The sequence below is a fragment of the Prionailurus viverrinus genome, chromosome C2 (assembly GCF_022837055.1).
Source record: "Prionailurus viverrinus isolate Anna chromosome C2, UM_Priviv_1.0, whole genome shotgun sequence".
Lineage (NCBI taxonomy): Eukaryota > Metazoa > Chordata > Mammalia > Carnivora > Felidae > Prionailurus > Prionailurus viverrinus.
Genome location: NC_062569.1, coordinates 7,274,299 through 7,384,613, shown reverse-complemented (window position 1 = coordinate 7,384,613; position 110,315 = coordinate 7,274,299). Strand labels below are relative to the sequence as shown.

At 47.5% G+C, this 110,315-nt stretch overlaps 4 protein-coding genes and 2 non-coding genes across 13 annotated transcripts; all 6 read right to left on the bottom strand.

Annotated features, from left to right (window-relative positions):
* Positions 1-28,479: 28,479 nt before the first annotated feature.
* On the bottom strand, positions 28,480-34,311 carry RPSA (ribosomal protein SA). The gene is made up of 7 exons (XM_047875003.1): positions 34,218-34,311; positions 33,241-33,406; positions 32,095-32,213; positions 30,058-30,303; positions 29,201-29,329; positions 28,929-29,094; positions 28,480-28,637 (listed from the first exon to the last, which is right to left on the bottom strand). The coding sequence occupies exons 2-7, from the start codon at positions 33,371-33,373 to the stop codon at positions 28,543-28,545; spliced, it is 888 nt and encodes a 295-aa protein (XP_047730959.1). The 5' UTR covers positions 33,374-33,406; positions 34,218-34,311; the 3' UTR covers positions 28,480-28,542.
* Positions 29,848-29,996, bottom strand: LOC125175864 (small nucleolar RNA SNORA62/SNORA6 family). The gene has a single exon (XR_007156027.1). It is a non-coding gene; the product is annotated as a small nucleolar RNA SNORA62/SNORA6 family (small nucleolar RNA).
* Positions 32,281-32,431, bottom strand: LOC125175865 (small nucleolar RNA SNORA62/SNORA6 family). Its single transcript, XR_007156028.1, has one exon. It is a non-coding gene; the product is annotated as a small nucleolar RNA SNORA62/SNORA6 family (small nucleolar RNA).
* Positions 34,312-37,024: 2,713 nt separating the features above from the next.
* Positions 37,025-56,693, bottom strand: LOC125174923 (caspase-14-like). 2 transcript variants are annotated; one of them, XR_007155602.1, is made up of 8 exons: positions 55,804-56,693; positions 53,977-54,029; positions 52,625-52,774; positions 49,620-49,845; positions 49,025-49,141; positions 40,556-40,665; positions 39,756-40,029; positions 37,025-38,979 (listed from the first exon to the last, which is right to left on the bottom strand). XR_007155602.1 is itself a non-coding variant. In XM_047875002.1 (7 exons), exons 1-7 carry the CDS (start codon positions 56,162-56,164, stop codon positions 38,878-38,880), a joined length of 1,119 nt encoding a protein of 372 aa, XP_047730958.1. In that variant the 5' UTR covers positions 56,165-56,693; the 3' UTR covers positions 37,026-38,877. The 2 variants fall into 2 exon arrangements, 1 of the variants encoding a protein (XP_047730958.1); XM_047875002.1 differs by lacking the exon at positions 39,756-40,029 and having other exon boundaries at positions 37,026-38,979.
* A 3,675-nt stretch (positions 56,694-60,368) lies between these two features.
* Positions 60,369-71,474, bottom strand: SLC25A38 (solute carrier family 25 member 38). 6 transcript variants are annotated; one of them, XM_047875959.1, is made up of 7 exons: positions 70,996-71,455; positions 66,066-66,187; positions 65,402-65,486; positions 64,524-64,703; positions 64,119-64,332; positions 62,550-62,716; positions 60,901-61,157 (listed from the first exon to the last, which is right to left on the bottom strand). In XM_047875959.1, exons 1-7 carry the CDS (start codon positions 71,062-71,064, stop codon positions 61,035-61,037), a joined length of 960 nt encoding a protein of 319 aa, XP_047731915.1. In that variant the 5' UTR covers positions 71,065-71,455; the 3' UTR covers positions 60,901-61,034. The 6 variants fall into 6 exon arrangements, with proteins under 6 accessions (XP_047731920.1, XP_047731915.1, XP_047731916.1 ...); XM_047875960.1 differs by having other exon boundaries at positions 64,119-64,287; positions 70,996-71,451; XM_047875963.1 differs by lacking the exon at positions 70,996-71,455 and adding an exon at positions 67,622-67,733.
* A 16,401-nt stretch (positions 71,475-87,875) lies between these two features.
* Positions 87,876-94,202, bottom strand: CCR8 (C-C motif chemokine receptor 8). Of its 2 annotated transcripts, none has more exons than XM_047875904.1 (2): positions 94,068-94,202; positions 87,876-89,201 (listed from the first exon to the last, which is right to left on the bottom strand). In XM_047875904.1, the coding sequence occupies exon 2, from the start codon at positions 89,152-89,154 to the stop codon at positions 88,087-88,089; it is 1,068 nt and encodes a 355-aa protein (XP_047731860.1). In that variant the 5' UTR covers positions 89,155-89,201; positions 94,068-94,202; the 3' UTR covers positions 87,876-88,086. The 2 variants fall into 2 exon arrangements, with proteins under 2 accessions (XP_047731860.1, XP_047731861.1); XM_047875905.1 differs by having other exon boundaries at positions 87,876-89,184; positions 94,068-94,130.
* Between the last annotated feature and the right edge of the window lie 16,113 nt (positions 94,203-110,315).

The following is a 110,315-nucleotide window of genomic DNA, read 5'->3' as shown; positions in this document are numbered from 1 at the left end:
ACCTATCTAATACGACTTCTATTGACTTTCTATCTAATGGAAAGAAGAGAAAGCCAAAGTAAGACCCCACAGTGGAGACATACCTCTTACTCACAGTGGGTTCCAAGGGCCAAAGCATCCGCCCAGGGCTCCCCGGGGACAGAATTCTACACAGGCCGTTCAGAAGTTTCTCCAGCTCAAGCTGACACCTAGATCTGTTGTCAGAATTCTGTATTTAACAATCTATCTTTGACAAGACCTACATTAAGAATGCATTTGGCATCTTGAATTTGTTCACTCATGCTATAAATAACTGAAACGCAATTTCACCAAACCCTGCTCAATCACATTAGGAGTGATTTTCTGGTGTTTTCTATTTTATTACATCGCTCATAATGCTATTCCCTTTCTTTACAAAGATGCTAGGTGGACTGTTTCATTTGAAGAAGGATTAAGAGTTTATTCTGTGTGGTTTGGACAGCACTTTCTTATATTCATAGGAAAGTGGAGAAATCCATAGCTGTTTCTATAATCAGAATCAGGGAACTTTGCTCTGAGTTTTTAAGTTCCTTTTCTCTGTGATGTACAAAGTGATAATCCTCCTTGGTGAAATCTGAAAGCATTTTCCTATTTTTTTCTTCTTTTGAGAGAGAGAGGGTGCAAGTGAGCAAGAGGCAGAGAGAGAGAGAGAGAGAGAGAGAGAGAGAGAGAGAAGAGGGGCTTGTGTTCTCCTGAAGCAGGGCTCAAACTCACGAACTAAGATCATGACCTGAGTCGAAGTCAGATGCTTAACTGACTGAGCCACCCAGACATCCTCCTTCTCTTTTAATGATTATTTTCCAAGATGTAAGTAATCTTTCAGCGCTCTGACGCGGGGATACAGAAGACAGGACTGATCAAGGAACAGTGGGAAGTATTCGGAACAATCTTGTGACCTCCCTTTAGGGGGAAAGACCACAAGAAGGAAAAACAAAGGATCATGGAGAGTCCTGTTTTCACCCCAAGACTTCACTCCTTTTGTTCTGTACCACGAGCCCTCTGGCCAATCCTGTATTAAGTGTTCTTTCCAATCACAGCTATCGCTTTACCTGGCGACAATGGATCTCCCCATTTATTCTGATCCATGCCTTTGGTATATACCCTGACCCCCACCATGCAAAATATGATCTTCCTCTAACCAAAATCCAGAGGTAAAAAAAATCGGCCCTACCTTATGTCATGATAAAGCACAGAGCCTTAGTAATTAGGAGAATGTAGCATTGGCCCAGGGACAGACTCATAGAGCTAGCTGGGGGAAGGACAGAGAAAGCAGGATCAGACCTTGCATGCATGGACCCTGGATTTCTGAGAGGTAGTAGTTCTACGCCACGAAGAAAGGATGGGGTTTTCAACAGAACGTGCTGAGGGTTGTGGCTATTCATAGGATTTTATATACGGTTATGAAACCATTTGACATAAGTTAGAGTTTAAGACCCACAGTGGAGAAATTCTAGCACACCAGGCCCTATCCAAAATGTTCAAACACCCTTATTGGTAATGGCCAGAACCTAGAAACAATTCAAATGACCATTGCAGTTGCTATGGTCTGAATGTTTGTGCCCTCCAAAATTTGTATGTTGAAATCCTACCCTTAAATGTGATGGTATTAGGACATGGGGCCTTGGGAGGTGATTAGGTCATGGGGTGGAGCCCTCAGAAATGGAATCAGTGCTCTTAACAGACAGATGTCACAGAGCTCCCTAGCCTTTCTACCCTGACCCAGAAGAGGACCCTCATTTGACCACGCTGCCATCCTGATCTGTAACTTCCAGTCTCCAGAGCTGTGAGCAATACATTTCTGTTGACCATAAACTACCCAGTCCGTGGTGTTTTGTTACAGCAGGACGTGTCGTGAATGACTCGACAGGAGCATGGCGACTGTTGACGGAAGCACAAAAATAACATCGAGGAAAGGAAACAGATCACACAAAGCACAGTAAACGTGCTATGCTTCCATTACAGGAAACTCAAAAACAAACGGACCCAATTCGAAAGCGGGCAAAGGATCCGAATAGCTAGCTCTCTAAAAGAAGGAAAACAGATGGCCAATAGGCATCTAGTCATCAGGGAGATGCACGTCAACACCGCAACGTAAAAGGCAGATAATACCAGTACTGGTGGGGACATAAAGAGAAATCATCACCCACTGCCGATGGGAAGGTAAAATGGCCCAGCCACCTTGGAAAACCGTCTAGTAGTTTCTTAAGGTATAATCCAGCAATTCCACTCCTAGGGATATGAGCAAAAGAAATGAAACCATATACCCACACAAACACTTGTACACAAACGTTCGTAATAGCATTATTTATAACAGCTCAAAAGTGGAAACAACCCAAATGTCCATCAACTGGGAAACCGATTTTTTCAGCGTGGCATATCCATACGATGGTAGGTTATTCCGCAAGAAAAAGAAATAACGCACCGGGGTGCCTGGGTGGCTCAGTTGGTTAAGTCGCGAGTCAGACGACTCATGATTTGGGCTCAGGTCATGATCTCATGGTTCATGAATTCGAGCCCCTGACGGTGTAGAGCCTGCTTGGGATTCTCCGTCTCTCCCTCTCTCTCTATCCCTCCTCTGCTCTTGTTTGAGGGTACTTTGTCTCCCAAAATAAATAAACTTAAAGAAAAAAGTCCTGCCACAGGCTACAATATGGATGAATCTTGAGAACATTATGCTCAAGTAAGAAACCAGTCACAAAGGGCTAAGGACCATATGTTGTATGATTCCATTTATATGAATCGTCCAGAACAGAAGGTATCTATAGAGACAGTCAGCACATTAGCAGTTGCCTAGGGTTGGAGAAAGAGAAGGGAGGTGGGAAAGGGACATAGGGGATAACTGCTAATGGGCATGGTTTCTTTTCGGGATAAGGAAAATGTTCTAAAATTGAGTATGAAGAAGGTTGCACAACCACTTGAGTATATTGAAAAAAACACAGAAATCGCACCCTCTTAATAGCTACATTGTATCGTACATGAATTATATCTTAATAACGTTGGTTTAAACACACACACACACACACACACACACACACAGGAAAACTGAACAACGTATGAATCAAAGGGGCATGTTTAGGCGTAAAACAAAGTCAAGTCAACCAAGCTATCCCCAGAGTAGGAGCTCTGGGACCATGGGAGAAAGGAAAGATCAGAAAACAATTGACACGGTATGTTTTGAGGAAAGCATCTCTATATATGTAGTGACAGGAAAGCAAGAAAAAACATAGTTAAAGAAATCACTCCAGCCCTCCTGGGAAGATAAAGCCACCTGCTCGCCCTCCCGCTTCCTTCTGCTGTGAATCAGAGCAGGAGCAGGCCCAGAGCCCAGTGGGAATACGGCCAGCCCCTCACCCCGGGCATCTGCACACCGGTCACGCACCTGCACCGGCGGGCACTGTCCCCTCCCTTCCACACAGACAGAGGGCCTGGCCAGAGCAGGAGCCGAGCCCCGCGTTGTTCTCAGAATCCCCCGCCACCACTAACTACTCAGTGCCATTGGGCCAGCTCCTCAGCCTCCGGTCTCTACACCCGGCTTTCCCCTCACCATGTTAAAATTAACACCCTTGGTGGGGAGAGTTGCGGCAAGATGGCGGCTTAGGAGGACGCTGGGCTCACCGCACGTCCTGCTGATCACTTAGATTCCATCTACACCTGCCTAAATAACCCAGAAAACCGCCAGAGGATTAGCAGAACAGAGTCGCCGGAGCCAAACGCAGACGAGAGGCCCACGGAAGAGGGTAGGAAGGGCGGCGAGGTGGTGCGCGCTCCACGGACTGGCGGGAGGGAGCCGGGGCGGAGGGGCGGCTCGCCGGCCAAGCAGAGCCCCCGAGTCGGGCTTGCAAAAGCGGAGGGGCCTGACGGACTGTGTTCCCACAACAAGCGCGACTTAGCGTCTGGGAGGTCAGAAATTAACAGCTCTGCTCGGAAAGCGGGAAGGCTGGAGGACAAAGGGAGGGAGAGCTGCTGAGCCCCCTGACAACAGAGCTCAGTTTGGTGGGGAACAAAGGCGCTCGCCAGCGCCATTTCCCCCGCCCATCCCCCAGCCGAAATCCCAAAGGGAACTGGTTCCTGCCAGGGAACTTGCTCGCTCCGCGCAAACACCCAACTCTGCGCTTCTGCGGAGCCAAACCTCCAGCAGCGGATCTGACTCCCTCCCGCTGCCACAGGGCCCCTCCTGAAGTGGATCACCTAAGGAGAAGCGATCTAAGCCTGCCCCTCCTGCCCCCGAGCACCTTGCCTACCCACCCCAGCTAATACGCCAGATCCCCAGCATCACAAGCCTGGCAGGGTGCAAGTAGCCCAGACGAGCCACACCACCCCACAGTGAATCCCGCCCCTAGGAGAGGGGAAGAGAAGGCACACACCAGTCTGACTGTGGCCCCAGCGGTGGGCTGGGGGCAGACATCAGGTCTGACTGCGGCCCCGCCCACCAACTCCAGGTATACACCACAGCACAGGGGAAGTGCCCTGCAGGTCCTCACCACGCCAGGGACTATCCAAAATGACCAAGCGGAAGAACTCCCCCCAGAAGAATCTCCAGGAAATAACAACAGCTAATGAGCTGATCAAAAAGGATTTAAATAATATAACAGAAAGTGAATTTAGAATAATAGTCATAAAATTAATCGCTGGGCTTGAAAACAGTATACAGGACAGCAGAGAATCTCTTGCTACAGAGATCAAGGGACTAAGGAACAGTCACGAGGAGCTGAAAAACGCTTTAAACGAAATGCATAACAAAATGGAAACCACCACAGCTCGGCTTGAAGAGGCAGAGGAGAGAATAGGTGAACTAGAAGATAAAGTTATGGAAAAAGAGGAAGCTGAGAAAAAGAGAGATAAAAAAATCCAGGAGTATGAAGGGAAAATTAGAGAATTAAGTGATACACTAAAAAGAAATAATATACGCATAATTGGTATCCCAGAGGAGGAAGAGAGAGGGAAAGGTGCTGAAGGGGTACTTGAAGAAATCATAGCTGAGAACTTCCCTGAACTGGGGAAGGAAAAAGGCATTGAAATCCAAGAGGCACAGAGAACTCCCTTCAGACGTAACTTGAATCGATCTTCTGCACGACATATCATAGTGAAACTGGCAAAATACAAGGATAAAGAGAAAATTCTGAAAGCAGCAAGGGGTAAACGTGCCCTCACATATAAAGGGAGACCTATAAGACTCGTGACTGATCTCTCTTTTGAAACTTGGCAGGCCAGAAAGAATTGGCAAGAGATTTTCAGGGTGCTAGACAGAAAAAATATGCAGCCAAGAATCCTTTATCCAGCAAGTCTGTCATTTAGAATAGAAGGAGAGATAAAGGTCTTCCCAAACAAACAAAAACTGAAGGAATTTGTCACCACTAAACCAGCCCTACAAGAGATCCTAAGGGGGACCCTGTGAGACAAAGTCCCAGAGACATCACTATAAGCATAAAACATACAGACATCACAATGACTCTAAACCCGTATCTTTCTATAATAACACTGAATGTAAATGGATTAAATGCGCCAACCAAAAGACATAGGGTATCAGAATGGATAAAAAAACAAGACCCATCTATTTGCTGTCTACAAGAGACTCATTTTAGACCTGAGGACACCTTTAGATTGAGAGTGAGGGGATGGAGAACTATTTATCATGCGACTGGAAGCCAAAGGAAAGCTGGAGTAGCCATACTTATATCAGACAAACTAGACTTTAAATTAAAGGCTGTAACAAGAGATGAAGAAGGACATTATATAATAGTTACAGGGTCTATCCATCAGGAAGAGCTAACAATTATCAATGTCTATGCACCGAATACCGGAGCCCCCAAATATATAAAACAATTACTCATAAACATAAGCAACCTTATTGATAAGAATGTGGTAATTGCAGGGGACTTTAATACACCACTTACAGAAATGGATAGATCAACTAGACACACGGTCAATAAAGAAACAAGGGCCCTGAATGAGACATTGGATGAGATGGACTTGACAGATATATTTAGAACTCTGCATCCCAAAGCAACAGAATATACTTTCTTCTCGAGTGCACATGGAACATTCTCCAAGATAGATCATATACTGGGTCACAAAACAGCCCTTCATAAGTTTACAAGAATTGAAATTATACCATGCTTACTTTCAGACCACAATGCCATGAAGCTTGAAATCAACCACAGGAAAAAGTCTGGAAAACCTCCAAAAGCATGGAGGTTAAAGAACACCCTACTAGCGAATGAGTGGGTCAACCAGGCAATTAGAGAAGAAATTAAAAAATATATGGAAACAAACGAAAATGAAAATACAACAATCCAAACGCTTTGGGACGCAGCAAAGGCAGTCCTGAGAGGAAAATACATTGCAATCCAGGCCTATCTCAAGAAACAAGAAAAATCCCAAATACAAAATCTAACAGCACACCTAAAGGAACTAGAAGCAGAACAGCAAAGGCAGCCTAAGCCCAGCAGAAGAAGAGAAATAATAAAGATCAGAGCAGAAATAAACAATATAGAAACTAAAAAAACTGTAGAGCAGATCAACGAAACCAAGAGTTGGTTTTTTGAAAAAATAAACAAAATTGACAAACCTCTAGCCAGGCTTCTCAAAAAGAAAAGGGAGATGACCCAAATAGATAAAATCATGAATGAAAATGGAACTATTACAACCAATCCCTCAGAGATACAAACAATTATCAGGGAATACTATGAAAACTTATATGCCAACAAATTGGACAACCTGGAAGAAATGGACGAATTCCTGAACACCCACACGCTTCCAAAACTCAATCAGGAGGAAATAGAAAGCTTGAACAGACCCATAACCAGCGAAGAAATTGAATCGGTTATCAAAAATCTCCCAACAAATAAGAGTCCAGGACCAGATGGCTTCCCAGGGGAGTTCTACCAGACGTTTAAAGCAGAGATAATACCTATCCTTCTCAAGCTATTCCAAGAAATAGAAAGGGAAGGAAAACTTCCAGACTCATTCTATGAAGCCAGTATTACTTTGATTCCTAAACCAGACAGAGACCCAGTAAAAAAAGAGAACTACAGGCCAATATCCCTGATGAATATGGATGCAAAAATTCTCAATAAGATACTAGCAAATCGAATTCAACGGCATATAAAAAGAATTATTCACCATGATCAAGTGGGATTCATTCCTGGGATGCAGGGCTGGTTCAACATTCGCAAATCAATCAACGTGATACATCACATTAACAAAAAAAGAGAGAAGAACCATATGATCCTGTCAATCGATGCAGAAAAGGCCTTCGACAAAATCCAGCACCCTTTCTTAATAAAAACCCTTGAGAAAGTCGGGATAGAAGGAACATACTTAAAGATCATAAAAGCCATTTATGAAAAGCCCACAGCTAACATCATCCTCAACGGGGAAAAACTGAAAGCTTTTTCCCTGAGATCAGGAACACGACAAGGATGCCCACTCTCACCGCTGCTGTTTAACATAGTGCTGGAAGTTCTAGCATCAGCAATCAGACAACAAAAGGAAATCAAAGGCATCAAAATTGGCAAAGATGAAGTCAAGCTTTCGCTTTTTGCAGATGACATGATATTATACATGGAAAATCCGATAGACTCCACCAAAAGTCTGCTAGAACTGATACAGGAATTCAGCAAAGTTGCAGGCTACAAAATCAATGTACAGAAATCAGTTGCATTCTTATACACTAACAATGAAGCAACAGAAAGACAAATAAAGAAACTGATCCCATTCACAATTGCACCAAGAAGCATAAAATACCTAGGAATAAATCTAACCAAAGATGTAAAGGATCTGTATGCTGAAAACTATAGAAAGCTTCTGAAGGAAATTGAAGAAGATTTAAAGAAATGGAAAGACATTCCCTGCTCATGGATTGGAAAAATAAATATTGTCAAAATGTCAATACTACCCAAAGCTATCTACACATTCAATGCAATCCCAATCAAAATTGCACCAGCATTCTTCTCGAAACTAGAACAAGCAATCCTAAAATTCATATGGAACCACAAAAGGCCCCGAATAGCCAAAGGAATTTTGAAGAAGAAGACCAAAGCAGGAGGCATCACAATCCCAGACTTTAGCCTCTACTACAAAGCTGTCATCATCAAGACAGCATGGTATTGGCACCAAAACAGACACATAGACCAATGGAATAGAATAGAAACCCCAGAACTAGACCCACAAACGTATGGCCAACTCATCTTTGACAAAGCAGGAAAGAACATCCAATGGAAAAAAGACAGCCTCTTTAACAAATGGTGCTGGGAGAACTGGACAGCAACATGCAGAAGGTTGAAACTAGACCACTTTCTCACACCATTCACAAAAATAAACTCAAAATGGATAAAGGACCTAAATGTGAGACAGGAAACCATCAAAACCTTAGAGGAGAAAGCAGGAAAAGACCTCTCTGACCTCAGCCGTAGCAATCTCTTACTCGACACATCCCCAAAGGCAAGGGAATTAAAAGCAAAAGTGAATTACTGGGACCTTATGAAGATAAAAAGCTTCTGCACAGCAAAGGAAACAACCAACAAAACTAAAAGGCAACCAACGGAATGGGAAAAGATATTTGCAAATGACATATCGGACAAAGGGCTAGTATCCAAAATCTATAAAGAGCTCACCAAACTCCACACCCGAAAAACAAATAACCCAGTGAAGAAATGGGCAGAAAACATGAATAGACACTTCTCTAAAGAATACATCCGGATGGCCAACAGACACATGAAAAGATGTTCAGCGTCGCTCCTTATCAGGGAAATACAAATCAAAACCACACTCAGGTATCACCTCACGCCAGTCAGAGTGGCCAAAATGAACAAATCAGGAGACTATAGATGCTGGAGAGGATGTGGAGAAACGGGAACCCTCTTGCACTGTTGGTGGGAATGCAAATTGGTGCAGCCGCTCTGGAAAGCAGTGTGGAGGTTCCTCAGAAAATTAAAAATAGACCTACCCTATGACCCAGCAATAGCACTGCTAGGAATTTATCCAAGGGATACAGGAGCACTGATGCATAGGGCCACTTGTACCCCAATGTTCATAGCAGCACTCTCAACAATAGCCAAATTATGGAAAGAGCCTAAATGTCCATCAACTGATGAATGGATAAAGAAATTGTGGTTTATATACACAATGGAATATTACATGGCAATGAGAAAAAATGAAATATGGCCTTTTGTAGCAACGTGGATGGAACTGGAGAGTGTGATGCTAAGTGAAATAAGCCATACAGAGAAAGACAGATACCATATGGTCTCACTCTTATGTGGATCCTGAGAAACTTAACAGGAACCCATGGGGGAGGGGAAGGAAAAAAAAAAAAAAAAGAGGTTAGAAAGGGAGAGAGCCAAAGCATAAGAGACTGTTAAAAACTGAGAACAAACTGAGGGTTGATGGGGGGTGGGAGGGAGGAGAGGGTGGGTGATGGGTATTGAGGAGGGCACCTTTTGGGATGAGCACTGGGTGTTGTATGGAAACCAATTTGTCAATAAATTTCAGAAAAAAAAAAAAAAAAAAAAACAAAGAGGTGGGAAAGTATTAAACCTGAAAAAAAAAAAAAAAAAAAAAAAAAAAAAAATTAACACCCTTGCTAAAAATGACAGCGTCGTTCGGGTCCCTCTGTGCGGGCACCTGCCTCTCCCCTCCGACCCCTGGGTTTCCCACCTGCCTCTCACGGCCACCCGCTGGCCTCTCTGCATGGTTCAATATGTTCTTAGAAGAATGCTTCGAGGGGATGGTTATGACATTTCACGTTTTCCAGAACTTCCTTTACTTCACGCGCTGCCTTGGTAGAATTATCCTTCGCAACAAACGTTCTGACATCTGGGGCAAAAGCATACAGGTTTACTTCCCAGCCAAGGCCAGAAGGGGGCGTCCTTAGTTGGGATGGGAAGAAGCTAGGATGTCACAGGGGAAACAAAGGCTGGGGGGGAGGGGCTTAAAGAAGTGAGGGGGGAGGGTTCACAGGGGAGCACATGGCAGATACAGGAAGTGGGGGGAAACCACAAGCCCCTGGCCTGCTGTGATCACCCCAAGAGTGACCCTCCCATTCCTGGGCACACAGTTGAGTTGGAAAGACTTCAACTTGACCCTCTCCCTACCAAGACTCAGGGCTCCAGCTCCCCTCCAAAGGCACTTTTAAAAAACTACCCGGGGGGGGGGGGGGGGGGGGGGAGGCGCCTGGGTGGCGCAGTCGGTTAAGCATCCGACTTCAGCCAGGTCACGATCTCGCGGTCCGTGAGTTCGAGCCCCGCGTCAGGCTCTGGGCTGATGGCTCGGAGCCTGGAGCCTGTTTCCGATTCTGTGTCTCCCTCTCTCTCTCTGCCCCTCCCCCGTTCATGCTCTGTCTCTCTCTGTCCCAAAAATAAATAAACGTTGAAAAAAATTAAAAAAAAAAAACCAAAAAAAAACAAAAAAAACTTCCCCGGGCGCAGCAGGGCGGGTGGTAGGAAAGGGCTCTCTTCCCTGGGAAAACGTTTCTGAGGCCTCAGTAAGCATCCTGGGGCCTGTCGGCCAATGTGCCCTCTCCCGGAGCCCTCTGGGCAGCCCCGTGAGCTTGGTCCCAGGGAAGGTGAAAGCATCTCTTTCTCCTCCACTCCCTTCAGAGGTCTCCACCTGGGGTCCCCCCATGTCCCCACATCTGGGATACTCAGTCCCCTCAACTAAATTGAGGACCTCTCCCCTTCCTTCCGCTAAACACACCGGCTTCTCCAGGACGGCCACGCCAACAAACACACATCCACACACTTAAGACACTCACACAGACACGCACTGTCCCTCCAAGGCCTGTAGATGAGCAGGTGGCCGCCAGAAGACAGAAGACGCCTCTTCCAGAGTGGAGGCATCCTGTCCCGAGGCTGGGCTTTCAGCTGCCTTGATCTTGCGTGCAGCTGGAGAACTGTGTGAAGGACAGAATGAGCGGGGATGCCGGCCAGGCTGGGGGAGGGCAGGAGGGGGCTCCAAGTTAGCTCATAATCAAAAAGACGCCCCCCTCTTATCTTTTCCTTTCTTGGGCATAGACTACAAAGGTTCTCGGCCTTTTGCAGAGGTCAGTGGGGGCGCCAGTGTAGACAGAGGAACCGTCATCAAGGAGACGCAGACGGGCCCCAAAGCTCCCACCTCCCTGGGAACCCTGCCTCGGCCTGCTTGAAAGCCTGCCAATCTGGGAGTAAAGAGGCTTATGCCTTTTTCCATGATAGGTACTTTTTATTTTTTTTTTAATGTTTATTTTTGACAGAGACAGAGAGTGGGGGCGGGGGGCGGGCAGAGAGAGAAGGAGACACAGAATCCGAAGCAGGCTCCAGGCTCTGAGCTGTCAGCACAGGGCCCGATGCGGGGCTCGAACCCACCAACCGTGAGATCATGACCTGAGCCAAAATCGGATGCTCAACCGACTGAGCCACCCAGGTGCCCCATCATCATAGGTACTTTTAAAAAAAATACTTGTTTGGGTCCCTGGGTGGCTCAGTGGGTTAAGCCCCTGACTTCGGCTCAGTCATCATCTCACCCTGTGTGAGTTCCAGCCCCGAATCTGGCTGGCTGCTGTCCGCAAAGAGCCTGCTTCAGATCCTCTGTTCCCCTCTCTCTCTCCACCCTCCCCTGCTTGTGCGCTCTCTCTCTCTCAGAAATAAATAAAACACTTTTCAAAAGTTAAAAAAAATACTTGTTTACTTCCAGTTAACTGGAATACTTCCAGTATTGTGTCATTTTTAATTATACCAGTAACTTTGCATCTGCCTATTTTCTTTGTTGGAAATCGAAGTTCAAATCCTCTTTGGTATCGCTGTAAACCCCCGTGCCCTCAAGTCCTGCTCAGTATAACCGCCTCTGGGGTGTCTCTCTCCAGGCCCATCCTTACGCTTTATATTCATACACATATACCCCTTAATACATGGGAGTTTTGTTGTCTTTGTCTTAAGTTTATCTGAGAGAGAGAGAAAGCACAAGCAGGGAGAGTGGGGAGAGAGAGAATCCCAAGCGGGGCTCGATCTCACGAACCTGAGATCATGACCTGAGCCGAAACCAAGAGTCGGAGGCTTAACTGCTTAACTGACTGAACCACCCAGGCACCCCAGGAGGTATTTTTTCATTAAAAAAAAAAAAAAATGTCCACGTGACTATATTCGTATACTTTTGCTTGTTCAGCAGTGTTTTTAGAATCTCTTCAGATACATAGGTATGTGGATTCCAGGTTAACCGGTGTATGTCCTGTTTTTATCACATGCACGGACCGTCTCTGGTTTTGCCTCTCCCCTGTGGATGGACATGTAGGATGTTCCCAGAGTTCCTGTTATAAACAACGCAGCGGTAAGGTCAGCACTAGCCCCGTGCCCGGCCGGAGGGGCTTAAGGCAGCGGGGGGCTAGAGTGGGGAGGACTCTACCAAGGCCTTTGGTCAGAACTCCTATTGAATAATGATAATTAGAAGCAGACACGCTTTTGGTCCGATAGCTCCTTTTAAATTCTGCCCAACACACCCCTTATTATTGCCCGCAGGGATAGACTGCTCCCTCCCTCTGTCTTCCTGGCAGGAATGACATTTCTTCCTGGTAGAATGACATTTCGATTTTCATGAGTGCAGCCGAATAGCTACTCCAAATTCCATTCCAAAGCGGATTTTTTTCCATCAGCCTTTAAGACACCTTTACTTTGGATTTTCTTCTCTCGCCTGGCCCTCTCAGCCTCCTGGGAACTTTCTCTCCCTCTACCTGGCCCTGGGACGGGGCTGAGCCCAGCTCTCTGATTTCATCCAGTGGCTCCAGTACATGTTGGTCAATCCAGCCCATATCAGACCCCCATGTCCACAGCCTGGACCCCTCTCCCTGTGAATCCTGGATGGGCTCAGGGTATCTCTGCTTACAAACAAAACGTTCCCAAAGTGAACTCGGCATCCCACCCCCCCTCCCCACCACAACCCTACCTTCTTTTACTGCTGCTTCCCCATCTCAGGTAGGGGCAGGGGCAACTCAGCCACCTTCACCCTTGGCCCACTGTCTTCAAAGCCCTGTCCCCACTGTCCCGACTGGTCTGTGATGTATGTTCCTCTTACTTATAGTTTTAAAAACAAGTCCACAGTTCTCCACCCAAAAGGACCGTCTTCTAAACCAGGCCACCTCCTCTCCTTGGTCGCTCAGCCACACAATCTCCTGGCCAGCTTCCCACCCTGGACTTGCCTAGGAACTTCATCCATTGCCCCCCACCACCCCCACCCCCCCGTCCCCAGAGCTTCCTTCCACACCACACATCTGACTGCACCACTCGACCCTCTCCATTTGAGCATAGAGGCCTCCTGACCCGCTTCCACTCTCCCACCCAGTGCTGTCCACGCCCCTCTCCCCCAGCTCTAAGCTGCACACTAGCTAACCAGAGAGGCTCCCCCAAGTTATGACTTCTCCAAGCACCTTCCTCCCCTCAGACTGCAACACCCTGCAGACCTTCCTCGTCGGCAACTTAAATACAGCCTTCCTGCCCCCACTTAAATACAGCGTCCCCTAGGGCCCTCCCAGCACCAGCCCCACCCCACCAGTGATGGAGATTAAATTCTGAATGTTGGGTCATTGAGGGCTATTGGAGGCTGATCTGGGTTGGCTGGGGACCGTTGGAAATCTGTTGGAGGCCTTTGGAGGCTGGCAGGGGACCGTTGGGGGTTGGCTGGATTCACCTGTGTGCTGACAGGGTGCCCTTAGGGATTGGCTGAGTGTCGTTGGGGATTGGCTGGGCGCCCTTGTGAACTGAGTGGGGGCCTTTGGGGATTGGCGGCTATTGTAGACAGTTGCTGAGAGCACTGAGGGAGGGAGGCCTGCGCTCAGTGCGGGTGGCCCGAGACAAACAGGGCTGGAAGGTGGGGTCCAAAGGGTAGGCGCCAGGGGGGCCCGCTGGTGCCCTGGACCTGGAGTGAGGAGGAATCCGACGGGAGCCCCCAGTCGCCAAGGCCCCGGCAGATGAGGGAGCACCGTGGTGCCCTGGAGCAGCCCCCGGCTTCAGCGCCCCTGTGGTCTGCAGGGCGAGGGCGCTCCCGGGGCAAGGAGCAGGTGTGGTGGTGCAGGGAGCCCCCTGGCATGTCCTGGGCGGGGGGGGGGGGGGGGGGGGGGGGGGAGGGGGGATGTCAGGTCGCTGGAAGTCCAGGGCCCCCCCTGCCGGGAGCGCGAGATGCCGCGCGGGGCCGCGAGGGATAGGGGACTGCACTCAGTTCCCCATATTCCTGTGCGCCCTTTCCGACCTGTTTGAGCACAGGCTCCAGTGTTAGAGGCTGTGGGGGACTGAGGCAGGGAACTTCTCTGACCTCAGCTTCTGACAGCTCTGCTTTCTGAAACCCTCCCCCCAGGGCAGCTGCGTCCCGGTGGCCTTTGTCACCCTGCTTGCTTCCTGAGGTCAGGGCCCGGATCCCCTGTGCCGCCCAATCTCAGGAACTTCCCTAATTTTTTATCTTACGGTTAGTTGCCTTTTGTCTCCTCTCATCCCTCCACGGGGTCACCGCGGCCCCTGCATGTGCTCATGCCTTCCTGTACCCAGACTTGGGGAACCTTCACATCTTGAGACTGGGCTTGGACAGGGGACTTGCTTTGGCCAATAAGACAATAGCAAAGGTGACGCAAAAGGAAACTCAGAACTTGCCTGCTCCTCCTGAAACCCTGCCTCCCTCCATTCGAGCAAACCCTGACTCTTCTGATACATGGCATGGTGCCCATAAAGACCCGGCTGAGAGAGAAGCCGTCGGGAATGATCCAGCTCCCAGCCGTCCTGCCACCTGACCCCAGACATGTGAGGAAGCCCAGCCCAGGTCTGCTGAGCCTGGCCCGGACCAGAGGAAGCACCCGGCGGAATCTCGACTTCAAGTGTTACTGAGTTGAGGTACAGTGCCCTGCAGCAACAGACGGCTTGTATACTATTCAAACTATTTGTTCTCCCCACTCTTCCCTCTTCCACCTCTCTGTCCGGACCCTGTCACAGCACCTCCACATGAGAGTTTCTAAAAAAGCGTTTCCCCAATTATTATTGTTTTTTTACATGGAGCCCCCTGTGTCAGAATGGCCTAGAGAACCTTTTGGAAATACGGAGTCCCGGGAATTGCCAGGAATCTCTGGGAGTGCAGGATGAGAATCTTCAAGTTGACAAGTTCCTCTGTGCCTTAAGACAGGGTTGTTTTTTTTTAATTTTTGTTTTAGTTTTTAAAAAAGTTTATCATAAGACATGTTAAAAATTTTTTTTAATATTTACCTACTATTGAGAGAGCGCAAGCCAGAGAGGGGCAGAGGGGGTGGGGGAGAGAAATCCCAGGCAGGCTCTGTGCTGACGGTGCTGGGTTTGAACTCGCAAACTGGGAGATCGTGACCTGAGCCAAAATCAAGAGTCAGACGTTTAATGGATGGAGCCACCCAGGCGCCCCTCACGAGACATGTTTGGACAGGTCCCCTTCCTCATCCACAGTCGCTGCAGGGGTCCGATTGCCCCATCCAGATGTTGACCTCAGAAGATAACCCTGGAGAGTCTGGAAGACGTCAGCAGTACAGTGTGCGACCCTGAGAGCTGGGGGCGCCCAGCTTCCCCTTCTCCTCTCCGTGGCTCCGTGCTCTGCTCCGGCCACTCGCAGGGCTGACTCACCGGGCCAGCCTTCTCTCAGGCTGATCTCTCAGCCCAGGCACTTCTGAAGACTGAAAATGAAGCGGGAGGAGGAATCAGGGCGAGGTCTCGGAAAATGGTCCTGCCATTCGATTGACTTCGCGTTCAGGAGTTCACTCAGGACATCAGTTTTACAATAATTCTCTGCGGTGCTCCTGAGCTTGCCTTTCTAAGAAAAGGGGCCCCGGATCCGGGCCCTAAAGAGAAGAGAGTCAACCTTCTCTCCACCCTCTGCTTTACCATCTCACTCCTCCAGAAGGTGAGTCCCTAGGAGAGCGCTTAGCCCAGGCCCACCACCACGTCTTTTCCCTCCTGCGGGCTCTTCCCGGACTGGCTGAGGGCGAGTGCTCAGAAGGTCTCGCGGGCTGCCCAGCCAAGTGCTCGCTCACGGGCTACCCGCTTGTGGCTGGAACACTGAAGACCGAGGGCTGACCTCAGTGACTTAGAACAAAGGGATCGTGTGAGCCGTGAAAACCCTGAGGTGTCCTGATCCCCAACACGCAGCTCCTGAGTAAAGGGTTCCCCACGTCCAGGCTTAGACCAGACTTGGCCGCTTCTACCAAGAGCTTGTCTGACAAAGACCTTGACAGACGCGGTTGGATTTAGCCCTTCACCAGTGGATTTAGCCACCACGGAGGCGGGACAGGTGAGTTTCCTAAGCCCACGCCGTGGAAACAGACAAATGCATGAACGTCAACACAGATGATAGAGTTATGAAGGCCCGGTTGTGACGGTAGCCGGGACAGGGACGACCCTTAAATCCTCCGTTGGTGGCCCAAGGTTCGATGCCTATATCCTACCACTGCCTGTTTCTGGATGAAAGAAGAAGCCTTAGCTGTTTGTCGGTCACTGGGTCCTTTTTCCTTCAAATATTAAGTGTCCCCCCCAAGCTACTTTTCCCACCAACCTCCTTCGTGCTGTTCTTTTTCCCCAGGAGTCACTTGGACTTGGGACTTACACTTGAGATCCAGCATCCGTAGACAGACGCCCTTCTTTTTTTTAGACAATAACCAAGCCCAGAGAAGAGACCCAAGGAGGAATTTGGGGAGGTGACATCTGAACTCTAAGAATGTTATTACTCTTTCTTGAGAAGGAAGGAAACAGTCGCTGGATGCCTGCCACGTGCTGTCATTTCACAAAGATGTCCTTTGTCCTTGAACGGCCTCGGGTACACATTGCCATCCTTGGATGTGTGAGAACATGGACAGAAAATGCATTCCTTTCTTTGCAGGAGATGATGGCCAGTAGGTGCCAGTGGGGTTACAGGTACTTTAGCTAAATTGCCTCCAACTAGTTCTCACGACTCCTGCTGGAAGACCGCCGGATTCGATTCCAGCTTTAGCTGTCCTGCTCCGGTGGACTGAGGTTAACAAAAGATAACGGCTACAAAAAATGGAAAACTCATCCAGTGGCTTCATTCTTGTAGGGGTCAACTCCCTTCCAGGATCCACTTTCCACTTACTTTTTTTTTTTTTTTTTTTTTTTTAGTATCTTACAGCAACAGTTTTTGACATTTCCACCACAGAGATTTTAATAGTTATCCGTGCAAGATCGTCTGATAGGAGCAGCTTGGCCATTTCTTTTTTTTTTTTTTTTTTAATTTTTTTTTTCAACATTTATTTATTTTGGGGACAGAGAGAGACAGAGCATGAACGGGGGAGGGGCAGAGAGAGAGGGAGACACAGAATCGGAAACAGGCTCCAGGCTCTGAGCCATCAGCCCAGAGCCTGACGCGGGGCTCGAACTCACGGAGCGCGAGATCGTGACCTGGCTGAAGTAGGATGCTTAACCGACTGCGCCACCCAGGCGCCCCGACAGCTTGGCCATTTCAAAAGCGGGTCCAGTGTGTTAGCAAAGTTCTGTGAAATACGGGTCGAGTTTCATGACTGACCCTTAAACTACAGATGGCACTTGCACAGGAAGGTTGCCCTTTAGGTGCCATGTTTAGGGGGGTGCCTCGGGGGCTCAGTCAGTTAAGCGTCCGACTTCTGCTCAGGTCATGATCTCACAGTTCGTGGGTTCGAGCCCCGCATCGGGCTCTGTGCTGATGGCTCAGAGCCTGGAGCCTGCTTTGGAATCTGTGTCTCCCTCTCTCTTTCTCTGACCCTTCCCCGCTCAGGCTTTATCTCTCTCTCAAAAATAAATGAACATTTTAAAAAACAAATAAATGATTAAAAAAAAAAATGCAAAACATGTTTAGGACTCCTCACTGGAAATAGCTTTTGGAACCAGATTAGAAGTCATAGAACCTGGTCTCGTTCATAAGAGCCAATTTCTATTTTCCATCCCAAGTGGTAATGTGCAGTTTAACTGCCCTTTTATTTGCCTCATTGATTCCAAACTTCTTTCAGTTTTTATGAGAAATTTAGTTCATTCTCTTGTAAGGATTTCTCACCTTGGAAAATATTTCAAAGCCCTTTGAGCTAAGGACTTTGAGAGGGGGGCACCCCAGAGGAGTTCCATGGTGGTAATGAGCTGTCACCTCCCAAGTGGAGTGGCTACACTGCTGCCCAAGGGGATTCTTTAGAAGGCAAGAACAAGAACTCAATTAGATTTATCTGGGTTGTTCCACAAAAGCAGACCTCAATCTAGGATGTGTATAATACGCACCAGGTTCTTTGTGCAGAGTTAAACTGGATATTCTTTACTTCACTGAAAATTTTCAGTCTCATATTTAAGGTGCTGGTCTCCTGAACAATGGTAGATGGCATTTTAACAACCGGTTGGGGTCTGTGCTATGGTAAGTAATGTACTAGCGTGGGTCCTGGAAGGTTCGAACGAAATGAAATCGTCTAAGACAAAAGACAAGAAAAAGCAACCCGAGATAGGGTCATTCTGGGCCTGCTCAGACTGGGATGGCAACCGGGATGGGACAGCATGTCCTTCTCAGCCTCAAGAAGGTGTGGTGAGAAAGACGCCCGTTCCCAACCACGCCTGCTCATTGTGAATGTCCTGCTCATCTGAGTTGGAGGAAGTCCTCTGGTGATACTGAGCCCCTCGGATTGCCCATCACTGGCAAGATACCAGGGGTTCCAAGCAATTCCTTGTGAATCTGTCACAAAAGGGACGCTTTCCCCCTGGCCTTTGACCTGTCTCTTGGTGGATCCCTTGTGAAGGTGAGAGCCCGAGTGACAGGTGAGAAGCCACGTTTTAAGCACCGGGTGTCACGTTCTGGTCCTGAGCACCAGATCTCAGATGGTGGGAAAGGCACAGATCCTCACCAGGGTTTGGAAAATACTAGCGAGGAAACGTCACATGCAGAGTTCCTCTGCCCTCCTGTGGTTAACAGGATGACTGATAGTGACCTGTCAGGTGCCCTGCTTAGGTTTGTGGATTTAGATGAACTAAAGCCATAAATTCCTCCACTTTCCCAATTTAGATGGTAGTCTCTATTACAGGCATGGGTAAGGTGAAAGATATAAATTCTTTGAAAAAGCAAATGGAAGGTTTTTCTCAAGTACTGTATCTTTTTTGGGGTGTTTTTTTTTTCTGTTTTTAAAAATTTTTTTTCAACGTTTATTTATTTGTGGGACAGAGAGAGACAGAGCATAAACGGGGGAGGGGCAGAGAGAGAGGGAGACACAGAATCGGAAACAGGCTCCAGGCTCCGAGCCATCAGCCCAGAGCCCGACGCGGGGCTCGAACTCCCGGACCGCGAGATCGTGACCTGGCTGAGGTTGGATGCTTAACCGACTGCGCCACCCAGGCGCCCCTCAAGTACTGTATCTTTAATTCATAAACCAACCATTTTACAGGAAAAAAAGAAGTGGTATAGATCTCTCTCTTTCTCTCTCTCTCTCTCTCTCTCTCTCTGCTTTTTAGTGCCTTCACATGATAAATGCCTTTCTATTTGTCTTCTTTCCAAATTGCAGGGTAAATTCCTGGAGGGTAGGGAATGTTACTAGCTCTTTGTCAGATCCCATGTCCCTAGCTCAAGGAAGAGCACATGTTTTCAGCAAATATCGTTGAGTAGCAAAATTACAAGGTGTAAGAGTTTACAGTATTTTTCTCTTTGTTTTTGCAGCACTGGCAGGCAGTGGCTTTTTTATTTGATCACCTTAGGCATAGATTATTGCCGGTAGAGGGGATCGTATGCTACCAAGACCCATTTCCTTTAAAAAATATATATTTTTTAACATTTATTTATTATTGAGAGACAGAGAGACCTAGAGCATGAGCAGGGAAGGGGCAGAGAGAGGGGGAGACACAGAATCTGAAGCAGGCTCCAGGTTCTGAGCTGTCAGCACAGAGCCTGACACGGGGCTCGAACCCACAAACTGCGAGATCATGACCCAAGCCGAAGTCAGGCGCTTAACAGACTGAGCCACCCAGGCGCCCCTACCAAGACCCATTTCTCGTGGCATGGCGAAATGCTCAAAGCAGTAAGCCTTGCCGCCTCTCTCTGGATATTGAAATCAAAACAGATCAGCAATTGCTCTCCACCTGAGGTGAAAGGCAAAGAAACGACCATGAATCAGATTAACAAAAGTCAGTGCTTTGTATGGTGGGCGATGATACTCTGAACCCCGAACTCTCTTTTGTCGCTACTAACCCTGCGAGTTCAGAAAATGTCCCTGTCATGTGGTCCCCGAGCCGCAAGGATTTTCACGATAGCTGTGTTTGTAAAAGGAGAAATTTTGTCAAATGTGAAAAATAGGAAAACAAACACACAAACTACGTGGTGGCCACGTGACAGTTCATTACATAACTAACCTATGCAATAGGTACGAACACTATAATATCACGGAGAAGTGCTTACCGTCAATTCTGTAGGAAAGTCAGCTGGCTCTTGTGGTGTATAATTGCCTAACTGCATCGCCTGAGAAGTTCATTGCTATGATACAAAGGAGCGGCGATAGCGGGCATCCGTTTCTTTCCGACCGTGGTGAAAATGCCTCTAGGATTTTCCATCACAGCAGCTGCCTATTGTGGAATGACCAACTTTCCCAAAGTGAAGCTGCTTTTTCATTTCTTCTGCTCACAAACACTCAAGAGCTTGACAGGAATGACTTCCCCTTGGCTCCACACGGCATCCGCAGAGATGGCTCAAGCTGAGACCGGACCACCCACTTCCAGTCCGGATCACCCCCATGACTGGAAAGCGAATGCAGGCTGTGGGCTAGCAGCCGCGGGTCGCGGGTCTGGGAGCAGGGGGCCTTGCTTCTTCTCCAAGTGGGCTTCTGCCCTGGATGATGGCTGTGTTCCCAGAACAAGTGTCCCAAGAGACCCAGGCCGAAGGGGGTGGGCACTCTTATGCTCTATCCTTGGAAACCACCCAGCATCATTTCCACTGTTGCTTATTAGTGGAGGGAGTCGCAAAGTTCCACCCAGGTTGAAGGAGGACACAGATTCCACCCATGAGATAGTGGCAAGGTTGCATTATATAATGAGTGGGGATGAGAGACATTCTTCTATTCCAAATTGTTTTTAGCGTTTCTTTTTGAGAGAGAGACAGAGTATGAGGGGGGTGTGCAGAGAAAGAGATAAGGAGACACAGAATCCGAAGCAGGCTTCAAGCTCTGAGCTGTCAGCACAGAGCCCAATGTGGGGCTCGAACTCACCAGCTGTGAGATCCTGACTTGAGCTGAATGAAGTCAGACGCTTGACAGACTGAGCCACCCAGGTGCCCCGACATTCTCTAGTCTCAAGTTGACATTTGAACCTCTCTTATTAACAAAGACATTGAAACGCTTGATCTTCGAAATGCCCCCTCTGCTCTTTGTATATATTTTATTGAATGCTTTTTTTTCCTCTTTTTGGTTTTTACCCCAGAAATTGGATGCTTTCTTTGTTTCAATAATGTTTACCACCAAGGAATGCATCTCTAAGGATGTTACTAAATAATGCCAAACTGTACCAATTTATACGCCCACCAGGGAGTGTGAGAGCTCCTGTTCCAAGCCCTGTTACCATAATCTGATTTTACCGGATTTCTTTCTTGTTGATGGTAGGTTTGTAATGGAAAAGAACACGTGGATCCTACTTTACTCTCGCCTTCCTTCATGCCATCTTTCCAAAGAGTGAGAATGTTATCTCCTTTAAAGTCTCCCCCTTCAGATGCATAGCTCGTAACTGTTTGACTTGGTTATACAGAAATATCTGGCCGAGTATATGGAGACCAGAGGTAGAATGTGCCTATATTAGCAAAACTCTGGATCCTGCCATTTCTGCTTTAGTGGCTGGCTAGAATTAGCTGGAGTTCTTGTCTCTCTCGTGACTTTGCTCAAAGCAGTCAAAAAATGGTCAACATAGGCCATCATTCTGGATCTTTCCTACCATTTCCCTAATGCTACATAATCGATCCAATTGTAGTCTACCCTCCAAAATAATGCAGGTAATAAAACCTGACCAAACATTCTACCACCAGGTAATCTGAGGTACCAGTTTCCCAGTCTATGCCCAACAAAAATCAGGGGACCTATTACTATGGAAGAAGGAAGGATGGACATTGGTGGACCACGAGCACTCTTGGCCACAGCCTCCTTCTGGCATCACTTTTGCCCCCCTTATTAACTTTTTGTTTTCTGGAAAAGTCTTTAGATTATCCCAGTTCTTGGATAACAGAGCTGGGTGGACCATTCATGTTTCTCATTCGACCGTCTCCCGTCACCATTGATGGGAACACTTGGGTATTCTTGTCTCCTCGGCTGCTTTCAAGAACACTTGCATTTTTGGTGTTTCCATGATTCCTCAACAACGTAAAGGATACGTTTTTAAAAATTGATCCTACTTGGTACACAGTGGGATTCCTGAATTTGCGGATGCATGAGAATTTCAGAAAGTTCTCAGCCTTTTGACACCGACTTTCCTCATTCTCTCTCTCCTCTCCTGCTGCAATTCCCAGCTAGATGTTTGACATTTTCATTTTACCTTCTGTGTATCTTCTCTTTCTGATTTTCTGTCCCTCTGTTCTTGTAATTTCTTCCCATGTTTTTCGAGTTCACCAGACTTTTCTCCAACAGTGTCTTATTGTTAAATCTGCTCTGTTTCTTTTAAATTGTGATGATCATATTTCTTCATTTCTAAGTTGCAAATGCAGAGTAGTCATAGACATTGTTTTGAAAACCAATTTACTTAACAGAATCATATCCATATGAAATGATATACACTAATACAAAAACAAAAACAAAAGTCCTCTATCAGGGATTTTGAAATAAATGTCAAACCAGCCCTTCATTCCTTCAGGCTTACAGGCCTGTGAGGCCCCGGGCACGGTCCTATATATGGCCATGATGGTCTGGCGAACTACTTTCCCAGGCTCAAGGCTGTGCCTTTCTCTTGCAAAGCATAAACTGAAGATACCTTTGGGTTAGGATAGGGCATTGGGTAGAAGGGAAAACAGAGGTCAATGGCTGAGTAGGTGGTGGAGGGCCTTTTGGTGGGGACATGATCATGGGCACTTCTTGGCAATGTGGGGTGTGCCTTGTGCCAGTGTAAGCTGAGCCAGCCACCATCGAGAGGGGAAAGTGCTCCTTGGGCCATTGTCTTTCATTAAGGGTACAGCGAGGGACAGAACTGGGGTACATGTCTATGCAGTTAGAGATTTTTTTCCTGGTCCCCAACTCATTTCCAGACATATCTAAAGGAGAAGGGAGAAAAAATGTAGGTGAATTTTCCAGGGGGCAGACAGGAGATCTACACCTTTCACATAGCAAGGGCTCCAAGAGACTCGATGGCCTCTGGTAAAGGCCCCCAGCCCCCCATGAGAGTAAACCTCTCTCAGCTCCACTTGGTGAAGCTGCGTGGAGACTCCTTCCAGAGGGGTTTCTTCGCGCTCTTTTTTTATTCTCCCCCACGATTCTCTCCATTTGTTTCTCTTTTCTATAGCCTAATGCCTAGGATTCTTGTTTTAGGCAAACCTTCTCCGTGTTCCCATCACTTCTGTCCCCACAGAAAATGGTTTCCTTGTTAACTAATGACTCGCCTCCCCGATCAAAATATATGCCACAAGGTCCCAAGCTTTGATTTCATTCACTACTCTATCCCCAGTGCTTAGCATAATGTCTGCTCTAGAGTAAGTCCTTAATAAATATTTGTTGAATGTTGAATTCTGATTTTACTTGAGATTCTTGGCAGAGATAAAACTGATTAATTCTTGGGTTATTCCTAAGTGAAGCCTGCTGCACTTAGCGCCAGAAGTATGACAGGCTCTGCTCTACTCAAGGAGTACAATGTGTGGCTTGGAGGTTTGGCGCAGGTGTTTCATGGATGGAATTTAGTAATGCCACCCTTGCCTTGCACAAAAGGTCTGGACTGCTCAGGCGGGGTCAGAAGCCCCATGGCAACGGTGACATTTACCATCGGATATCCACATTATTTAGAATATGGATAAAGTTGCTACGAGATCCCCAAGAGTAGTTTCGTAAGGGGTACGGCTTAAAACATCTTGAGTACCTAGGAATAAATTTACCAGAAGATGTGCAAAACTTCTCCAGGAAAACTTACAAAATTCCATTGAGGGAAGGACATAAAATGAGAAACTGGCAAGAGATAAAGGTTGTTCGTGGATCAAAAAACCCAATGCTGTAAATCAGTCGGCACTGCCCCAAATTATAGAATCAATGCGATCCCAACTGGGTTTATAGTAGAACCGTGCTAATTGTTTTAAAAAACGTATATGACAAGGAACCGATCAATAATAGCCAAGACCCTCTTGAAGAAAAGAAGGCAGGAGGATTGCCATACCTGTTGCCATAATAGATTATGAAATCCCAGTAAAAAGGGAGGACAGTGGGGCACTGGCCCAGGGACTGACCCACAGAGCAGAGGGTAGAAGAGGGAGGCCATGGGATCCTGCATGGATGGACCCTGGACTTTGAGAGGCAGGGGTTCTGACCACTGAGGAAAGGACGGTGTCTTCAACAGAAGTTACTGCGGTTCGTGGCTGTGTTTTTATAGGATTTTGTATACGGTTGTGAAACCATCTGACGTTATCTGGTGAAGTTGGAGTTGAAGGCCACTGTGGGGAAATTTTGGTGCACTGGGATCAAAAAATGTTCAAAGGAGCTCTGTTGACAATGGCCAGAACATGGAAATAACCCAAATGGTCATTCAGGATATTGATGTCATGGACGACTCTGTAGGAACATGGCAACGGGGATGAAAGGCACAGAAATAACACCGAGGACAAGAAGCAAATCACACAAGATATGCTATGTTTCCATCTACAGGAAGCTCAAAAACAGGGAGACTAGAAACAATCCTTGAAAGGGCCTACTTAGCTAAAACAATCAAGTGAACCAAGGGATTGCAGGAGAGGAGCCCTGTGACTTCTCGGGACAAGGAACAGGACGTTCCCATGGCAACCTTCTCAGGTCCCGGCACCTTTCTGTTTCAAAACCTGCGTAAGGATTGCAGAGGCCTTCGTTTGATTCTTATTCAAGGATATACAAGTATGTCTTTTGTCATCATCTGCATATATGGTACATTTGACAATTAAAAATTATTTTTAAATTCCTTACTAACAAAAGACAATGTGACACGTAGAATGTTTACTACATGCCCGGACTACATTCAGCAATCCCTGAATCACATCCCTATGAATATCCCCATGCCAGGGTCACTTGGGCCACTTGATGACATTGTCTCTTGCCCAGAGCCACACAGGAGGAAGGGGCTGAGCAGGGCTTTCATCGTCTCAGGCGTGTCTGATTTCAAAGCCCGCTTCTGCTATCCTACCTAGTGGCACATGAGGTCAACAGTCATGCAATGGCCAGGGTCCCTTCACGGGTCACTGGGATATATGAGGGTGTCCTTCGTGCTCGGCCATGACCCAGACCAGACCCAGTCTCACCCGCCCACTCCTCAGAAGACCACAACCCAAGCCAATCTCAGGGAGCGCAGCCCGTTCCTGAAACACCACGTGAGCCCGCGGCTCTCACGTAGGGGAACGACTCACACCCTAGTGAAGTTCAAAGCAGGCGACGCAGCTGCCTGTGCTGAGCCACGTGCCACTGGACAAGGTGCCAGAGAGAGTGGGCACCTCAAGCCTTGGTGGGAGCCTCAGGCTTGCCAAATGGAGTTTGCCTCTCCAGCTCCTTCATAAACGCTCAGTAAATCTCTACCATTTACTCTTAACCACTTGCTCTGTTCAGAGAGTGCTTAGTGCTATCTCCCAAGTGTCAGATTCGGTATTAGGCTGAATCCAGTGGGGATGCCGATTTGCCCTTGCACTGGGATGCGAGACACATGTCCTACGGAAGGAGAAGTCCCCAAGGTATTTAGGAAAGTGGGGGGAGGAGGGGGGAAACTCTACAGACCTCTGTATGGAATTGTTTCTGTGAGTTTAGAAGACAAAACCCGAGATGTGCATCCAGAGCTGGAAGCTGTGGTAAGAACAAGAAAATCCTGAAGCCGGAGGCTTAATCGCATGTTAAGCATTGTTTCCACAATAAAGAAAAAAGCTGTGTATTATTCACAGCAGTTTCCAGGGTCAGGTGGGACAAGAGATCTGTCTGGGAAGACCGTGCCTGGGTGACTAGAGGAGGCCCACTCGGCCAACTCAAGCGCAGTACCGGGGAGGGAGGGGTCTCCCTCCTTGATCCAGTAGTAGTCCCTGAAGACTCAAGGCTGCCAACGCCCATGGGGGAAAGCCCCAGTGGCAGGTGGCAAGGCGAACACTTGGAGGGGGAGATTAGTCACTTAGATTCAGCAGCGCTCGGGCACTGACCATCAGGTAGGCACCACTGAGCCGAAAAACGGGTGTTTGAATTAGTTTAAGATGCTTTTCCACATTGGGCTGGCTCAAAGGCACTGGCCTGCAGCCATATTGGCCCGGAGTGGAGTGACTTAGGTCTGGGCCACCTTAGGTCCTGGGTTGGGGCAGAATCTCAGTTGACGTGAGGAACAGAATCTAATTCTCCTGGAGGCAGCGAGGAGGGTGTGAGGCCCCGGGCAAGCTGAACCCAAGTAGGATCTGTGAGAAATTCCATCTGGGATCTGGCTGTATTACATTGGGCATCAACCAACTGTGCCAAGGGAATCCCGTCTCTGGTCTTTTCGGTCTGGGGTTCAAGTTGGAGGAAACCCAACCGGGAAAAAGGCTGTTGGTGGAACTGCTGTGGGAAGCCAGGAGGCAAGGGCCAGAGCAAGGAGCAAAAGCAATGCAGACAGGTGCCCAGGTTGGAAGGCACGGGCCCCTAGTACACATGGCTTGAGGGTAGGGATGGGAGCTGGGCCAGCAATTACCAGTCAACATGTGATGTCAGGACTATTTTCTGGAACATAGACTAAATTGCCAGGAAACCTAGTTTTCCTAGTCCTTTCGGGAACAGCCTCCTCCACCTCCTCCACCGCAGAATCTGATAAATGAGCTCTTAGCACCATTCACGCCACCCCTAACCCCAAGGTCTTCCGGGTCCTCCTCCCGCACCTGTCCCTCACTCCAGCCATCCCGAATCCAGGAACTGGTGGGGCTGACCTTTTGGTAGCACTTGAAAGTGCTATGGGTTCAAGGTCTAAGCACATCAGAGCTTTGCAGGCCAACGGTAGAGGCGTCCCTTGCTCTGAACAGTCAGTGCAGAATCCCCATGAAGCTACTGATGCTTGGGCTACAGGATCCCTTCATTACCCCTGCACCCTGGAAGGAGCCCCGGGAATAAGGGACCGTGAACATGCACAGCTCTCCCAAGAGGGAAGATTTCTCCATTCTCATTTTTTTTTTTTAAGTTGAGAGTGGGCACGTGAATGGGGGAGGGTAGAGAGGGAGACGATTCCAAGAAGGCTCCGCTCGGCACTGCTGGTACAGAGCCCAATGTGGGGCTCAAACCCACAAAGCTAAGGTAATGACAAGGGCCAAAACCAATAGCCTGATGCTTAACCGACTGAGCCACCCAAGCATTCCCCTTAAGAGAAGTTATAATGGGTCAAATGTTATTGTGAAATCAGGAAAGCTGCTAGACATTTTAAAGAATTGAAAATGTGTAGTAAATGGCAAATATGGAGAACATCATCTAATGCCCTTTCCATACACCCATACAACCCTCCTAGAACCTGTAGGCAAGCTGACCTGGTGACAGGCTGGGGGCCCTCTGGTGGCTCCAGAGTAGAAGGCATCCCACCCCGGCCCTAGGCAGGCTTTTCAAATGCCAGATGTTATCCAAGGTTTGGCTGCGTGCACAACAGCAGGGTGGTGACTGAGAATCAATTTCCTTCACAACTGACTCGACACAATTTACCAATGCAGATGGTAATACAAGAATACTGGGTCGGACCTAGGGAAAAATATTTCCAGGGTTACCACCTATTTACAATTATTTAAATCTACTTTCACAACAGCTGTTCCCTACGCAAAAGGGAAGTGCAGGGAAACTCCCAAGAAAGCAGCACTGTCTTCTAACTAACGTGGACTTTAAGGTGTGTATACATACAACGGACTACTTGGCAATGAAAAAGCATGACATCTTGCCATTTGGAACGTGAATGGAACTGGAGGGTATTATGCTAAGTGAAGTTAAGTCAAAGACAGGTACTTAACAGAAGACTACAGGGGAAGGGAAGGAAAACTAAGTTACAGAGAGGGAGGCAAGCCCTAAGAGACTCTTAAATACAGAGAACCGAGGGTTGATGGAAGTGGGGGATTGGGGGGGGGATGGGAACTGAGGAGAGCACTTCATGGGATGAGTACTGGGTGCTGTATGTTCAGTAGTGAATCACAGGAATCTACTCCTAAAGCCAAGACTACACCGTAGACACTGTATGTTAGCTAACTTGACAAATGATCAAAAAACAAAATTTTATTTAAAAAAATGGAAAAAAAAGAGTGGGCTTTAGAAGTAAAAGGAACATCAAGACCTGAAGTAATGCCAGGCATCTTGATTTGGAATGCAAAACAGACAGACATGGACCCAACTTATAGAAACGGTTTATTTTCCGTCAACCTTATTTCCATTTTGCTTCTCCGCAGAAGAGCAGCTCAAGACCACTCGGTGGTTGTTCCCACCCATTCGGTGGCCTGAGCAGTGGGGGCTGCAGACCAGTCTTCCGTGGCGGGCTGAGCGCTCCAGTCCTCTGTTAAGGAAACACCAAAGAACAGTCAGGCCCCTTAAGTGTTCTCGTCACCCTACCCCCACCCCCACCCAGCACCATGCCCTGAATCCCACCAGATACACATTTCAAAGGACAAACACCCGAGGCCAAACCACTTCAAAAACACCCAACTCCCATCTGTCAAGTTAGCAGCTCAGCTATAGCACACCGGGATGAAAACCTTCCGACGCTACATAGCCAGGGAGATCCTTCAAGCTAGACTGAAAACCCCCCAAGATGCAAGCCGCCAGCCTGAAGCATCAGGACCCGTACCAGTGGGGAACTGCTGGATAGGCACGGAGGGCACCTGCACGCCTTCGGACCAGTCTGCGACCTCAGGCTGCGTAGCAGTGAACTCAGGAGCTGGAGCAGTCCATTCACCCTGAAATTCCTCCTTGGTCACAGCCTTTTCGGCAGCAGCCTGCTCTTCCTTTTCAATCTGGTGAAGACAAAGCGTACAGGGACCAGTAAATTTTACTTCTTGAGCACAAACCAAGAGGTCTGATTTACTTACGTGTCCACAAGCCTTTGGGGAGCAAACTTACCTCTTCAGGATCCCTATAGAAGTAGAGGTCAGGCATGACCTCCCAGGGGTGTTCACGGGAGATGGTGCCACGCATGCGCAGAACTTCCCGGGCCAGCATCCACCACATCAGACCCACCGAGTGAGCTCCCTGCGGGAGTGCCAGGTGTTAACAAGTGCGCTTGGTCAATCCCCAACAGCATGTCCTTCCCCAATTCACCCATCTGTCCCATCATCCAGGTCCTCGGTACCAAGAGATAGGAGACCCGTCTCTTGGTTTGCAGAGAGTGTACTTCTAACAGAGCACTCTAGAAATTCGTCTCCATCTTGATGGTCACTGGAACCAGAGGGATTAAAACACAACAATCAAGACTCCACCCATGAAATATAATACCTGTGAGTGCCTGGACACTGATACTGCTATTAAAACATCTCTTTGGGGGATTCTTACACGGAACCAGGGTTTTGAGACCCAGGAAACCGGGCCAACTTGAATCACAGGCAACCCACCTTTTTAGGATTTCATAGCAGTTCATCCAGTTGCTCTGAAAACAGAAAGGCCTAGTAATGCCCAAGAGGCCCAAGCAGTTAAGAAATACGGAGAAGAGCAGACGAAACCACACGCCGCTTAAATGATTTCTCCTTAAAGTTCTGACACACTCGAATCATACTTGTAGCAAGAATTACTATCAAACTCCACTCACTGGGCCAGAGACCCTTGTGGTGTTAGCGAAAGACTTGCCCCTCGTGTAGCACACTACCTACACTTGTGAGTTCATCGGCCAGAGCCTCAACTCCAAGCTCTAACAATGTGCAGAGGAATGCCCAGCTGTTTCCGTAGCGCTCTCGTGAGCTCTGGTGACGTCACAGCGTTATTACCTTGTTGTTGCAAGGGATGGCGATGTCCACATAGCGCAGAGGAGAGTCTGTGTTACACAGAGCGATGGTAGGCAGGTTAACGTAAGACGCCTCGGTGAGAGGCTGGTGGTCAGCCCTGGGATCGGTGACCACCAGAAGTCTGGGCTCCCGGAAGGCTGCCTGGATCTGGTTAGTGAAGGTTCCGGGAGTGAAGCGGCCAGCAATAGGAGTGGCTCCGGTCGCAGCAGCAAACTTCAGCACAGCTCGCTTGAAGAACGAACATCGAGAGTTACCAGCGCTCGAGAAATGGCATCGCAGGAACTCCCCCAAGCGTCCGTGTGCCGACACCCGGGTCTGTAACCGCTGAAGCGGCTCCCTTCCAACAGTGAAAACATCAAAGCACTTCAGACACCCGGTAATTCTTTGTCCTCCCGACAACTACTTGCAGAACTGGGGCCCAGAAACAGTAAGCACGCCCCACCCTCTGATCCTGTCCGGAATGCTCTCCCCACTCCCACCGGCTGGTTTCAAGAACCGGGCAGGTCACTCGTGTGCTTCCACATTCTTCACGGGGCCGTGACGACGAGTCAACACAGCACACAACAGTGCCCGACACACCAATAAGCACTTCTCTGCTCTGGTCGAATTCCACTGCAGCTACCCTATACACCACAACAACATACCCTTTCTTTTTACCCCGTAAAACTTATTTCCTGCATCCCTAAAAAAGGCAGAGTTATAGTTTTTCTGCTACATCCCAAGCCCCCTGCAACACTGCCTGCCCAATACGGACGCTCAGTAAATCTTTGCTGAGGAAAGCCATGAGAGTGGTCACTGGGTCCATTCTACAGCAATCCTTAAGTCTTCTACCGTGCACCAAACTAGGGGTCCTGATACAAGCCAGCCTCGGGAGAATAACCCCCTGCGCAAAACACATCTTCGGTTCGTGGCAATCAATTTTATGGTCAACCTAAACAATACAAACGAACCTGTCTTACTACACGATTTAAACATCTGTCAAAATCCAAGTCAAACATCTTTTTCAAATTAGAATTGGGGTCAATGAAATCCTTGCTAAACCTCCTGTAGTGGACTCTGGAACACATGTTTTAAACTCTTCAGGGCCACTTACATGTGGATTTTTTTTTTTTTAACAGCACTCTACAGTATTTTCCCTTCTGGCTTATTCTTTAAAATACAGTATGGGGGCGCCTGGGTGGCGCAGTCGGTTAAGCGTCCGACTTCAGCCAGGTCACGATCTCGCGGTCCGTGAGTTCGAGCCCCGCGTCGGGCTCTGGGCTGATGGCTCAGAGCCTGGAGCCTGTTTCCGATTCTGTGTCTCCCTCTCTCTCTGCCCCTCCCCCGTTCATGCTCTGTCTCTCTCTGTCCCAAAAATAAATAAACGTTGAAAAAAAAAATTAAAAAAATTAAAAAAATAAAATACAGTATGTAATACATACAGCATACAAAACGTGCTAATTGACTACTTTGGCTATCGGTAAGGCTTCCAAAGGTATTGAAGGCTATTAACAGCTGAGTTTTGGGGGAGCCAGAAGCTAAAACAGACTTTTGACCACATTGGGGGTTGGTGCCCCTAATCCACCGTGCTGTGCAAGGCTCAACCATAAATCAATTTTTAAGGAACCCACTGGTTTTCTCCACAGAAAAACAAAGAACTGTCAAAACAGAAATAGGGCAATACAAGTTTTACCCATTGGTTATTACAAAAACTAAGTTATTTACGCTAGCAAAGATCTCTACTCTTGCTTGGAGACTTGGATGACGACTAGCACCCTGTTAGAAAACCTTTCTGAAAAATCCTGGAGTTGACACCAAAGCTTGGACCCAGTGTTTCATCATCATCAAGAGAAAGGTCTGACTACAGAGACACATGATAAGCCATTTTTACAGGATTAGGTCAGTACCTAGAGGCACAAGAAAACACACAGGAAAAAACAAAGCTCAACACTCTACCAGATGCCAAGTAGCGTGTAAACCGAAAACACTGAATCCGGGCAATTCAAGATTTCTAAAAACCAAGCATTATTGTTTCCAAACCTGGCCAGTATTCCGGGATGAGATGACACTGACATCAGCTGGGTTTTCAATGGCAACGATGGCCCGAGCTGCCAGCAGAAGCTTCTCCCAGGTTCTCTTCAGATTGATGATGTAGATACCTAGGTGATGGCAGAAAGCTTTGTAGTACCAGACTTAATTTTCAAGTGGACTTTGTTCTAAAAGGCCGAATGTGGCAGCGAGTACTATCAATCTCCAGTCATAGAGGCAGGCTCTACTGGTGTTAGCGAAAATCCTGCAATTTATCTAGCACACTTCCGACACTCAGAAGTTCATCGGCCAAGGCTGGCCTCCACCCTGAGCTTTAATAGTGTGCAGCCTTAATTCGGTAGACAAAGTGCATCTTCTTGGTCCATTCCTGCCCTAAGCCTCCATCAAGGCCCCATCCAGATTCCGGTAAGTTTTCACCCACCTCCTGGTCTCCAGCCCCACTTTCCTTACAACCTGTCTCAATGCCAGATTTCACCCCAAACTGCTTCACAGCACACAACCCCCAGGCTTAAGTTCTTCAGTGGCTCCATCTGAGCTTGAAGCACTGCCTTGCCCAACGTACCTTCCAAAGTCTTCACACCCTACCTTCCCTTTTCTAGTACCTTCCAAGCCTCCTCATTAAGGTCTTAGTTCTTGCTCTACTTTACTCTCAGAATTCAGCTGAACGAAGGGAACGCCTGACCGGCTCAGTTAGAACATGTGATCCTGGGGTCAGGAGTTTGAGCCCCACATTAAGTACAGGTTACTCAAAAACAAAGATCTTAAAAAAAATAAAATTCAAATGAACCTGCTTTCAGTACCTGTGAAATACAAGACACTATGGAAGATAAACTAATGAGCTTCCTCATCATTTATACATCTCACAGCTCCTTCATGGCCCAACCTAAGTCCCAGAACCTATCAACTGACATACTCTTGCACTGGAGCCCAGAAAGCGGTCCTTCCAAAAACCACCAGTACGCTTTTGTTTTTTGCAAAAAAAATTTTTTTTTAAGATTAAGAGATGCATGCTGTATCAACTGAGTTGACCAGGTGCCCTACGTTCACTTAAGTCTCAAAGCTTACTTCCAATGTAGACATCTGGTTTCATTTATTACTTAGTTGGAATGCCCTCCCTCCCAAATCAAAGCAACTAACCATCACTTTTCCTTTTGTAGATGTACTGTTCCATCTGGAAGTCAAGGTTGGTGCCACCTAAGTGGGTTCCTGCGGCAAGAAATTTGAGGACATCCTCCTCCTTCATTTGCAGGACATCAAGGGCTCCGGACATTGTGAAAGTTTCCCTTTAAGTTACGACGGGAACCTGGAAAACAACGGTTAACCATCCAGCTATTTTCATTTCATTTCAGTGGGTTATGGGACCAGGTGCATTCTAACTACCCTGGCGAGCCAAGCAACCTATTTGAACACAGCCCAAGGACACCTTTTACAGTAGCGTAATGGAAAAAGACCCAACAGAACAGACCAATCCCACACATTACACAATTGCGGCACATCTTGAGTGCGTGGAGATGGGAAAAACACCCAAATAATTAAGCAAAATGAAAACGGTGATTTGCCACTTAACATTCCAGGGGGCAACCGGGAGTCGAGTTACCGATGAGCAAAAATAACCAGATGCGAACAAATTTATTTTCAGGCGGATTGAAGGCAGGGCGCTTCACAATTATTTCTCTCTACGGTCACAACTGATTTTCTACAAAACCTTGCCAGGTATCTTAACGCGAACGGGATACACCAAGCAGCCCAAACAGCTGTCGTAAACCGGGACCGGGGCCTGAGCTCACGGCCGGCCGAACGCCGGGGTCCGAAGCAACTGCAGCGCGGTACGCTGATCCTGTTTGCTGCCCCACGGCCGCCCAGCCGCAGCCCGGCCCGCACCCTCACCCGGTGCCCTGGCTCCAGCACGACCTCCGCGCGCTCCGGGGACACTGTGGGAACCCGCGGGCCCGAGTTCGGCCACGTGCGGGCGGCTGGGCGCAGAGCCGGAGATAGACCCGCTCTGCCTGCTGGCTTCCATCCCCAGTCCTCGCACCCCCTCACTCCAGCGGAAGGCTATTTTAATAGCCTTTGGGACTATTCGGGGGACGCCGGGAACCCCACAGGGGACTCACGCAAAACAACGCCGTATGGACCCCTCCCCGGGTAGCGCGGAAAAAGGCCGGCGGCCGGAAGTGACGTCCTTATATAGTCCGCCGCCAGCCAATGACAGCGAAAGCTAAGCGGAAGGGTGAATGGGCCGCCTAATCCAGCGGGGCCTTTTGCGACGTTAGTGCTTTCCGGCGCCGCGAAGGAGTTCCGCGGCGCGCGGCCACCTCCGCTGTAATTCATCAGGGACCTGCCGCTGGAGGCCGAGTCGGGTTTCTGGTCCCTGTCGTAAGTTGAAGTGTCTTTACGTAGGGAGCCATGTTGAGCACAGCGTGACAAAGTATTCGTTCAACAAAAGCCGGAGAAGTTATTTTCATTTCTTGGAGAGCAATTTATAAGTACGTAATTCAGATTTTGAAAGTTCGCTTACCGGAAATTTTCCTGAAAAACTTAAAAGGAAAACACTACAGATGGCAGGTTTCTTTTTCTAGAGGAAAAGGAATCAATGTCGATAGATTAGTAATTAAAAATTCATTCCGTTCATATAGTACTATGCAACCACTAAAGACCTGCAGGGTGGGAGAGATTATTTTAAAAAATTGAAGCCAGTATTAACTAAACTTCAATAATAAAAAAAATTGAAGCCCTGCACATTAAAAGATGATGGTAAAGAGACGGCCAAGTTATTATGTATTGGGTTTCCATCTTTGCTGCACTTGCGAATCACGTGGAGAGCTTTTAAACATATGCCCAACCCAGATTTAAAAAAATCTAATATGTGTATATATATATATATATATATATATATTTTTTTTTTTTTTTTTTTTTTAAAGAGAGTGCATGCTCGGGTGAGGGGGAAGGAGGGGACAGGGGGAGAAGCAGAGGGGGACAGAAGCAGAGGCAGAGGGCCTGAGCTGGGGTTCGAACTCATCAGCGGTGACCTGAACTGATGTCAGAGGTTTAACTGGCTAAGCTTCCCAGGCACTCCAAAAATCTGACTTTTTAAATGGAAGTATTGCCATAAAACATATTTGTATATATTGTGAAATGATCACCACAATGAATCTAGTTAAAACCTGTCACCATCCAGTTACAAAAAGTGTGTTTTTCTTGTGATGAGAACTTTTACCCTCTTAGCAACAGTGAAATACACAATATGGTATTATTACCTATATTACATTCCCAGGACTTAAAAAAATCTGATTCTTACAAGTACCTCCCTAGGTAATTTTAATGTGTAGCCAGGCTAAGAACCACTAATATACTAGTAGAGAAACTGGGTGAGTTTTTTTTTTCGTCTCATTTTTAGCATTTTTGAAATTTTCTGAGGAACACAGGTTAAAAAATTAAAAAAAAAAAACAAAACCCCATTGCAGCTGATAGAGAAGGAATGAAAACTTAGGAATGGGTTTAAGCATCCTTAGAAACTGCTGAAAATATCTGGAGACATTTTGGCTCCCAAAGAAAAAATAGCTATGTGGAAAATAGAACAGGTGGCTTTTAGGGGCAGTTTTCTGTCACTGTATGGCATGACTGGAGGGGCTTCCCCAGCCACCTCAACAGCTCCCTCCCATATGCACGCTGGAGTCCCAGGACTACTTCCTTTGTTGCAAGGAGGACACTGTACTGTAATTATGTTTGGGTGTTTGTCCACAAAATAGTATTTTTCTCACAAAACAACTTTGCTCTTGAGAACTAATCCACGCAAGGAAAATCCTTGGTGAGGAAATGAATCAACAAAAGTCCAAAGATGAAGAAGGTACTATAGTAAACCACGGTGGGGAGCCCATGGCCCAAGAGGCACTTGTCAAAGAAAATCTGTAGCGAGCAGCTAAGTGTCCTCCCCACCTTCCAGGGTCCCCGGTCGTCTGCACAAGTTTCTGCAACATTTTTTATCCGTGCCTGTTTTTTTTTTTTTTAATTTTTTTTTTGTTTTTTTGTTTGTTTGTTTGTTTGTTTTTTGAGACAGAGAGAGAGAGAAAGAGTGGGGGAGGGAGACACAGAATCCAGAGCAGGCTCCAGGCTCTGAGCTGTTAGCACAGAGCCCTTTTGCGGGGCTCAAACTCAAGAGCCATGTGATCACGACCTGAGCCGAAGTTGGATGCTTAACCAACCGAGCCACTCAGGCGCCCCCTCCCCTCCCCCTGTGCCCTTTTTAAATAAAACTCTCGGAATTTCCTTTGGCAAACTTTTGATCTTGGGCATTCATATTTAAAGAGAGAAAAACTCGGCTTAAGTTTTTTTCCAAATGCAGAATTGTGGTAGGGACTGTAGTTTTGGGGGGATACACTTCATGTGGCATTGGATGGCTAGAGGAGACCCTGTTCTGGTTTACAGCCGAGAGAATACGGAGGACGCCAAGTTGGCCCCAGGCTTCAAGTCCATCTTGGGCACCTTCCCACCTCCCTCTCTAACCTGACTTCCTCCTTGCTCCTCCTTGACCTGTTTGTCTGGTATCCAGCCATGCCCCAGTCCTCTCCAGGAATCTTACCTGCCATGGCCTGAGCAAATGTTCCAAAATAACTGTTCCCTCCTTTGCCCCAAAGCTCATTCATTCCCTTAGTTAACCGGCATGGGCCCGTTTGTTGAAAGGATTCTGTCTTAGAACTTTTCTCTCTCACTTGGCACTTTTTGTCTTGTATTTTCATGTACTGGAATGTATTTCATGCACTGCCGCATTGCTAACTGGGACTCTGAGCTAGTCACTTAACCTGCCTCAGGAAACGAGCTATTGCCTGTGTTAGCTGCTGCCGTCCCCCTGAAATGAGTCCCTGGGCCTGGAGTCCCAGGATGGCACAGGATGCAAAATGAACAGAGAAGTCTCGCCTGATGTTCATATTTTATGAACCAAGGTGACATTTTAATGGTCTATAAAAAAAAAAAAAAAAGCAAAGTCACATATCAAACATCAAAACTCAAAAGTTTTCAAAATTAAATCACACGTATTTAGACTTGAAAAATCACATTAACTAAAAAGGACACAATTGTCCCCGAAATGGAGACAGGCCTGGAGATTCCGGGTTGCTTCAGTCATCGTGACCCTCAGTCTTCAGAGCATTTTCACCGAACACCTGTATCCTCATACAGGCCCAATGGTCTCACACAACTTCCAGCTTGAACCTCTAGGATCAGGAATAGCCACACCTGCAGCATATTCATGAACAGTTTATTAAGAGGCCAAAGTTCAGGGAAGTCCAGTGACTGGATGAGTTCTCAGCCGAGCCAAATCTCCTTTTATGATGTGGAAACCAGGGTTTAGTATAGTCCAAAGTTACACGAAAAGTGAGAACACAATCACAATGAAAGCTCATCTTCAGCCAGGAGTTGGTGAACTCTAAGTAAACGCTAGTCTACATACAGTTTTCCTTCTGGTGGGATGGGACCCAAGCCGCACCCTAAAGAATGTGTGGTGTAGAGAAAGCACACAGAACAAAGGACGCTTCAGGCAGAAGGGAGAGAAGGAACCATAGTTCATTGTTCAATGAACATAGCCAAGAGCATTCATTCAACATTCATTAACCCACAAGCCTGATTCTGTGAGAGGGGATGCCCGAGGGGAGGACAAATCATCCCGTGTGGTCAAGACCCAGGACAAACGGGCAGTGCAGGCCTGACAGAGAAGGACTTGGAATATTCTCCTAGGGCAATCTGAGTATATTCCGAAAGCAGTGGGGAGTCAGAGGATTATTCACAATGGGATGGGTTTTGTAAAGAGATTTAAGGGAAATGTAGGTTGACTTCCAACTTAGGGAGTTAAAGACGCCACACGACAACCAGCCAGGTGGGGATGGCCGGAAGGTGGACAGATGCACAGAGGTAATGAGGCGAGGTCTGATGAATGGACAAAACAATTAAAAGACAGAGACTAGTCATTCACCAAACATTCATCACATCGCTTCTTATGTCTTAAGGCACCGATGGAAGCTGGGATACAGCAATGAATGAGACACACAGCCTCTGCCTCTTGGAGCTTATGACTGAACTGGAGAGAGATTCGTGGCCACTGCACAGTCCTTTAAGTACAGTGGTGCTAAATGCTGCAGAAGAAAAGCACTCGGTCTGTGAGCACTCGGGAAGAGCTGGCCTAGCACGAGGCCTCGGCGAAACACTTTCCCGTGCAAAGGATGCTTGACCCAAACCCGGAGGGGCGGAAAGGACTGGAGTGGAACAGAGCATCCCAGGCAGAGAAAACAGCATTCAGAGGTACCGCGCAGCAAGGGAGAAGCTGGGGAATGGGTGGAGGGTGGAAACACGAGGCATCGAGGGCAACAAAGTACAAACGAAGACACCCGGGTCAGACTCGAGAATGGCTTACGGAGTCAAAAAGGAGACGAGTCTGGCTGCAGACAACAACATGGGGGAAATCGGGCGAGCCAGGACAGGACTACACAGAGACAGCTCTTGAAGACTAAGCCAAGAAAACGAGGATGAACGCCAGCACCCAAGTCGGAGAGGGTGGAGTGTCATCAGTAAGGGAAGCACATTATAAAAATGGTCCACAAATCGAGCGCCAACTCTACGTGGCCCAATCTTGGGAAAATACACATAAATGCAAAACAAACCGGAGAAGTACAACTGGTGACAGAAATAACCCCAAATGATAACCATTCGAACCGCGCTACAGACGCTCTCTGTTCTTGACACCGTCGGTTACAAAGCAGCCCTTAGCTTTTCATCCTCCCGACGTCAAAAGTACACAGATTTAGTTAAAGTCGACTCCATGACAAGTGACACTTTTATGGGTTCCTCGTGTAGATGAAACTCAGTGTGCACCACTCTGTTATTCACCTGGAGGATTAAAGTACAGACTGTTCAAAAGCCCTGAGCGAAAGCCTTTTAGTCAACCCTACGGCCTGAAATGGCAGAATTCTACGCATTTCGGGAAGCAGCATGCAAATGGCGGTAGAAGGAGCATGGCCCCCCAAGTGCCTGGAATGCAGCTCTCTGGACTCCAGGGTCCACAGACCTGGGTCTGGTCTCGACTTGCCCCTGGGGATGAGTAGGCAAGGGAACCCGCCGTGAAATGAGAGGGTTGCGTTACGTTATGTCCAAAGCACCCCGTGGCCCTATAATCCCAGGGTTGGTTGTGAGCACATCGGCCACCCTTCCACATCACTGGGCCGTGAGGGCCTTTAATGCAAAGGCCCCATCATGCTCATTTATGGATTTTTTTTTTTCTTTGCCAGTGTCTACTCAGCAAGCACTTTAAAAATAAAGGGTGTTCGGTAAAGGCTTAATGAACGTCGGTCAGCCAAACAATTTTTCAGCTAGCCTTAGCTACGATGGATTTCCATTTACAGTTGGCCAAATCTGTCTTTATTATAACATTGCTGAGACGCTGACAAGAAACTGTTTTCTCAGAGAAACTGAGCAATAGAAGATACTCGGGCACATGGTTGGAATGACTGTCAAAATTGTCTGTGGTCCCTCCCTTTCACGTCCCACCCCCACCCAACTCTGACCTCAAATGAGGTGAGAAGGAGTTTGAAGGGCCGTTAAGCATCATATGTAAATGATTAAAATTAAATCTTTCTATTTTCAAGAAACAAAAATAGTTACCATACCTTGGGCAGGTGTGGAGTAATTCATATGTAATTGTGATTAGGGCATGAACTCTAGAAGCACTCTGCCCAGGCTGGGGTGCCAGCTCGGCCACCGACTCGCCCCCATCTTTCACGGGGGATGGGAATCCCAGGAGGTCCCTGAGGGGTGTTGGGAAGCTTAACTGGATTCGTATCTGGGAAGCGCAGAGAATGGTAACTGGCGTGGAGTGAGCCCCGCAATCGATGTTAGCCTCGCTGTTCCTGGGCGCTTCTCTGATCTCTTCTCATTAGCTCTCTGTGGGCGTAAACCTCTCAGAATGAGAAGGAAATTTCTCTTCAATCCTGATACGATAAACTACAATAATCGGGCCATTCTCCGAACTAGGGTTCGTGTGCACATCAACCGCCATTATCGAGCACGTGTTCATTCAGTGAATGTTTACTATGGGCTACGAGCTGGGGAGACAAATGTGAGCTGGAGTCTGTCCTTGGAGATGTCCTAAGGCTCTGCCCTCTCTAGGGGTGCTGAGTCGGGCCAAAGCTGGCTGCCATGGTGGGCTACACAGCAGGCAGGGTCTTTAAGGCTCACCTAACATCCAATGCCCTTCTATTAGCAAGGAACGGAAGGTGTCGTTCTGTTTCCCTCGGCAGGTGGCTCAACCATGTTTTCTGAATGCTACGGTCATTGTAAGTCATGATCGGCCCATCACTTCCAAGCAACTTTTCAGTATCTCTCCTATTTTCACGGGTAAAGCCAACCTCATGAAAATGCTCCGATCAAGTACATGAATGAAGCACGTGTTCACTTAGAATCGACTTACTTTGGTGAAAAAGTCAGCGATGTGCCACTTATTTCCATGCTGTTTAAAGACCTCCGCCATCGCTTCGATCATCACCGAGCCCGTGCGAGGGTGCCGTAAAGCAACGTGATCTACAAAGTGAAAATATTTCATGTGTTTTCCTCCTCTGGTTGCACCGAACTTTTCTTTTACCCATAGTGAAACCTGTAAAATGGTTTTGAACTGAGAATACGGAAGCATTCTTGTATTAATAGGAGTGGGCCCGGGTCCAGAAGAGACACAGACACAGAAAGAGGAAGCACTGAGCCTCCCAGGGGACTCCTGTGACCAACAGCACGTAACCCCTCAAGAGGGCAAGTCTCTTCTATCAATCAATTTTTAAAATAAAACTTTTCAAATATTCACAAAAGGAGAAAGCAAAGTTTAACAAACTCCCATATGATCATCCCCCAGATTCAACAGTTATCATTTTGCCATATTTCCTTCATTTATCCCTTCTTTCTATATCTCTTAATGTTTATTTATTTTTGAAGGTGGGGGAAGTGAGAGAGAGAGACAGAGACAGAGAGAGAATCTTAAGCAGGCTCGCACTATCAGTGCAGAGCCCAATGTGGGGTTCAAACTCACCAACTATGAAATCATGACCTGAGCTGAAATCAAGAGTCAGATGACCAGCCAACTGAGCCACCCAGGTGCCCCATCTATTTTTTTTTTTTTTTATTTCTGACTTTTGCTATAGGATCTTAAACTAAATATCCCCCAAATACATCAGTATAGAATTTATTTTGGGGTCCTCAAAAAAATGTAGTGGAATTGTTTTTATTAGTAGTTAGTAAAAAACACGAAACGTGTCTTTTTTTAGTGTGGAAATTTGATGGGAATATCAAAATCGTACCCTCTGATAATAAATCTAGGTTGGAACAGAAAAAAAAAAACATGGATACACCTTTGCAATCTCAATATAGGCAAAGGTTTCTTAGAACACAAAAAGCATAAGCCACAAAAGAAAAAGATGCCAATTTGGACTTCATCGAAATTAAAAACTTTTGTTTTTTGAAACACGTTATTAAGAAAATGAAAAGCAAGCCATAGTTTGGGAGAAATATTTGCAATACATACCAGGCAAATAACTTGTATCCAGAATATATAAATAATTCTCAGGGGTGCCTGGGTGGCTCAGTTGGTTAAGCGTCCGACTCTTGGTTTCGGCTCAGGTCATGATCTCCCAGTCTGTGAGCTCGAGCCCCACTTTGGGCTCTGTGCTGACAGCACAGAGCCTGCCTGGGATTCTCTCTCTCCCTCTCTCTCTGCCCCTCCTCTGTCTCTCAAAATCAATAAACTTAAAAAAAATTAAAAAGAAAATAATTCTTACAACTTCATAAGAAAACCAACAACCCAATAAAAAATTGGACAACACACATGAACAGACATTTAGCAAAAGAAGATATGTGAGCGGACAACACGTACGGGAAAAGATAATCACTAGGCCTCCAAGAAATGCAAATTAAAACTACAAGGTGATACTATTCTATACCCATCAGACTGTCTAAAATTTAAAAACAGATCAAACCAACTGATAATGAGGATGTGAAGCAACCGGAACTCTCATACGCTGCTGGCGGAAATGTAAACAATACAACCACATTGAAAAAGAATTTTCAACTTGGCAGTTTCTTTAAAAGTCAAACACACCTGCTATGTGAACCAACCATTCCACTTCTTCGTATGTACCCAAGGAGAACAAAAACATATGCCCAAAGATGTACACACGTGTGTTCACAGCGGCTTCATCTGTAATAAGCAAAACCTAGAAACAACTTAAATGTTCAGTAACAAGTGAATGGCTGCGCGCATTGTGTTAACATTGTGTTATATTCACACAACTAAATACCACTCAGAAATAAAAAGGAATGAGCTACTGATATACAAAACGACATGGGTACAACCCGAAACCGTTATGCTGAGTGGAAGAAGACAAGAAGGGAGGGAGGGAGGGAGGAAACCTACATGCTATATAATTCTAGTCCTATAAAATTCCAGAAAATATAATCTAATCAGTGGTAACAGAAAACACAACTGTGGTGACTCAGGGATGGGGATGGAGGTTGGGACAGATTCAAACATGAAGAAACTTTTTGCGGTGATGGCAATATTTGCTTATCTTGATCATGGTGATGGTGTCATGAACACATACTTCCATCTGTTCGAATGGTACACGTGGAATATGTACAGCTCATACTTCAACTATATCTCCATAAAGTTGTAAACAAATCCACAAAACGTATCTGTTTAGTATAGGAACCATACAGCAATTTCAGCATTGTCCCTCTTGGAGTAAATCTGAGTTAGAAGCACCACATCACAATGTTTGACAATCCATCCGGTGTTCTTCAAACTGCAGGTTGCGGCCCAATTATCAGCCAACAAATCAATTTAGCATACTGAAACTGTATTTTTTAGGGGCGCCTGGGCAGCTCAGTCAGTTAAGCATCCAACCCTTGATCTCCGCTCAGGTCATGATCTCATGGTTGGGAGTTCAAGCCCCATGGCTCATCCCATGCTTGGGATTCTGTCTCTCCATCTCTCTGCCCCTTCCCCGCTTGTACTTTCTCTCTCTCTTTCTCAAAATAAATTAATTAATTAATTAAAAAAAATGAAACTGCCTTTTTTGAAAATGGGATAAAATGGGATATAGTAGAAAATATTAAAGTACACCAATGCAGCAAGGGTAGCTATAATTTATAAAACTAGTGTGTTACATGTGTATTTATACTTTTACATAAATATATGTGATAGACTATAGTGAAGTGTAGATTTTATCAATTCTAATATTGAAGTTTTCTGCCCCCCCCACTTAGGCATCTCTGAAATCTGGATGTGCTATATAATCTCTTCCATGTCACAGAGTAATTAATTGGTAGCTCCCTGAGGACACAAAATAATGGTATGTCTTACAATCAAGGCATTAGATTTGATGCAACACAATAGCTCTTTCTTCCTGTAGGTTGTGGCAAATAACATTTGAAAGCCTCTAACCTAACATGGTCTGCAACCCCGTGGAGGATGTGCCAGTCAGCAGAGCGAAAATCAGTGTAGCTGCCAAGCATCTTATTAAATGAAAGATTATACATTTCTTGGCACTTTGAAAATAATCAGCTATTGTCGTCCATGGCCACGGGTTCAGTCCTCAGGACAGACTCTAGGCCACAAAAAAATGAGTCCGATGAGTAAAACTGGAGAACTTTAGACTCGGGCTGAAAGCTAGTGAATTTCCGCAGATTTACCAAACAGGGTCAAATTAAAAAGTCATCAGGACCGGGATTCCCCCAACATTGCATTAGATGATGACTCTGGCCATAGAACAAGAGCTCCAATCACTCACAAGACTGAAAACAAGCAGCCAATGAACACATGAACACCTTATAGCTTCTCATATATAGGTGAGATGGCTTGGTCACAGGCCAGGAGGGACAGGCTCTAGAACTCACAGGGGTCAGGTAGCTGCTATAAACTTCAACGGTGAACTAGATGTCGGAAGCCCGAATTTTGTTGAAATCTACTTTCTAAAAGAGGATAACTTTAAAATGTTTTAAATCCACCTTTTTTGCCCTCGATCTTAGCCAAAAGTCAAGCCGTGATTAAATCCATTGTTTGAATAGATAATACATTCAAATGGTTCACAATTCATCTATCAGTAGATGAGTAGATAAAAATATAGATGTATATTTATCTTACATGGACACCCATGCGCACACACACACACATATGCACAAGAGAATATTACTCAGCCATAAAAAAGAAAGAAATCTTGCCAACATGGATGGACTAGAGGGTATGCTGCTAAGTAAAATAAGCCAGACAGGGAAGACCTGCCATATAATTTCATTTGTATGTGGAATCCAAAAAGCAACAAAAAATGGACTCAAACACAAATGGTTCACAATTCAAATTTTAAAAGGAATCCAGCAAAGTCTCCCTCCCGCCTCATCCCACGCCCAAGAAATCAAACTCACGATCTGTGAGATCACAACCTGAGCCACCCAGATGCCCCACAGCTGTCTTATTTTCATTAACTGTTGCATTTGAAACTTCACCATGATGATTCTTTTCAACTGCGGCACAGTATCCTACAGTATGAATATACCACTCCCAGTGGCTTTTAGATTCCTGCCCCTTCATTTGCCCCACTAAGCAACTTCAAAGGAGTGCCCAGAGTAGAGTGCTCGACTCAGCCCCATTCATCACTTTCCTGGTATTAGCACTGAAAAGTCCAGTATCCCGGGAAACCCCTCCATCTCAGGCAAACTGGGACAGTCGGTCATCTTGTCCATGTATATACATGTGCAGGAGATTCCTCTGGGCAGAACATCCCAAACTTTCTCAGTTCATGGTGCCCTTAGTGTCTCAGTAATTTTTTCACAGCACTCCTAGGCCAAAAGAAATACCTAAGAGATCCATTTACTAAAGTAGTTAGTTCCAAGCTCAGTATCAATATCTTAATAGCTGGGACACCTGGGTGGCTTGGTCAGTTACGTGACTGACTTTTGATTTCAGCTCAGGTCATGGTCTCACAGTTTGGTGCATGAGATCAGGGAGGGTCTCTCTCTCCCTCTCTCTTTTTTTTCTCTCTCTCTGTCAAAATAAACACTTTTTAAAAAGTTACATGTTGGGGCGCCTGGGTGGCTCAGTCGGTTGGGCGGCCGACTTCGGCTCAGGTCACGATCTCGCGGTCCGTGAGTTCGAGCCCCACGTCGGGCTCTGGGCTGATGGCTCGGAGCCTGGAGCTTGCTTCCAATTCTGTGTCTCCCTCTCTCTCTGCCCCTCCCCCGTTCATGCTCTGTCTCTGTCTCAAAAATGAATAAAAAAAACCGTTAAAAAAAAAAAAAGTTACATGTTATAATGTGAGGGATACAGTAAAAGCAGTACTCAGAGGGGATTATTTGAAAATGCTTATATTTTGAGGACGCCTGGGTGGTTCAGTAGGTTAAATGTCTGACTTTGGCTCAGGTCATGATCTCACAGTTTGTGAGTTCGAGCCCTGCGTAGGCCTCCGTGCTGGCTGCTCAGAGCCTGGAGCCTGCTTCAGATCTGTGTCTCCCTCTCTCTCTGCCCCTCCCCTACTTGTGCTCTGTCTCTCAAAAATGAATACATGTTAAAAAAAAATTTTTTTTTAATGCTTATTTTTTGAAAAGAGAGACAATAATGAGCCAAGTATCTAACCAAAATAGTCAGGAAAAGAAGAGTAGAAGAAACCCCCGAATGAAGAAAAATGGAAATTTTAATGAAAATTTATGAAATCAAAATTAACGAAATCAAAAACCTATACTAGAGAGAATGAACAAAACCAGAAACAGGTTCTTTTTTTTTTTTTTTTTTGAGAGAAAGAGAGAGAGGGCACAAGCGAGCAAGGGGCAGAGAGAGAGTGAGATTGAGAAAATCCCACAAGGGGCAGAGAGAGAAGAAGAGAGAGAGAGAGAAAGAGAGAATTCTACTCAGGCTCCGAGCTGTCAGCACAGAGCCCGACTCAGGGCTCGAACTCACAAACCGTGAGATCATGACCTGAGCCGCAGTCGGATGCTTAACCAGATGCTAAGCCCGGCACCCCTAAAAATAGGTTCTTAATGAAACCACTGGCAAGACTGATCAAGATCAAAAGAAGGAAGCCACAAATATTAGAGATAAAAGGAGCATTACTATAGACTTACTGGACATTTCACGTGATTAAAGATACAACGAACCCTATGCCAAGAAATAATTTTTTGTTTTTCTCCCACGGAGAAGCCAGTTTTCCCAGCAGTACTTATTGAACAGCCCATTCTTTCAACACTAATTGGTGATGGCTTGTCACATACCTAGTTGTCCTGCATATCTGGTTCTGCGTGTACATTCTCTATTCTATTCTAGTGGTCTGTGTATACATAGAATTTTTATTATTGTTATATACTAAGTATTCTTTTTTTTTACTGTTGATTTATTTTTGACAGAGACGTAGAGACAACAAGCAGGAAGGGACAGAGAGGGAGACACAGAATCCAAAGCAGGCTCCAGGCTCTGAGCTGTCAGCACAGAGCCCAATGCGGGGCTCGAACTCACAATCTGTGAGATCATGACCTGAGCCAAAGTCGGATGCTCAACAGACTGAGCCACCCAGGCGTCCCTATATCCTAAGTATTCTTATGTCACAACACAAGTTCTCTCAAACATCTGCATAGGTCCCTCTCTCATGTCCCTCAAATGTCCACACAACAATCAGCTGCTCCATGGGGACACCTCTACACATCTCTTTTTTAAAACGGCCATCTCCACTCCTCTCCCTCGACACTCCCTATAACCATCATCCCTGCATTATTTTTCTCCATAGCACTTATCAGCATTTAACATATTTTATTTTATTTTATTTTATTTTATTTTATTTTATTTTATTTTATTTATTTTTGGTAAACATTTCACTGAAAGGGAACCATCCCATAGCAAAGTGTGCAAAGCCTTAGGGGTACAGAAGAGCTCCATAAACTTCCATAAAGTGAACACACCCCATAACTAGAAACATCTAGAAACAAGATGATGCCGGCATTCCAGAAGTCCCCTCCTTGCCCCCTCTGGTCATTACCACCCCCAACACTCTGCAGCCCTGAGGGCAAACAGTATCCTGACTTCTAACACCACAGATTAGTTTTGCCTGTTTCAGAGCTTTATATAAATGGGATCGTAAAGTAGCACAACATATAGTTTCTCTCTGTGTTTCTCATCTGTCTCCCCCACTAGCACAGAAGCTCCGTGGAGGCAGAGAGTTTTAGTTCTTCTGTTCAATACTGAGTCTCTAGCCCTTAAATGTATATACAGTCCAGCAGTCATAAAACTCATTCGTTCCACAAAACTGGAGCATGAGGTTTCTCGCCTTGACCCTGAACTGTTCCATAATAATTCTGCAGTTAGTTTATATCAGGAGCTCATCTCCTTTTATCGCTGACTGGTAGTCCACGTGGGGCACACCGGGATTTGTTTATTCGCTCACCTGTTGATGGTCACTTGGGTTGTTTTCAGTCTTTGGCTATTTCAAATCAAGCTGCTATGAACTTCTGTGTGCCAGTCTCTATGAGGCCACATGCTTTCATCTCTCTTGGAGAAACAACCAAGGGGTGAGATCTTTCGTCTAACCCTAGTGGGGAAGTTTCTCGCATCTTACCACTAAGGATGGTTTCATTTTAAGTGGTGGCCCTTAGTTTCCTTTGCTTGCATTTCTTCACTCACATTTTATATCAAATTCCACATAGAGATGGAATATATATATATATATATATATATTTGCAAGCTACTTTAATCGTCTTCTCAAGTCAAGATAAAGCAGTGCCTGGGTGGCTCAGTCAGTTAAGCGTCCAACTTCAGCTTGGGTCATGATCTCGCAGTTCATGAGTTCAAGCCCCATTATCGGGCTCTGTGCTGACAGCTCAGGGCCTGGAGCCTGCTTCAAATCTCTCTCTGCCCCTCCCCCACTCGCATGTGCTCTCGCTCTCTCTAAATAAACCAACAAACATTTTGTTTTTAAATAACAATAAGCCTAAAAAAAAAAAAAAAAAAACCTAAAGAAATGTCCTGGACCCCTTAATTCTATCGCTCCAACATTTCTGTTTCCCCTCACAAGTGAATCAAGTCCACCCTCGCATGCACAGATTCTTTTGGACTTTAACTTATTATCAGTAATAGTATTAGTAACAATGATGATAATATTATTAGCAGAACATATTAGTAATAATAGTATCTAATTTCTTTTTTTTTGTATTCACTATGCCATTAATTATGATAAGCACATCTGCTTTATCGAATTCAATTTATATAACGTCCCAAAGACATAAGTGAATTCTATCATTCCTGTTTTACATGAAGAAACTAACATAGCTAGCAATTAAAAAATACTGAAGGTCTCCAATATACTAAGTGGCAGAACTAGCTTTTGGGCCAAGATCTTTTTCACAGGAGAGCCAGCCCTCTCATTCACCATGCAATACTTTGCTCGGGGGCCTGTGCGTTCCTGGAAGAATGATCTGCTTCTTTTGTTGAGAGATGCCAACCTGCCATCTCTAAAAGTGGGAACATTTGCAAACGGAGATGGAGAGGTTAACAAAATATTCTCCTTCTAGATGTCAATTTGTAAGGCACAAATAATTTAAGGGAGGCCTGGGTGGCTCAGTCGGTTAAGCATCCGGCTTCAGCTCAGGTCACGATCTCACGGTCTGTGAATTCGAGCCTCACGTCAGGCCCTGTGCGGACAGCTGGGAGCCTGGAGCCTGCTTCGGATTCTGTGTCTCCTTCTCTCTCTGCCCCTCCCCAACTCACACTCTCACTCTCTCTCTCTCTCTCTCTCTCTCTCTCTAAAAATAAATAAATAAATAAATAAATAATTTGAAAAAAAAGATTCTGAGAATCATCACGAATAACTTAAACCTTCTGGAAGAAAGTGTGTGTCACTGGCATCTACCCTCGCTGTCTCACCTGCCTGGGTAGGATAGATGATGAAGTAATCACTGAACGTGGGCAGCCTCCTCTTCTCAGATACGTCATCAGACTCCATGGGTTCATCGTCTGTCTCAACACCATTATCTCTTTTCTCTATTTTTTGGAGAACAAAAATACACACTACAGTAATGCGCCATTGACACCAGGAACCCTTAATCAACGTCCCAACAAGCTTGCACCTCCAGAAGAGGGAGGAATAGCCACAGAAGCTACGGAAGTCGGATATCGGCCCCGCAGGTCGCCTGGCATCACATGGACGGCGGGATGGCCCTTGGAAAGTGCACACATCTCTCGCAGATCTGAGGCTCCCTGGCCTACCCCATGATGTGAGTGACTGGGACCATTCCTCAGCCAGAGTTAATGATTCCATCCCAGGTAAGTGTCCCTTCTGTCCCTTCCTCCCAGCCCCAAATCTCCAGTACCCCACACAACTAAAGTCACATCAGCCGAGGGGCCTCTGATCGTAAACAAACAAACAAACAAATAAATATTTGTAACTTCTTTTTCTTTTCTCAGTCATCCATATGAGAATGCCCTAGACACAGGACTGGACCAAGAAGTCTCCACTCACCTCCTCTGCAGGCCTGAATTATAAAGATCTTTGGTTTCTCTTGAAGTGCCGGACAATTTTTATTATTAAACATTTCAAAAATGTCCTCCAGGCTGACTCTCTCACCATCTTTCATCTTAATAAAGCCTTTCTCCCCGTGGGACATAAGAGTAACAAGGCAACAGCCAACATCATCCTTAATTTCATTGAGTCCATCCCGAAATGATGATATTTTCCCAAGTAACTCCTGTAAAATAGGATCACATATTCAAAATAACTGGAGGGAAGTAAAATCAGAAATGCTGGAGATGGTTCTTTTCAGTAGGCAATCCGAGGATATGACAAATACGAAAATAACTACATCTCAGGCAGGGTTCGTATGAGGTAAATATCAGTTCCTGAACTTGTCCCTTCCCTTTTGGCTGCTCTCAGAATTCCCGTAATTTCTGTTTGTGCCATTGGTTCTTGTTGAACAGAATTAGGGCATTTCTGATTCTCTACTGCAAAAAAACCAACATAATGATAGCTCCCCAAAGGGTTAGTGTATGTAAATTTTATATTATTAACTTATTCTAACATATAAAGTTACTGTTTTCTAAAATTAATGCCCTCAATAAGCTAGAAATGGAAGGGGATGGAGGGATCTGCCAATAATATACACCTGCCAGAACCTATGGAGAGGCGTCATCAGAATCGAGCCCCCTAGAGAGAAACGCAAGACGGGAATGGCGGCCATCACTGCTCCCGTCAACCTTGCAGCCAAGATTCCAGTCCCTTCAATAAAGCATGTAAAAGTGAAATGAAGTCTAAATACGGTAAACAAAGAGCCAAAACTCATTTTTTACACATATCATGACTTTCTAGAAATACGAAATAATCAACCAAGTAACTACTGGAACCAGAGGCCAGTGAGCTGACTGGATACAAGATTAACTCACAAAGATCGAAGATCCTCTCCCCCCACCCCCCACTCCGGTTACCTGGCAACAATCTTTTAAACCCCATAACAGAAAAGGGGGTCCCATTCAGGGTCACACCCAAACTAGGACAATACCTAGGAATCAACCTAAATGAAGAAAGGATAAAGCTTTAGGGAAGAGGCGACAATAAACCATGACATGCCCACGCTTCTCTTAATACTACTGGTTTGCTGATTCACTCCAAATGAATCTCAATTCAATGTCATGGCAATCAAAATCCCAAAGGGTTTCAGTGGAAATTAACCAGATTATTCTCCAGGTCACAGAGGACAGACAATCCTCCAGAAGAGCCAAGCATATTCATAAGAAAAAAAAAAAAGACAGAAAGAGAGAGACCGAGAGAGAGAGAGAGGAGGGATAGCCCTATCAGGCATCAAAATGTCCTTAAAAATCATGGTGAATGAAACAGGGAGATACTGGCTTAGGTATAAACAAATATATGAATGGAATATTTTAGATTCTAGAAACCAATCGAATTATATATGGGAATTTATTTCACAATAAAGGCAGAGTTTTAAGTATGTGGGGGAAGGACACATTATTCAATAAATGTTGAGACAACAGACTATCCATCTGGACATAAGGTGAGGCTTCCTACTTCACACTGTTCCAAAAATAAGATTCCAGAGTAGAAAGGAAAACCTTAAGCTATAGAGAAAAATAATTTAAGCATTTTCTAAGTTGGGAAGGCACGGGGTTTAATCAAGACACAAACAACAAGAAGCTGACAAGAAAGACTGACAAGTTTGCTCACAAAAAAATTAAAAGACTTCCATATGACTTAGGACAACAAAAAATCAAGTCACAGGGTAAGAGAAACATATTTGCAGTACGTTTTGTAAATGAGTAATATCCAGGAAAATAACTATAAGAACAAGAAAAAGACCACCCAGTAGGAGAAAGGGCGAAGGAAGACAGAACAGATCATTTACAGAAGGAAAAAAAATGGCCAAAGGATGTTTAACCAAACGAAGAATCGGAAAGACAAAACTCCGAACAATGAAATACTTTTGCCAGTGACATTGCTAAATATTTATAAACGTTGCCAGGATGCAGGAAAAGTAGCCACTTAAGACCCTGAGGAGCATCAACTAAAAGAACATTGGCAGCTTCTGCCATCTGAATGAAAAGGACAGGATTAAAAACCACGCAAATGAGGAGATTCTGGTCCAATCCTCGGGGAAAGGACATTCGGGGCCAGAAAGTTCTTTGCTGCGGGGGCTGTTCTGGCCATTGTAGCACCCTCCAGTTGTGACAGCCAGAGATGGCTCCAGATATGGCCAAATGAGGGGGACAAGTCACCCTCAGATGAGAACCAGATTTAAGGTAACAAGTAGCAAGGGGCAGGATTCCAGCCGAGGCAGCCTGTGTGGCATCCACAACCCCATGCTATGCTGTTCCTTGACATTCATTAGCAGTGACTCCTGGGATCTAAGAAGGGCTTTCCTATGTTACTGTCCCTAAATAAGGGCAGGTCTAAGTCATGTCTCAGCTAAGGTCAAAGAGATCAAATGGAGTTCCCACCATCCTCTTCCACCTTATTTTTTTCAGTACAATCTAGTTAAGTCACAACGCAATTCTGCCCAGTGCTATCGGCTCCCTCCCCACGCTTCTCCCAGGGTTCCAAGTGAGTCCCACAAAGACTCATGCTGCTGGAATCCCTCTGGCCTGCCTCCTGATGACCTCTCAAAGGGGTTTCCTTGGTCTTTCCTGCTCCTAAATGCTCTGGAACTTGCCTACTCCAGACTCCGCCTTGTCCTTGGCCCCCTCGCCCATCTTGCCAAGGATGCCTTCTGGGGTTCCCTTCCCTCTTCAACTGCAGGGCCCTGGCCAAGACTGGAGCCCAAGAGGTCCCTGCCTGACTGGAAGGGGAGGTAGGGTATCGCACACGTAAAATTACAAAAGCATCAAGAGTTTTATCAGGACACACATGTCATTGAGCAGCAGGTAGGTCCTGATTCTTACCAGGTGTTAAAACCCAATTTTTTAAAAAAGAAAGGAAAATTGGAAGATCCAAGTTAGGTTCCTCATTGTTTTTATTTTTACCATTTTGTTTGGATCGATGCACGAAGTATGCTCAAACTGGCATTGGCCAAGCCATTCGGTCATTAGCATGACGTCCCGGTGAGCCCCGGGTCTGTTCTTCTCCACACACATGAGGAAAGCCTTCCGCTTGCCACTCAGGTCATAACAGTCCTATTTTCCAGGAAAGTCAACAATAATTAAACCAAACCAAACCCATAAATCCAAATGTGTCATAGATACAACATGAGTTTCTCTAGGGATGGATGGTGAGGTTTCCCAGTTTGGATCAGGGATGCAACACTGATTGTCTCTCTTATTAGTTATGGAATGGGGGTGGGGGGAGTCATGACTTGATTTATAAGCCTTTCAAATATCTTCCTCAGACTAGGACTAATAGGCCAATCTCAGTTTTAAATTCCTACGTATAGCTAGAGTATCAGTTTAAGGAAATATGGCGGACAGAGGAAACGGTAAATGACCACACCAGGCTGCAATCATCAAAATCCAGAATGTGGGGCATTCTACAGACAACTTGGTTTCTTTAATAGATAAATAACAAGAAAAAAAGGCTAAAGAAAGAAGAAGCATCCTAAGTTAAGAGTCTTAAGGCACAAAGCAAACAACTGTAATTGTGTAGGCCCTGCATGAATCCGTATCCTGATTCAAACCACCCACCTGCAAAAGACATAGGAACGAGTCAAGGATATCTGAATGCTAACCGCCTCTTTGCAAACATTAAGGAAGTTGTTTTTAGGTAGAATAATGGTATTGTGGTTATGTTTTGCAAAACCTCTTTCTCCTGCTAAAGATTCAGAGATCCACACGAAAGTGTCCGTAGATGAAAGGGACATGATTATCTGGATTTGCTTCAAAATAATGGGAGCGGGAGCAGACAAAACAAGATTGGCTCTATGTTTCTAATTTGCTGAAGCAGGGTCATAAGTACGTTGGGCTGGAGTTGGGGAGATTCGTTTATCTATCCCACTTTACCATTTGTTCAAAATTTCCGCAGTAAAACTTAAAAAAACCAAACGCTAGAACCAGCAATGTACGTAGTCGTCCAAGGCCATACAGCCAGGCATTGAACTTCCATTGAAGTTGCCTCACTTTTCTTGACTTGTCAAACAGAAATAACAGCAGTTCCTACCTTGTTGGGTTAATGCACGCACAAGTGGTTGTAACTGGCTAAAGTTTAGCTTCCACTCTCCTAACAAAAAGCAGTGAGATATGACCGCTTGAGAAAACCATACAGATAGTCTTTAACCAACAAGAACAGCACACAAAAAAATGTTAAAATGGCAGTTCAAGCGGCTAAATAAATACCATCTTTCCTAACCAGTGTGCGGTGCTGGAGTGAGAGCAAAAATATTTACCAGTTCGCCATCCACACAGTCATAGCTTCTCTTTAGAATCTTTCTTGGAATCTCTGCATGAATTTTCATGAAAAGAGAATAAAACAGGAAAAACACATTATTATTTTCCCATTTTTTAAGTTTTAATCAAGATCCACTGTCATCCCTACTAACAGGAAGTTCCTCCCAAGGAATTCTGTTGCCTCTTACGTTTTGGGGGTCCAGCAGGCTTCAACCTCGCTTTAGAACAGGTTCCCTGGATTATGAACACCTTCCTGCAAACTCATGAGGCTGGAAACTTAAAACAGGCTTCCCGTAGGCCGCAGTGGGATACAAGGGCAGGAAGAGCCAGGCCAGAGATAAAAAGGGACAAGGTCTAACTGACATATTACTGCACATGTACTTCCTGGAGAGGAGATTAAGACATCAATAAAGGGAAAATTGAAGTAAAGGAACTAGGCATTAAAAAAAAATAGGGGCGCCTGGGTGGCGCAGTCGGTTAAGCGTCCGACTTCAGCCAGGTCACGATCTCGCGGTCCGGGAGTTCGAGCCCCGCATCAGGCTCTGGGCTGATGGCTTGGAGCCTGGAGCCTGTTTCCGATTCTGTGTCTCCCTCTCTCTCTGCCCCTCCCCCGTTCATGCTCTGTCTCTCTCTGTCCCAAAAATAAAATAAACGTTGAAAAAATAAATAAATAAAATTTAAAAAAATAGCATAATCTCTTAGCATTTAATTCCAACATTTATTGGGTGCCTACAGGGTAGAGCCATAATATTGTGTAGGTTGGATGACTCTGGAAGAAAAAGCCCACTTTGCCGCAAACAGTCTAAAGAGGTGATAGCAAAAGTGATACATGACCAACGAACCTGGGAGGGACGACACAAGTGCTTTGTAGGTGCAGTGAAAGCAGGGAGAGTCAAGGCTCCACAGGGCCAGTATTCTGCCTGTAGGCCATGTGTGGTGGGCCATTACAGTTGTGATGCATTACAAATCTGAACAAAATCAGCAACAGTAACACACCCAGAAGCTCAATCGGATCATAGGCATGCCGATGGCAGAGGTCACCGACGGTACATTTTACTGTCGCTCCCATGTAAGTGGCTCCCATGTAAGTGCTGCTTCCTCTCTCTCCTCTCTCTCACATACGTATTATGTACACATCCGTTTATCAAATCGGGCCGGGGGGGGGGGGGGGAGCCCCACCTCCCTCAACCTGCTCCATACTACATTTCTTGATCATAAGCCACATCTTCCCAGATTGACGGCAAATGGTCTCATGGTGTGCAAGAAGAGCCACCCCTTCCATAAATACACCCCCTGGAGGTGTGACAGTGGGGTTTCCAACACTGGGCTTCTCACTGCATCATTTGGAAACCTCCCACATCATAATCTCTTGAAGGTAGTCGTTAACGAAGCATCTCAGGGCTGCTGCTGAGTCGATCTGCTCTTTGAGCCGACCCCCAAAATGTGCTCGTAAACCCTGATGGCCGCTCTTCGACGGATCACTCGGATTCCGCGCCTGGGGATGGCGATTCTACGGGCTGCTTCACCCAAGGTTCCCACCTCCCACCGCGCGTCACCTGGGTCCTAGGGCACCCGCCAGCCCCTGGCTCCGCTAGCCTCCGCCCCGCGGGCTGCCCGGGAACCCGCCCCCAGCCCCGGCAGCCCCCAGGTCCCCCGGACCTCTCCCCCCGGCCCGGCTGTCCCCACTCTCACCCAGGCTCCGCCCCTCCGCCGGCCGCGCACCCGGGCCCCGCCCCCTAACCCGGCCGCCACCACCCCGCCCCCCATCCCGGCCGCCGATCCGGGCCCAGCCCCCAGCCCCGGCTCGCGGCAGCGCCCCCGCTCACCCCGGCGGTCGTCGTCTTCCGCGCTCTGCCAGCGCGGCAGCAGGTCGGCGCGGCGCAGCTGCTGCAGCACCTTGATGAGAACGCGCGACACGGCGGGCAGGTAGTAGTGCTGGGCCAGGAGACGGGCCAGCCCCGCCTTGCTGCCGCCCTCCAGCTCCAGCCGCAGGGGGCTCACGCGCGGCCCCTCGTCCACGGTCTTGAGGAGGACGCGGAAGTGGCTCAGCTCCCGCGGGGACAGCAGGTCCAGCGTCTCTTGCACGCGGCTCTGCAGCTCCTCCACGGTCGGCGTGATCTTCGGAGGCGCCTGGCGGCCGTCGGACCCCCAGCGCCAGCCGCTCCCAAGGCTCGTCGCCATGGCCATCCAGAGATGCTGCAGCGCCCGGGCCGGAGGGGCCAACCGCCGAGGTCTCAGCCCCGCGGGCCGCGCACGCCTCCCGTTTCTCCCTTTGTTTTGTAAAACGGAGGCGTTTCCGCTCGTCTTAGCTACGGCCGGGCGGGCTGGCGGCGGCGACCTGGAGATCCCGCCAGGCTTCCTCTGCGGCCCCGCCCCTGCCTCGAAGCCCCGCCCCCACCCGCCCGTTCCCGCTTAACCCTCGGAGCCCGGGTAGGGAGGGCTTGGTGGCGGGGGCTCCTCCGTGGTTCTCCGCCGTGGCTGCGCGTTAGGGTCACCTGGCTAACTAACTCCTCGAGCTCAGGCCACGGTCCCGGCTGATTACATTCGAATTTCTGGGTGGCAGACCCAGGCATCAGCCGTTCTGAAAGCTCTTCAGGTGAGGGGCGCCTGGGTGGCTCCGTCGGTTGAGCGTCCGACTTCGGCTCGGGTCATGATCTCGGGGTCCGTGAGTTCCAGCCCCGCGTCGGGCTCTGTGCTGGCAACTCGGAGCCTGGAGCCTGCTTCTGATCCTGTGCCCCGCCCCTCTCCGCCCCACCCCTGCCTGTGCTCTGTCTCTCTCTGTCTTTCAAAAATGAATAAACATTAAAAAAAAAACATTTAAAAGCTCTTCCGGTGATTCCAATGTGCAGCCTAGTTAGATCCGGAGTGTTTATCAGCTACCGAACCCACTGGCTGCACTTGGACGCTGAAATAACACCTAGAGGCTATTTGCCTGGAGCCAGCTTTCATTGGAGAGGGAGAGGTGAAAAAGGTTGAGGCTTGAGAATTTGAAGTCAGCAAGAAGTTGGAAATGCACACTGCTCAGCCTGGGAGTCGTGGAAGGGACATTGCCTTGGGGAGCAGATCTCAGCTTGGCAACGGCCCGTTACTGTCACTGCTGCTCAGTTCCCTGACTTGCTGGGGACCTCAGGAGCTCACTCTAATTGTGATTTGCCTCGAAATTACTTAGCCTGTGGATCTGGTGAAGGAAACTCAAGACCTTGTTTGCATCCCGATTCTAGTAAGCCAACTGTAAAAACTCCCTTTTTAAAAAAGATTTTATTTTGGGGGCACCAGGGTGGCCCAGTTGGTTAAGCCTCCAGGCTCTTGATCTCTGCTCAGGTCATGATGTCATGATTGGTGAGATTGAGTCTTGGATGGGACCCCCATGCTAACAGCTTGGGGCCTGCTTGGGATTTTCTCTCTCCCTCTCTCTGCCCCTCCCCAATCACAGGAAAACACTCAGGTGTGCTCTCTCTCAAAATAAACTTAAAAAGATTTTATTTTTCAGTAATCTACACCAACTGTGGGGCTCAAACTCACAACCTGGAGATCAGTCTAGTTCCACAGACTGAGCCAGCCAGGTACCCCTAGAAAGTCCTATTTGAGATCATTGGAAATGTGAATATGGGCTGGGTTTTGGAGGACATGCAAAAAATTTGTTAGCGTTTTCCAGGTGGGATAAAAACATTGTAGTTATGTAAGAAACATGTCCACTATTTTTAGAGCTGCAGATTTTTAGAGATGAACGATGGGAAGGGTGAAATAGCCTGATGTCTGAAATCTGCTTTCATAAAGGAGAAAGTGGAAAGACAAGAGTGGCAAAATCCTGATCGTCGGTTTTCATCTCAGTGATTCGAATGAAGGGCCAATGTACCATTTGCCCTACTCTGTGTTTGCTTGTTTTGTTTAAATATTTTGTTTATATATTTATAGAAACTGAATGTAACAGCAGCTTGAAATCTTTGCTTCTGTCCTCTTTGGGCCCATATGCCTTACTAGGCCTTATCTGTAGTGGCCAGACAAGTGTTTGCTTCCACAAAGCTCTGCCTCTAAATAATTTGAAGTCTGAGGCAGCCAAGAACAAGTCAACTTGTTAAAGAGGCACTGGGCAGAGTTTCCAAAGCCAGCTGAGACTCACAAACTTTAATAGCTGTGACAGACTGCAGGAAAGACAAATTCTTGGGGCCTGGAATATGCAGATGTCCAGGACCACATCCCTCTGGAATCAGGGTTAAGGGCAAATTCCAGTTTTACCCCATGTTTAGAGAAAATTAGACTGTTCCTCCAAACCTCATTTGCCCCCAAAGAACAAATGAGCATGGAAGGGGCCTCTGGTGGCCAAAACTCACCAACCAAGTAGAAGGTGAGCAAACTGGGGGGAAGCCTGTACCTCTGGGCCTCACCTCTGCCCCTCCCCTCCCAGGGGCTCTTGGCAGGTCCCCCACTGACGAGTTAGGCTCCCCGGGCCCAAGATGAGGGTCAAAGATGACCCGAACACCCTAACTCAGGACCCAAGTTCTTAGGAGGCAGACACTATACCTAGGCCTGTAGTGACTGGCCTGCGTTCCATTCCTGTCCCAGCACACATCTGTCCTACGTGACCTCCTACTTTCCCCAGCACAGGGCCTCCCGCACCTAGGTCACCAAGCCTTGGTGGCTTCAGGGTCACTGAGATTAGGATCCTCCTCTGCCCTCTCCCACACTCCTCCATTATTTTGAATAGGATATTTATTTATTTATTTATTTAACGTTTATTTCTGAGAGCGAGAGAGACACAGCACAAGCAGGAGAGGGGCAGAGAAAGACACCGAATCCAAAGCAGGCTCCAGGCTCTGAGCTGTCAGCACAGAGCGGCCATGGGGTTCGATCCCACGAACTGCAAGATCATGACCTGAGCTGATGTCAGAAGCTTAACCAACGGAGCCACCCAGGTGCCCCTTGAATGGGACATTTCAACCTAAAGCCTAAAGTATAAACATCATTAAATTTATACGCATCACAGGTTGAATTGTGTTCCTATGAATGTGATCTTATTTGATGATGGGTCTTTGCAGATATAATCAAGTGGAGGTCCTTCTAGAGTCGGGTGTGCCCGAATCCAGTTACTCGTGTCCTTCAAAGAAATTTGGACACAGAGACAGATGGACAGACGGGAGGCTTTGTGGAGACGGAGGCAGATTGGAGTGACGAGTGTCAAGAATTGCCAGCAACCACCAGAAGCCACAACTGTCCTCCCCTAGAGCCTTCAGAGAAAATTATGTCCCTGCTGACACTTTGATTTGAAGACTCTTAGGCTCCAGAACAAATTTCTGCCAGAGGCTACCCAATTTCTGGTCACTGGTTGTGCAGCCCCAGGAACCTACCACAATGCAGCAGAAACATCTGCTCTTTTAACCCTCACCATCGCCCTAGGAGGTAGGGAATATCCCGATCCCTGCTTTACAGGAACAGTTGCAAAGTGTGTCTAAATAAGTAGAGAACCAGGCTTTCCATCTGGGCCACCTAGGTCACAGCCCGTATCCTTAACCAGGAGACCAATCTTCTTTCTGCTGTCTGGATAAACGTATGGCTCCTTCCGAAGTTGAAAAGTTGATAGAAAAGCCTGGGTACCCAACTCGAGTGGCTACAATAAATAAACAATAACATGTGGAGGAGGATGTGGGGAAATCAGAATGCTTCCGCACTGCTGGTGGGAACGGAGGATGGTCTGGAGTCTGGGAGTTTCTCAGACGGTTAAACACTGCCACCACATGATCCCGCAGTTCTCCTCCTAGGCACATACTTCCAGAAGAGCAATGAAAAGCTAGGTCCACACAAACACTTGTACGTGAACGTTCACAGTGGCATTATTCCTAAGAGCCCCAAAGTGGAAACAATTCAAGTAGTCCTCAACTGAGGAATGGATAGTACGATGTTATGTGGCCACGCGCACAACAAAGGACAGTGCTGAACGTGCCACATGGATGAACCTCAAAAGCGTTACGCTAAGCGAAAGAAACCAGATGCGAAACTACAAATTGTACGACTGCATTCATAGGAAGCGCACAGTAAAGGCAAGTGATGGACGGAAAGCGATCAATAGCTCCCAGCGGCTGGGGCTCAGAATGAGATCTTTAAATCTGAGATCTTGGGGGCTGAACGTGTTCTAAAACGGATCCGTAGTGATGGTTGAGCCCCTCAGTGAAGTTACCCAAAATCACGGATTGGTTTATTTGAAATGAGGGGATGGTACAATGTGTGAAATAAAGCTTTTTAAAAGATGTTTAGGTCGAAGGACCTATATGGGTCAAGAGCCAGCCGCCTTGGATTAATTTGGTTATTTTAGAACACAGAGGGGACACTATTGAGGTTTTCCAAACAGTTGTCAGTGATAAAGTGCTTCACTTTATTTACGTGAATTTTAGCAGCAGCAAAAAAAAAAAAAAAAAAAAAAAAAAAAAATGCCAGAACAATTCAGAATTAAAACGGGGCGGAGGCCAAGAACAAAAAAACGTTATTTGGACACTTAGAGGCTAAGAAGCCACTGTCCCCACTTCTTTAGAGGCTCTCCAGGTGATTAAGTAACCACCAGTTAAGTAACAACATCTTTTTTCCCCTCGTCCTAACAGCACCCCGGACACAGCCTTCAGCCTGATGACAAGGACCCCTCTCCCAGCAGATGGGCTTCCCCCACTGGAGCGCCTCAGCCGCAGCGCCAGTCCGCGGATTCTCTGGCGGTGCGATTCCTTGCCCAAGGACAGAGCCAAACGGCAGCCTGGTGTAGGTGGGTGCAGGTGAAGCGGAGCCACCTGACAGAGCTCCCTCCAGAAACCCCTTTTTAAGAAGTCCTGCAGGATGGGCAAACCCTCTCCTAACTCCCTAGCGCGCGGTACGCATCAGTAACACCTCTTTCGGGAGATCCTGAAGGCTTGAGTCGGGCCCATCTATTCTCTACTCAAACTGGGTAACGGAAGGTGACGTAACTGCCTGGCTTTCCAGACGGGACATCCTCTAACTCCGGGACAGTGAGACGGAGCAGCCCTTGGCAAGAGCCGGGCAAGGCAACAGAGCCCATCTGTCCCCAGGCCCCTCTCGGTCAGGACTTCAGGCCCATCTTGGCCATCATCTCCTCGTAGACTGTCCATGCCATTGCTGCCATCAGAGTTCTGCGGAGGGCCCGGGGGACGCCACCTTGGAAGAAGCCACGTAGCCCATAATCCTACAAGGAAAATGAACGTCAACACTCTGGAAGCAAAGCGGCAATACAATGAACACCCCTAGCACACAAGAGCGAGGGTCTCCGTTACCCCATTGTTGAGTCTTCATTTTCAGACTTTTATAGATAATGCCAAGAGTATGAATAATGGGGGGCGCCTGGGTGGCACAGTCGGTTAAGCGTCCGACTTCAGCCAGGTCACGATCTCACGGTCCGGGAGTTCGAGCCCCGCGTCAGGCTCTGGGCTAATGGCTCAGAGCCTGGAGCCTGTTTCCGATTCTGTGTCTCCCTCTCTCTCTGCCCCTCCCCCGTTCATGCTCTGTCTCTCTCTGTCCCAAATAAATAAATAAACGTTGAAAAAAAAAAAAAATTAAAAAAAAAAAAAAAAAGAGTATGAATAATGGACCCAAGAAGGCAATGAACTTGAAAAGGTTTTTTTTTTTGGTATATTGCGAAGCTTTCTTGCTTTATCCAGGGGAATGCGTTTCTCGGCTGAAAATCTTCATCAAGGGTTGCCTATACCGCTGTGCAGCTTACACAGCTCACAGAGGCACCAAGTGCCAGCTGGCGGCTGAGTCCCAGACCTCGGTCTGCATGCCAAGCCCTGGGCCCTGGCTCCAGGCTAGAGGAAAAGGTGCCTTTATGATGATTTGTCTGCCTGGAGGGAGCTTCTTTCCATAGTTTCGTAATATAAGAATTAGAGACAAAACGCCTGTTACTCCTCTAGAGCAAATTTCTAGAAACAAAATAATGTGTTTGTGCGGTTTTTTGGGGACTCTGGTTCCTCCTAGGTCCTTGATCAGATGACTAGACCCTCCCTGCTCACCTGATTCAATAGGTCTGGGGTGGAGCCCAGCAATTCCAAGTTTAACAAATATAACTGGTTGTCCTAATGTAGTCAGTTTCCCCCACCCACCACCAAAAAATCCCCACAACCAACCATAGGTTTTTAGCAGCGATTTCAACCTTGGCAACACCTTGGAATCACTAGGGAACTTAACTACTGATCCGGGCTTCACCTGCTCCCAGGCATTCAGATATCACCAGCCCAGATTATGATCTGGAAGTGAGGACTTTTCTTTTTTAGTTTATTTATTTATTTTGAGAGAGAGAGAGAGAGAGAGAGAGAGAGAGAGAGAATGCAAACCACGGAGAGCGAGAATTCCAAGCAGGCTCCACACCGCCAGTGTGGAACCCAAACTCATGAACTGTGAGATCATGACCTGAGCCAAAATCAAGAGTTGGACACTCAACCGGCTGAACCACCCAGGCGCCCCAGGGAGTGGGGACGTTTTTAAAGCTCCCCAAGTGATTCTAATGTGTAAAGGGCACAAGATACTGCTCTAGAGAGAGCCGTAACCCCAGTAAGAGCCAATATTTACTCCATAGCCTTACTTTGAAAATGAGGGTCACCGCCTGGCCAATCCACCGAAATTTCATTGGGGTGAGCTGCATATGAGTTTTGATGACATCCGCAGGTTGAGTTACCAGGGAGGCCAGAATACCAGCAAAGATCCCACAGCTGAAATTTACAACAGGAATAAGGACTGCATCCAACTGGTCTGAAATAGGACAAAGGCAACATTCGGTTACAAATAAATCCCACGCTCAACTTGGAAGTATCCCTACTAAGTTGACCACTAATCCTTCCCCAAAGTTAGAAGGATGTAGATTCAGACAAGGTTAAGAAATAAACATTTAAAGGTACACTATGTGTAGATGGAGTAGTGGGAGTTAAAATTCACCTTTTTTTTTTTTTTTTTTACAACTATCGCCATCATAATTCATTCGGGCAAGAATCACGGGCTAAAACATATGAATGAAAGGAACAGGGTGTTTTATATAGATGTATACAGACTCCAAGTATCTCCCCCACTGAGACGCTTACAAATGACAAAAGAAAAAGTGAGTTTTCAGTGGAGACACTATCTTGTCCAAGTGATAAAAAGTTAGTATCGCCCACAGTGGGTCAAACCCATGTCATGAGCTTCCTGACATGGAGATATTTAAGGGTAAAGGGGCATCCCTCCTGCAACTTGCTCTTAAACAGATGGGAATAAACAATTATACATATAGAGAAATCAAAAGTGTACATCCAAGCTTCCTTACTGCCCTAACTTTCCATGGCAAAATGAAGGAGGCTGTGACCTGCAGTGTCACGGCCCCCGGTGCCTTGGGCGGAGCAGGAAGCCTCCTAAAAAGCACCCCAACTGTACTTGATCACCACTGTCATGATGGCATGCCAGCTTTCCCACTGACGTGACCTTGGTTGCGTATCCTTTCTCGAATTATCCAGAGACCCCTTATTGGACACAGGTTCATGCCACAGAACGTGTTTCCATTAGCACCTGGCTCCGCCTGGGTGAACGTTTGCTGCCCACTGATTGTGTCCTTGTCGTATCCAAATGAGCTTGCTGGTGGGGTGGGTCTGCCGGGACGCCTGAGGTTTGGCACCTTTCTCTCCACCCCAACAGAGGCTCAAAACCACTCTTAACTGGGAACACAGCAATGGAGGTGAAATGGTACTTTCCTTCCAGCTCCTACCCTACTGGCGTTTCCCAGACTTGTCTGATGAGAATCCCACCAACTGCTTCTTGAGGAATAGACTCCCAGGTCTTGTTCCAAAGCTTCTGATGCAGGACCCAGCAATCTAAAGATGGGGTAACTCTGCAAAGTATTATGGCAGGACTTCTGCGAAACACGCTTTACTTCACCGCCTACCCCACTCAAGAATTTTAGTACTACCAGTACTCTGCCATAAGAGGCTCTAAACTGGAGGGGGCAGGGACCAAGTCTATCGTGACCACCACTGCATCCCAGCACCTGACGTGGCTCAGTTCCTAAAACTCTGCCAAGAATCTGGAGTTGCTAAGAACATTAAACAGTGTCGCACGGCAGAGGAGGCAGGGAGGATCTGCGGTCCCGGAGCTCTCTCTTCCCCGCCACACCTTCGTCCGTCCGTACCGTGGGTCATGATGTTTTTGGTCTGGTTGTAAAACATCAGGTAGATTCCAGAAAAGGGTGCGTCACGCAGAAGTGTTGCTGTCAGGCCGCTGAAGAGTCCCCGGTGCCCCTCGCTGCGATAGATGCTCTTCAGGGCTGCGTAGATGCTCCCATAGCCATACCTCCCGCTCTGCAAGGGAGGCACAGGACCAGTGGCTGGCAGGGCCGTCCCGGGCTGCAGTAATGAACCAACGCGACCCCAGGGTATGTGGCATTACCGGGGCACCGGGGGCTCTGGTTCCCACGTGGCTTGGGTTCTCTGACCACAGCAGCCTCTATTTTCCATTCTAAATCGGGGGTGGACAGCGGACGGCGGCCCAGTGCCTCTGGTTACCCAGCCTTGAGGCCCAGAGCAGTCAGACTCACCTCGTAACGGGTCTTGATCACAGTGATGGGTGACATGCAGACCCCTGCAACTGAGCGAGAGCCCACGCCCAGGATGACCGACTCCAGGGCGGTTGGTGGATGGCCTCGCAGAAAGTACTGCTTCAAGGAGTAGAGGGTGCCGAAGTAGATACCAATGCCGGGGACACACCTCACAATGGACTGCAGAAAACGTCGGGGGGGGGGGGGGGGGGCAGGGAAGAAGTCAAAGGCTGACACGGTAGGACACCACCGTCTTAGCCGGCTTTTCCCAAAACAAGGCCAAGGTCTGCGTGCCAGTAGTCGACTGAAGGTGCGGCGGGACACCAAGAGAAAGGGGAAGTGAGAGACAGGCGGGAAGGCGGCCGACAAAGGGCGTGTTCCCTAAGCCACTACTGCCCCGGGCAACTCAATCCCTTTGGGGAACTCTGGGAATCTTGGTGTAGGGCGCCTCCCTGTTACCCCGCCATCTGAGGAGGGTGAGTGAGAGTTTTAAGTATCCAGTGTCATCTTCCGTCGACTAAAGGGCTGCTGCGGGCCTGGGTGAGCGTTAATTCCCTGGCACTTCCGGCAAAGTGACTTCCTAGGGCCAGGAAAGCCGGCAGGTAAAGAAATGCAGGTGTGGCCTGCGTGCTCTGAAGGGCAAGGACAAGGACATGCTGGCAGCTGAGGGCACCAGCTGCATCTGCTCTGCCGCTTGCCCCCAAAGGGCATACAGACGTCCCATTTCCTTCCCTGAGCCCTCAGAGCTAGCAGCAGGAGACCAACCGAGGACCTCGTAGGACGCTCACCTATCCTAACGAGAGGATACGTGAGGTGCATGAGAAATGGCTGGCTATTACAGCAAAGGGTGCCAAGAGAGGACCCAAAACGCAGCTTACAGGAGACATCCCTTTCCAAAGGCCCAGAATGCTCTCCGTGCGAACCACCTTCAAGAGAAGAGCCAGCATCCCAACACGCCTGGATCTGAAAGCAGACAGAACGGAGACACAGAAGAAAAAAAATGACTTAGACCCCCATCCTCGTAAAAGAGCTCCCCACCCAAAGACTGCTTTGCGGGACTTCTTTCCTCAGAACGCTCGGGAGTCTCGGCAACACCTCTTGGGGTAACTCCGAGTTCGGCTACGTTGGTGGTTTGGCGCGTCCACGTCGATCTGTGCATTCACACTGGAAGGATGACCTCCCATTCTACATGCGTGTCGTATACTTCCCACAGTGCCAGGCCCAGTAGGGGCATAAAAGAGACACTTAACATTTGTATTATTTCCGGAAAACCACCCACACGTCTGGTACCAGACAGCACAGTTAAAACATTACAGGCTAGCACGAGAAAATGCGAATGTCCCCCCATTCAATTAACAGGAAATGTCGAAGAAAAGGTGGGGTGAAAAGTTGGGCCTGGCCTGCGTTTCTCTCGAAGCATCCAGCAGGATGGGCGTTGACTTAACATCGCTGAGAGGCAGCGGTGTCTGAGAGAAGTTGTTGAAACCAGTTCCTCAAAGAAATGGGGCGGGGGGGGGGGGGGGGGGCAGGGGCAGGCCTTACCCATGGGCTGGGGGCTGGAGAGTCTGCAGGCGAGTTTTGAGGAGGTCTAGGGGCTGGAAAAGGAGGGTGGAGCAGGTCCCACTGATGGAGCCACACAGGAAAGCTTTGATCACCGGATGCAGCTGCAGGGCAAGAGAACGCTGGGTCAGCAACTCTGTCGCCAGGGGCCTCAGCCTTCTCCACCCGAGACCAGTCAACTGCTCTCTAGGGGTGGCTTAGAAAACGGTCCGGTGCTGCTCTGTATTACCTTCCCACTTCAGAGAAGGGAAAAGTGTTCCCAGGAATGAACAGCTGGCATGTTGTGCAGAACATAATATCCTGCTGTTGGGATCTCTCCAGCCCTAGTGCTGAGAAGGAGCCAGGAACATCCTGCGGAGCAATGTCTATCCACGTTCATCTGTGAATCAGGCCCCCAACCACACCTCCCTCGGTCTAGCTAGAGACAAGTTATTGGCCATCTCCTTATCTTCACAGAGCAAAGTCAACTGAAGGGGAGTGTCTGAACCAAGGTCACCGGGGTCTCTTGGTTATCAAACCTGTAGATATTTATAGGAGCAAGACAGAGAAATGAAACCGCAAGTTCAGTTTCAATGTAAGACATGGGCTACTTCCTGAAAAACCTATGAACCTTCTTAACTTAAAGCTTTCCCTTTCTCTCTCCTATCCACGCATCTCCCTGCCGCCTAAGCAGATCACAGACAGTGCAGAAGACCAGCAGCCACCCCCGGGTTTGGTGGCTCTCCTTTAAACCAGGACAGTCGCACACGCTGGCTAATCTAGAGGCACCACCAGAAGGGGCAAGGGCTAGATGTACTTCCTCTGAGCCCGACACACTAGAGGCCTCACAGCTTGCCTCAGAATCCACTCGATCACAAATGTGTGACAAAGGCACTTTAAAAAACCCAACCACGGAAGAAAAGCCCTCTTTTCCAAAGGAGACACTGGGCAAACTCCATCCTAAAAGACCTTCCTTCTCTCTCCTCATTAAATGGCATTTGCACTATTATTTTTCAATAGATGGTACGCTGTGGCCCTAAGACGCGATTAAGATGAAGTCACCGGTTATACACACAGAGCCACCAACCCAGAACGAAAATGTTTGCAACCTGTGGTTATTTGTCCCCCAGGGGACAGAGATCACCCCACGTTTCTAGCAGACGAGCAGGTCTCCCATGATAACTGAACCCACTTAAGAGACGAAATTAGTTCAGGTGATAAATACTGGAGGTTATAACTCTGTTCAAACGGCTTGCAAAATATCGAAGGGGTGACAGAATTAGTAAGACAACACGTACGACCAAGCAAAATGTATACCTCACCGGTCTGCCGGCACACCATTCCCTGTCCCGCCAGAAGGGGTGTCCCGCTCCTTCCGATAACTTGGAAGCCATGTGTAAAGGGCACAGACAACTGGCATCCTCTACTCTGCCTGGCAGTGAGCCTCGAACCCCCGTCTTTCCAGCCTGATGGCCACACCACCTCCCCTCCCTCTTGGCTGGTCACCCCTCAGCCCCCACGACTTGCCATCCAGCCAAAGGTGCCCCTCTCGCGCTCACCAAGGATCCCTTTCCCACCCTGGGCCTTCTCTTACTCGGCCTCCTCTGGGACACATTTCAAACAGCTGGCTGCCTCTTGGTTTTCGGCTCCCCTGGCCTTTTCCCTCAGCCAGGGTGGTGGTGGTTCCTCTTATCTCCTCCAGCCACAGCCCCTCGGGGGCCACCCCACCCACACCCAACGCGCCTCGCACACCGACGCCCACGGCCAAGCCCAGCACTTCCCCCAAACGCCCCCAGGTATCTACAGCTCGCACTCCAAAATGGAAACCCAGCCAACTGTTGCCCAAGCTCTTGCCCCCACTCCACCCCACAAGATATCCCAGCAGCACATTTGGGAGTCGCGGAAGACTCCTCAGCAAATGCAGAAGGAAATGGCAGATAAAATTAAATTTCCTTATAACCGGCAGCCCATTGACAGTTGAGGCCGGCAGAGTTCTCCAGGAACTCCCTGCGGTCTTAAAGATGTTAACACTTTGCTGGAGGGAAAAACAACCCTAGCTTGACCATAGCTAGGCCTCCAGGCTCCGGTGCGCCTTTTTGCCCTGAAGATGTCTCAGGAAATCTTTCTTGGCCGTCAGCTCCGGACCCCACCACCGCTCCAAAATCCCATTAGCTGTACCGACTGCTTCAGGACTGAGTCCGGCTGATGACCCTCTGTGTCCCCAGAGCCTGCCCCCGTGGATCTCAGTGGCCTCCTCGGCAACCTCCAGCCTCAACCCTACGAAGCCACCCTCCCCTGAACTGGAGCAGCACTGGATGAGGCATCTGTGCATAGCACCTCAAGATCTCACAGCCCTTTGAAAAGCTAAATCTTTAAACCCATTTTACAGACGGAACTGGAGCTCACAGCGGTTATGAATGTGTCCTAAGTCACAGGGTTTGAAGCCACTGGCTAGGCTTACAAGGCCTTCCATGAATCGAGGGGCCCCTGCTTTCCTTTTTGGCTTGTGTTCTCAGCCTCCTCCTCCCTCTTGCGTAGGGCGCAGCCGGAAGGGATCCTCTGCCTTCCTCTGGCCTCGGAAAACCCCATCTAGCTCCTCTCGCCTCTGATTCATCCGGGGAGGGGGGGCCCCTGCCCAGATCTCCCCTGCTGTGGGAAAGCCCCGAATCCCTGCCCCCCACTGGAATTCAGGCTCCTCCTCCAATACTTCCACTGCACCTGAGCCCACCTCCCTTGGGTCGAGGACAGAAGAGGCCACTAGCTGTCCTGTTCACGATGGTACCTCCAGCACCGACCACCGAGCCTGGTGCACAGTCAAAATGGGGCCCCACAGCCAAAAATGGATGAGTCATGTCATCTACAGGAAATCTGCATATGGCTCTCCCTTGAGCACAATTCCATAGGATAAGGCTCAGCCCGCCCCTTCCCAGGACAGGCTCCCTTCAGCCCTTTGCTCCAGTAAGGCCATAGGAATGACAAGGTGCTTACAGCTTCTGAGAAGTTCTCGGTGCGGCTTCCCCAAGGCTCTCGCAGGCATTGTACGGAATTTGTTTTCAGGCTGCTGTCCTTCACATGCATGCTCCAAGTACACCCCCTCTCCCCACTGTAGCAACTATTTTATGTCTTTATTTTCACAGCACAAAGCTTGGAGATGTTATTGGTTTAATAAATATTTGAATGAAGAATAGAGTCCATAACTTCTTTAACTTTGTAAACTTCCAGGTCCATTAGCACACAGCAGATGCTAAATATATACCAGCAGTATAAACTAACCTCTAATAGTTAAAACACACACACACACATACACACACACACACACACACACACACACACACGTAGTAGCATTATTTAAAAAACAAAAACCAGAAAACAGAATTGGGCACCTGGGTGGCTCTGTCCTTTGAGAATCTGACTTCAGCTCAGGTCATGATATCACAGTTCGTGAGTTCGAACCCTGCCTCCGGCTCTGCCGTTAGGCCAGAGCCCGCTTCAGATTCTCTGTCCCCTTCTCTGCTCCCTCCACCCCACTCACACACGCCCTCTCTCAAAAATAAACAAATGTTAAAAAAAAAAAAAAAACTAAAAAAAAAAAACCAACCATAATTTACACTTTTCATTTGAATAGGCTTAAGATCTTGTCCTATGGCAAGCACATCCTTTGAAGGCATGTTTGGTTTTCTTTTCAAGTTATTCAAGTTAACAACAAGGAGTAACAATTTGGTTTTTTGAGGAACCGGGACAAAAACAACCAAATGATACACAGTACACAAAAGCATAAGCATAGGAGCGCCTGGGTGGCTCAGACGGTTGAGCATCCAACTTCGCTCAGGTCATGAGCTCGCAGTTCTTGAGTTCCAGCCCCGCGTCGGGCTCTGTGCCGACAGCTCAGAGCCTGGAGCCTGCTTCGGACTCTGTGTCTCCCTCTCTCTCTGCCCCTTCCCCGCTCGTGCTCTGTCTCTGTCTCTCAAAAATGAATAAACGTTAAAAAAAAAAAAAAAGTACTTAGATAGTAGATTCCCCAAGCAATTTACTCCCCTTTAAAAAACTAAATCGTAAATCCAATTCAGATCTCGAGGTCAGAGCTGAAAGGAGATGCAGAACCCCAGTGGTGGCCTTTTTTAAGGATTAAAAAAGAAACGAAACAAAACACCTCTGACCCCGCCCGCCAGAGCTGGTAGACGAAACCACAACCTCAGGGTGAGGGCGGACAGCGCCCCCGCCCCTCCCAGCGCTAAACCACGCGGCTTCCCGCCTGCACACCCCGCGAGCGGTAACCCCGGCGGCCCCGCCTCCGTCTCCACCAATGGAGGCCCGGCGGCACGACCACTGCAGCCAATCCAGACGCAGGGGGGCGTGGCCCCGCGGCCAGGCCCGCCGCTCTAGTTCCCCGGCCGGGAAGCGGAGGCCCAGACCGTGATCTCCCGCCCGAGCCGCGGGCGCAGTGGACCCACGTCGCTCCAGCATCCACCTCTTCTCAGGCTTGTTGCTACCCGCGGTCTTTGCGACGGTCCAAATACCTGCCCGAGCGCCCTCCCCACCACGGTCACTCTGGGACTCGAACTCAAAAGCAACGTCCGGTAGCGCTCTCACGTCGTTCAGTGTCGCGCGGGCACACTCGCCGACACCCTCAAGACCCCGGCAATTCCTTGCCCACTCTACCCAGACAACAAACATCAGCGAGACCTTCGCCAGCCTGTCCTAAGGAGGGCTGCAACTGCTCCCCTCCCTCGCCCCACCCTTTTCAATTCCCTTAGTCAATCCATCCCTCCTGCGCCACGTCCCCAACCTGTTCTGCGCGCATCTGGAGAGCGGAAAAGGCTCCCAGAGGGCCGCTGACCCTTGGCAACCTCCAGAATATCCCCCCCCCCCCATCCCCGCCACAAGCCAGCGGTCCCGGAGCGGCCAACCCCTGCCTCCACTCCCCGCAGTTTACCATAAGCGTCTCCACCCTGTCTCCGACATCTTGAGGCTGCAGCAGCGCCGGGCGTGACTTCTGAATCATTGGAGACGAGGCCGGCAAGTGCGCCGGGCTCAGTGTGCCGTCAGTGGGAGCTCGGGCCAGCGCTGGCGACCCCGGGGGGCGAGGGTGACGCGGCCGCAGTGGTGGGGCGCCACGCGGTCAGGCGGCGGCTCTGCGGTCCGCGCCCGTCGGGGCCGGGGCCCGCGCTCCCACCGCCCCTGCGTGGCTAGGCGCGCCGCCCCGGGAACTTCTCGCCGCTCTTCACTCGCTCCGCAGAGGCCGTGGCTCTGCTCTCCCGCCCATCCCGCCCTGTAACACGCTTCTGGACCCCAGAACAGGCAGGATGCACCGGGGAGGGGGTGGAGAAAGCCGGAGGAACTGCACGGAACCGTGGGATTTCGTTTCCGGGGTTGGACGCCGCCGGTCTGGAGCGGGTGAGCGGCTTCGCCTTAGTGCCACCTAGCGGAGACGTCCAGAACTTCAGGGCCCGCGGTTTCCCTGAGCTTGAAGGCGCGTCTGCGCGGAGGCCTCCCTCCAGCTGCAAGGTCTGGTGCGAGATTTGAGCTGAGCTCGTTTGCAGTAGAGACTTGCCCTGCACCCAAAAGGTAGCCTGTAGCCTTCCGTGCCTATTGAACGTCAAGTGTGGTTCGTGTGCTTGTGGACCAGAATTTTACATTGTATTTAATTTTAGTTAATTTGTATTAAAAAACGGAAGCAGTGTGGAATAACTTTCCGTTAAACACTTTATTGTCTTGGCAGACGCACGTTTCCTCTTGAACGCTGGGAATGTAGCGTAGGAATTGACCAGTGTTGTTAAGTAATCCGTGCACCACATTTCAAGACTTACAGCAATATGGTAAAATAACTTATTAATAATCGTTATATTATTACGTTATAATAATTATATTATTATTATATTAACCTGATATTTTGGATATATCAGGTTAGGCATATTATTAAAATTAATTTTGCATGCTGCTTCCATCTTTTTTTTTTTTTTAACATTTATTCATTTTTTGATAGAGACAGAGTGTGAGCAGGGGAGAGAGAGAGAGAGGGAGATACAGAATCCGAGGCAGGTTCCAGGCTCTGAGCTGTCAGTACAGAGCCCGTCACGGGGCTAGAACTCACGGACTGTGAGATCATCACCTGAGCCAAAGTTGGACACCCAACCTACTGAGCCGCCCAGGCGCCCCAACTTTTTCTGTTTTTTAATATGGCTACTAGGATTTAAAATTACACGTGTAGCTCACACTACATTTCTTTTGGACCACGCTGGTCTGGATGTTTCTGATCATGGTTTATCTCTCATCTGGACTGTGGGAATAACCTTTATGGTCTCCCACCTTCCCATCATTCCTTGTCTGGGAGAGACATGGGAAAGTATTGCTACTGGGATCCTGACACTCCTGTTGAAAAAAGCAGGCACACAACTTCAATGTACCTGGTTACCTGCAGAATAACTTTTCATGACAATTTTTGCTACTTTCTAGCATTCATTCTCCACTGGGGGGAAATGTAGGTCAGGAAAGATACTTATAATTTAGGGAGCAAGATGCTGTTATTTTAAGGCTTCATTTCTGTGTTATTAAGGCACAGGGAACAGCAAGAAAGTAGTTCTTTATCTCCAGAAGGGATTAAGCAAAGCATAAACATTAAAAAATTACATATACAGGGGCACCTGGCTGGCTCAGTCTGACTTCGGCTCAGGTCATGATCTCACAGCTCGTGAATTCGAGCCGCATTGCTCTGTGCTGACAGCTCAGAACCCGGAGCCTGCTTCCAATTCTGTGTCTCCCTCTCTCTCTGCCCCTCTGCCACTCATACCCTCTCTCTCAAAAAACGAATAAATGTTTTTAAAAAATGTAGAAATACATATACAAATCTGGCTGGTGATTGTTAAAAACTTTCCTATCCCTCGTTCTAAGGGCAAGGCTCATTTTCTTTGTGCAGTGTCAATATCTAAGCTAAAACTTTTATTTTTAAGTAGAAACTTTAAAAAAAATTTTTTTTAATGTTTATTTATTTTTGAGAGAGAGACAGAGCCAGAGCATGAGCAGGGGAGGGGCAGAGAGAAGGAGGCACAGAATCTAAAGCAGGTTTCAGGCTCTGAGCTGTCAGCACAGAGCCCAACACGGGGCTTGAACCCAGGAACTGTGAGATCATGACCTGTGAGATCATCATGAAGTCAGACTCCTCACCGACCGAGCCACCCAGGCGCCCTGAAACTTTTATTTTTCACTAGAATTCACACCCAGTGCAGAGCCCAGCGTGGGACTTGAACTCGCAACCGTGAGATCAAGACTTGAGCTGAGATCAAAAGTCAGACGCTCAGCTACCTGGGTCACCCAGGTGCCCCTGAAACTTCTTTTTAAAGGAACAGCTACATTTTCCCCCAGAGGGCAAGGGTTTCTGCTTTTGAGAAACAGAGTGGATTGGCGTATTTCAGAGACTGCTCTTGGCCACTCTGGGAATGGGGGCCCAGAGTGAAAGCCCCCTGCCCGCTGGCCGCCCTACCACCAGCAGGTATGTGGGCTTGGTTCCGGGCTCAGAAGAAGTGGGCTGGCTTTCAAGCGTGGTAAGTGCCTTCTAGCTTTTCCTCCTCGGTATCTGTTCCCGCCACATTCCCAACCCTGGAACCCAGAGTCCTGCCCCGCCCCCCAGCCCCTCCAAACCCCCTCCCATGTTCTTGGAGATTGGGAAATGTATGAGATAATGTGCAAGAACATTACCCATTAGCAGATGAGGAGGGTTTTGGAGCAATACTTAATGGCAGAACTTGGAGCAGTGAGTTAAAAAATAGAAGAAAAATATATGGTGAAAACATGGTGTGTGGCCTGAGTTCAAGACAAGGTCATTGGGGTGCCTGGGTGGCTCAGGTGTTTGGGCGTCCGACTCTTGATTTCGGCTCAGGTCATGATCCCAGGGTCTTGAGATCAAGCCCCGTGTCGGGCTCTGCGCTAGGTGTGGAGTCTGCTTAAGATTCTCTCTCTTTCTCCCTCGGCCCCTCTCCCCAGCTCGTGCTCTCCCTCTCAAAAAATAAAAAAATAAAAAAATTCCAAAAACAAGGCCATTAACATCAGGCATAGCTTTCCTGACTTGTTTGCAGTCGGCATAAGGTGATTTTTGCTTCAATGACCTAACATCCCCCAGTTACACAGTAAGTCTCCCAAACCCCATCTGGCCCCTTTTGCTGAGTTGGGTGTTAAGATTTCATGATGCTTGGGGCACCTGGGTGGCTCAGTCGGTTGAGCGGCCGACTTCGGCTCGGGTCATGATCTCACGGTCCGTGAGTTCGAGCCCTGCGTCGGGCTCTGTGCGGACAGCCCGGAGCCTGCTTCGGATTCTGTGTCTCCCTCTCTCCCTGCCCCTCCCCTGCTCATGCTCTGTGTCTCTCTGTCTCAAAAATAAATAAAAACATTTTTTAAAAAAAAATTAAAAAAAGAAAAAGATTCCATGATGTTTTCCCATCCCGGTGACTGTAGTCACTCTCTATCCAGGTTACATAACACCCTCTTAAAGTTTTATTCACAAGTTTTATTGACTCTGGAGTTTCCACCATCCAAGAAGGAAAAGGCTGGCATAAGCATGGGAAACTGGATGGGAGAGACAGAATCTGCTCCCAAGGCAGCTTTGGTTCCCTGCCCTCCAGGCCTGGAGGAGACGAGCCTTCCAGGGCCTTCCAGGGCCAGGCACCTGTGTCACTTCCTTGGGGACAAGGTCGCTGGAAGGGTGAAGAGTCCATAGTGAGTTGTCCCCCATGCTTCCGGGAAAACCAGCTCAGGGAGACTTTTCCCGTCTGCCTGGAGCCAGAGCTGTTTCTGGAAATGTCTAGATTCCCTTTACTGTCGTCAAGGCAACTGGCCCCCTTTTGCCCTTGGAAGCCGGGAGGGGGTCAAGAGGGGAGACATGATGCACGTGGCAGGCCACAGTCCCCTCCCCTCTGAGGTGGAAAATATTGAGGTTAGGAGCCCACAGTCAAGAAAGAATTCTTTTTTTTTTAAATAAATTTCTTTAAATTCAAGTTAGTTCACATACAGTGTGCTACTGGTTCCAGGAGTAGAATTTAGTGATTCATCTCTGACTTACAACACAGAGCGCTCATCCCAGCAAGTGCCCTCCTTCATGCCCATCCCCCATTCAGCCCCTCCCCCCACCCTCCTCCCCTCCAGCAGCCCTCAGTTTGTTCTCTGTATCTAAGAGTCTCTTAGGGTTTGTCTCCCTCTCCGTTTTTTATCGTATCTTTCCTTCCCTTTCCCTGTGTTGTGTGTCTTCAATTCCACATACTTCTTGGGACGCCTTTGGTGAGAAACTATGGTTTTACTAAAGCCCGGGGACAGGACTGGGGGGCATAAAGAGGGGCGCTGGGATCACGAAGAAGAGTTGACTATAGACTTGAGAGTTGGGGGAGGCACAGACAAGGGGAAGTTTCCAGACAGGCTTTTCATAAGCTACAGAAGACCTAGGGGGTCCTGGAGGCCCAGTCAGCCTCGAGCCAAGGCTGTTCTTCCCCCTCGCAAAGCATTACCAGTCGAACAGTGAGGGGTTCCTGGAGAGACACGCCTGCCTCGGCTGTTGGCCAGTGGGTTGCAGGTGATAAGGGAATGTAATGACATCTCCGTGTTTTTGCCTTTGTTCTTCACATCACCTTCCATCTTCTTGAGCCTCTTTACAGCCAGTGGCCTCCCAGAGAGGTGAACGGGTGTTACGATGGTTCCACGGCATAGCCCGTGGAGGCTCCTCTCCATTTGAACGTCCCCTCCCATCCCAAACAGTCTGAAAGAACATTCTTCAGAATCTCCAAGGGCCCGGGGCTGCCCTCAGCAGTGGTGGAAATCATCCTCGGTGCCTGGTCTTGAAGATGGGCACAAACCCGCAGGGGGAGAAAAAGATTCTAATGGCTTTCCCAGAAGCTCTGGCAAAGAGAATGGTCCTGTTGCTGTCTCGGGCTTCGCCAAGAGAGAAATACCTTTCTTCCTCCATGCTTAGGAACTGGGGTTTGTGAGCAAATGGCTCTGAAAGAATTCTTAAAAAGAACTTTTTTAATGTTTATTTATTTCTGAGACAGAGAGACACAGAGCATGAGCGGGGCAGGGGCGGAAAGAGAGGGGGACACAGAATCGGAAGCAGGCTCCAGGCTCCGAGCTGTCAGCACAGAGCCCGATGTGGGACTCGAACTCACAAACCGTGAGATCATGACCTGAGCCGAAGTCGGACGCTCAACCGACGGAGCCACCCAGGCGCCCCAAGAAAGAATTCTTGAGACGTCTTTGGTGCAAAAAGGTGATTTTATTTAGGCCCGGAGACAGGACCCGTGGGCAGAAAGAGCGGTGCTGGGGTTGTGAGGAGTGACTGATTACATGCTTGTAAGTCTGTGGAGGGCAGGGGGACAGAGATAGAGTTGGTCTCCAAGGACTTTCTGGATGCTGATAGCAGGCTCTCACAGGACCCCGAAGATTTAGCCATTGTTAAGATAAAGTTGCCCTTAGTTTTTAATGACGTGGAAGCATTGAGGCGTTAAGGCAGCCATAGACTTCTTGAGGAGGGTCACACGCTGTGGGTCTCTGGCATCTTTCAGTGGGCTGCAAACTGTAAAGGGACTTAATTTAAGCTACAGTTTTCGGGCCTTTGTTTCCCTCATCGCCTGCAGCCTCACCACTGAGCGGAGGATGACCGGGCTGGGAGACAGAGCAATGCGGTACCGCTATTCATGGGCTGGTCTCCGAGAAAGCAGTGAAACAGTAGGCTGTGTGTGTGTGTGTGTGTGTGTGTGTGTGTGTGCGTGGAGTGCCCCTGCAGAGTGGGAGTCCTGGGATTCTACTCCAAGGGCCGAGATATCAGGGGCAACGGAAGAAAGAAGCTGTAAAGCAAACCCAGGCTCTGTGGCATTCCGTGTTCAACCATCCCGTGGGAGCCACAAACCTCTCCCTCAACATTGCCACGACCCATTTCCCCGTCTTCTGCACCCATCAAGCCCCTCTTGCTTTCCTGCCATCTTCCCAGGGAGGAAACGGAAACTACATTTTGGCTACAAGTTCACAAACACAAGCACCTGTTTTCTCCCGGTCCCTGCCCAGCCTGAATTGCCCGCAGGGGTGAGTGGGACCCACCCACACTTTGTGAACTGTCGAGTGGCCCGACCCACGCGTGGCGAGTTATCTCCGTCTTTGGCAGGACGGGCCTGTCAGTAAACAAGTATTCCCTGTGAGATGGTCAGTTTTACGGGTCAACTTGACTAGGGCTATAATTCCCAGTTATTCAGTCCTCACTACTCTAGGAGTTTCTGGGCAGGTAAATGTTCATCACACCTACGATCAGTGCGCTGTAAGCAAAGGAGGTTATCTTCAATGATCCGAGTGGGCCTGATGTAATCAGCTGGAAGCCTTGAGAACAGAACCAAGGCTGCCCTGAGGACGAAGCAATCCTGCCCCAGGACGATAGCTTTAGTTCCTCCCCAAAGTTCCCAGCCTTGATGGTCTGCCCCGTGGATTTGGGACTTACCAACATCACCATTGCTTAAGCCGATTCCTTGAAATAAATCTATTCTATCCATCTATCTATGCATTGATGTTATATATATAATAGCTATGTTGATTAATATATTAATATAGTATTTTATATGTGTGTATATCCACGTAAATACACGTTTCTCTGGAGAACTCTGACCAATACACCTGGCTTCCCTTCCTTGCAGGACAGAGACTGTGTCCTCCTCCTCCCCGTGTGTCCTTGAGACCCCACGGAGGGAGAGTGCTAGTATGCAGAGAAAGTGGCCTTTGGGAGCAGGCCAGGCCACCGGCATCGGTGTGTCACCTGCCGGCTGTGTCACCTGCTAGCTGTGTATTCACTGCAGCTTCCCCGTTTCTCAAATTGGAGATAAAAGTACCTACCTCCCAGGACTGCAGCAAAGATCAAATGAAATCACGTGTATGTAAGTGTTAAGTAAGAGGCTAATTAAACGTAGGGAATTATCATTTCAGTGGGGGCCCAGTAATTATTTGCAGACTTAGGTCGTTACAGGCACGTTGGCTGGTGTTCCCTAAGTCAGGGGTGGCCAAACACAGCTCATCAGCATCCCACGTAGATTGTTTATGTTTGAACCCATAACCCATCTTCAAGCTTGTCACCTTGTCCTTGGATGAAAAAGGAACATCTGAGATTGGCCCATGAGAAGAGCAAAAGTAGAAAGTCCTGGGGCACGTGGGTGGCTCAGTCAGTCAAGCGCCTGACTTCGGCTCAGGTCATGACCTCACGGTCCATGGGTTCGAGCCCCGCGTCGGGCTCTGTGCTGACAGCTCGGAGCCTAGAGACTGCTTCGGATTCCGTGTCTCCCTCTCTCTCTGCTCCTTCCCCATTCCTACTCTGTCTGTCTCTCCCTTTCTTAGAAATAAATAAACATTAAAAAAAAAAGTAGAAGGTCCTCTTTGCAATCGGGATGGCTACACGAGCCCTTATTTTCCATCATAACCCATGGAATAACTCCACACCCGCTCACTCCTCACTTGGACCCAGGCAAGGAAACAGACCTCTTGAAGGTGATGCTCATGGTTCCTATAAAGACCACATCGACACTGTCGTGTGTCGTCATGAAAAACAGTGGCGCCAGGGTGGGTTAAGTGTCAGACTCTTGGCTGGGGTCAGGTCATGATCTCACAGTTCATGAGTTCGAGCCCTGCGTCGGGCTCCTCGCTGATGGTACAAAGCCTGCTTGGGATTCTCTCTCTCCCTTTCTCTCTCTCTGCCCCTCCCTGCTTGTGCTCTCTGTCTCTCCTCTCTCTCTCTCTCTCTCTCTCTCTCTCTCTCTCAAACAAACAAAAAACAGTGGCGTCTATCACAGTGCCCAGATAATCCACTATGGATATCCTGTGGGGCCAGATGAGGGGAGAAAAGGAAAGAAATAGTCACCCGGGGTTTCACTTCGCACAGCCAAGTGCTGGTGAGGCGAAATGCTGGAGGTTCCCCGCCATCCGGGGTCGGATTCTTGCCTCCCTCGTGCGCAGCCGAGAAGTGAGAGAAACACACATGCAAGACAGACAAGCGACTTCTGAAGCGAGTTGCACCTGCTTAGGAGGGAATGGGCTGTTGGACGTGGCGGAAGGCTTTCACTCCACCGCCAGCCTCAACTCAAATTCTGCTGAATCCGGCTTTCTCTCCTGGGTGAGAGCCCCGACTCCGAATCCCACACTTGTAGCCACGTGCCCTCAGGCACGTGACCACCTGGGGCGTCTGCGTCTCCACCTGTAAGATGGGGAAAATGCAATATCTCCTCCTAAGAGTTTTCGTGAGCAATTAATGCAACCAAACTCCCGGTACCGGGTCTGGCACGCGCGAGGACTGAAGATGCGGACTTTTCGTCCTTATCACTTTTAAAATCCGCTGCAGTTTCCACTGCTCTTTAGGAGGCTCGGGGATCAGAGATGAGGTCCCTAAATAGGGTGGGTCGCTGAGGGGGCAGGTGGAGTCACTCTTCTCCGGGGAGTCCGTAGAATGGCGTTTATGTTCCTCTGGGCAGCAGTCACCGAGGACCTGCTGGGAGCAGCCACGGACTCACCAGCTAGCCTCGGGCCCCCTCCCTCCTCTTCGGCCAAGAAAAAGCCCATTCGAGCTGCTGGCTGGGAGGGTCCCCCGGCCTCACCCAGATGGGCCCTCCAGGAGGATCCCAGGCTCTCACAAGCAGACGCGCCTCTCTGAGTCACTGTGAAAGATGCCATCCTCAAAGCCGGGGTCTCCCCCTCTGTGACCCCGGGGAAAGAGGTGGGAGTCTTCCACCATTTGGACGAGAGAGGAGAGCTGGGACAGGGAGGGGACCTCAGGCCGGAGACTGACCCTCGGGGTGGTGCGTGTCTCCAGGGCAGAAGGCACCTGACCCAGAGGGGGGTCCTCAGGATAGCCCACTGCCCTAGCTTCCCACCTGCACCTCTTGGAATGGCCCCACACACCTCTGAGGGAGGGGAGCAGCTTCCAGGGAGGGGAAGAAGTTAGCTGCTGCGTGAGGAGCGGACCGCCCACGAATTCGGGATGCCACGCTTTCTATCGACCGAGTAACACACACTAATGGGCAATGCACTGATTTGGGGCCGCTCCGGGGATTAGCCGGTGAAAATCCTTCCCGTAAGATAAGCAAACCCGTCCCCTCCTCTGACTGCCAAGGTCTGAGATTTAGGTGGGATTTTCCTCTACAGTGTCATCTCCGAGGAAAATGGGGAGGGTCTCGAAGACTTCATCCGAGCGATGACTTCTGATGACTTCATCATCTGATGACTTCATCAGATTGGGTGAAGCCTCCAGCCACTCAGCCAACACCTGCAGTTGGGCTGCGAATCTCAGAGCAGGATTTCTCACGACAGGTTAGATGTATACAATCTGAAGTCTCCCAGGGCCCCCCGGGTGGCTCAGTCCGTTGAGCGTCTGACTTCAGCTCAGGTCGTGATCTTGCGTTTCCCGAGTTGGAGCCCCGCATCAGGCTCGCTGCTGTCCGCGTGGAGAGCCTGCTTAGGATCCTCTGTCTCCCTCTCTCTCCGCCCCTCCCCTGCTCACGCTCTCTAGCTCAAAAATGAATAAACGTGAACCTCAACAACCAGATGTCTTCCAGTGATGTCCTCCGTCCCTCCTAAGCTTCTGCCCTTTTCCATTTGTGCTCCTTCAACCCACTGGGGAAACCTCAGCTCAAACTGACCGCTGGGGGGGGGGGGGGCATGAGTGCCGTCCCCAGCAGGTTCTGGCTCCCGGCCTCTGGGACAGTAGGATATGTGGCTGGTGGTGTTATTCTCATCTTACAGACTTGGAAACTGATGCTCAGAGCAGTGAAGGGACAAGCAGCCAGAAGCGCAGTGGACTAATGGGAAGGAGTTGTGGAGAATGAATTCAAATGCTGCACTATCATCTACCTGCTGGCAAAAGAGCCCCCCGCCCCCCCAACCCCGCAGGAGGGCAGGGAGGATTGGAGATCATTACCAGGCCTTTCCCCAGACTTAAGAGGCTGTCTGTCAGCGCGCCCGGGGGGCTCAGTCGGTTGAGCATCCGACTTCAGCTCGGGTCACGATCTCGCGGTTTGTGAGTTCGAGCCCCGCGTCGGGCTCTGTGCTGACAGCTCGGAGCCTGGAGCCTGCTTCGGATTCTGTGTCTCCCTCTCACTCTCTCAAATATAAATAAATATTAAAAAAATTATGTATTTCTCTCGCCATCTGTGTAGGTAAGAAAGGGCATATGCATGTAACTGTGAGTCAATCACCCAGCCAGGAAAAAAACAGCAACTGTATAAGCACAGGGAGGACTGACTGGCACCAGTGAATAGGAACTCGAACCAGGTAGAAGAGACCAAAAGGTGTTGCCATATCATGAATTATCCAGAATTCCTGGCAGGAGGGCTGGGCGCTTGCCTCTGGTTTTCTCCTCTGTCTGCTAGAAAAGGGAGTCTCTGGTTGAGCCTCTGGTTGTAATGTGGCAGGAAGGAGGTATAATAAAGCGGGTGGCCGGCCAAGGTGGGCCATCTCAGGAGTGAAGCCTGGAGGACCTGGGGGAGCAGGACAGGGAAGAGGCAGGCAGAAGACTGTGTGTGTCTTTGAATAGTGTACCAGCCGTCTCACCAGGAGCCTCGAGGTTTAACCGGGCCGCAAGTTCCCATGTGCAGGTAGGCATCCTTCCAACATGCAGATCTGACCATGGCCCTGTCCTACCCATGACTCTTCTGGATAAAGCCTGAATTCTTTAACTCGAGAGCTCAGTCCCCGGGCTTGCTTTCCGATCGGCTCCCCTGCCGCCCTTCCCTACGATGAAGCATTTCTGCTTCTGCAGTCCTGGGAACCTGACACGGTCTCTCTCATCTCCGGACGTCGGTACTTGCTCTGCCTGGTGAAAACAGGCGCAAGTATTAAATACACGCACGAATCAACGAGTCAGCTCCGGATAGCATCAGGCGCAGTCTGCCCCCTTTTCATGGACTTTTTGGGTTTCCAGCAGTCACTTGCGGTCCAGTGTAAGGATTATTCCCTCCCCAATGCCGGCTGGAGCCCCACCATGACGGAGCTTTATAACGAACTCATGGAGAAGACAGTGGAGGGGTCATGGACAAGGCTATCGGGGTCCTGGTGCTTTGTGCAGTCTCTTAAAGGGCGGACCTTGGTAGGACTGCTAACACTGTCCCTAGTAAGTTAGAGCCCCTATATCAAGATCACTTACCCTGGGCGGGAAGGGGGGCTCTAATAATGCAGAACTGTTGGCAAAACTTAGCTTACGTGTGGGCATTTTCCTCAAGGTGCTCTGTGCCCCAGAAAATCTCCCACCTCTCTGGTGTGGCTTGCATTAGCCTGAGAGTCAGGTACATGGCAGTCTGAACACGATGATCCTAGACTCACGTGGTGCTGGGCTGGGAAAGGACCTTGGCGGCCACCTCGTTCAACTTGCTCATTTTACAGGTGAGAACAGTGAGGCCTTGAGGGGAGACACAGTGAGGTTTGGGCAGAGCCCACACTAGCATCAGGAGTCCTGCCTCCTGGTTCCATGCTCTCTCTTTCCCGTGTGCAGTCACTCCTACAGTCTCCTTATACCCGCCCACTGAATCCTGTAGAGCAGACAGGTGCAGCACAAGTGAGGAGGTGGGAAGGGGCAGTGCCTTCACCCTGGCCCAGCCAGCCAGGGTCACCAGGGTGCTGATCAACAGTGACCAGGAAGAGAGCAAAAAACTTCGGCATCTGTGTATGAGGACCAGGGGTCCTCACCTCGTCTTGTTTCAGGAACCCACTCCTTTATTCATGGAACAAATGTATATATTTTGAGTTCATTTATTTTGAGAGAGAGATAGTACAAACAGGGGAGGGGCAGAGAGAGAGAGAGAGAGAGAGAGAGAGAGAGAGAGAGAGAAGCCCAAGCAGGCTCCACACTGTCAGCACAGAGCCTGACTCGGGGCTCACACCCACGAGGCCTCGAGATCGTGACCTGAGCCAAAACCAAGAGTCGGGCGCGTAACTGATTGAGCCACCCCAGCGCCCCTCATTCAACAAATATCAATCAAACACGTATAATCACACTTACTGGCATCAATGTAAGAAATCACTCTAGGGGGGCGCCTGGGTGGCGCAGTCGGTTAAGCATCCGACTTCAGCCAGGTCACGATCTCGCGGTCCGTGAGTTCGAGCCCCGCGTCAGGCGTCAGGCTCTGGGCTGATGGCTCGGAGCCTGGAGCCTGTTTCCAATTCTGTGTCTCCCTCTCTCTCTGCCCCTCCCCCGTTCATGCTCTCTCTCTGTCCCAAAAATAAAATAAAAACGTTGAAACAAAAATTAAAAAAAAAAAAAGAAATCACTCTAGGAAAAGAGGACTTACGAAGCACTGGGATGACAGTATGACGAAAGTTCTACAAAGACACAGACTACCAGGAAATTGCTGCTCGGTTCTAGTTCAACTGGAATTTCAGGGTCTGGACATTCAGAATGAGGAGCTAGTCTTTTGTTATTAGCGACCTAACATAATAACGGAACTCACGGGATGTTCAAAGTAAAGTAAATTTGTGTCAACAGCAGGAGAAAGAAGCACAGTTCTCATGTTTTTCAGAAGTTACACGCTTTGGAGGAGCGGTGTGGCTATCCTCAGCACAGATTTAAACATTTCAAGATAAAGCTGTCCGGACGCTTTCCCAAAACGAGTAGGCTGCCCTCCAGGCATATATTTGCAATATGGTCAATATGATGGGTGTCAATTTTGCCGAATGAGCCACCTGTAATTGAAATTATGTTGTTAACTTGGAAAAGAAAAGGAAAAAAAGAAATTGCTCTGAAATCGGAAATCAATGTTTGGTGTACTTTTAATATGTATTGCAGAATATTCTCTCTGAAGGATATTTTTTAGATTTTATACGTATTAGGCATCCTCATGGTGCTAAAACCCTGTCTGTAGAAAGAGGAAAAGAAACAAAACCCCAAATAATTTCTGTTTACAAGAGAGAAACTAAGTATAAGCAAATCGTTTGAAGGAAAAGAGAACACGCACGGTAATTAAAAGAAAGCTGCTATGACTGTATTAATGCCGAGCATCGCAGACTTTCAGTCAAGGAGTATTGTTGGAGGAAAAGACACATTTAATGATGACAAAAGAGGGCGCCTGTCTGGCTCCGTAGGAAGGAGCACATGATTCTTGATCTTGGGGGTCATGAGTTAGAGCCCCACCTTGGGTGTAGAGATTATAAGTAAACAAACAAACAAACAAATAAACTCTTTTAAAAAGGTTAAAAAAGGTTAAAAAAAGGTTAAAAAAAGGTTAAAAAAAAGGTTTAAAAAAGTCAATTCAATAGAAAGATGTATAAATCTGGGCACTTGGGTGGCTCAAGTCTGTTGAGCGTCAGACTCTTGATTTCAGCTCATATCATGATCCCAGGGTCAAGGGATCAATCCCTGCTTAAGATTCTCTCGCTCTCGCTCTCGCTCTCTCTTCCTCTGCCCCCCTCCACCTCTCCCGTGCTCTCTCTAAAATAAAAAACAAAAAAGGAAAAAAAAAAGGACTTAAGAAAGGTATACGCTCTTCTATTTGTGTGCATCGAATAACATAGCTTCAAGATATATGCAGCAATACTAAACAGGATTAAAATGAAAAATACACTGGCAATCACAGTTAGAGATTTTAGTGTACCTTTCACAGTGACTCCTAGAACAAGCAAACAGAAAAACTCAGCCGAATGGAGACTTGACCAATCTGATTAACCAGCTCCAGGCACCAACCACACAATATGCCCATTCTTTTCACATGTACGTAGCACATTTACGTAATAAACCACGTTCTGAGTCGCAAAACAATTCGCAATAAATTTCAGAAAAGGAGCATCTGGCAGCACAGTCGGTTGAGTGTCAGACTCTTGATTTCGGCTAGGTCCTGATCCCCAGAGTCGTGGGATCCATGCCGCCTCTACAAGGAAGCCCGCCTGGATTCTCTCTCTCTCTCCCTCTGCCCCTCCCATGCTTGTGCGTGCTCTCTCTCTCTCAAAATAAATAAACTTTAAAAAATTTTTCAGGGTGGCTCGGTCGGTTGGGCATCTGACTTCGCCTCAGATCATGATCTCCCGGTCCATGAGTTCGAGCCCCGCGTCGGGCTCTGTGCTGACAGCTCAGAGCCTGGAGCCTGTTTCGGATTCCATGTCTCCCTCTCTCTCTGATCCTCCCCCATTCATGCTCTGTCTCTGCCTGTCTCAAAAATAAATAAACGTTAAAAAAAATTTTTTTTAAATAAAGAAAATAATAAAATTTTCAAAAACCCAAATGTACACCTATGTATTCTGGAGTCAAACTAGAAACTAAAGCATAAAGAAATCCCTATGTGTTTGGAAATTTTCAATTAATTTTTTAAAGTTTGTGTATTTATTTTGAGAGAGACAGAAAGAGAGAGCGCGCACTCGGGAGTAGGGGAGGGGCAGAGAGAGGGAGAGGGAGAATCCCGAGCCGGCTCCTCACTAACAGCATGGAGCCTGATGGGGGGTGGGGCTCTACCCCACCAACCATGAGATCATGACCCGAGCCAAAATGAAGCGTTGGAGGCTCAACCGACTGAGCCACCCAGGAGGCCCTAAATTAATTTCTGAACAACTCATGATAAAAGGAATTCACAGGGGCGCCTGGGTGGCGCAGTCGGTTAAGCGTCCGACTTCAGCCAGGTCACGATCTCGCGGTCCGAGAGTTCGAGCCCCGCGTCAGGCTCTGGGCTGATGGCTCAGAGCTTGGAGCCTGTTTCCGATTCTGTGTCTCCCTCTTTCTCTGCCCCTCCCCTGTTCACGCTCTGTCTCTCTCTGTCCCAAAAATAAAAATAAATGTTGAAAAAAAATTAAAAAAAAAAAAAAAAAAAAAAGGAATTCACAGTGGAAAGTGGAAAATAATTTAAATCAAAAATCAGTGAAAATCTGTTGTATGAAAATGTGTGGGATGCAGTGTAAGTGGTGCTGAGAGGAAATTTTATAGCTTTAATGGCATCCTTCAAAACTGAACAAAGGTTGGAGCACTTGGGTGGCCCAGTCGGTTAAGCGTCCAAGTCTTGATTTTGGCTCAGTCGGGCTCCGTGCTTGGTGTGGAGCCTGCTTAAGAGCCTCTCTCTCTCTCCCTCTGCCCCTCTCCCCCACTTGTGCTCTCTCTTCTGTCTCTCTTTCAAAAAGAAAAAAAAAAAAGAACAAAGGTTGATAATGAGTAATCTAAGTTCCATTTCAAAAAGCTGGAATAAAATAGAAATCAAACCTAAGGAAAGCAGGTAAGATAAAGCGAAGAGTAGAAATCAGTGTAAACACAAAACCAGAAGATCAACAAAGCCAAAAGCTGGCTCTTTGAAAAGATTGATAAAATTGATAAACCTCATAAGACTGAGCAGGGGAAAAAAAAAAAGAGGGAAAATACAAACTGCCGATAATAGGAATGAAAAAAAGGATTTCATATTCTCGTGTATCAAAAATACTATAAGAAGATATTAGGAACAACTACATGCTAATTTGACAATTTAAACTGGGAAAATGCCTTAAAAAGCACAACTTTCCAGAACTGAGACCAAGCAAAACCAGAAAATCTGAATAAACTTTACCTGCCGCAGAGACCGAACGCATCATGTGAGATCTTCCTCCAGAGAAATTGCAGATGATCTCACGAATGGGTCTCGCCAAGCAAACCTTGAAGGGGGACATCATGCCCAATATTTTACACAAACTCTTTCAGAGAGTAGTGGAAAAAGCACTTCCCCACACATCTTTTGGAGGCCACATCTGACCAGGACATTCTTCTTTTTTATTAAAGCATAATTAACATACACTGTCATATTAGATTCAAGCGTACCATATAATAATTCAAGAGTTCTATACATTACTCAGTGCTCATCATGAAAAGTGTAGTCACGACCTGTCACCAAACAATGCTACCGACTGTATTTCTTAAGCTGTGCTTTTCATCTCCGGAACTTGTTGATTTCACAACTGGAGGTTTTTACCCCTTAATCCTCTTTACCTGTTTCTTTCACCCATCCACTCACCCACCGACCTCTCCTCTGACCGCCATCGGTTTGTTCTCTGTATTTAAGAATCTGGTTTTGTTTGTTTGTTTGTTTGTGTCTTTTTTCTTTGTTCATTTGTTCTGTTTCTTAAATGCCACATATGAGTGAAATCACATGGTATTTGTTTTTCTATCTCTGACTTATTTCACTTAGCATAATACCTCTAGGTCCATCCATGTTGTTGTAGATCAGACCAGGATATTTTATTTTATTTTATTTTATTTTATTTTATTTTATTTTGAGAGAATGCATGCACACGGCAGGGGAGGGGTAGCCAGAGAGGGAGAGAGAGAATCCCAAGCAGGCTCCACACTCAGCACAGAGCCCGACTCAGGGCTCCATCTCACAAACTGTGAGATAATGATCTGAGCTGAAAACAAGAGTTGGAGGCTCAACCAACCGAGCCACCCAGGCACCCCACGACCAGGACATTTTATAAGGAAAATTATAGGGCAATATTTCTTATGAACACAGATACAAAAATCCTGAGAATCCAATTATTTATTAAAAGGATCATGACCAAGAGGTCATTTTTTTCCAGGTAAAATGCAGGTTGATTTAAGATAAGCAAATCAAACAATGTAGTTCACCAAATTAGCAGAATAATAGAGGAAAACTATAGGTTCACCTTCATAGATAAGAAAAAGCGTTTGATAAAACTTAAATGGATATATGATACAGACTCAACAAAAACTAAGAAAAAAATCCCAAAGTTAACATTATACTTAAAAAAAATTTTTTTTAATGTTTATTTATTTTTGAGAAAGAGACAGAGTGTGAGTGGGGGGAGGCGCAGAGAGAGAGGGAGACACAGAATCCGAAGCAGGCTCCAGGCTCCGAGCTGTCAGCACAGAGCCCGACTCGGGGCTCGAACTCACAAACCGTGAGATCACGACCTGAGTTGAAGCCAGACACTCAACCTACTGCGCCGCCCAGGCGTCCCCGTAACCCCGGTTCTCAGAGTCTCCCTTCGCATAGCCTCAGACTCTAGCTTGAAATCACTTGTGTCCCCTAAAGGAAGAGCAGGGAGGAAGGCAGAGGCCTGCTTCCGGGCCCCCTCCTCACAAAATGTAGTCTATTGTGGAGGATCGGAGGGGGTTCTGGCAAGAGGAGGAGGACCTGTCCCAGCCCTCCCTGGGGATTCGTCTTCCTGCGTAGAGGAGGATGTGGCCGCAGCTCTTCTGGAATATTTCTGAGAGGTGTTTCTTGAACTTCTCGCCCATGAACGCGTAGATCACAGGGTTCACGCAGCAGTGAGTGAAGGAGATGGTTTCTGTGACATGGGTGGCATAAATGAGCCGCTGGCTCAGGACACATCCGTCCAAGATCTTCATGTTGAACAGGGACGTGAGGAAGAGGACCACATTGAACGGGACCCAGAAGAGCAAAGAAGTGACCACGACAATGAGCACCAGCTTGATGGCCTTGGTCTTGTTGTGGTTTTGGCAACTCTTCAGTTGGTGCAGGATGCTCACGTAGCAGAAGATAAGGATGGTGAATGGGACCAGCAGACCTAAGATGTTAATCTCAAAGTAGATGAAGATCTTCCACTTCAGAGTCTGCTGACCGTAAGACGAGTAGCACTGTAGAATGCCGTCTTCGGAGGCCACTTGGTACAATCCCAGTAGCGGGCTGGTGACCACGATGGCGATCAGCCACATGAGCAGACTCAGGGCTGTGCCCATTCTGGCCGTCCTCACCGTCATGGCATACACAGCGTGGACAACTGCCAGGTACCTGTCCACACTCATGAGGGTGATGAAGAACATGCTGCTGAAGAAGCCAATGTAATAAAAACCGGAGACCAGCTTGCACATTGCAGTCCCAAACACCCACTGGTCCAGCTGATAGTGGGTCTGGAAGGGGAAGGAGAAGACAAAAAGCAGGTCCGACAGGGCCAGGTTCAAGAGGTATATGTCTGTGATGCTCCTCAGCCTCTTGCAGGCGACGAGGACCAGGATGACCAGGCTGTTCCCCAGAAGACTGAATACAAACAAGACACAGTAGAGGATGGCAAGTAACAACTTGTTATCTCTTTGGATAAGTTCCCCGTCGCAGGGGCTCGATGAGATATCAGGATAGTAGTCGTCAGTTACTGTTGTCACGTTGGGCTCCAGGGTGTAATCCATCGAGGCGGGAGGACCAGGTCAAAGAGGCACCTAAGAGAGATTCGTTCCTTAAAAATATTTTTATTTAAAAAATACGGTCTGAATTGTAACCATCCCTACCCCTGACCCATTCATATGTTGAAGCCCCGAAGTCCTGTTACGGACTGAACATTTGTGTCCTCCCCAAATGCATATGTTGAAGCCCTACCCCACCTCGTGATGGTATTAAGCAGTGGGTTCTTTGGGAAGTAACTGGATTAAGTGAGGCCGTGAGGGTAGAGCCCTGGTGAATGGCATGAATGCCCTTCTAAGAATCACGAGCCCTCTTGCTTCTCTCTGCTCTCAGCCATGAGATACAAGGAGGAGTTGGCTGTCCGCAGCCTGGAAGAGGGTTCTCACCTGAGTTTGCATTTCCCAGCCTCTAGAACGGTGAGAGACAAATTCCTGTTGTTTATATACCACCCCTCTATGGTTTTCTGTTATAATAGCCCCGAACTGGCCAAGACACCACCAATGTCATCTTTGGAGATGAGCCATTAAGGCGATAATTACAGTTCAGCGATATCATAAAGGTGGGGCCCTAATCCATAGGCCTGGTGTCCTTATACGAAGAAGAGGCACCCAGGCACTCAAGCCATCTCTCTCTTTCTCCCTCTTCGTGCACGGGGAAAAGACCGTATGAGGGCACAGCAAGAAGCTGGCTGGTTGCGAGCCAGGAAGAGAGGTCTCCCGGCAACCAACCCTGATCTTGGACCTCTCGCCTCCGGGACCATGACGAGAGTAATTTCTGTTGTTTAAGCTTTGGAAGTGCGTGGAAGGCAGGCGTCCTGAGGCACATGCTAGAAAAAGCCAAGGCTGCCTTCAGCGGACTGTTGGTGGAAATTCGGATAGTAAAAGTGATCATGCCGAGGGCTCAGCAGGAAGGGAGGAGGCTGGAGAGAGAGCTTCCCTCACCTCAGAGAACACATGTATCATCGTGAACAGAAAATGGGTAGAAGCTGGCTCTTGTGGGTGGTAGAACTTGCGAACAATAAGACTGGATGTTTGGCTGGGGGCAGCCTGGACTCTCTGTGCAGCTTCCAGTAAAATGGTAGGGGAGAGAGGTGAGCTGAAGGAGTTGTTAAAGAGGAATCAGAGCCTGAAGATTTGGAAAACTCTCAGCCCATCCATAGGGCAAAAATGAGGAATTGTTTCTGGAGAGCACACCTCAGGTGTGGCTGGACAATCACCCCACACAGAGATCACCCGCGGAGTCAACCAGTCATTTCACCAGCAGCCAGGGGTAGAGACCCTGCTAGTTTGGACAAAAGCTGCAGAGACAGAACAAAAGAAAACCAACCCCCTTGGACTTCTAAGATTCTACGAGATAGGACAAGAGAGCCATGTGCCTGCGAGTACATTTTATCCTTCAAGGAAAGGGAGGGACGTCCCTGAAGATGGAGAAGTCATCAGGCCACCCGCCCCGATGGAGGGCCAGGGCTGTTTGGAGGCCAACCCCGCCCAGTGCCATGGGGGGGGTGGGGGCGGTGAGGCCACAGCCTGGGGCCCTGAGATGACGCTGCCACCTGGTGGGCGGGGAGGGCAGAGCGCCCAAAGGAGATTATTCTTGAGCCTTACAACTTTTGGGCTTGCCTGGGACCCACCATGTCGCTCTTCTTTCTGATTTGTTCCCTGTGGAATGGGACCATCTGTCCTAGGCCTGTCCCACCGCTGCCTTTTAGAAGCACATAACTTGTCTGGTTTCATAGGTTCACAGCGGGACAGGAATTTTGTCTCAGGATGACTCACACCCCACGTCTCTCCCATACCTGATCTGGATGATATCCAGGTAAGACTTTGGATCTAGAAATGAGGCTGGAATGGGGTAAGGCTTTGGGAGCTGTTGGAGCGGAGTGGCTGTATTCTGTGCGTGAGAAGGACATGAATTTTGGGAAGCCAGAGGGCAGGATGTTAAGGGCTGAATTGTATCCCTGTATGTTGAAGCCCTAATTCCCTCTGTGATGATATTTGGAGACAGGGCTTTAGGAGGTAACTAAGGTTAAATGATGTTGTAAGGGCTGGGTCCTGATCTGTTTGCACTGGTGACCTTATAAGAAGAGGAAGAAAGACCTCTCTCTTCCTCAGTTCATGCCCAGGGAAAAGGTCATACATGAGGACACACAGAAGGTTGGCTGTTTGCAAGCCAGGAAGGGGCTTTTACCAGGAACTCAATATGTCAGCACCTTGACCTTAGACTTAGGTCCTCCAGAACAGTGAGGAAATAAATTTCTGCCATTCGAGCCACCCCAGACTGTGCTATATTGTTACGGCAGGCCAAAACGACTTGGGAGCTGTCAATATTTTCTGTCCAAATTTTCTGTAAACCTAAAGCTTCTTTAAAAAATAAGGTCTAGGGGCGCCTGGGTGGCGCAGTCGGTTAAGCGTCCGGCTTCAGCCAGGTCACGATCTCGCGGTCCGTGAGTTCGAGCCCCGCGTCGGGCTCTGGGTTGATGGCTCAGAGCCTGGAGCCTGTTTCCGATTCTGTGTCTCCCTCTCTCTCTGCCCCTCCCCCGTTCATGCTCTGTCTCTCTCTGTCCCCAAAATAAATAAACGTTGAAAAGAAATAAATAAAAAATAAAAAATAAGGTCTATTAACATGTTTTAAAAATTGAAAACTGCCTCAGCTGACCAATACGGGGGTGGGGATTAGCTGGGCTCAGAAATGCCAAATTTTATGAAGAAAATTTAAGTACCTATTGTGCCGTCACCCAGAATGAGCAATTGCTAACATATTGCCAGGTTTCCTTTTGGTTCTTTTTTTTTTTCTTTCTCCTTCCTTCCTTCCTTCCTTCTTTCCTTCTTTCTTTCCTTCCTTCCTTCCTTCTTTTCTTCCTTCTTTCCTTCCTTCCTTCCTTCTTTCTTTCCTTCCTTCTTTCCTTCCTTCTTTCCTTCCTTCCTTCTTTCCTTCTTTCTTTCCTTCCTTCTTTCCTTCCTTCCTTCCTTCTTTCCTTCCTTCCTTCCTTCTTTCCTTCCTTCTTTCCTTCCTTCCTTCCTTCTTTCCTTTCTTCTTTCCTTCCTTCCTTCTTTCCTTCCTTCTTTCCTTCCTTCCTTCTTTCCTTCTTTCTTTCCTTCCTTCCTTCCTTCTTTACTTCCTTCCTTCCTTCTTTCCTTCCTTCCTTCCTTCTTTCCTTCCTTCCTTCTTTCCTTCCTTCTTTCCTTCTTTCTTTCCTTCCTTCCTTCTTTCCTTCCTTCTTTCCTTCCTTCCTTCCTTCCTTCCTTCCTCCCTTCCTCCCTTCCTTCCAGGCTGCCTGCCTAATGCAATAGAGATGAAACTAAAGCTCCCTTTAACTGCACAACGAGTCCCCACACCCTGGGGGCAATTCCTGAAACCAGTATGTTATGGTTCATTCTGAATAGTTTTCCCCTGTACTTTTACAGACTTAAATGCACCCATAAATAATATATAATATTGTTTTGTGCTCCCTGTTGACTTACACAAATGGTGTCCCGTCTCTCATTACCTATCTTGCTTTTCTTCTCCCAGCTCTGTTGTTCTAGAAAGGTAGGCACGCTATTCTAAAAAGTTCAGTTCCTTCTGTTTAACGCTTTTATAAGCACCATACGTAACTATTTTAAAAGTTCAACAGAAAAAGATCATCGAAACCATACCGGCCACAGAAATCACTAAGATTTCTAAGAATAAATGGGATAAAAACTGCAATTCAGTTATGTAAAATATTGTAAAATTTTGTTGAAGGGTAGCAAAGAAGACATGATTAAAAGGGAAACGTATGCTCCGTTTATGCGAGGGAAGACCCAACAATGAAAACATGATAATTCTCAGCCTGATAGATACATTCAAGGAACTCTCAATTTAGACATTATCTTTCCAAGGTGTTTGGCTGCGGAACATTCAGACCCCCCTGTCCACTAGGCCACCTTTCTGTAATTTGAAATGCTAACCAAGGTAGCCATTTTTAAAGATATTAATTTCATTTAAGTGTGTACCCCCCAAATAAATTTAAAAACATACTTTCTGAAGTATGAGGGTGGGCCTCTTTTTTGTTGTGGCTAGTATCTCTCAGAGTAACAGTCTCTCCTCCTACATCTTCCTTCCTACTTGTCTTGCAGTTATTTAAAAAAAAATTATTTTTTCAGTTTGCCATCCTTCTGTTCTGCTCTCTGAATATCCTAGAGTAAGAGGGGGCCTCAACTCATTCCTTCCCCAGGTCCTTCCTGCTGACCCCCCAGTCCACACTTCCCCCATGCTCTCTCATCAGTAAAATCCAAGCGACGTTTTAAGAATGTCCACCATTTATCACAGGGGGCCAGGCGTTTCAGACGCATGACTTCATTTGTTTCTCTTGAATCCCTGTGCAACAGGCACTCAGGCCTCCTTTCTGTTTCTGGAGTTCGGGTTGTATCTGAATCTCAGAGAGCGTCAGTCCATTGACTAACGTCACAGAGAGGAAGACCATAGAGCCAGGCCTCAAAAATGCATCTCCTCCAAACCCTTCATCTCTTCCATATCTATTTTGTGGGGAGAGTAAAAACACTCCAGTCTTTTAGAGTTCAGGCCACCTGACTTCCAAGTTCTAGACTATTTTGTACCCGAGTGATGGTTGTCTGACGGAAGCCTTGTAGCCAGCAAAATTACAGCCTCCTCCCAGATGCCTGGTGGTAAGAGGTATTTTCTTATCTATCTTCTCACTCTTTTGACTCCCTCCTACTGTCCTGCAGAGAAAATGGCATGGCTTGCTTCCCTCAGTCAGAGCCAGGGCCAGCCGCTAAGACATCTGCAGGTTTCCGGACTCAGGACATGCAACGATGAAAAAACGACTCACCTCTCGTGCCCAACTTCTGAAAGCTTGGCCCTCCCTTTCCTTTTCTCCTGAGGACATAAAAGAGTCCTTGCCTAATATCCTTCTTCCCCGGGGATGTTTATTAATACATACCTTAATTTGAGCCTTTGTTCTGGAGACTTCAGTGCTGCTATTTCCTTCTTTGCAGAACCTGCCTCGTGTGTGTGCAGCTCAGTGAACAAGAGCTCCTCCGGAGGAAGGTGTCTTATCTATCTGTGGTGAGTGGCAGAATAGGGGTGGACCTACCATCCCAACAGTGACTTAAAAAGATCTCACCCGAGGACACATAAGAGCTGACAGACTAGCATATGAAAATATGCTCAACACCTTATGTCATTAGGGAATGGGAAATTAGAACAGCAGCGAGGTAGCCCTCCGTAATTATTAGAATGGCTAAAATCCCAAACACTGACAACACCAAATGCTAGAGAAGATGCGGAGGAATTCTCATTTATTGCTGGGGGGAATGCAAAATGGTCCTGCCACGTGGGAGGATGGTTCGGCAACTTTTTAGAAGGTTGGCAATTTGTCATGAAGCTAGAATAGTTTTATCATATCATCCAGTAATCGTGTTCCTGGGTATTTACCCACATGAGCTGCCCCCCAAAACCTGAGCATATGAATTTATAGCAGCTTTATTTCATAATTGCCAAAAGTTGGAAGCCACCAAGATGTCCTTCAATCGAGGAATGGATAAAAGCTGTGGTAATGTGCACGATGGAATATTATTCCGTGATTGAAAAAAAAAAAAGAACTATCAGGCCACACACACACAAAGACACCTCATGCATATATTGCTACGTGAAAGAAACTCATCTGAAAAGGCTACATCTAAAATGATTCCGACTAGGTGACATTCTGGCGAAGGCAAAACTGTAGAGCCCGTAAAAAAAGATAGGCAGTTTTCAGGGGCTCCCGGGGAGGGGGGTGAAAAGGTGAAGCGCAGGACATTTTTAGGGGGGTGAAAGAGACTGTACAACCCAGAGTGAGCCCTGACATAAACCGTGGACTTCGGGTGATAACAATCTATCGATGTTGGCATAAGCAGTTATAACAAATGTACCAATCCTAATGCAAGATGTGAATAATAGAAGAAAGCGTGCAGGGTGGGCAGGTGGTATTATGGACTGAATTATGTCCCCCCCAAATTCAAGTGCCGACGCCCTCACCCCCAGCGTGATGGGATTTGCCTTTAGAGATGCAATTAAAGTCAAATTAGGTCACAAGGATGGGCCTCTGATCTGGTAAGACTGGTGTTCCTGTAAGAAGACGAAGATGAGCACTTGGCCGTCAGTCAGTACAGCACGCGACCTTGATCTTAGGGTCAGGGGTTCTGCCCCTCCCCTGCTGGCCCTTGCTCGCTCCCTAAAAACTGAATAAATAAATAAATAAAATAAGATGGCAATTTTATCATTCTTTTGAAGTTGTATAATTTCTACCTGCACCTGCTTTCCTTCACAGCATGCAGCATGCCCAAGTGTGATAGGTACGTGCGTGTATATGCATGTATATTGGAATTTCAGTGGTAGCAGAGACAATTTCTGAGAGTCATTCCATTGCTTCCATGCTATACGTTGAAAATATGATCATTATTGAGTGTTCCCTCTTTTCATCCTACGGTGAGCAGAGTAATAATGTGATGGCCATGTTGCTCATGTCTGTCAACATCCTTTCTTTAGACGCATCTTTAGATCAAGGGGCATCCGTCTAACTCCCATTCCGTGCATTCCCGGTTGGGCCGCCAAGCCCACCGATGCAACGCACACACACATGTACACACACCAGTACAAGGACGGATGGCTCCTTGACCCAGGTCTGGTCAAGGAGGATGTTTCATTTTCCCATCCACGGTCATGATTTATTTACAGACTCTCACATCTTGAGCCCCGTGTGGAAACAAGAACATCTTTGAAGGATGAAACCGAGCAGGGGAAATCAGAACCAAGAAACAGAGAAAATATATAATTCTGATGAAATCGTTTGTGCTCCTGGAATGACAGTTGTGTGATTCATTAGTGTCCACACACACACACCCCCAGCACCACCCTTTTACGCATCGGCTAGTTTCCAGGGGGGTTTCTGGCACAGCTAGAAGTGTAGACACTGATTCAATAGCTCTGGTTATTGAGCGCCTTTTATGTTCCAGTTCCTTTGCACATTTCATCCTCATTAGGTCTCATACAGATTATGCACAAGAGTTATTCTCACTTCGGTTGGAGGAAACTGAAGCTCAGAGAACTGAGGCAGTGTAGCAGTGGTCACCCAAGTAGTTAACGGAAGGCTAGTCTTGAAACTCAGGTCCAAGGGATTACAAAGCCTGCACCTTTAATTTCATCATCTTGAAAGTGGCAAATGTCAGAGCCCTTGGGTTCTGGCCTGTGTTGCTGGGTCAAAACTGAGCTTTAGGCTTTCAAAGCAAACTCTTTCAAACAACAAGCCTTTTGAGGCTCACCTTCAAGGAATTTCCCCTGGCCCAAGGGAGTGAACAGGTCCCCAGATGTTGGGAGGGAGCTATAGAAGTTCTGGACACTCCCCACCTACAATCCATGCAAGGACGCAGTAGATTCCTCACATTCGTGGTCCCAGTGTTTTATGGGGCAAGCAGAGACCTGAAGGCACATGCTCATTCTTGTAACTCTATTACCATGAAAATATGCCCCAGCTCGTCAGCTGGAGGAGAATCAAGTTACTTCACGCATCCTAGTCAAGACCAACCCAGATCCGTCAGCCGACTCCATGAGCTCAGTGTGTAAGTGAGCCAATCCGAGATCAACGGGGCTGCCTCGCTGACCACCACAAAGGTATGAGCAATAAACGCTTTGTGATTAATACCTGAGATCTCCCCCCACCATTGTTTGTTACACAGCATTGTTGTGTAAAAAAACTAACCGATACAAGCAGTCTTGCCAGATTAGGAGGCAGAGACGCCTATTGTGACTGGACACATTCTTTGTGTGTAGAATGAGAATGATAGTTTCCTTCTGGAAGCTTGTGAGGAAGAAAGTGAGGTACCAGCAGGAAGGTGGAGCAGAGCACAGGTCGTCCTCTAATCCTCACTCTTGAATTTACCCCTCCTCCCATGTTTTCACCCCAAATATGGAGTGGAGGCAAACAGGGGTTTCCGCCACTCTGTTGGACACGGTACCTTGGGAGACACTTTGCACAAATGTGCATTAAGGAAGTCAGAGAACATGCTAAGAACAGAGGGTGACAGGAAAACCACCAAGGCGACCAGGAAAGTCTCAGCTCGCTGCCTCCACCCTGCAATACAGCATCTGTGCAAAAGGGCACAGGACCTCAGCTGAAAGGAGCCTGAGAAAAAAATATAAAGTGTCTGCGAGAACCTTGGGGCCACCTTTTGGAAATCAACTTAAGGTAGTAATCTGAAATGCAGGAGGGAAAGTAAGCTATCTACAAAGATACAGCATGATATAATTTATAGTAGGAACAACTTGGAGGGAAGGAAAGAAGGAAGGAAGGAAGGAAGGAAGGAAGGAAGGAGATTAGGGGCGCTTGGGTGGTTCAGTTGGTTAAATGCCCAACTCTTGATCAGGTGGTGATCTCATGGTTTGTGAGTTCAAACCCCGCATAGGGCTCTGTGCCGACTGCACAGAGCCTGCTTGAGATTCTGTGTCTCCCTCTCTTTCTGCCCCGCCCCCCTCGGCTCTCTTTCTCTCTCCGTCTCTCTCTCTCTCTCTCTCTCTCTCTCTCTCAAAATAAATAAATAAACTTAAAAAAAGAGAAAAGAAACTAGATGGCTTCATTCTACTGCGGTACGTGCACAAATATTCAGTCGTTGGAAGAGTACAATGTCAGGTGGAAAAAATATCCCGTGTCGCAAACTTGATCCTTTGCGCTTTCTTCCGCGCAGTGATGGCAAGAGGCATTTCGGGGACAGGACTGGGAAGTGATGAACAGTGTTTATTTCGCCTGGTTGAGATCACACCAGGAGGGCCACTCGCATGGGGGATCGTATCTTGCCTCACCAGGAGACACGCAGACCTAACTGGGTCTGCCGAAAACAGACCCGCTTCGGCCACAAGGACCTTCGCTGTGGAGTGTGGACCACGCAGAGGAGGCAGCAGAGAGATGGGGCACAGCTCCAAGGAGCAGTAAGGGAGGGGTGAAGAGGAACCAGAGCTGTTCTCCTTACAGCCCCCCCCCCCCCGGAGGTATGTGGGAGTTCCTCTCGCAAACAGCGAGGAGGAAGGTAAGCGTTCCCAGGACAGGTGACATCCATGTCGCTGTTACACTTGGATGTAGCTGCAATTTTGAAACGCCCGCGCATTCCTCTAGCTTGCTTCACGATCCCCGAATCCAGTCTTTTTGCCTCCCATATTTCATCTCTTAGAAATACCCGCTGGTGCCCGTGTTGGGACCTGGGTAACCCCCCTGACCAATGTCATTCATGCTTTGACGCAGTCTGGGGAAAACCCCGGATACTTTATGTGAGTTTTGCACCTGATAAGCAAAGATCAATGGTTCACCAAGTGGTGACACTCAGGGCCCCCAGGTACTGCTGACTCACATCACAATGGCAAAAACTACGATACCTGTTTCGCCCGCAGTGGGGGGAAGGAGCCGTGGGCAGCCTACCCCGGGCCGGCCAAGCGGGCCTGAGGGACTGAGGTGGAATTTCCCCATGCCCGGGTTCCAGGTCGGCCCAGAATGACAGCACGGCACCTGGCCCAGAGGGAGTGCTTTGTAGGTGGTGACTGAGCCGAGGGCCAGGGAAGTCACGGGGGGCGGTCTGGTTTCCATCCACCACCTTTCCAGAACCGCACAAAGCGGGGCCGCTCGGTGGGTGCCTAGTTTTACCAAGCAACCCGGTTTGGGCAGAGGCAAGTCCAGTTGGTGGAGGTGACTCTGGGGCCGATTTATACCCCCAAAGGGTCTTTGCGGTGACTTCCTTGAGATGCTTTGGTCCGCTGCTCCTCTGTCTTTGGCATGGTGCCTGGTGCATGGCGATTTCTCCGTAAATCACTGAACGGGGTGTGAGACAAGATGAGGGCTTGGGGTCGGCTGAAGAATTGGAGAAGTTGTGGAAGGGTCCTTGCCCAGCCAGGCCTGAAGGACGAGCCCCTCACCGAGGCTCCGGGGCTGTCCGCGTGGGGCTGGCGTGAGCCCCGTAGGGGCTGGGCACCTGTCTGCCCTCAGCCAGTGTAGCAGCTTTCTGAGGCAGCTGTCGAACAAATTACCAGCAACTCGGCGGCTCAAAGCAACAGAAATTTGTTCTCTTACAGTTGGGAGTCCAGATGACTGAAATGCAGTAGAACTGAGCTCTCCGGGGCTGTGAAGGGTGAGTCCTTGCTTCCCTCCGTGCAGCATCTGGTGGCCACTCAGCAATCCTGAGTTGGTGGTGACATCACTCCAGTCTCTGCCTCTGCCTTCCCGCCTTCTCTTCTGTGAGATCTCCCTCTGCTTCTACCTTATAAGCGCTCTGGTGATCGCATTGAGAATCAGCTGGGCAATCTGTGATAACCTTCCTATCTCAAGGTCCTTGGCTTAGTCACATCTGCAAAGTGCCTTTCTAAATAAGGGGGCATTTGCAAAGTCCAGGGATTAGGTTTTGATATCTTTGGGTGGCCTTTGTTCAAACTCCTCTACCCTGACTCTAAAGACAGGAGACTATGATATGGCTAAAGAGAACCCTTGTTTTCTCACCTTCGGCCATACACGGGGAACCCCAGCGTTCTAGAAGGCAGCAGAAGTCAACTACACACCCCAAGTCACATACAGCCTCCAGAACTGACAGCCTCTTGGGTCCACCTCCTGCTGGACAGACACACTCAGTGCATTCTGGAAGGAAGATCCTCTGGGCAAACATATTTCAAAAGGTACTTTTTAAGTTTATTTATTTTGAGAGTGTGCACGCACGTACGAGAGAGAGAGAGCCCAAGAGAGGAAGGAGCAGAGAAAGAGAAGAAGAAAGAGAGAATCCCAAGCAGGATCTGCACTCTCAGCACAGAGCCGGATGCGGGGCTCGATCCCACGAACCACGAGATCATGACCTGAGCCCAAGTTGGACGCTTAACCGACTGAGCCACCCAGGGTCCCTCAAAATGTATTTTTAATAATATTTTCCACTTCTGTCGTTGATAGACTTCCCAAAGCTTTGGGGAAGATCTTAATTGAAGTCCATTGTCTTTTTCTTCATCTAGTCTCCAAAACTTAGAAAAATCCTCTCGGCGGTTTCAGTAATCACCACATACAATAGTTAATTTTATGTGTCAACTTAGCGAGGTCACGGTATCCAGATATTTGGTCAAACATTCTAGATGCTTTTATGAAGGTATTTTTTAGATGAAATTAACATCAAATCCACGGACTTTGAGCAAAATAGATTACTGTCTATAACGTGGATGGGCCTCTTCCAATCAGTTGAAGGTCTTAATAGAAAAAAGACTGACCTCCTCAGAGAGGGAATTCAGCAAACCACCTGAACTTGAATCGCAACTGCCTTGAGTCTCCGGCCTGCTGGTCTACCCTGTGGATTCTGGAGTCGCCAAGTTCCGCAATCATGATGGCCAATTCCTTAAAAGAAATCTCTCTCTCTATGTATGTACACATCCAATTGGTTCTGTTTTTTTCTGGAGAATATTAATGTACCATGTGAACCACGAAACAAAAAACACCATAGTTAATGGTGTAAATAAATAAGCAAGATTAGGAAGGAGAAGTACTGAGTCTCCAAGTACTGGGTTACTGGGTTACATGTCTTATTAGTCACGGATGACTCCTGAGATGCACCATTATATTGAATCACCACCAATCCCTCCAAAGAAATCGCTTTAGCTCAGTCCCATAGCTGGTTCAACACAACTTCTCTGACAACTAAAGAACATTGCAGAGTTCAGAGGGTTCTCTTTAGGAGAGAACCTGGTTTGGGTGTTGAGGAATTTTATAGGTTTAAGGTGAAAGGCTTTCCACTTCCATGTGCCTCCATATTTTGTCGTTTGAGATGGAGCTTGTGCGACCAACTTTTTTTTTTTAAATATTTATTTATTTAGTTTGGGAGAGAGAGAGAGAGAGAGAGAGAGAGAGAGAGAGAGCATGCTTGTACAAACAGGGGAGGGACAGAGAGAGCAGGAGAGAGAATCCCAAGCAGGCTCCACACTACCAGTGGCAGAGCCCGACCCAGGGCTTGATCTCATAAGCTGAGAGATCATGACCTGAGTTGAAACCATGAGCTGGACACTTAACCAGCTGAGTCACCCAGGTGCCCCTGCACCACTGACTTACGTGATATGAGCACACCTGCTTTACATAGTGAGTTTGGGTCTAATTTTTTACAACTTAGGGGACCTTAATGGACAGGGGACCTGTCCAACCATGTCATATGCTTTGATGGGATATACTAGAATGGAGCCTTCTGTGACTTTGGGAATGGACTTTGTTGGGGAGAAAAATTTTTCTCTACCTTTAAAATTCTTATAGCTAGTCTAAAAATTAGATTGACATGAGACAAATTAACAGAAGAAAAACACAAGGTTTAATTATGTGAACATACAGGCTCAATAATGAAATTGAGACCCTTCCCCACCAACAAATGACCAAGTTATGGTCAGTTTTTATACATTTTATTTATTTTTGATTGATAGAATTTATTTTTTATTTATTATTTTTTTAATTTAATTTTTTAAAATTTATATCCAAAACAGTTAGCATATAGTACAACAATGATTTCAGGCGTAGATTCCTCAATGCCCCTTACCCATTGAGCCCATCCCCCCTTCCACACCCCCTCCAGGAACCCTCTGTTTGTTCTCCATATTGAAGAGTCTCTTCTGTTTTGTCCCCCTCTCTGTTTTTATATTATTTTTGCTTCCCTTTCCTCATGTTCATCTGTTTTGTCTCTTAAAATCCTCATATGAATGAAGTCATATGATATTTGTCTTTCTCTGACTCACTAATTTCGCTTAGCATAATACCCTCCAGTTCCATCCACATAGTTGCAAGATTTCATTCTTTTTGATTGCCAAGTAATACTCCATTGTATGTATATATACCACATCTTCTTTATCCATTCATCCATTGATGGACATTTGGGCTCTTGCCATACTTTGGCTATTGTCGAGAATGCTGCTATCAACATGGGGTGCATGTGCCCCTTCGAAACAGCACACTTTTATCCCTTGGATAAATATCTAGTAGTGCAATTGCTGGGTCATAGGGTAGTTCTATTTTTAGTTTTTTGAGGAACCCTCATTTTCCAGACTGGCTCCACCAGTTTGCATTCCCACCAGCAGTGCAAAAGACATCTTCTTTCTCTACATCCTCACCAACATCTGTTGTTGCCTGAGTTGGTGGTTTTGATTTGTATTTCCCTGATGAGGAGTGATGTTGAGCATTTTTTCATGTGTCGGTTGGCCATCTGGATGTCTTCTTTGGAGAAGTGTCTGTTCATGTCTTTTGCCCATTTCTTCACTGGATTATTTGTTTTTTGGGTGTTGATTTTGATAAGTTCTTCATAGATTTTGGATACTAAGCCTTTATCTGATATGTCATTTGCAAATATCTTCTCCCATTCCGTCGGTTGCCTTTTAGTTTTGCTGATTGTTTCCTTCGCTGTGCAGAAGCTTTTTATTTTGATGAGGTCCCAGTAGTTCATTTTTGCTTTTGTTTCCCTTGCCTCCGGAGACATGTTAAGTTAAGAAGTTGCAGTTGTTATACGTTTTAGACAGACATAAATCTGTGATGAATTGACACTGTAAAGAAACCTTATGTTTGGGAGCTTCAATTAGCAAAGAATTGTATCCTTTTTAAAAAATGTTTATTTAGGGGCGCCTGGGTGGCGCAGTCGGTTGAGCATCCAACTTCAGCCAGGTCACGATCTTGCGGTCCGTGAGTTCGAGCCCCGCGTCGGGCTCTGGGCTGATGGCTTGGAGCCTGGAGCCTGTTTCCGATTCTGTGTCTCCCTCTCTCTCTGCCCCTCCCCCATTCATGCTCTGTCTCTCTCTGTCTCAAAAATAAACGTTAAAAAAAAAATTTTTTTTTAAATTAAAAAATGTTTATTTATTGGGGTGCCCAGGTGGCTCAGTGGGTTAAGCGGCCAACTTCAGCTCAGGTCATGATCTCGCGGTTCATGGGTTCTAGAAGTAGTGAGTCCATTCATATGTTCATTTTTTTTTTTTCATTAATCCTATGAATATTTATCAAGTGCTTGCTACGTGAGAGTCTCTGTGCTGGGTTGTAAGGATACGCTGGGAGATGACATAGCCAGGGCTTCTGTCCTGTAGGGTGATAGGCAAAAAGCTAATTTTACAGGTGTTTGAATCTGTGATAGTGTGAATGGGCAGTACCCATACTGAGGATGTTTAGAACAGGCGGGCCCAATCTGCTGTGTCTGTGTGTCTGTGTGGAGATGACCAGAAAGGTGTCTTTGACAGTTTGTATTGGAGCAAAGCCAACTGCTGAGCAGCTGTTCACAAGGTGAAGGGTGGACGACAGAAGGGATATAATTATTTTTTTTTGAGAGAGAGAGAGAGATAACATGTGAATAGGGGAGGGTCAGAGGGAGACAGAGAGAGAGAGAAAGAGAGAGAAAGAGAGAATCCCAAGCAGGCTCTATGCTGTCAGTGCAGAACTTGACATGGGGCTCAGTCTCACAAACCGTGAGATCATGACCTGAGCTGAAATCAAGGGTCAGATGCTTAACCGACTGAGCCACTCAGGAACCCCGATAGGAATAGTGTTTTTATTGATTTTTTTTTATTTTTTAATGCTTATTTATTTTATTTTGAGAGAGAGATGGAAAGTGGAGTGGGCAAGGGGCAGAGGGAGAGGGAGAGAGAACCCCAAGCAGGCTCCTGGCTGTCAGCATAGAGCCCCATGGGGGGCTCGATCCCATGAACCACGAGATGATGACCTAAGCTGAAATCAAGAGTCACATACCCAACCACCTGAGCCACCCACATGCCCCAGGAATAGTATGTTTAAAGTCCCTGAAGCTAGAGGGAGCATAGAAACTTCAGGTAATATGGCAGACAGAACATAAAGGCCTACTTTTGCTCCCCCTGGAAACACTCTGAACTACTGTAGTATTTTATTTTACTTTATTTCATTTTATTTTATTTTATTTTATTTCATTTCATTTCATTTCATTTCATTCCATTTCATTTTATGAGAGAGAGTCGGGGAGAGGCAGAGAGAGGAAGAGGGAGAGAGAGAGAGAGAGAGAGAGAGAGAGAGAGAGAATCTCAAGCAGGCTCCATGCTCAGTTTGAAGCCTGACTTGGGGCTTGATTCCATAACCCTGGAATCATGACCTGAGCCAAAACCAAAAGTTAGTCGCACAACCAACTCAGCCACCCAGGTGTCCCTTGTTTTGTTTGTAAAGTAAGACATAACATCACAATAATGGAAAGAATAAGAAGTCAACAACAGAAGTTCGAGCCAGGAAAGCAGATGGACAGGTGATAACTGGCAGACCCCAGAACACAAATGCTAGGCCAAGAAGCAGCCCAGTTTACTCTGGAGACTTTTCAAAGGTCTCTGGAATGTACTGGGCCAGGTTCTCTAGACTGGTGTCTTCAAGGGGATGAGGAGATAGTTTAAATGAGGGGAGTTGGTAGAAAGCTATTTAAGAAGCAGCCTTGGGGCACCTGAGTGCTTCAGTCAGTTAAGCCTCCGACTCTTGATTTGGGCCCGGGTCATGATCTCACGGTTCAAGAGATCAAGCCCTGGATTGGGCTCTGTGCTGACAGTTCCAAGCCTGCTTGGGATTCTCTTTCTCCCTCTCTCTCTGCCCCTCCCCCACACGTGAACACATGCACTCTCTTTCTCAAAAATAAATAAGTAAACACGTGTGCACTCACTCTCTTTCTCAAAACTAAATAAGTAAACGTTAAAAAAAATAAACAGCAGGCAGCCTCATCCCTAGGACCCCTTCTTTATTCTGTGCAGCAGGTGGCTGCCCCTTCCTCACCCCTGCAGAAGACTGGCATTCTCTGGAAAGAGGATTGAGTGACCATATGCACACCCAGCTAAGGCTCTCTGGCCTGCATCCCTCACCAGATAGAGGTGGGAAGAAGTTCTTCAGCAGACTCTGATGGGTCATTAAGAAAACACTCAAGACCATGGGCACCGTGGACCTCCCACTCAATAGTCCAAACAGGCAATACTTGGTGGTGAAGCTCACAGCTGACAAAACCCCCCAAGTGCTCAGAGTTTCCAACAGACAGACTGCTAAGAACCACTACCCATGAGAGGAAAAAGGCTCCAAAATGAAAGACGAACACCAAACACACTGACAGGAAACACAGATTTTGAGGAAACAGAGGTTATGCGGAGAGAAGAGAACTTTAAAAATAGAAATGCCACTGTCCTCAGAGAAAATAAGAAGATATGACATCCACGAAGCAAGAATTGAATGCTACCAAAAGGACATTTGTAGTACAAAAGGGGTTCTGGACATTAAAGGCATGCCATCAGATTCTAAAGATGAACAGAAGGTTTAGAAAGTGACGTTAAGGATGTCTCCCATGAAGGGCAGCAGAAAGACAACATATGGAAAAACAGAGAGAAAAAAAATCCAAGGACACTCCTAGGGTTTGGCGGCCAAGTTATGGGAGTTCCACAAACAGCACAGAGAAAACGAAGGAGAAGGAATTATCAAAGACGTAATTCAAGAAAATCTCCTGGAGGTAAATGTCACCAGCTTCCAGAGGGAAAGGAGCCGGTGTGTGCCCAGTGCAATGGATGCGAATACACCCAAGCTAAGGTGGCAGTGGATTTCAGTTCCAGGCTGGTACATTTAACTGGCTTTAGCTGAATTGCTGTCTCTTACAATTGAAAGAATTCTGATCTGTACCCTGACCTAGAGATGATCCAATCAAAATTGTCTGGCTAACAACAATCAACGTGGACATCTGTTTTGTTTGCTGACATTGTCGTTTTTATTCCCATTCATTGTCCATTTTCCTTCGCTTAGTATGAAAACCCTCCTTTTCCTTTGGGGAACTAAGAGACTGTCAAATGTGGTGCCTCAGCTTTAATCTTGACCCATGGTTGAGCCCAGGAAAACCAATTAGACTTTGTCTCCCGAGATTTTACATCTTTAGGAAAATGATCACAGCTAAAAAAGGGGTTCTGCTGTTCTCATGGTGTTCTTCAAAAAAGAGATTGCCCACGGGTTCTGAGAGACGTCCACAAATGCCCTAATTCATCCCTGAGTCCTGATTTCACAGAATGTTGAAAATATTTTGCCTTTGGGCACTAAATACCAGTAGCGACCCTCAGCTATTCTGACAAGGGGACTACCATCAAGATTTCCAAATGTCCCTTCGAGAACGAGCACCATCTTCGGTTGCGAACCATTGGCAAAGGTAATGGAGGACCTCCCTCAGAAACAGATTCAGTGGGTTTCTGAATCACAATAACAATTGTGTGTATTGTTTCTTTGGGTCTCTTTGCAAAATATAGAGCACTGTGTGGGGCAGCTGGCTGGCTCCGGCGGTTGAGCGCCCGACTTCAGCGCAGGTCATGATCTCACAGCTTGTGAGTTCGAGTCCCGCGTCGGGCTCTGTGCTGACAGCTCGGAGCCTGGAGCCTGCTTCGGATTCTGTGTCTCCCTCTCTCTAGGCCCCTAACCCACTCTCATTATGTCTCTGTCTCTCTCAAAAATAAATAAACATTAAAAAAAAAAAAGAAATATAAAGCACTGTGCTTTTTAAAAAGTAGGGTTGCATACACAAAAATAAACTCAGCAGGCCAAAACCTCTTTGATCTTGGCCGTGGCAACTTCTTACTCAACACGTCTCCAGAGGCAAGGGAAACAAAGCAAAAATGAACTATTGGGACCTCATCGAAATAAAAAGCTTCTGCACAGTGAAGGAAACAATCAGCAAAACTAAAAGGCAACTGATGGAATGGCAGAAGATATTTGCAAACGACATATCAGATAAAGGCTTAATATCCAAAATCTATGAAGAACTTATCAAACTCAACACCCAAAAAACAAATAATCCAGTGAAGAAATGGGCAAAAGACATGAACAGACACTTCTCCAAAGAAGACATCCAGATGGCCAACCGACACATGAAAAAATGCTCAACATCAGGGAAATACAAATCAAAACCACCATGAGATACCACCTCACACCTGAGAATGGCTCACATTAACAACTCAGGCAACAACAGATGTTGGCGAGGATGAGGACAAAGAGGATCTCTTTTGCATTGTTGGTGGGAATGCAAGCTGGTGCAACCACTCTGGAAAACAGTATGGAGGTTCCTCAAAAAACTAAAAATAGAACTACCCTATGACCCAGCAATTGCACTACTAGGCATTTATCCACGGGATACAAGTGTGCTGTTTCGAAGGGACACATGCACCCCCATGTTGATAGCAGCACTATCAACAATAGCCATAGTATGTAAAGAGCCCAAGTGTCCATCAACGGATGAATGGATAAAGAAGATGTGGTATATATACAATGGAGTATTACTCAGCAACCAAAAAGAATGAAATCTTGCCATTTGCAACTACATGGATGGAACTGGAGGGTATTATGCTAAGCGAAATTAGTGAGTCAGAGAAAGACAAATATCATATGACTTCACTCATATGAGGATTTGAAGAGACAAAACAGATGAACATAAGGGAAGGGAAGCAAAATTAAAATAAAAACAGGGAGGGGGACAAAACAGAAGAGACTCATAAATATGGAGCACAAACTGAGGGTTGCTGGAGGGGTTGTGGGAGGGGGGATGGGCTAAATGGGTAAGGGACACTAAGGAATCTACTCTTGAAATTATTGTTGCACTATATGCTAACAAATTTGAATGTAAAATTTAAAAAATAAAAAATAAAATGAAAATAAATAAATAAATAAATAAAATATATTAAAAAAAAAACCTCAAAATGGATGAAAGACCTAAACGCAAGACAGGAAGCCATCAAAATCCTCGAGGAGAAAGCAGGCAAAAACTTCTTTGATCTTGGCCGTGACAACTTCTTACTCAACACATCTCCGGAGGCAAGGAAAACAAAAGCAAAAATGAACTATTGGGACCTCATCAAAATAAAAAGCTTCTGCACAGTGAAGGAAACAATCAGCAAAACTAAAAGGCAACTGATGGAATGGGAGAAGATATTTGCAAACGACAGATAAAGGCTTAGTATCCAAAATCTATAAAGAACTTATCAAACTCAACACCCAAAAAACAAACAATCCAGTGAAGAAATGGGCAAAAGACATGAACAGACACTTCTCCAAAGAAGACATCCAGATGACCAACTGACACATGAAAAAATGCTCAACATCACTCCTCATCAGGGAAATACAAATCAAAACCACAATGAGATATCACCTCACACCTGAGAATGGCTCACATTAACAACTCAGGCAACAACAGATGTTGGCGAGGATGCGGAGAAAGAGGATCTCTTTTGTACTGCTGGTGAGAATCCAAACTGGTGCAGCCACTCTGGAAAACAGTATGGGGGGTCCTCAAAAAACTAAAAATAGAACTACCCTATGACCCAGCAATTGCACTACTAGATATTTATCCAAGGGATATAGGTGTGCTGTTTCAAAGGGGCACATGCACCCCCATGTTGATAGCAGCCCTATCAACAATAGCCAAAGTATGGCAAGAACCCAAATGTCCATCGATGGATGAATGGATAAAGAAGAGGTGGTATATATATACAATGGAGTATTACTCGGCAATCAAAAAGAATGAAATCTTGCAACTATGTGGATGGAACTGGAGGGTATTATGCTAAGCGAAATTAGCGAGTCAGAGAAAGACAAAAATCATATGACTTCATTCATATGAGGATTTTAAGAAACAAAACAGATGAACATAAGGAAAGGGAAGCAAAAATAATATAAAAACAGAGAGGGGGACAAAACAGAAGAGACTCTTCAATATGGAGAACAAACAGTGGGTTACTGGAGGGGTTGTGGGAGGGGGGATGGGCTGAATGGGTAAGGGGCACTAAGGAATCTATTCCTGAAATCATTGTTGCCCTATATGTTAACTTGGATGTAAATTAAAAAATAAATAAAGGGGCACCTGAGTGGCTCAGTTGGTTAAGCATCCGACTTTGTCTCAGGTCATGATCTCACAGTTTGTGAGTTCGAGCCCCACGTCAGGCTCTGTGCTGACAGCTCGGAGCCTGGAGCTTGCTTCGGATTCTGTGTCTCCCTCTCTCTCAGCCCCTCCTCCACTCACACTCTGTCTCTGTCTCTCTCAAAAATAAATAAACATTTTTAAAATTAATTAATTGATTGATTGATTGATTTGAAAACAAAAAGCGGGGTTGTGACAACAGGAATGATGATACCCTGGGAGATTCTGAGGGTGTGAAGGACCTGGATGAATCCTCATGCCCCATGCATCTTAGTGAAAACCTCCCCCCAGGCCCCACTTCTCCAGAGTCTGAATTCATCCTGACCATGGGGATAAAACGAGAACTCAGAACACAGTTTGGCCCTCTGAAGGACCTACAAGAATTTGTCTTTAATTATAAAAAGTCTGGGAAATATGTGGGAATGGCCGCTGAATCAAGGAAGGCAGAATGAAAGTGGGGATTTCGATGGCTTCGTTGATCTGTCTACTTTCCTGAGAGATCAGCTTTGGGGTCAAATCCTAACCCTTTGCTGAATTGGCTCATACGAACCTGGACTCACTGTTGGAGCCTCCTAAGTGGCACTGAATGGGGGGGGGGGGGGAAGGTCTCTTGGCGGAGACAGAAGAAAGAATCTAAATTCACCAGGGCACAGAAATGTTGGATTGGATTTATCAGGGATGTCCCATATAAATCCAACTCCACCATGCTCCCCCAAGGGTCAAGAAGGTCTTCCTCCACCAGAATGAAAAATAAATTGATGAAGGAAGCCCCAAACTCTTTAAAAGGTGCCGTGCTAGGGATTGGCCGTAGTTGGAATGGGCTCACTGCAGGGCCCTCAGTGGGGACAGGAAGAGAGGCTGGCAGCTAAGGACTGTAGTCATCAAGACAGACTGTGGGGCGGACACGTCAATCACAGATGGGGAGATCACACCTCGGGCCCGCATCTCTGGCCAAGTGATTTTGTCACGGATTCACAGGAACGAACGGATAAGCAGCCACAGATGCGTTATTTGATTTGTGTACCCAGGGAAGTCTGCCTAGTGAAGGGGCCTCACTTGAGCCTCTGTCCTATGGAGGCTCATGTGATCATGCAGTCCCCAGATGTGCATCGGTGCAGAGTCAGAGTGCCTCTAAAGACAGGACAGAGGGGAGGGAAGATGCGAGTTATCTCCTCAAACTTCTGAGAACCTTGGACCGCTAATTTCCCTTGTGCTTCTTTGCTGCCCATGGCATTGCACCTCCTTTGACTGAATAGCCCTCT

What these genes read in the sequence shown, in the direction of transcription:
- RPSA (XM_047875003.1), bottom strand. Translation starts at nt 33,373, where the DNA reads ATGTCCGGAGCCCTTGATGTCCTGCAAATGAAGGAGGAGGATGTCCTC. An exon ending in CATCCCGGAATACTGGCCAG is followed by an intron (nt 30,304 to 32,094) that starts GTTTGGAAACAA and finishes TCGTTCTTCAAG; the next exon opens with CGAGCTGTGCTGAAGTTTGC. An exon ending in CCATCCCTTGCAACAACAAG is followed by an intron (nt 29,330 to 30,057) that starts GTAATAACGCTG and finishes GCACTCCCGCAG; the next exon opens with GGAGCTCACTCGGTGGGTCT.
- LOC125174923 (XM_047875002.1), bottom strand. Translation starts at nt 56,164, where the DNA reads ATGGCCATGGCGACGAGCCTTGGGAGCGGCTGGCGCTGGGGGTCCGAC. An exon ending in GGAAGACGACGACCGCCGGG is followed by an intron (nt 54,030 to 55,803) that starts GTGAGCGGGGGC and finishes AAATTCATGCAG; the next exon opens with AGATTCCAAGAAAGATTCTA. An exon ending in ACTGTGTGGATGGCGAACTG is followed by an intron (nt 52,775 to 53,976) that starts GTAAATATTTTT and finishes CCTGGAAAATAG; the next exon opens with GACTGTTATGACCTGAGTGG.
- SLC25A38 (XM_047875959.1), bottom strand. Translation starts at nt 71,064, where the DNA reads ATGATTCAGAAGTCACGCCCGGCGCTGCTGCAGCCTCAAGATGTCGGA. An exon ending in CTCCAGCCCCCAGCCCATGG is followed by an intron (nt 65,487 to 66,065) that starts GTAAGGCCTGCC and finishes GTCTGCTTTCAG; the next exon opens with ATCCAGGCGTGTTGGGATGC. An exon ending in TTTGGAAAGGGATGTCTCCT is followed by an intron (nt 64,704 to 65,401) that starts GTAAGCTGCGTT and finishes CGTTTTCTGCAG; the next exon opens with TCCATTGTGAGGTGTGTCCC.
- CCR8 (XM_047875904.1), bottom strand. Translation starts at nt 89,154, where the DNA reads ATGGATTACACCCTGGAGCCCAACGTGACAACAGTAACTGACGACTAC.